Below are 110,890 nucleotides of genomic sequence, written 5' to 3'. Positions count from 1 at the left end.
TTAATTAGTATTTTGTTAAAAGGGAATGCTTTCTCCAACAATTTGATACCAAATAAAACATCAAATAAAACATTTTCTGATAAAAATCAAAAAAGTAATTGTAGTTTAATCATAACAGGATAGTGAAATACAAATGAGCAAAACGAATGCTATCGAAAGAGTTGAATAGATCTAGTAATTTTTTCTGTCAAGAGTCTTGGAGTGATGTACCTTTGTTTCATCTATTTATAGCTCAGCATGACAATAAATCCCAATGGTTCTTATTCAGGGTAGTGTGAAACAAACAATCCAGAACATTCTGTGTATGAATAATATTAGACATCAAATAACTAGATAAAAATGCCTATTTCATTTGGTGCCATTGGTTTCAGTATAACTCTAGAAGTGCCTCATTTTCTTACTGTATCTTGTGTGAGGTTTATTAAAATCTTCCCACTGGATGTAAAGATGCTGGAAACTTTCCACTTGTCATGATTTTATGAAGAGCAAGTTCCAAAAAAAAAAAAAAAAGAGTTTTGCTCTTCCTTATTTTTGTAATTCTTATTGTAGAATGTAGGCCTATAATACTTTGTTGCAAAGGGAAAAGATCGTCTCTTGAGACTTAAAATGCCAGAGTGTATACTTATTGCCAGAGTATATACTTATTTTGGTTCCGCAAGGTTGTCATTGCCGGAAGTGGTAATGGATGTAAGCACTCCTCTACCTATAAAATGCTTGCTAATGGCATGCGTCTCAAATAGCCTCTGACAACCAGTCCAACTCCTGGCCTTCATGTGTGGTTCAGATATTGAGTCAGGCGGAACTGTTCTCCTTAACAGGAGAAGGGGCAAAGGCGAGTAACTGGCGCCTTAACCAGTAAGCTTCAGGAAGGAGGGGCTCGTTAGCCATGGCTGGCTACCCACCTAGGAGAAGGAAAACTCTGAATTCAAACCTCTGTTGCCTTGCAGCTATATCCAATCATGGGAAAGGCTTCGGGAGTCAACTCTGAAGAAAAATCAGGAGCTGGCGACCCTAAGGCAGTTTGAAGCACCCAGTGCTACACCCTGGCAGAACCTGCGAAGCCGCTGACCCCAAACTGTATCGAAACTGCTGTTCTTTTGGATACATCAGCTGCATGGAGGGGGTGGGGAACTGATGTGTGGGCGACATCGTTCTGACTACAGCTAATGCCTAGGCATTCATCTCATTTACATGAGATGATCCATTGTTGCTTCGCGACTGAAGGAGGTCATATATACTTATTTATATTATCTGTTATGTTCTTATGATAATGTCCCTATCAATAACACAAAAAAAAAATATATGACAATGCTGAAGTCATAAGCTTTGCACACAATTAACACCAGGCTCTAGTGTTATATAACTTTGTTTGTAATTTTTATATACCAAAGTTAAATTATGCTAAATGAGTTAAAGACACTCAAAGGAAATGCACACAACTAAAAGTTAAACAATAATAAATACTCCAATAATAATTTTTTTATATTAAATAAATATTTATATTACAAAAACGTACACAGTTAAAAGACATTGTATTTATGAGTTGGTCTGTGTGACTGCATAATGTTGGGCCTTTTGTTGCACCTCAATGCCAATGACACTTACAATTTTTTGGACACTTGAGCTTTAACACTATATTAGGTAATTATGATATAGATATTTTGGTTATTTGATAACTAAAAATAATGGTGGTCAACAAGCTCTCTAACCCAGGGCTGGACATCTATCTGGTCAAATGTTGAGCATGGAACCAAGGGGTTGCTGTGGATGAAGAAATTCAAATAAAAATGTACTGGATGTCAAATCAACAAAAAAAAAAAAACTTGTGATGTATGGAAATTAAGCCTCCCAAAGTACTCTGCTTATGATAACCTGTTACACTTTTTAGAGATCATTCAGGTTTAAGTTCTGTGTGTAGTCGATGAATGAACTCTTTATGTTGTGTCTGTTCTATTTATGTGTATGTTTCTGTTGTATTGTCTTTATATGAGAAAAGAGTCCTTGTAATCATAACAAATTTCCATAAGGATCAATAAAGCAGGTTAGTCTTAGATTTGGATGTACTCAACATACTTTTAATTGAGTGCACTAAAAATAGGAAAATAAAATGAATACAATAAATAAATGTGTGAAGTACTTAATCACTATTCCAAATTTCAAAAGCAATCTAGTTTCAATTTAAAAGAAAAACATAAATCATAAAAGAATATTTTAAATAATATATTCTATGTGTATTTTTTTCTATACTGCACTAATTCAACTTAATACCACCACATCAGTCAAGTACAATTACTTTCCCTTGTTTAATAACAAAAAAAAATAATTACCAATAGTTAATTAACTGATTGGTTAATTTAAAAAAACTATTGATTCTTGTTTTATCAGGTAAGAGAAATAAGTGCAAAATTTCAGCTTGATCTGAGATTGGATATCAGAGAAATAGCTTATTGTACAAACTTTGGTTTACCAGACAGACAGAAAGCTTTGTAAAAATGGCCGATTGATCTATGGCAGTGGTTGAATGCACCAGGCCCTAAATGATTTGAAAAAAACTAAAAACTTACTCAGGCGAGACTTTAAGCCAGGTGTTTTCTTGGATGACTGATAGCTTACCACTAAAACACAACAGGGCATTACTTGAGAAGTCTAAGATAGCTGCCAATTGGTCTGAAAGGATAAACACACAACATTGATTTCAGACATATTATATACTAAAAGTCATTGGACTTAAAGTACTTTTAAAAGGGCAGGGCTTTTGCACAAAGGTATTAGCAACATTATCTTGTACTTATGTACAACTCAAAATAATATATATACTATATATAATGTTTTGATAGAGAGAGTGAATACAATATTGAAAAATTGTCATTATATTGATGTCCTCACTCATTCTCCATAATTGTATAGAAATTCTGGGCATATATAATTTATAAAAAAGGGGACACTAAGTGCTTTTTATTACAAACAGACTTTTCTTTTGCATACCATCATTAAATCCCTGAGGATATTGGTGTACATGTGTGAAAAAGAAACGGTCTCCAAACTTGAGGTCAGAAAACTGGTCAGCTATGATGTGGCCAAATGTTTCACCTACCACACCCCTTGTTACTGAAGGTTCACAGATTCCTCCAGGGTACAAGTCTACATCATAGATATTCCTTGATGTAGAAAAATGTTGAAAAGAATATGTAACTTTGTCATATTTATTTGTTATATATATATATGTCACAACAATAAACAAATGTAACATCTAGGACCTGCATTTTTATACTTATTATATAGAAACACTACTAAAATTCATATGTATAAGCACATCCCAATCACACATTTTTATTGAACTGTTTAGATTGTGATAAATACTTTGGCTCTTCTTGAATACTTTGATTCTAAAAGAGTAGATCTAAAAGTACAGCCTCAGACATATATGATTATGTCCAATGAATAACATAGTTAATCAAATCTTGATTGGCCATTGCAGATATTGTAAGTTGACTTGGAGTGTCCTCAAGATAGAACCAAATTTGAACCATTCCTCAGTTCCTGATTCCATCCTCTTTCATCTTTGGGGAGGTCTGGGCTAGGAGGTAATAATATTATTTTCCAAAGAAATAACTGAAGTGTATAAAACATTCCAACAAACTCCATCTGCCTGTTTGAACAAAATTCTGTCTGGGAAAGATCCAAGCAAATGTACATTTTGACATCCCTATTACCAATGTCTCCTTGTGGCAAATTTGAGATCTGTTTACCCTTTCTGGACATATAGTTATTTTGTATGTCAAAGAACAATAATTTCTGTTTCTTAAATAATAATCTCAGCACATCAAGTTAGAATGATGTAATAATAGGTTCTCAAACCTAAAAACCTTTAACAAAATACAAACTACCTGTAGAGCTGACTCAAAATTTGTGAACATTGTTTGCTGAAATCTTCAAAATCTGTAAGAGGTCTGGTGATGAAACAATAAAAAATCAAGCTCAACATTAGGGTTTATTAAAAGAAATCTTTACAAATCAAACAGAAACATAAAACTAAAATGCTATTTGACTTTAGTTAGACCAATATTAAAATATTAATATATAATATAAAATATGCATCCTCTGTTTGGGATCCCTGAACTCCAGAAAACAGAGAAACTAGAACAAATACAAAATAGAGCAGTGAGATTTATTAAAAAAAAACGAATATTCAAATTTGATTAGAGTGACGCCATTAGTAAAATCAGTAAACTTAGTGACACTTCATGACAGAAGAAGAAAAAGTAAAGTAGCTAATACTCAGAAAGACATAAAGATAGAGGCACATTTCTTATTTCGTACGCTAGAAAAAAATTTGTACAAGTGCTCATTCTTCCCCAGTGCAATTAAAGAATGGATTGGGTTGCCTGAATCAGCCAGGAAAACCAACGACTTAGCAGAGTTTAAGTAATTGATTAACAAGCATGACTAGATTGACACATGAAATACATAGCATGTAATTATTATTATATTCTTTTTTTAAGTAATGTGGTAAGTAATATATAAGATAAGAAAAATAATATAAATGTATGATAAATGTAGGCAGCTTACATAAGTTGAAGTAGATACACGTTAATTAGACTGCGATCATGTAAGCCTATTTCTGTAACTCTCAGTTAAATTTTCATAAATGTTATTGCGTGCCGAAAATGTAAATAAAATATTTATTTACTTTTATTATTTCTCTAAAAGGAGTTAGCCCCAGACTCTAGTTGACCCTCAAAATATTGATACGCGTTCTGCACTTGTCTTCAATATTAAATATAGTTTATCTTTCAGCCAAACAACCTCTTTATAACTGCTGTGTACCCCCACCCCCACCCCCACTTACTGAATCCATGTACTTATAGGCCACCCTAAGCTTCACCTTCCCTACGCTGGTATAGAACATAGCAGGTGCCTTAAAGAAAAAGTCTATAAAAAAAAAGTAAAGATTACCTTAGATTGTATTTTTTCCTCCAGTGCAGGTAAGCAGGGATGCCGTGGTCTCGTCCTCTCTGGATGTTGACAGAGGCCAAATCAAGTGCCTTCTTTGGGCCTACCTTCGTTTCGAACAGGTGTTCTGTGATGCCGTTGGCGAAAAATCTGTCAAACGAAAAAGAAACAACAAAAAAAAAAAACGAATGAGTTCAGGTCCCTAAGTGTATGACATAAATTAAAAACAAACAATAGAATTTTGGGGGGAATTTTCACACTAAATGTTACTTTTTGTTTGCATTTTGATTTTTAAGATCTCATTTACGTTCTTTAATACGGTACAAAAAAATAACATACAATGTCAGAGATAAAGAAGAGAAAGCGATTCGCTGAAATGTGTTGGCGAAATAATGGAATCTAGAGAAATTTTTAAATAATCAAACAATGCTATGAATGCAATATTGAACAAAAAAATATTTTAAAATACTTTTAAAAAATCGTATATTAAGCGTAGGCCTAATGGTATCAATTAGGCTTCTTTGGATCAGTTATGAAATTAAGTTTGTAATAGATCTAAACTTAAAATAATAAATCTGTGCGTTTAGAAATATTTATAACAATTGTTTTTGTTTAGCGCAATTTCATTCTTTTAGCTTTCTCAATTCGCTACGATCCTATCACTTAGCCTACTTGTCAAGACCGATTAGCAAACGGTTGGAGAAGAAAGAAAAGAATATCTGTTTGAATGTTACCGTGTTAATGTATTTATATATTTTTTTAAAAAGGTAACGACCTGATTTCGAGGGCATAAGCCTCTTCAAGAAAATAGATGGTTTTATATTTATCTTTTTTTAGTTTCAAACTTTAAAGCGGCGACCTATTTATCTTTATAAACGGAACTAAGTCAAACTATACCACCACATCAATCAAGTACAATATTTATTTCTTGTTCGATATCAAAGAAAACAATGAATTACCAATGGTTAATAACTGATAATTCTTTTTTATTGCTTCTTGTTTTGTCTGTTAAAAAGATATTGTGAAAAGTGTCAGGTTGACCCGAGATTGGGAGTGGAAGAATTAACGTGTAGTCTACAAACTTTATACCAGACAGAAAGATTGAGTTGAGATACGTTTAGTAACAATCATCGTTGCTTACTAAACAAATACAACACATGACTTTACGCTACATGGAAAAGAGCGCAAAAACGTGTACAATCGAAGTAGACAATAACAATAATAATAACAACAACACTTGTCTTCGATGCAGATTTTGTTTTCGCTGTCTACGTCTGTCCTCGGCAGTGGATTTTCTTTCATGTTAAATGTGTATTCTTATATTATCTTACATATATTGTGCGGCATTTGTAAGTGATCTCCAGCTATATGGTTATAAAAATACTTCGCTTTTCAACATTTCCGCATTCTATACACCAGAAACACCAAATTAGCTTGATTTTTATGGATTTGATCCGTGTATGAGAATCTATTAAGGCAAATATAAAAGTAGAGCAACTTTTTAAACAAATGTTGCAGAGATTTTTGTGTCGGACCATAACAAGAGTTTCTGACATTGTTCCATGATTAGATCTTCGTAATTGCCATAAGAATTGAGTCTAAGACTCTTGGAACTATAGTCTTGTGGAAGCTTGCCCTAAGTGTTGAGTCTAAGACTCTTGGAACTATAGTCTTGTGGAAGCTTGCCCTAAGTGTTGAGTCTAAGACTCTTGGAACTATAGTCTTGTGGAAGCTTGCCCTAAGTGTTGAGTCTAAGACTCTTGGAACTACAGTCTTGTGGAAGCTTGCCCTAAGTGTTGAGTCTAAGACTCTTGGAACTATAGTCTTGTGGAAGCTTGCCCTAAGTGTTGAGTCTAAGACTCTTGGAACTATAGTCTTGTGGAAGCTTGCCTCCATCTGCCTGTTTGAACAAAATTTTGTCCGGGAAAGATCCAAGCAGATGTGCTTTTTGACATCCCTATAACCGATGACTTGTATCCCAAAGACGATTAATTGTGCTAGAAGCGAGGCCAAAGGCCGAGAAAACAGGGGAATCTCTCCCATATTATTTCTCTGTACCACATGTGTAGATGTCCGCCATAAAAATGGCCCCTTGAGGAATGGTATGTAAATAGCGACGAATTTGCTGGGGATTTTTTGTCCATCCCCGCCAGTGCAACGAAACTCCAACGGGGGGTTCTATTTTGCTTTACAGGCCTTGTCTCCTCTAACGACCGTTTCCACCCGAGCGCCACTTTAAGGCTAAGGTGGCTTGCCCATATCATTAGATCTAAACCTGTTGTGTATTTTCGGCACTTAACTGTCATATAAACTTATATTTATATAGAAATGGAAAAGAAGATAAAGAGTTGAGAATAAGGGAGGCGATTTACTCCATATTACACTAGTTCTAATCCATTGGTCTACTCTACATTAGCTTAACCATTTGATTGGAATTTAATAATTATTTACTTTATTATTTATAGAGTGTTGTCTATGTAATAACCAAATACCAGCACGTAAGAATGGATTGCTGTATGCAAAGTAATTGCAGTAAAAAGTTTTATGGGTAAACCACCGTTGATACAGCCTGATCGTGTGGTATACCATAATTACGTGTTCGCAATGGACCATAACCACAAACCATTCCGCCACCATTCCCCGTCGAGGTTTAGGATGAGATATACTCTTATATATCTTGAAATCGGAATTCAGTCCAGTAGATCAGTAATACCCGCGGGTCTTATCCGGCTTGTCCAATATAAAATACGGTGAAAACGGGTTTGTCCGATTTGTTAAAAAGTTTCGTTATTTAATAGAAATACAGCTAGGTACTTTTAGGGCCCTACTTTTTGGGAGAGTCATTAAACAAACACGCTCTAAGAAACATTTATGCCAAGTTTTATCAAGATTGGTCAAACTGTTTAGACGTTTATTCGGGACATACATACAAACATAGCCTACGCCTTACTTTCTGCTTCATATTATAGATGAAACATTAATTTAAAAAATAGAGGCTCCGTTATGTTAATCACATAAGAATGAGAAAGATAGTCTCTCCAGACACAAAATGTGCGAGGCCCTGCTATCTAGCAACTTACTACATTGAACAGTTTACGTATTGTTGTTCTCTAATCCTACACAACATCCTATTCCTACCTGTCAAAGTGGACACCTTTAGAAGTATTGAGCATCCCAGCAATGATATCCTCGTGACTGTCGATAGAAGAGTCTGGGATAAAGAACTCGTCTTTAAAGAATTCTTCCGCTCCATTGACAGTATACGAATTAGAGATGAGAGTATGGCCAAATCTGTAGGCTCCTGTCATATTAGAAATACAATAAATGGAATAGATATAGATATTTTGTCTGATCATGTGATGAAAGTTATGGTTGCAATAGTGTAAAGCAATGGAGTCCACAATTTTCAGGAACAATAACTTTTGAAGATACAGTGAATATAGAATCAATATTGTGTTAACTCCGTTATCTTAGCGCACAACAATCTTGCCAAATCAACTGGTTTAAAAGTCATCAATACTATCTGCCAGTTTCACTTTCCTCCCCTTTGGGCTAACTTGACAAATTATTTTCTGAAGTTAACAATAGCATTGAAGCATACAAGAAACAGCATGTGCTACAAACAAATGCATATTTTACGTATCTAATGCCTAATGAAAAAAATCAAATGTATCTTTTTTCGATTTTTTTTCAAACTAAAAAAATATCATAATAATTATTATTAAAAAATTTAAATTATCAAATTTATTACATGGCTAAAAAAAAGAACATAAATGTTTTGTTCTCATACGGTAGATTTAAAGACTGAACTTTTATTGTGCATATGGAACGTTTCTGTTGTGACAGTAATTAAAGGACAAAGTACACAAGAAATGTGCAATCAAAATTCATCACCATCATCATTATTAAACTCTAATTATTAGAGTGAGGGCTTGAGAGGTTCAAATCCTCTCTTGTAAAAGTAGTGGACAGAAACCGTGCTGTTTGGCGTAGTGCATTCATGTCACCGTGCTGTTCGAGAATTTGTGGGAAGCCGCGATCAAAACTAGACGATGACTAAAACATCATGACCAAACGTTTCTTCTCAGTTCTCATATCCAAAACTGTGTGTATGGAAATATCTAGTTTCAAAAATTCTGTTTTAAAAGCTTTCATTTTAACACCAATAAGATAGATAGATAGATAAAGCTTGTCTTCGAGTCCGAAGATTAGTGAGGAATGCAGTATTTCCAGTGGCTGCGCAGTCCCAGCTGAGACCTACATATTTTGCCACATCCAGGGCAAGCATAACCATTGTCCGAAGGTGGTCGATTTAGATTTTCTTTTCGCCGTCTGCGTTTGTCCTCGGAAGCAGATTTTCTTTTGGTCTCAAATGTGTATCCCGCGGCCTTCGTGAGTGACCTCCAGCTGTCTCGTTCTGAGGCCGCATGCAACCAGGTGCTCTTTTCTATGTCAGCCAAGGAAAGTTGACGCCTAACGCCAATAAGGTACCGGTAGTGTCCACAAATTCAAACCAAGATTTCAGTCAGTTATTAATGCTCATATTCTAAATGATTTTTACGCTACAAGTGTATCTAGCTATTCAAACTATACATACACAAAAACGCTTTCAGCACTTTCCATTCATTTAATTTATTTACCAGAAAAATCTGAACGTGCTGTTGTATGTTCGAGAGCCCCAAGACTAGTGAAACAATTCATTACAGTCTAGCAGACGACTTACCTGCAAGAAATCCATTGGCGATTCTAGGATCAATGTGAGGATTATATTTACTTCTGGTGTCACAACCCAGGTCAAACTTAACGATCAGTTCCGGTCCCACAATGTAAGGGAGGTAGTCACAAAAAGCGATTTTCTGGAAAATAGCTCCCACAATTTTTCTCGCTTCCTGAAGAAAGTATATTGAGTTATCTGCCTTAATGATAGGTCATGCGATAAAGTGAAAATAGATTTGAATAACAAAACAAGCCTGCTTGATAGAGTAGTAGGTGTGAGGAAGAGAGGAAGTCAAAAGACAAGATTGGAGGAAAGACAAACTCCTTAATAGGTTTATGATTCGCAAAATAAATGCATCGAAAAAATCGAGACAAACAACCAGTGTAGCAGGTACCCGGGAGCCTGCGTTCAAGAATAGGATTGTGTTCCGCCTCCACCAATTAATTAATTAAAACGCCAGAATTGTTGAGTGTGACCAAAAAAAATCGCATGGAAAATATTTTGTAAAAAATTTTTAAATAACAAAAGTGTAAGGAAAAGAGCCTCGAAATCAGCTGCCTAATCCTTCAAAAGTTTAACTACCTTTTGTATTTAAAACAATTAATTACAACTCCATGTATTGTCAGCGACTATGAGAAATTGTGCAAAATTTCAACTTGATTCGAGGATGGGAAATGGGAGAAAAAAAAAATGGACACGATTTGTACCAGACAGACGGAGTGAGTTAATATAAGCTTTGTAAAAAAAATCAAAGGAATCATATTTACACTCTATCAGTGCAGTTAAGCAAACGTTGATACACAGGAGATCCTATCATTACACTCAATGCTTGGACGCTTCTTACACGTAACGAACGCTCGTGGGCCTCTATTAGTCGGGGCTCTCTATGCAATGAATTTGCGTCTTTGTTGCTACGCTTCTGGACAGCTAGTGTTGAATTGTGAAAGTGATACCTCAAGGACCACAAACTCATACATTTGGATGTAGAATGAAAGTCTGGTGGATATCAAAGCTCCACTAAACCAAATATCTTGCAGAGATAAATATAATGTCTGTTTTTTTGAATAAACTCCCTACGACAACTAATACACGCAGAGGCGTAGTGGGCAAGAAACTTTATTCGCGCCCCCCCCCCATTTTCCATTCCCCTGAGGGTGGCGCCCGGGGCATTGTGCCCTCCTTAGTCCCCCCCCCATCACTACGCCTCTGTATACACGCTCCACAAGAACTCGACATTGATCATGAAACCGATTCAGCCACGAAAATCAAAGACTTAGTTCATTTTAAAACACTGATTAACATCAACTGACATCATCAAAGAATCGACAGGCCTGTCAGTGAATAAAATTCTATCCAAGGCAAATGACAGAGAGGAATGAAGAAAGACAGTTGACAGTTCTTGTGTGGTGCCCCAACGGTCCAACGGACTAAGGGATAGGTGAAGGTGATTAACATTACTGACTACTTAAACAAAAAATATGCATAAGAAGATATATATATATTTTGTACATCTGTATATCACATCACATTCCAGTGGCCCTACAGCCCATGGAAGGCCCTACATCTGTATATAATAAGACTAGCCAAATATTACCCACGGCCTGCGGGCATTAGTTGAGAGTATTACTGGTATAAAATCGAATAAAAGCAGAGTATGAAAATAGGTTTACCCATTTAGCCGACATGATATGATCAAATATAAATACTGTGAAACGGGTTTACCCTATCTGTTAAAAAGTTTTAATAGAGATGTTAATTTAGATATTCTCAATAAACATACTCTATGATCTAAAAAACATTTATTCTAAGTTCTATCAAGATGGTCAGACGGCTTTGATTTGTATGCGGGACATACATACATTCATAGGTTACATACATACATACATACATTCTTACATATATACATACATACATACATACATACATACATACATACATACATACATACATACATACATACATACATACATACATACTCCTTACATTCTGCTTTATATATTAGATAATTATAAGATAACAAAAATACTGACTGTAATTCTACTGAAACGAGCAAGGCATTATTTCTCTTGAAGTCACTTCACTAACTTACCTGAAACAACATTTCTTTCACTTTCTCTGAAACTGTTTTGATGTATTTCTCCACATGAGCGGGCGAGGTCTTAAAGCCCTTCCTTTTCAGAATACCTTTGGCCAGCTGCCTGACAATATAGTTGTGGTACAGATGAAATGAAAGATGTTGGGTTGAAAGTACTGGCTGTTGGTTCACACGCCCGTCGCCTGTTTACATTAGAATAATTTAGTTCATCCATTGAAAACATGTTTGTGTAGTAAAAAAAAAACATATTCTTTTTTTTTGTTATGATAATGGAAAACAAATGTTTAAGAAAAGCCAACATTTAGAAATTTGTTGTTTTGTTTTATTGTCCGTATTTATTAGCCTTATAAGATTATTGTGATCAATAAAATGATTGGTGCTCACAGCTGGTGGTGCAATGAATTCCCTCGAATTGTGAAATCAGAAGAAACGAGATGGCTGACAGTTTTGTGAAGCTAGAAACGCTCGTATAACTCGGCGCCACATTTTCATGGAGAACCTTAGGGCAATGGGCACTAGGTGGGAAGAGCATTGACGTTGCCAGTGACAGATCTTTGTGGAGACTGCTTGCCTCCCAGTGCGAAGAACGGCGAGGGAGGCTCTAAGTCTAAGAAAGTAGGACAGGTAAGATTGTTTTAAAACCGAATCAGAACATTGGGTTTTCATGCTCATTGGAGATTGGGTGTGGGAGAAATTACGAGCTGCACAAACTTTTGGCCAGACAGCCAGAGCGAGCTGTAAAAATGGGAGGAGTCCATGGAAAATTAAACACTATATAGCCTGGGAACAAATCAATGGGCGAAGCTAGTGGGTAATGCTAGTAAAATGTACATAAAGATTCCAAATCTCAGAAATCTTTCAATCCGAATGCTGTTGGTTAACGCTCTAATGCAATGCCCACTCACCTGATAGCTGACAGTAGGAAGTTGGACTTTCGGTTCTCAGACACGCAGGTGGTGACGATGTGTCATTCGGCAAACGTTCTTTCCCGTGTATTAGTGTAGTGAGGAGTAGTGCTCCTGTGAAAGTATCAACTCACATTAAAATATAACCAAGGCTTTTATCTTCCTTTCTTGTTTCGTATTTTGAGTGGCCGAGTGATTAAGCACGCTAGGGTTTGGCTACCTATCAATGGGGCTCGAGGTTTGACACCCGAATAGAGATGTGTTTACTGAGTGCCTAAAGGCAACATGGAGAAGATTCTCACAGATTCCCCTCTCCCCACTGATCCACAAATATGATTGGATAATAACTCTCCAAGAATGCTATACACATGAAAGTTGCGCTGTATAAAAGCTATTTAAAAAAAACAACAATGCTACTGGGAATCTTGCAACATTTATACAACAAAAGAATTTTTTTAAAAACAACTTTTGCTTTCTACAAGTTTTCTTTATTTCCCGTTGTCTCCTTCTCTCCCTCTCTCTCTTTCTCTCCCTCTCTCTCTTTCTCTCCCTCTCTCTTTCTCTCTCTCTCTTTCTCCCTCTCTATTTTTCTCTCTCTCTCTCTTTCTCCCTCTCCCTTTCTCTTTCTCTCTCTCTTTTACCCCCTCTCTCTCTCTTTTATCCCCTCTCTCTCTCTCTTGCTTGCGCAGACACACACGCTGTCTGCCTGTATGTCTCTCACACAATCATTGTCTCTTTCTCTCTCTCTCTCTCACTCTCCCTCTTTCTTTCTCTCTCAATTTATCGTACACTAATTACCTTTTCCATTTTCTGTTCTCAGTCTTAGTGACGTCCCTAGATTAGAACCGTAAATAGTGGAGCTATCCACAAATGATGTCAAGGCGTTCAGTTGTTCTCTAGGATCTAAACACATTGAGTAATTACTTCAGACAACTCTATAGTGTTAATTTGTTAACAAAAGATCATTATAACAGTATTAAGGAGGTTACAAAGACAGTTTGTGTAAAACACAAACTCAAAATCGGCCCCCGAAATGGTTCACCTAGAGTCTTCACCAGGATTCGAACCAGGATTATGAATTATTTTGTTTTCGTGTTGCCAATTTATCTAATTTTGTTAGAAGAATAAATCTTTTTTAGTTTCTCTTTTTCTCTGTTACATGTTATTAATTTTGAATGTATGGATAAGGTTAATTATTATTATTTAAAAAATATAAGTGTACGCTAAATGAATATATGGAGATGCTGTGGCTGAGGGGTAAAGCACTTGAAACCAAAAGTCCCGTGTTAGAATCCTGGTGAAGACTCTAGGTAGACCACTTCGGGGGCCGATTTTCAGTATGTTTTTGTAACCTTGTTTTGTTATTTATGTTACTTTCTCCACTAGATCTAGATCTCAATCTAATTCTCCACTAGATCTAGATCTCAATCTAATTCTCCACAGATCTAGATCTCAATCTAATTCTCCACTAGATCTAGATCTCAATCTAATTCTCCACTAGATCTAGATCTCAATCTAATTCTCAACAGATCTAGATCTCAATCTAATTCTCCACTAGATCTAGATCTCAATCTAATTCTCCACTAGATCTAGATCTCAATCTAATTCTCCACTAGTCTAGATCTCAATCTAATTCTCCACTAGATCTAGATCTCAATCTAATTCTCCACTAGATCTAGATCTCAATCTAATTCTCCATTAGATCTAGATCTCAATCTAATTCTCCACTAGATCTAGATCTCAATCTAATTCTCCACTAGATCTAGATCTCAATCTAATTCTCCACTAAATCTAGCTAATTGTCAGAGTGAATGTGTTTTTACAAAGAACACGGAATTTTAACATCTTTATAATGTCCAAAAAAAAAATGTGATGACATTGTAATGCTGGCTGTTCTACTGATGGATGAAAATAATAACAAATATTCAGGTCAAATTAACGAGAAATGCGTTACGGTTATGTACTTTTGAAGTGGGCAGTTTTTTCTTAGTGTCCGTGTAGGGTCAAGCGTTCCATTAGATTGATTAGAAGATGTAAGGGTCAAACAGTGTGGTGTTGGGGGGAGAAGTTTTGTATTGAAAAAAAAAACGTGAGCGAGGTGGGGCGTTATAATGCTGGCTTAAGAAGTGTTTGTTCAACCGTAGCGCAGCACGGGTATCTGCAAGTATCTATATAAGTAGTCTATACTTACTAATCTGGTTTCCGTCATCATCCTTAGCAGCTTCCGATCTGACAAATTCCATGCATTTTTGAAATCTTGGATCACCTTTGGGAATCGGGATTGGGAAACAATCTCTGTGGATTTACAAAAACTTGTTTTTAGTTGTTTCTACATCTCAAAAGGAATGTTTACATTTGAAAGAGTTGATTTGAATATGGATACTGATAAACATAAAGTAGTACATTGATAAGGTTATAATGTTATAGTTAAACTTGAATCAGGGAAAAGGAAGCAGCTCAATTAGGTTTAGCCGAGGTCTAATGATGCAGAATACGACTAGTGAGCATTCTCTTCTTGGGAGGATTTTAATGTATAGTTCTTCCATCCAGCGGGCTGAGGGCTTCGCACTGGGGTTCGTGCCTCCTCATATGGCTGGTGAGACCTATGTGAGCCCGGAATGTACTCCAGCTTGAGCTAGTGTCACTGACCTTGCTTTTTTTACTCTGGCTCTTTTCTTCTGACAGTGTTCTCTTTTCCTCAGCATTTGTGCGCCGGTTTTCATAGCTAGACGCCATGATGATACTATAACTAACAGGAAATTATTCAAAATGTCACGATAGCCCTCAAAATCAGCCACTTCTATTAAAATATGTCCGTGTAATAAGTAAACATAAAATAGAACACAGACACTTTCTTAAAAACAAACAAACAGCAAACCAAACAACCAGTTTTTATGCTACATGGGTTGCAAAAATGGCAGAACTAAAATGAGGTAGGTTAGATGTTAAAGACAATGCCCTACCTTTTAAATTTTATTGTCCTACTGTAATAATGTTTAATTGACCTCTAAGTACTTATAGTCATTATCTTGCTTTTATTTCCGACTATTCACTCAGTCCTTACCTGTTCATATATCTGGATGAAACTTGACAACACGTTATTGTGTGATTCGGACCTAGAGTAAGACACAACATAATGAACACAACAACATATATGCATTAGTTATCCCCGTATTTGGAAGCGAGTAAATAGAGCTTTGGAAGAAATAACCGTTTGACTTTGTAGAGCAGATTTGTGTAAATTAGTCTTTTTGCCGAAATCCCAAATCTTATATCGAGATGTCGTGCCTATTATTTACTTTTCTCCATTAAAAAAAAATGGAAATTTTAGCATCATGTCTGAGCAGGGCCGGCATTAAATGTAAGGTGAATGGGGTGGCCGGAAATAAAATAGAAATATAAAAAAAAAATAAAAAATAACGCGATTCATTTAAAACCCAGTTTACTCCAACAATAAAACTGGGCACAGGTCTCGCTATTTCTGCGGATACTTCGCTTGCCTATACTTAAGGCCGGCCCTGGTCTGACGATAATCAAAGCTAAATCCGTAATCTATCAACTTAAAGACCTTTTTTTTAAAAAAAAAGTAAGATTAGGATTAATTAAAAATAAATGAGTAATTACAGTGAAAATGCTTTATTTAAATTTATGTTTATTAAATTATTATTTTTTTTAATATTACGATAAATATGCACTAGTTAAGATAAATGAATTAATATTATTAGATGATAGTAACTAGCACTATTTGAATAATGGCGAAACGGAGTAAATGTGTAAACAAAAACGTAATAAATATACAATGGCTTGGGACTTATGACTGAGTGATGTACACGAACAACTTGTTGTGTTGATTAGCTTTGTGGTACATAACAACAGTTTCAGGAATTCAATCAAAAAACATATTTAAAAAAAAAAAAAAAAAAAAAAACCAACATAATAAATATAAACCTATCCTTGACAAACTTTATTGCTTTAATTCAATAAACATCCAACGGGCAGCTTGATAACGACTTCCAATCGTTCTCAATATTTTGAAAATATTACCTTCAAAGCTAGAGATCACAATGACATTTCTACATAATTTGATAACCAATGATCTTAACAACGGTGCTTCAAAAACATCTGTCTCCTATGTGTCTCCTATCTGTCTTCTATGTGTCTCCTATCTGTCTTCTATGTGTCTCCTATCTGTCTTCTATGTGTCTGCTATGAAGCTTGTGTACAACATTCAGTCAAGACAAATGTGCTGTGGAAAGTCTTTCAGGACCTTACTTTTATTGTCCTTAGCCCGTTAGGACAATTTCTGCATGTTTTTAAACTTGTGATAAAGACATTCAGAATATCTGAAGATTCAGCATGTGTCACGGAAACTTAGCAATTGACATGGCTGAACAATGGCTTTGACTTTCTCAATGACCGGAAGTAGGATGACCTCGTTCTTATTTACCCCATAAGGAACTTGAGACCTTGATGCACTGTCTGCGTTACGGCATGTTTTCTAGGCAATGTTCTCCATTAGAGACTTTCAATCTCAATTTGGGATCAGTCAGACTTAATTTACCGGAGGGAGCCTAATTTTGTATTCCTAAATCGGTGCCCATGAGTATCTTGCCATTGCGTAGAGCCAAAACGCACGGAGTAAAAAAGAACACTGCGCCCAAAAGGCTACGCCAAAAAAAAAAAAAAGATCTGCTTTGCGGGTTTTGAGGCGAGATTTGATCAGCCTTCCACAATTAAAAAGAACCTTTTTTTTTTTAAATTGGAATTTTTTTTTTACATTCTCTTTTTTACCCCTCCCTTTTCCACACATACACACATCTGAAAGTTTATTTTTCATGACTTGAAAATGAATAGAAATCTTAGTTGATACCAACTTGTAGGAACAGGAGCGACGCCTATGTCATGACTCAAAAACTGACCAAACTGTAAATAAAAATATGATTCCAAGTCAATATTATGATATTTTATTTTTTACAAACTATTGAATCTGTCAAATCTCATGACTCATTTTTCTCATCTTTTCGTAGCAAAAATTTTTTTTTACTTTTCCTTACACGTGTATCTAGATACCCCGGCAATTTAAAAAAAATGTTGCTGTAAGTTTCAAGTTGAATCATGTGACATGTCTCTGTTTGACTACAATTAAGACCCTATATTCCACGAGCTGGGAATGATCTCTGGTGAATGTCAACTACACTCTGTGTATTCAGTGGATTTACTTGGCGTCACTGTTACGTTTATGAAAGAGATATCTACGTCTTCAAATGTTTACATTCAAATGTAGGCCTATAAAACTTGCAACGAAAACACTGAGCCCCAGGTGGACTGTGTATGTGGGGGGGGGGGGGGAATTCTCAAGCAATTTCAATTACATAGGTCAGACATTTGTTGTTGGTTTTTCAAAACTCAAAGTGTTCAGGTTGTTAGTTGCACCAAATACATTTATTTCCACCAAAACATTTCATCAGCTTATAAATACAGAATTATAATATATCTATCTTACAACACTTTGACCATTACCGGTTTGAGAGAAAGACGAGAGAGACAGAGACAGAGAGAGAGAGAGAGAGAGAGAGAGGGAAATAAGAGACACGAGAGAAATAGAGATGGGAGAACACACGTCTAATAATAAAATTGCAATGATTATCTTACGTATTGTCTATTTTAACCCTGATAGAACTCTATACATGGGCATGTTTTTGTTAGGTAAAAACTGACAGGCACAAAGACCTTATCACCCTGCGAGTCTTGTAAAACTACGTGAACTTGATATTTATGTGACTGACGAAATGTTTATATTGAATACTGTATAGTTGACTAATGCGTATTGGTTGTCACTTACTTGGATGTTGTCGAAATTTACTTTTATTGTTGTTGTTTTTTCAGCTTATATATAAAAACAAGAAACATAAAGAAAGTTGTTTTTTTAAACAATTCCTCCTTTTTGAAGCTGCTGACTTAATGTAAGAGCGATTATTTTGCTAAGCCCCAATATACACCCTTTTTATAGAAAATCCTGGTATAAATCTACCTAGAGTATTTAAAATTCTAATGATAGGCCTATAGATTCAGACTTTTAAGACAGTGCGAAAAACTATTGAACTCCTTTAAGAATACATCCGAGAATACCCTTCTGACGTTCGTGTGTACAAGATATAGAATGTCTAAACCTCCAGACCAAATTTGATTTTAAAGATTATTATATTTGAAAAAATCATATCTGTCAAAGCATAATTTTTCCAGTGTGGTCAATAAGCTAGTAATTATTTGACCAAATAAACTGTCGAAATTCTAGGAAAATTGTTAGAGCAGTTTTCGAGATCCTTGTACACCCAGTTATTTTTTTTTGATCCGATGAAGAATTTGCAATAAGATCTTGTTTTTGAAAAAAAAAACACTTTAAACGACTACTAAATCTAAGTTGATAATTAGAAAAAAAAATTAGTTTTACAGAAAAACTATTTAAAGGAGACATTTCTGTATGTTCAATAGTAAATTGCGTGGGCACCACATTTAACCCGGCCCTGTTTTTTCCCCACTTACCTGCATTGTGAACATAGAGAGGTCACTGTTGATGCTGATATCAGGAAACAACTTCCAGCTGATCAAACGTGGGGATGGTAGAGCCACGTTACCAACAACACTGTATAAACGAGGTGTGTTCCAACCTGTGCAGAAATACCAGCAACATACAAACAACTTTTACAAACAAGAGAAATAAAAAGACTTAAGTATGAATATCTATTATAAAAATTAACAGACTACTCAATTAGATAAAAAAAAAGATTTTAAAATGTTACTAGTTTACATCAGAGGCGTCGCTAAAGTATGTTTCACCCGATCCGGCTAGCTAATAGTTCAACTCTACTTACAATGACGTAACGAAATAAACTTTTAGAGTAAAAATCTTTCGTTAGTTATCAACACGCAGATGCTGGTTTGTGTATCTAGCTAATTGGAAAGTCTAAAAAAAAAAGGTACTAAAGCAATAATAATAACAGTAATAATAAAAGCATTTTTTTTACTATCGTGTCCTTCTTTGATAGGTATCAGCCTTACCTTTCTTTCGCGATGACCCCATACAGTGACCACACAATGACCCCAATGTTATGGTTTAGATAACTTAATATAGAGGTTACTTGACAAATGAAAGTAATGGGTACACATTTTTGTATTAGCTTTATGTTTTCACTATATTAAATGAATAACACAGAACACATCTCATTGGGCTCAGTGTCAAGATCCTATTGCGGAATGAAACTTGGGGTAACAAAATGTTTGTAGACAATATAGACATTTCATTTAGGTAACATATATGCTTTGGTTGTTAGTTGACCGCAATGCTGCGTTCAACTTTCTTTGTCCAGTTTAAGTTATATGTTCGCTGTTGGATGTAAGGAACCTTTTTTTGGCTCTTCTTTTTTTTGTATGCTGAAGACACCGCTTGGATTATTATTGGATAAAAGAGTTCTAGTCTATAAAAAAATATGTAGGTCGCAACTGGGCTTGCATAATAATGTGAAACATCACAGTTGTTCCCAATCAACGGAGGCAAAGACAATGCCTTCATTAAATAGCATTGTGTTTCTAATTGAGTATCAATTACTTAGAAAGAGAAGCCAACACTCTTTCCAATCTCACAAAGTCATTAATGCAAAAGTAAAACTCCTCCTCAGCTGCCCCATTTTCACAGACTCTTTTCTTTCTATAAATAATTAGTCTATGTTTGTGTCAATGTAAAGAAATAGACTTAACCTTTTTCATCATGGTAGTCAGCTGGCAAGTATCGCTTGAGCGGCTTGAGTGTGCTGCCGTAGTCCTTTGGGTGGTTACATCTCCCATCAAGTTCACGGTACCGAAGAGATTCAATGTCTTTTGTACATGGCTTTGGGCAAGAAAAGATTGACATTCAGTAAGGAAACAAAATAAATGATAGTTCTTTGAAAACAAAATCTAAAATGTAAATAAATCAATAAAAGAATGATTTTTTTTTTCTGGAAAGAACTAGCCAGCGTTCGCTCCATAGGACGTGAATCCTTCTGTGTTATTGACACAGGCTACGAAGTAAAGATGACAGCCAAGAGAAAATTAAAACGACAAGTCAATGAAGTCAGGACTGATGCAGACAAGACAGCAAGATAGGACCAACCAAACAATTCCTTAAAAATAATTGGCGATCAGACTAGACAGCCATCTTCTAGTCCATAAGAAAGAAGATTGTGCTTATCTTCTGGTTCATAAGAAAGAAGATTGTGCTTATCTTCTAGTTCATAAGAAAGCACATTTAGCTTATCTTCTAATTCATAAGAAATAAGATTGAGCTTATCTTCTATTTGATAAGAAAGAAGATTGTGCTTATCTTCTAGTTCATAAGAAAGAAGATTGTGCTTATCTTCTAGTTCATAAGAAAGAAGATTGTGCTTATCTTCTAGTTCATAAGAAAGAAGATTGTGCTTATCTTCTGGTTCATAAGAAAGAAGATTGTGCTTATCTTCTAGTTCATAAGAAATAAAATTGTGCTTATCTTCTGATACATAAGAAAGAAGATTGAGCTTATCTTCTGGTTCATAAGAAAGAAGATTGTGTTTATCTTCTAGTTCATAAGAAAGAAGATTGTGCTTATCTTCTAGTTCATAAGAAATAAAATTGTGCTTATCTTCTGATACATAAGAAAGAAGATTGAGCTTATCTTCTGGTTCATAAGAAAGAAGATTGTGTTTATCTTCTAGTTCATAAGAAAGAAGATTGTGCTTATCTTCTGGTTCATAAGAAAGAAAATTGTGCTTATCTTCTGATACATAAGAAAGAAGATTGAGCTTATCTTCTGGTTCATAAGAAAGAAGATTGTGCTTATCTTCTGATACATAAGAAAGAAGATTGAGCTTATGTTCTGGTTCATAAGAAAGACGATTGTGCTTATCTTCTGGTTCATAAGAAAGAAGATTGTGCTTATCTTCTGGTTCATAAGTAGATTGTGCTCATCTTGGGACTCAGTTTAGATTGAATTTGGTTCATTTTTGATCACTAAGAAGGACCTTATTTTACATTCACAATCAAATGTAGTATGAATGTTGTTATTGTTGTATCTTACAGAAGTGATCAAAATACGTAAAGTCATCACAAGACAGGTTGGCATTTTGCGTCTCGAGGAGTGAAAATTGAGTATGTACTTACCGATTGGTCACCTTTGATCAGATTATTGTAGCCGCCTGGTATGAGTCCGTTGACGTTGGCGTAGTAGAGATCAGGTGGTGAAACACAGAACTCGTTGACCCCATGGACACAGCCTGATGGAAAAGAGAAAATACTATTGAGATAGTGATGTTAATGTTCAGTTTTGAAATCTTTCTTTTGAATAAACAGAATTCTTATGTCTGAAATTCCATCCTTCAATTACAATTGAAAAAGAAAGGGATGCAACTTTTGTTTTCAGCATTTCAAAGTGTTCAAAAATGACCAAGAGGCGTTAAAACTGGTCCTTTAATTAATGTGTGTAAACAGCTACTTATGACTATTGTTTTATAATTAGCTTTTTGTCCTACTTAATAAAGGTTTAATTATCTAGATTTACAATTGTAAAGGATTATCAATAATATTAAGCAAAAATATTTTCAGTTGAACAGTTTTAAAAAGATTGAAAAGCTTTAAATATTATATACTGTCACAATGTTTATAATATAATATAATATGCAGTATGTTTTTATAGCTACATAAACATTCATTCTGTCTGCAGACAGAAAAAGTGATGGGAGGACAACATTAAAGAATGGACAGGCCTGCCATTGAGAAAGATTCTAAACAAGGCAAAAAAAAGGGAGGAATGGAGAAAGACGGTCGACAAATCTTGCCTGGTGCCCCAACGGTCCAACAGACTAAGGGATAACCAAGCCAAACATTCATTAGGCTTCAGTTTTTATACAAAGTATTTGTTAGGCATTGTTGTTTTTTTTCCTCATTAAAATGTGCTAACTTTCAAAAATATATAAATACATAAATAAATAAATAAATAAATAAATATATATATATACATATTAAACTTACCAAACAAAGAGATATAAAACAGAGAAAGATATAATCCAAACATTTTCATGGCCAGCCAATATACAGAACAAAAGTTTTCTCCCTAAAATCAAACCAGTGTCCCACCTTTTCTGGAACAAACGGCAAAGCGCAAACACGACCTTTGAGGAGCTCGTTATATAGTCCAAGGTGTGGGCCTCAAGAAGTGTGTCACCCTACAACCGATGATGGTCTGAATGTAAAAATAGCACCATTTAATTGGAATTAAAGACTCTAAACTGGAAAAGTCAATAGAGACCAAACAAGTAATGAAATAAAACATCATTAGAGAGTTGTGTTTGCCAGTCATAAATTACGGTAGTCATATAATAAATATATTTCTCTATAGTAAATAACTTTTCTAATGGTCTCGATTGATAGTAGGAGTAGACTAGGGACTAAAAACGAAATGAAATTATACATCGTTGAAAGTCTTTATTCGGCACTCATAATTTCCTGGACGTAAATAACTGGCCTGATCATTTAATTTCACTCCTTAAAATCTAAAGTTGAGTCTTGAGGTCAGGCAAATATTTTATTTCAAATGAGATTATTGTATTTGCTCTTTGTTAAGTTCTTCTGATGCCTCTTAGGAATGAGTCGTTTAGTGTATATTCAATTATAAACTAGTTACAGAGCTTATATCAACTCTGTCTGTCTGGTCAAAAGTTTGTACACGTAATCTCTCCCACACCCAATCTCGGATCAAGCTGAAATTTTGCACAATTATTTCTTTTACCTGACAACACATGAATTAATTTAAAAAATCATTTAATTGATTTTTTTGTAATTAATTATTTTGTTTGGTATCTCAAACAATGGAAAGAATTTGTACTTGACTGAAATGGTGGTATAAGCTGAATTAGTCCCCTTTATACATCGTTTGAGTTTTAGTAAACACAACATGAAAAAAAATAGGACGAGACTATAGAAACAATAGATACCTATACAATCTTCCATGTTCATAAGCTCTAACAGTCTAACCATCTTAGCCTTCTCTCTCTCACTCTCTCACCCACACGCTCATCTCATTCTAGAAATGTTGCTCAGTAATAGTCCTCTGTCCCCGATCTACTTGTCGTCGAACTCCATGTCCATTCACATGTCCCTCCATGTCCATCAAAATGTCCCTCCATGTCCATCCACATGTCCCTCCATGTCCATTAAAATGTCCCTCCATGTCCATCCACATGTCCCTCCATATCTATCAAAATGTCGCTCCATGTCCATCCACATGTCCCTCCATATCCATCAAAATGCCCATCCATGTCCATCCACATGTCCCTCCATGTCCATCAAAATGTCCCTCCATGTCCATCCACATGTCTCTCCATGTCCATCCACACGTCCCTCAAAATGTCCCTCAATGTCCATCGACATGTCCCTCCATGTCCATCCACATGTCTCTCCATGTCCATCCACACGTCCCTCAAAATGTCCCTCAATGTCCATCCACATGTCCCTCCATGTCCATCGACATGTCCCTCCATGTCCATCCACATGTCCCTCCATGTCCATCAAAATGTCCCTCCATGTCCATCCACATGTCTCTCCATGTCCATCCACACGTCCCTCAAAATGTCCCTCAATGTCCATCGACATGTCCCTCCATGTCCATCCACATGTCCCTCCATGTTTATCGACATGTCCCTCCATGTCCATTCACACGTCCCTCCATGTCCATCCACATGTCTCTCCATGTCCATCCACATGTCTCTCCATGTCCATCCACATGTCCCTCCACATGTCCCTCCATGTCCATCCACATGTCCCTCCGTGTCCATCCACATGTCCCTCCGTGTCCATCCACATGTCCCTCCATGTCCATCCACATGTCCATCCACATGTCCATCCACATGTCCATCCACATGTCCATCCACATGTCCATCTACATTTCCATCTACATGTCCATCCACATGTCCCTCCATGTCCATCCACATGTCCCTCCGTGTCCATCCACATGTCCCTCAGTGTCCATCCACATGTCCATCCACATGTCCATCCACATGTCCATCCACATGTCCATCCACATGTCCCTCCGTGTCCATCCACATGTCCCTCCATGTCCAATTACATGTCCCTCCATGTCCATCCACATGCCCCCCATGTCCATCCACATGTCCATCCACATGTCCCTCCGTGTCCATCCACATGTCCCTCCGTGTCCATCCACATGTCCATCCTCATGTCCATCCACATGTCCATCCACATGTCCCTCCGTGTCCATCCACATGTCCCTCCATGTCCATCCACATGTCCCTCCATGTCCATCCACATGTCCCTCTGTGTCCATCCACATGTCCCTCCATGTCCATACACATGTCCATCCACATGTCCATCGACATGTCCATCCACATGTCTCTCTCCCACCCACTCTGTCTTCATTCGTTGTTGTTATCAGGTAGAGTCCTGGTTGAGGTTTCGTTGTCTGTTGATCGAATCCTTTCACCTGGTTTCACCTTCTCTAGTTATTTAAACCTGTATTGCGATCCCGCGTTAAGATTCCGTTAGTCTAAGCAATCAAACTTAAACATTTTGACGCCAGGTAGACATCAGTGTGACTTACGATTGCTTCTTAACCTACATTTCTGACTGGCGTAGTCTTAGCCCAAGTAAACTCATTCTTTAAGAGTGCTATCAAGTGGACAACCTTACTCCTTAACCCCTTCAGACCAACTATAAAGAGCTTACTCAATCTAGTACATGGGTTGCTAGACTGTACTTCGATGGATAATAGGAGATACAGAAGTTTCCAAAATGATTACGCAAATAATAAGGATACAAAAAGATGTGTTGTTTTACAAAGGCCATTCATAAAATTAGAGTATTATTGACCTCAGCATAAAATGTAGAATTCCAAAGAAGTTATATCCCTGAAATCAAGTACTATAAACATAAAAAATAAAAGAGCAAGGCAGACTAGTGTTTCAATACAGTTCAAAGTTGGCCTCATCTGGAAACTCAAGAGGCAAACAAAGTCAGGGATGATACGTGTTGACTTTGTGGGCAAGCTGCAGAAACGGGGAATTCGATGGGCGTTGACTAAGACGTCTTCGGAGAATGACGTCCACCCATTGCTATGTTCGGAGAAAAACGGCGCGAACTAATTAACTCATGTCATGACAACGTTCCGTCGGTCCTTACTTCATGCAGACGACAGTAGATGTCGTTGAGATTGGTTTGTCGTAAAGTCGTGACATCCATAATGAAAACCAAACAACCAATCAGCCATCGAAGTTGTTACTCATCAAACGACTTCAACTAGCGAAGAAGTGTCACGAGATGGCGGGTCTGTTCCAACAAGTTACAGGGAGGGCTTGAAACTTCAAGTGGGAATTGAGAGAACTAGCCTGCCACAAGAGGATGTCTGTGTGACACGCCAGGGCGTGCAGGTGTGAGTGTAAGACCAGGAAAAAGAAATATATCTGTGATCAGCAACAGTTTGGTGACTAGTTTTGCGTTAGTATTTTTCAAATTAAAGCTAAACTAGTCACCAAATTTGTAGCCAAATCTTCAAAACCCATCTACAAAAGAAATAATAATTATGGGGGGGGGAACGTTAGTTCTGTTATAGTTCATATTTAATGTTTATCATTAATAACTAATTAATAACTAATTCATTGAATACTATTCACTTTGAAATGTGTATTTTTTTTTTTTTTTATTTTAGAAGTACGCGTTCGCTTTAAGTATACGTTTTTATTTTGGATTTTGTAACGTGCATGTCGAATCCTACTACTAGGTCTTGATCTTGGTCAGATTAACAAGCTTTATTTACAAAGCTTATATCATCTCAATCTGTCTGTCTGGTACAATTTTGTAAATGTTATTTCTACTTCACCCAATCTCAGATTAAGTTGAAATTTTGCACAATAATTTCTTGTACCTGACAACACAAAAAAAAATAATATAAAAAATTAACCAATAAGTTAATTACTTATTGGCAATCAATTCTGTTGTTAGGGAAAGATGTTGTACAGATGTAGCGGTATAAGTTGAAGTAGTCCCCCTTTATACTTTGTGTAGAAAATTATGAGGTAGCTCAAAAATATGAACCTAACAATTGACAGCTAAGAAACCTTCTGTTTTCATAAGCACCTCGCTGGCACAGTGATTAGTGTATTGGCTTGAGGAGGCTTGAGGAGGCTTAAGGAGGCTTCAGGAGGCTTGAGGAGGCTTGAGGAGGCTTGAGTCCTCGAGTTGGAATTCAAGTCGCACAACGTTTTAAAAAATATAAAAGACATTTAAAAAAGCGATCACGTTAACCTTCACTCAAATCCCCTCTTCTTTCTTTCCCAACCTCCTTTCTTTTCCCAGTGTAGTGATAGGTTCATAGCACATTGAGAAAGCTAAAAGCATGAAATTACGGTAAATAAAAACAATTGTTAAACGCATATTTATAATCGTACAGATTTATCTTTGTCAATCTAGAATTATCGTGTAAAAAAATTATAGCAGAGTGAGTTTATGTAAGCTTTGCCTAAGATTTACTGTTGTTAGTCTAGATATAACGTGTACAACAATTATAGCAGACAGAGTGAGTTTATGTAAGCTTTGTAAAAACAAATTCTAGAGCATGATCATAAGCATTACAGAGGCACTTTTTAGAGAGGAATCCAAGCTGACAGAATAACTATTCGAAAAAAAAAATCTTTGTCGAAAGCAGATGGCGTCCCTTACTTTCTTTAACTGCCTTTCTTAACTTTTGAAGTTTGACTGAATAAACTTTGTCTAGACATGTTGAAAAAACATCTTCACGGTCCTTAGCTGGGTAGCCATTTCTGGTGTTTGTTCAAAGCAGAGATTTCGCACACCGAAAACATTTCTTTTTAAATAACAAGTTTGCAATCAGGATGGATCAGGGCAGCGACAATAACACGATGAGCCTGAAGAGTACTACATTGATCAGTTGTAAGTATTTGGTTGTAAGTATTTGAATGTCATTTCGGATAGACTGCAACATTTTTTATCTGCGGTACGTAAAGATAAAGGTCCGTTCCATGGAACGAAAAAGTAAAGTAAAGTTCCCCTTTCAAACCTTGTGGTCTATAGGGCAGATGGCCAGCACAACGACCAACAGCCTATACTTTTTCCCAACTAATGTCCCAACTAATGTCAGGTACCCATTAGAGCTGGGTGGACCCAAAGATCCCGAAATAAAAATCAAAGTCTTCACCAGGATTCGAACCAGGGACCACCGGTTCAGAAGCTAAGCGTCTTACCGATCGGCCACCGCGCCTCCTCCGTTCCATGGAAAGCTTGTGGTTTACTTTGTTGTTTTACAAGTTTAAGAGGTAACTTCAAAATGAAAGATTATTACGTTCTATTGCAGGATAACAAGTTTGAGACTAGTTACTTACTTACTTACTTACTTACTTACTTACGTAATCCTGTGCAATCCCAGTGGAGCATAGGGCCGCAACCACACCTATTCACTGAACTCGGTTCTGAGCAACTTTCTTCATCTGCTCCCATGTCATTACAGTTTCATCAGCTTCACTGTTGACTGAACTCTACCAGGTTTGCTTGCTTCCTCTTTCCATGCAGATTCCAATCAAGTGCCTGCCTTGCAACATTGGTAGCTGGTTTTCGCAGGGAGTGTCCCATCCAGCTCCACGTTCGCTTTATGATATCTTGGCTAGGGACTTTTGTCTAGTTCTCTCCCACAAATTTGCAGTAGTTATTTTTTCTGGCCGCCTAATTCCTAATATCCGGCGTAGGCATCTGTTAAGAAAGGTCTGGAGCTTTTCCATATTTATTTTAGTGACTCTCCATGTCTCTGAACCGTATAGTTTGAGAGATACCTTCCAAATTAAAGATTGTTACGTCATACTGCAAGGGAGGACAGCGGGCATGGATTTGAGCTCGGAACGGTCGTGACGGCACGCGATGCGCATGCGATACCACACGAATAGGCAATTTTCCCGGTAGAGGAAACATGCCTAATAAACCAGAAATAATTATTTTATGAAATAATTAAAAAGGAGTGATACGTTTTGTATGTAAATTACTTTGTTTTGCTTAAGTAGTGATACAGTAATATCGTTTTAATGATGTTATACAGTGTTTCCAAAAATGTTCCACGAAATCCTGAATTAATTAAGTAGTAGGCCACCACGTGAATTAATTAACTAGTAGGCCACCAGGTGAATTAATTAACTAGTAGGCCACCAGGTGAATTAATATCTCTAAAACATAAGTATAGGCCTAGTGTTCCGCTAAATACTCAGAATGTTTCAAATGTCCTATTAAGAGAGGAGTTTGGAAAACACTGGTGATATATATAAAAGTCAGTAGTAGCTTTTTTTTTTTTTTTTTAAAGTAAAAGCTATTTTCCTGGTCCAAGCGTTACTATGCCCAGATTTTTCTATGCTATGGTAAAACTTTTTTTTGTAATAAGTAAACCAACATTATTGTAGGCGTTATAAAAGGGAAATTATAATGTTTAAAAATGTTTTAATCACATTAACACATTTCTAAATGGAATAATCTCCCTTGACACGTGAACGTTGAAATGTATTTGAGAACAAGGCTTTTTATTACATATTTTTTTCAAAAACTGACAGGATATAAAGTTGTGTCAGGGGCAGACTGGCTATATGGGCGTTCAGGCAAATGCCCGGTGGGCCGGTACAAAATGGGCCGGTCTGGTCGTGACCAGAGAGTGTTTTTTTTAATTAAGAAAACTTAAAAAAAAACTGACTGCAGCAAGAAAGAGATGTTCAAGTTGTTGTTGTTTTGACAATTGATTTTATTTACAATTCAACTAGAAAGTTACAAACTTTACACTATACTTATTATCATTTGCAAAACGTCAAACCGTAGTGTTTAAGTATAAACGAGCGCCATGGACTTCAGCACTGCTTTGATGTCTTCGAGGTTGTGTTTGGCCTGATCATTTTGCTGGTCGGCATGTACAAACTTTCTGCTTAGTTCGAAGTCATTAAAGATGTAAATTCTTATAATAATGAACTGGTTTTATATAGCGCTGTTACATCCGATATTTAATGAAAGGAGATTTATATTTTAAATAATCAGGGCCGGACTTAAGGGAGGGCAGGCGGGGCTACATCCCCGAGGAAATATATAGGTCGGTATTTCGACGTCTCTGAAACTTTTAATTATCTTTTTTTTTTTCATTTTTAACGCTAAGACTTTAAAACTTAGGTCGGCTGGCAACGCTGTCGTTAAGTGTCCGCTTCTGGCATGCTCGTAATATATGAATGCAGCTCCGGAATTACGGCAGTACATCTACCAAGGGCCTTACCGGCCCTTACCCTCCACAAACTCAAAATTATACACTTCTTAAAACTAAAATTTGCATATTAAATTAAAAAAAAATGCAAATTGAGACTAAATTTAGCATGTTTTTAGATATAAGTATTTTTATGCCTAAGTGGAATTTCATGAAAGCTTTTGAAAAACTGTAGGGGGCCTCCACAAAAACCCTGCCCCGGGGTCCCCACATACTTAAATCAGGCCCTATAAATAATGGGTCATGGTACATTCTTATAAAATTCGCGTTTTTTGAGAATGTACTAATACGAAGGAAGAGCTTTTCACATTAAGTTCCCCTCTAACCGTTCTGCTTTCTCTAATCTTTAAATGGAATAGGTTGTTTGGGTCAGCCATGAAAACCAACGACTTATCAGACACCCAATGACATAACACATGAAATGCCTAGGACACAATTATCTTCTTTTTTTTTGAAGTAACATCTGTCATCTAGAAGTAATATCATAACGTAACATTTCATACTATTGTAACCGAGGGCAAACACTCCACGAAAGGTAATAGTGAAGAGATATTTTTTTACAAGATATTAGACGATCACAACATAAAAGTCTTATGAGTTCATTTAGCTGCTCTGGCCTGCAGGGTTCACTGTCTCCGCCACTGCCTTCCACTAACATACACCGTTCACTGCTGCCGCCTATGTTTTAACGTTCCAACAGGGATCTCTATCTTGCCACTAACAGGTTACATTACGTGTCTCAGGAACAATAGTATACATACACTAGCAGGAATGACCCTTTCCAGTTTCCTCACAAGACTTCTTCCTGACCAGACAAACTACACTGCTTCTGACCCTCTTACCACACTGGCAATGATCCCTTCTACAACTCAGGCGGTTCTAAGCTTCTAACCTATCTCTATTCTGTCTCTCTATCTACTTGGCTGGAATCAACAGTCCACCATCTTGTTTCTACCCACTCACTACTACAGGTTATACTACAACACATCAGTACAACTACAACAGGTTATACTACAACACATCAGTTCAACTACAAAAGGTTATACTACAACACATCAGTTCAACTACAACAGGTTATACTACAACACATCAGTTCAACTACAACAGGTTATACTACAACACATCAGTTCAACTACAACAGGTTATACTACAACACATCAGTTCAACTAAAACAGGTTATACTACAACACATCATTACAACTACAACAGGTTATACTACAACACATCAGTACAACCAAAACAGGTTATACTACAAAACATCAGTTCAAATACAACAGGTTATACTACAACACATCAGTTCAACTACAACAGGTTATACTACAACACATCAGTTCAACTACAACAGGTTATACTACAACACATCAGTTCAACTACAACAGGTTATACTACAACACATCAGTTCAACTACAACAGGTTATACTACAACACATCAGTTCAACTAAAACAGGTTATACTACAACACATCATTACAACTACAACAGGTTATACTACAACACATCAGTACAACCAAAACAGGTTATACTACAAAACATCAGTTCAAATACAACAGGTTATACTACAACACATCAGTTCAACTACAACAGGTTATACTACAACACATCAGTTCAACTACAACAGGTTATACTACAACACATCAGTTCAACTACAACAGGTTATACTACAACACATCAGTACAACTACAACAGGTTATACTACAACACATCAGTTCAACTACAACAGGTTATACTACAACACATCAGTACAACTACAACAGGTTATACTACAACATATCAGTACAACCACAACAGGTTATACTATAACACATCAGTACAACCAAAACAGGTTAAACTACAACACATCAGTACAACTACAACAGGTTATACTACAACACATAACTACTACTCCCTCATCCCATAGGGTAAACCACGGTACATAAATTTCCAGTTAGACTGTCTCTAATTATTATATTATATTTAGTTAGGAAAAAATATATTTTTCTTTGAGTTTTTACTAGTAAGTAGTAATATATATTTTTTTCTTTAAGCTTTTACTAGTAATATTCTTTCAATACAAGCATGATACACATATAAAAAAAGACACCTGGGGGTCAAAACACGTTCTTTTTTGTTTATGGTATTAAAATCTCAGAGACCCAAACTTTCTTAATTTGGCCTAAGAATATTTTTCAGTTCATAATTACATTAAAGAGACCTTTATATTAGTGAGTTAAAAATATAAATTTGTTAAATTTTTTTTTTTTCAAACTGTTGTCCAATATTGCCGGCATTATCCTGAAAATATATTAAATTTTTTATAACACCGATTACTCATTTTCTTATTGAGTGTTAGACATCGGTTGGTCTTGATGGACCCGGGTTTGAACCCTGCCTGCTGCCATCCCCCGTCGTTCAGGGGGAGGTTTAGGTTAGGATGTAACTATCTTCAAATCTGAAGGAACATCCGCCGAAACATATCAAACAAATCATTTACATACTGAATGTAAAAAAAAAATGTTGAGAAAGGTTATTCAATAGCATTTAAACCTCTTTTACTACGTTTTTTTTTTAAATTTATCTCTACTCTCTCTATTACAGTATTGGGCAATCCGCGGGTGCACATATACACGCACCTACTTTATTTTGTTAGCGTTAGCCTGCTCGCTTGACCAAATCGAAACAATGTCAAGAAAGTCATAAATACCGTTAACTGGTCGTGACGCATACCCCTTGTGGCAGGCGGAAAGGTGGCAACCACCTGGTTTCATCACCTGGAGAAGGCTTGGGCTCGGATATAAATTGAATAAATAAACGACAATGTCTTTGATTCCGAAGATTATGGATGAGTGCAGTGTTTCACATGGCGACACAAACCCAGTTGCCACTTGCATATTTTCCCACTTGTGATGCAAACAAAGCCGTTGTCCGGGGCGGGGTCTTTTAAAACATTTCTATACTTTTTGTTCTTGTATTCCGCAAGGGCTTTCTTTGGGCTCAAATATGTGTCCTGTGGCTTTCTTTGGGCTCAAATATGTGTCCTGTGGCTTTCTTTGGGCTCAAATATGTGTCCTGTGGCTTTCTTTGGGCTTAAATATGTGTCCTGTGGCTTTCATTGGGTTCAAATATGTGTCCTGTGGCTTTCTTTGGGCTTAAATATGTGTCCTGTGGCTTTCTTTGGCTCAAATATATGTCCTGTGGCCTTCTTTAGGCTCAAATATGTGTCCTGTGGCCTTCTTTGGGCTCAAATATGTGTTCTGTGGCTTTCATTGGGCTCAAATATGTGTCCTGTGGCCTTCTTTGGGCTCAAATATGTGTTCTGTGGCTTTCATTGGGCTCAAATATGTGTCCTGTGGCTTTCTTTGGGCTCAAGTATGTGTCCTGTGGCTTTCATTGGGCTCAAATATGTGTCCTGTGGCTTTCTTTGGGCTCAAATATGTGTCCTGTGGCCTTCTTTGGGCTCGAATATGTGTTCTGTGGCATTCTTTGGGCTCAAATATGTGTCCTGTGGCCTTCTTTGGGCTCAAATATGTGTTCTGTGGCTTTCATTGGGCTCAAATATGTGTCCTGTGGCTTTCATTGGGCTCTAATATGTGTCCTGTGGCCTACTTTGGGCTCAAATATGTGTCCTGTGGCTTTCTTTGGGCTCAAATATGTGTTCTGTGGCTTTCTTTGGGCTTAAATATGTGTCCTGTGGCTTTCTTTGGGCTCAAATAAGTGTCCTGTGGCTTTCATTGGGCTCAAATATGTGTCCTGTGGCTTTCATTGGGCTCAAATATGTGTCCTGTGGCCTTCTTTGGGCTCAAATATGTGTTCTGTGGCTTTCATTGGGTTCAAATATGTGTTCTGTGGCCTTCTTTGGGCTCAAATATGTGTCCTGTGGCTTTCATTGGGCTCAAATATGTGTCCTGTGGCCTTCTTTGGGCTCAAATAAGTGTCCTGTGGCTTTCATTGGGCTCAAATATGTGTTTTGTGGCTTTCTTTGGGCTCAAATATGTGTCCTGTGGCCTACTTTATAGCACCCCAACTGTCCTTTTGCGATGCCATCTGCTGCCAGCTACTATAAATTACAAAACTGTATTTCTATGTCAACCTCTGTTAACATCACCACGACACCAATACAATTTCTTCTGTTAGACAAAGCTTAAATAGTTATTACAATGAGTGTAAACTGCGTGATATAAAATACTCTGTTTTTACATATCACATCTATTTCTGTTCCATCTTCATAAGTTATATAGATTCCTATATCGGCATAAAAGGTTTAAAGTTAAATATTGTTGCTCATGATTGGTACCACGACCAATCGTATCAGATTCAATGTTTGCGATACATTTATGAATTTATATCTTTAGAAATACTTTAACTTGAAAGATGAAAATTAAATTATTTACAAAACATAATATTAGAAACTGCATAGTAAAGTTTTTAAAATGGAGGGTCTAGAAATTTTAAAAGAAACTTTAAAGCAAGATTATAATTGCTCTTAAGACAAGATACAACACAATCTATTAACACAAACACACATAAATATATATTCACAATCACAAACTCACATACTCAACACTTTAAAGATAACTCTATTTTATTGAATTGAATAAATGTATTGAATAAAATCGGAATGAATTAGTTAACTGGTTTTAGCCCGATTCATGAAGCGTCAATCGAATTGGATCATTTCCTGCCAGATATAACATAAACACCGGAAAATCTTTACCAAAATTTTAATTTAAAAAAAAAATCAGGCACAATTAGAACAGTTCTAGTTTGTAGCAGAGTTACTGTGCATTAAGTTGAGATACCTTCGAAGCTGACAATTTTAACCCTTGATGTATTAAAATCTTGTAAATAATATAAATAATAATAACAGTGACATCAATAAATATAAAACAAAAAAAAACTTGCCATAGACGTACTTTGTGTAGTAACACGTAAACAAAGATAATAAGTTACACAACAAAGAGAAAAGAACCTTAGCCAATTGGTTTTCTGGTGACCTTATTGTTTTATTGTTCAATGAGTTGACCTAAAAGATAACATCATATCTGAGCAACTCGAGCCTCACTGGATGTAGCCCTCACTGAGGATCTCTTCAACGAATGGGTCAACATCGAGATGTTCGAACTGGGAACAGGGAACTATGGGATTCCTGTGAAACACAAACACATTTGTGCAATTATAATCATTTCGACTGAGATAAAAAAGTTAATTTTCTTTTATTTTTTTAGGCATAAATCTTTTATTTTGTAATAGAACTATTTTTTTTTTGGGCATATTCTGTTCTATATAGAAATGTAAATAAGGGAATTATATTTTAGTATTATTGAAGTATAAAATAATTGAATTATAAAATGACATGATCTTACAGTGAAATATGAGTGAACATTTAATTACTCTATAAATAGCTCAAGACAATTGATCGTTAAAAGTTTCATTATTATTGTCTCTTGTTAGTTTTTTAATGGCGTCCCAGCTCTTTCTTGTCCTCTCGGCTTCATCAAGTTCACTGCCTCGCCAGGTTCTTTTTGGTCTTCCTCTGTGACCTGTGCCCCAAGGGTTCCACTCTAAGGCCTGTCTAGCTCTGTTGTTGGTATCTTTTCTAAGGGTGTGACCAATCCATCGCCACTTTCTCTATTTTTCTGTCCACTCATTTCCCACAGATGTTTTCTACTTTGTCGCACCAGTGTATTTTAAAGATATTTCTCAAACATCTATTAATGAAGGTCTGTACCTTTGTCTTTTTTTTTTGTTAACATTTACAGATTATTATCTTAGTCGTGTTAGAAATGTGGGGAGATTTCCAGGTTAGTTTTAGGTGTGTAAATTCTGACGCTGTAGATTTATACCACATTTAATGTCTTCGTCTGTTTCACCTTACACACTGTAATACTGACTACACTCCCAAGGTATATAAAACTATCTACTTGGTCTATGGTCTGACAATCCAGTTCGATGTCTCCATTTTGTTTGTTGTTTACTTTAAGTACTTTTGTACGAACTATAAAGGGGAATAATCAGCTTATACTACTAATTGTGTAGTATGTTTTCCCTTGTTCGAGATACCAAACAAAATAATTAATTACCAATAGTTAATTAACTAATTGGTTATTTTTAAAATTGATTCTCGAGTTTTTAGGTAAAAGAAATAATTGTGCGAAATTTCAGCTAGATCCGAGATTGGGTGTGGGAGAAATAACGTGCACAAACTTTTTACCAGACAGAGTGAGTTGATATAAGCTTTGTAAAAAAATATACTTTAACAAATATAAGACTTACTTGTCAGAGACTTTCAACCAGGTATTTCTCTGAATGTGTGGCAGCTTACCACTGTAGCAAAGAAGAGTGTTAGCATGCACGTTCAAGATGGCTTCCAGCTGGGCTTTAAAACAAAAAATAAAAAGTTATACACTATGAACATATTTACAAAATCTGAGTTGAATATTTTGTTCAGAAAGTAACGTTCAAGCAGTGGTAGGTTTTTTTTTGTTACTGTGTGACTATTGTGTGACTATTGTGTGACTATTGTGTGACTACTGTGTGACTATTGTGTGACTATTGTGTGACTACAGTGTGACTTTTGTGTGACTACTGTGTGACTATTGTGTGACTATTGTGTGACTACTGTGTGACTATTGTGTGACTACAGTGTGACTACTGTGTGACTATTGTGTGACTACTGTGTGACTATTGTGTGACTACTGTGTGACTATTGTGTGACTATTGTGTGACTACAGTGTGACTATTGTGTGACTATTGTATGACTATTGTGTGACTACTGTGTGACTATTGTGTAACTACTGTGTGACTACTGTGTGACTATTATGTGACTACTGTGTGACTATTGTGTGACTATTGTGTGACTATTGTCACGCACAATTGAAACAAGTTTCAATGGATATTTTAATTTGAGCACTTATTGATACACTTACAGGATACTCAATGCACGCCATTGTTTATGCTGCCTTTGCAATTACTGGCTGTTTCTTTTGTGGCCCTTGCCCTCTATTATTGGGTAAGTCTATTTCTATTTATACAGTATGCAGTTGCTAAATATCGGTTCGCCATATTAGTTTTGTGCAATAAGGATTCTTCAGTCTTAGGGATTCATGCTTGACACTCCGTGTTACAGTCATGCTTGATTTGGATGTAGACCAGTGTGTAGAGCTGTTCTGTAGGCTGTACATAAGCCGTACTTAGTAGTGGGCAGTGTGGGCACGTAGTGTGAAAAAAAAACGTTTACCCTCATGCTACTCTAGTAGCTTTATTTATGCATGTTAATTTGAATGAATACTTAAGTTTTAACATTAATTATTTACCTTCGTTGATTACTATTGATGAACTATTGCTCAAATTATTTCATTAAACATTTGATTAATGTTGATTGTTCAGTGTTCAAAGTTATTGCATTTGCGTTACTTGTTTATAATGATCACTTTGACTATTATGGCATCGTGCGACCAAACACTATACAACTAAGCCAACATGTCTCCAGTTAGACTCGATACGAAACATTGAAACAGAAGTTTCCTGTCACAACAACAACAAGTTCCACGACAATAACAAGTTCCACGACAATAACAAGTTCCACGACAATGACAAGTTCCACGACAATAACAAGTTCCACGACAATGACAAGTTCCACGACAATGACAAGTTCCACGACAATAACAAGTTCCTCAATGTAAAAACAAACCACAAAATATTCATTTCAGTTATTCATATTAGTGGAAGCATTACTTTTTAAGTTGTTTTTTCTAATCATTACAAGAAAAGACTAGAATGTATTACTTAAAGTCACAGACTTACAGACTTAAAAAATGATAATGATAGATAGATAGATAAATGGATTAGATGGATTAGATAGATAAATAGATTAATTAATAGATAGATTGATAGATAGATAGATTGATAGATAGATAGATAGATAGATAGATAGATAGATAGATAGATAGATAAATAGATAGATATATAGATAGATAGATAGATAGATAGATAGATAGATAGATAGATAGATAGATAGATAGATAGATAGACAGACAAATAGATAGATAGATAGATAGATAGATAGATAGATAGATAGATAGATAGATAGATAGATAGATAGATAGATAGATAGATAGATAGATAGATAGATAGATAGATAGATAGATGACTTAAAACGAGTCATAGTGTCTAGACATACCATCATTAAACCCTTGTGGCTTTTGTCTGTGGGTGAAGAACCAACGATCTCCATACTTGAGGTCAGCAAACTGGTTAGCGATTATGTTAGCAAAAGTATCCCCTACAGCGCCACCAGGCACGGCAGGCTCGCAGATACCGCCAGCGTAAAGGTCTATATCATAGACGCTCCTGGTAAAACAATAAAAAGACATCCTTAAAGTACGTGTTGAGACCTTGACAAAGTCTTGATCTCTCCGATCAAACACAGTTATGGAAAGTGAATCAAGCGAGGTTGCTGCCTAAGCTGTCTATATAGGAATTATTTTTATATACTCTAAATTTTGTAACGAAATAGGAGATTACGAAAACCGGGTTTGGCTGTCAGTGCCTGGGTAAGATGGATATATTTCGAATGCAGTTGCACAGACATGCCATGGCCACTTTCAGCAGGAAACCCTAAACTGGCTTAATGAGACCGTAACTTAGCAACTGTTAAGACAGATTAGCGTTGACTGGAAAAGCATAGAGTAACCAGTGTGATCACTTAAAGAATATAAGGACTAAATTTCTTTGGAGAGAAATCTGGCCTGTTAGAGCAACATTATTTAAGCAAACAACCAATGTGATGGAATAAGCGAAAACGTCTGGTCCATTCACGGGTTACAACAATACATTATGTACAGTTGTGAATGTTCACTGTACTAGCATTGGCATGTAATCAATTTGAAATGTAAGGGAAACTTAGTGAGCTCATTATGGAAGACCTGCCATAAGTGATCTGTTCTTGTGATGTAAGTGTTCTGTTCTGTCTTTAAGACCTTCGTTTTGGTGACTTCATCAAGTTACAGAATACATACACATTTTTACAAAGCCTTTATCCATTCAATCTGTTTGTCTACTAAAAAGTGTAAAAGAAATAGTACTTGGCTGATGTGGTAGCATAAGTTGAATTAGACCCCATTATACTTCCTAGGTCGCCGCTTTAAATTTTGAAGCTAATAAAATATAACTATAAAACCTTGTAATTTCATAAAAGATTCGATCACACAGTAGCTAGTGTGTTGGGTTGAGGAGGCTTGAGCCCTCGAGTTTGAACTCAAGTCTTTCATCTTTTTTTTTTAAATAAACGCATTTAAAAGCGACCACGGTTCTATTACAAATGTAATTACATGACTGATCCAATCTAATTGATACAACTACTCTAATATAAACTTTGTATTTCTTTAAAAGTATTTTTTTAAATCTTTTTTTTTTTAAATGCTAAGATTCTGGTATCAAATATTCCTAACCCGCTGATCTGATTCTATTCGCATGCATCTACAAGTACAATATGCCATGAACAATTGACTTATTTTTTGAATTGCTGGGACTTACTTGTACAACTTTTTCAGAACAGGTCCGCATTCTTCACCATAGTCATCAAAATCGTTCATCGCGCTGAAAAAGAAAGCATTGATTGAGATATCATGATCTAGTCTAAAAGATAGAAGCATCAGAGTAGCTGTGACCATAGGCCTTAGCGAAACATAGTAAAAGCAATATGAAGGTCTTTGTAAGGGAAATAAAGTACTAGCAGCAAGGGCGTAGGAATTTCCATAGCGCAAGATTAAAATAAACTCATCGCGAGCGTATCAGCGAATGTAGGATTTTATTCAAGATTTCATTCCATGCGGTCTTGCAAGGTCTATAGCAACCAATATGAAAATAGTTGACAAATGTTGAATGTTTGTTTTATAAATAATTTTACAGAAAATTTCATGAAGCATTACAACATAGATTCTCCATTGCTAAAAAGAAGAACTTTAATAACGATATAGCCGATATGAAGGATTTTCGCAAATAAACGTTAATCATAGCAATATGCCTATTGTTGACACTTTTTGTTTTTAATATATGCCTTTTACGCTTTTTAAAAGAATATACTTCAGTTAGGTCAGTGTTTCCAGAACTTTTTTCTTAACAGAATACTTCACTCATTCTGAGTATTTAGCGGAACACTTTGTTTATTTTTAGAGAGATTAATTCACGTGGTGGCCTACTAGTTAATTCAGTGGTTTCCAATCTTTTTGGTCTCGTAGACCCCTAGCAATGTTTTCTGGTTTTCGGTAGACCCATTGCTTAACTTGCTAATTTTTGCAAATTCATCAACATTTTTTTAAAACGTATTTCTAACTGTAGTGAGTTGAAGAGTAAAAAAGTAACTCAAAGCTACATAGTAAGTTGTATAGATCTATATTTTATAATTGATACAATTCTAATTTAAATCAATTAAGATAACAATTAATATGTATTGCTGGAATCACCAAATACACTAAAAATGTTTTGTTTTTTTTGCAGATCTGTTGCTTTGGATATTATGTTCCATATACGAATTTGTTATTCTTTGAATTCAAACATTAAATATTAATTTATTAATTTGCCTAATGTGTAATTGTAATTCTTTTTTATATTTCAAGTTTTTCGTTTTTGTAACCCTCCTCCTTTCTCATCCGGGCTTGGGACTGTACAGAGCGTCGCATCAGGTTTGCGGGACATGTTCTCCGACTAAGTGAACTACACATACCAAGAGTTGCGATGACATGGAGGCCAATACGAGGAAAGCGCAAACATGGACGTCCTAGTGTAACTTGGCGCCACAATTTCATGGAGGACCTCAGAACAGTGGACATCTGGTGGGAAGTCACTTTACACATTGCCAGCGACAGATCTTTGTGGAGACAGCTTGCTGCCCAAGAGCCAAACGGGGCAGGAGGGTCTAAGTCTAAGTAATCATTGGACAAGTTTTCGCAAAGAGCAGTTTCTTGTCTATTTCTTAATCTTTCACGCGTGGCTCAAATATTGAGTCCGCGGAACTGTTTTCACGAACATGAGATGAGTCAAAGGCGAGTAACTGGTGCCTAAACCTGTAAGCTTCAAGCAGGATGGGCTCATTGGCCTTGACTTGCTACCCATCTAGCAGAAGAAAAACTGAATTCAAAAACTCTGCTGCCTTGCAACCATACCCAAACATGGGTAAGGTCTTGTGGGCCAACCCTGAGGAAAATTAAGCAGCCGACGACCCTTAGGCAGTTTGAAGCACACAGCGCTACACTATGTCAGAGCCTGTGACGCCGCTGATCCCAAACTGTATATATGTCGTTTTCAAAGTATTAGATAAGAAGCTTTTAATTTTATAACTCATACTACCGATGTGACCTTGAACTGTTATTGTTGCTTAAAGAAATTATTTTAATAATATCACATGTAGGTTTGTGTAAAACAGTTTTTAAATAACAACGGCTGGTAACTCCAATGTTTTACCTAAAGTGTTTACCGTATTTTGTTTTAAGTAAAGAGATAGTGTAAGACTCTCACAAACCATCATCTTCTCTATATGATGTTGAAGAGAGATTTGTGGGTCTATTCTGAACTTTATCTTTGACTGTTCAGAAGTTTTTTGTTATTTTTCAAATCTGTATCTTATTTATCAGAGTGGCATTGACTCAAATGATCCTCCAGCGTAATCGGTATCATTTCGTTATAAGAAAGGCACTTTATTGACAAGGAAGGAATGAATTCCAATTTTAAATTAACCACGCTGTACAGCCTAGATTTCTTTTTGTTAAACATTAGTTACATGCAGACAAAATTAAGCTTTTAAAAAAGTATTGAAATTAAATACAACAATTTTTCGTTCCAATAGCAGGATAAATATTTAAAGGATTAACTAAGGTAAAAAATACTACAAATCATATGTAAGAAAGAATTACATTAATGGGATGTAGAAATTTATGTCAAGACCTGCTTAAATGAAATCTATCATCGTAGACCCCCCAATTTGTTTGTTCACTTTCGTAGACCCCTTGGAAGTCTTGGCAAATGAAATTAAAATAAAAAAACTAAATGCATGAACAAAGTATTTACTGTACAAGTTGTTACGTTTATCTGTGCGGCCCGAGCCTCGATCGATCAAACAAAAACTGCAAACGTTGACTGTGACTTTACTAATAAATTGCTTCTGGTCGCGATTAACAAGCAATGATCGCGTGCAGTTCTGATAGTCTTTTTTTGCGTTACATCTTGTCGGCGAAATCTCGGCAGCACTAACTCAATACGCGGTACCAAGTTTTTCAGCCAGCAGTCATGCCTTCTTGAATATACCATCTCTGAAGTGTTTCTCAGCATGGTCAAGTTGATTTTTGATTTGATTATGCCATTAATGTGACTACTGATGCCAATATTTATTTAGGATAGACTGCAGGGAAACTGGTTCAACAACAGATGAATAATTGACGACTATTAAAAGACAAATCAGAAACACACGAGGACGAAAAGGCACCTATTACACATGTGCAGTTTTATTTATTAGCTAACGAGCTCTGAAGAAGATATTCAATTGATACAGTTTCATTTGTACATTTTGTATATTGTGAGTGATTCCTAGTTCATGAATTAAAGTTTTGTATTTGAATTAAAGGATCTTCGGGATTTGAATCTCCAAAGATATTTAGATCTAATATCAATATCTACATAAGAATCCCCGGCATCACAGGATCATCTTGTGATATTGAAATCATCAAGAAACCTGTCTAATATTTGTACAGTCAACAGTTCATTTGCTACTTAGATATTCATTGATTTAATGGTGCAAAAAATGGTTAGAATTTATCTACTCAGAATCCAGGGGGATGCATGTGCACCAGCTTGCTTATACCCGCGGGCGCCCATGCACGAAGGCATGAGTTATCTTAGACGTTAATGATCTGACAACATTTGGTGGCTATGTAAAGGAAGCGAAAGAAAAATGTAAGAATTAAACAAAAAGATTGGAAGAGATGGGTCAATAGTAAAAAAACAATAACAATGCCAGAGGACCCATAGAAAACTCCCAGTAAAACGTAATGGCTAACCCGATCGCCCCTACCGACCCCCCTACCCCTTTCCGGATCCGCCAGTGTTGTAGATTTAAGATGTAGCTCTTACACCCACACTGAGATGGCTATCACTGTGATAGTTATCACCTAAGTATCTGCTACATGCTCATTACCTTAGATTGTATCTCATCCTCCAGAAGTAGTGGCCTGGGATTCCATGGTCACGTCCTCTCTGGATGTTCAGTGAGGCAAGGTCAAGGGCATTCTTGGCGCCTTGATTGTTCTCAAACAAGTGTTCTGTGATGGCCTTTGCAAAATGTCTGTTAATAACCAATGGATAGTTAAATTAGTTCTGATCATTTGGATTAATTTATTTAGCGGCCCCCGAAAGGGGAAAAGACGCTATTAGTTTTGTATGGAATGTCTGTCTGTCCGTCCGTCCGTCCCGTTTAAATCTCAGAAACTAGAAGAGAAAATGAAAATCGGACTTCATGATATTTTAGATCATTCAAAGTTCTAATGCATGGGCTACATTTTCTTTTCCGAAAGTGAACCAGCTAATTTTTAAAATTATCTATGCAAGCAGATGTTTAAAAAAAAAATACACCACTTTTAAATGAAAAACATCAGGAGAGGTAAGTTTTTAAAAAGGTCACAGAGTTCTTCATAAATAAATCCAGCTTCATTCATAAATTCGCGCATTGGTGAAAAGACACAACTACCCGACACAAAATGAGGTAACCAAGAGAAGTCAAGGAGGAAACGTACCTGTCAAAACGGACCTCGTTGGAGACGGTCAACATTCCCTCAATAATTTCTTCGTGGCTGTCAATAGAAGAGTCTGGAGTAAAGAACTCGTCTTTAAAGAATTCTGGGACGCCTTTGATTGGGTAAGAGTTCGGGATAAGTGTATGCCCAAATCTGTAGGCGGCTATGACAGACAAGAAAAACAAGGCTTGAATAAAATCGTTCAAATATTTATATTTTCTAGGCATGGCGATTAGAAGCTGTTGGGATTGAAGCCTTTTCAAAACCTGTTTAAAGATACGTGTATTATTATTATTATCTATTATTCTTTATTTAAAGTATGTCCAGGAATGGAATGGAAGTGTCGAAGTAACTTAATTAGGTTTTCATCATTCATAGGTTAACAATGATTAAAATTAGAAAATTACAAAGGAATAAAACAGCGCCGAGTGGATGAGATGGGAAATATATAGGCTTAATTATTGCGATGGGCTAACGAATAGCTTTGAACTAACGACAATAGTCGTTTTAGAAAGCTTATATCAACTCACTGTCTGGTAAAAAATGTATATATGTTATTTTATCCAAACCCATTGTAGGATCAAGTTAAAACTTTGCACAAATATTCATTGGCATAGACAAGACATACATGTCACCATACAGTGTCACCAGACATACATGTCACCATACAGTGTCACCATACAGGTCGAGAAGTTTTGGTTTCCCAGACCTGTCAAGACGGAGATCAGCAGAGGGGAACTGTCAAGGCCTACTTCCACTAATATATGTATGTGTCATGCTAAATGTACCCAAGTCCTGGATAATACCATAATGACACGTACAATGACAAAATAAGATTCAGAATGCCACTTTACCGACATATAACATGTTTAATTACATTATTTTCACTATAATACAGAAAAATAGTTAGAGTCTACACTTAGACTATATATATCCAAAAAGTCCAACTGTCCTGGACTAGGAACAAAAACACACTCCCTTATCATGAGTTACATCGTTCAACAAAACATCTCACCAAACAAAAACAACCCAAAACAATAACAGTTTTGAATTCAACCACCTGAATTGCCCCCCTTCTCCTCTACAGTAAACAGGAGACCCAGGCTGACCAGAACTCAGTCCTGACAGGAACCATGAGTCAAAATTTGTCCATAGCCGTGAATAAAATATAAGCCCACAGGGCAGTGGCATGTCTTGCACTAAGCAATAATAGCTTGCTCAGTATTGGACAGCCTTCACCACGGGGAAGTGCGGTCAGGGCGCCTCATGCGCTCACAGGCTCCACGGGCTTTTTATGACTTTTCCCAGCACTCAAATCACTTTTCCATTACCATTTTGTGGATTATAACCAGAGCATGATGAAAACTCACAGCCTGCTCGGTGGGAGGTGTTGGTCCGTAAATTTCCTTTTATTTGAAAACTTGAAAGTTTCTAAAAACTAAATGACATCCTCCTGGAACTTACCAGCAATAAAACCGTTGGCGAGCCTTGGGTCTACGTATGGATTATATCTACTTCTTTTGGTACAGGTTAGTTTATACATCTCCATGTAACTACGTCCGATGACGAATGGGAGATAATCACAAACAGCAATCCTCTGAAAGATGGCATTATTTATCCTTTTGACTTCCTAAAAAATATGCAAAGAATTTTGTATTCATTAGATGTGGCAGATAAATTATATAAGATACTATAAATTAACCCAATAAGTACATTATTAATGGTAAAGTCTCCAATGATAGAGTCATAAAAATAAATTAAACTATAACTTAGGAGTCGAAAAAAATGTTAAGAGGTAGCCTAAAATAACAATGTCACTTATTATAAATTCTCCTCAATATCTATAATATATATCTACTAACACACTCTAAGCACGATTTAGTTTTCAAATTGGTCTCAACCCATTGCCCTTGTTAGTCTTGTTAGTTTAAAATTCCTAGCTAATAACCAATGAACATTCTAATTTCTCATATATCTTGAAGATTTCTTTCAGGTAAGAATATACTAATTTGATTTACATACAGAGAGATCTCTTTCACATATTTACTTTTATTTATTCCTACACTTACCTGGAAGAGGATTTCTTTAACATTATCGGGAGCAGTTGCGATGTACTTCTCCACCTGTTCGGGCGTGGGTTTAACTCCAGTCTTCTTGACTATGATGCCTTCAACTATTCTTCTGGCCAGTTCGTTGTGGTAGAGATGAAAAGTGAGATGCTGAGTGCCAAGCACTGGCTGCTGATTTACGCGTTTATCACCTGCAACGAAGAAATGTCTGTGTGAATGTTTGAACAAAACAAAAGACAAAAGTCTGTGTGAATGTCTGTGCTTCAACAAAACAAAAGACAAAAATATCTATGTGAATGTCTGTGTGAATGTTTGTGCTTCAACAAAACAAAAGACAAATATCTATGTGAATGTCTGTGTGAATGTTTGTGCTTCAACAAAACAAAAGACAAATATCTATGTGAATGTCTATGTGAATGTTTGTGCTTCAACGAAACAAAAGACAAATGTCTGTGTGAATATTTGTGCTTCAACAAAACAAAAGACAAATGTCTGTGTGAATGCTTCAATAAAACAAAAGACAAATGTCTGTGTGAATGTCTGTGTGAATGTTTGTGCTTCAATAAAACAAAAGACAAATATCTATGTGAATGTCTATGTGAATGTTTGTGCTTCAACAAAACAAAAGACAAATATCTATGTGAATGTCTATGTGAATGTTTGTGCTTCAACGAAACAAAAGACAAATGTCTGTGTGAATGTTTGTGCTTCAACAAAACAAAAGACAAATGTCTGTGTGAATGCTTCAATAAAACAAAAGACAAATGTCTATGAGAATGTTTGTGCTTCAACAAAACAAAAGACAAATGTCTGTGTGAATGCTTCAACAAAACAGAAGACAAATGTCTATGAGAATGTTTGTGCTTCAACTAAACAAAAGACAAATGTCTATGAGAATGTTTGTGCTTCAACAAAACAAAAGACAAATGTCTGTGTGAATGCTTCAACAAAACAAAAGACAAATGTCTGTGTGAATGCTTCAACAAAACAAAAGACAAATGTCTGTGTGAATGCTTCAATAAAACAAAAGACAAATGTCTATGAGAATGTTTGTACTTCAACAAAACAAAAGACAAATGTCTGTGTGAAGTGAATGCTTCAACAAAACAAAAGACAAATGTCTATGAGAATGTTTGTGCTTCAACAAAACAAAAGACAAATGTCTATGAGAATGTTTGTGCTTCAACAAAACAAAAGACAAATGTCTGTGTGAATGCTTCAACAAAACAAAAGACAAATGTCTGTGTGAATGCTTCAACAAAACAAAAGACAAATGTCTGTGTGAATGCTTCAACAAAACAAAAGACAAATGTCTGTGTGAATGTCTGTGCTTCAACAAAACAAAAGACAAATGTCTGTGTGAATGTCTGTGCTTCAACAAAACTTAAACATAAAATATGTCGTATTTGGTTCATTTACATGGACTATGTCACCGGTCGTCTCGATTGGTCCTGGGTTTATACCCTGCCCGCAGTCATCCCCAGTCGTGGTGTGGGAGGTTTGGGCTAGGATGTAGGTTATCTTTAACTTTGAAGGAACATCCAAAACATGTAAAACATATTACAAAACAAACATTTCACAGATCCTGGAAAGTAAATTTTCATCCAGACTTGGACTTTCAGTCAAAGATAAATAAATGTATTATGTATCCAGAGTTAAGCAATGTTAATACGATATAGACTCAGTAGGTCTCACAGGGGCCAGAAAAAATACTACTCCAAGCCGTCACACGAATGCGATCTCGGTCTAGGGAATTTCTGGTCCACATGGATTTATCAAATATCCAAATCTCTTTAAAAAACAATCTTTGTTCCGCTTGAAACACCAGTAACAAAAAAGGTCAAAGGTAAAATTGTAAACTATTTGCTCACCTGAAAGCTGACAGTAAGATGTTGGGCTTGTGGTCCTGACACACGCTGCTTTGGAAGACGTATCATTCGGAAGACGTTCTTTGCCGTTGACTATAGTGGTCGACAGCAGTATTCCTATACAGATGACATATTAGAAACAATGACATTATGTATGCTCAGCTTACAATATTACATTTTTCTAACCTCGGTTAAAAACAACTCTATAAATAAAATGCAGATACAATTTGTGTTGTGAGATGAATATGTCAAATCTTAAACTATTTGCACTGAGAACTGGACCTTGAAAATATATCTATAATTATACTTTTAATTATTGTATAAACTAGAACTATTTTGTCCAAATAGAAAGAATTTCTAAGTGTTTAGGTTATTTTTAGATTCCTCATATAAAAAAATCCTTTCATTGTTATTTTTTTCAAAGATTGCCACCAAAAGTAAAGATAATAAACTACTAAACAGTAAGCAAAAGAAAACAAAAGACGAGTATAAAAACACAAGTATAAAAATACAAGTATAAAAACAGAGGTATAAAAACACAAGTATAAAAACACAAGAATAAAGACAGTAATAAGTATTGTCATCGAGTCTGAAGATGAATGAGGGACTGCAATAGTTCATGTTGGTACGGAGCGTCATGTGCCACATATTGGTCACATACTGAGCAGACATAACCATTGTGGGTTCTCGAGTTAGATTCTCATTTCATCGTCTACGTCTGCTCTAGCAGTGGACTTTCTTTGGGTCTCAAATGACAAACATAAGAATAAAAGACATATGTTGAAACGGAAGAATAGAAACCCAAGAACAGGCCTACTAAAAAAAACAACACAGCTTTTTTTTTCATTCTCGTATGTCTTGAGAAATAGGTCCGAATAGGTGGCTGTTTCCTGATTAACCAGTGTCTCAGTTAACCAGTTAAGATATAAAACTATTTAATCAAGAAAATACAAAGACCAATGTTACCTTTGCCATTTTCAGTTCTAAGTCTTTGGGTAGTTATAATGTCAGACCCATAAATGTTGGATCCATCAATGAAGGAAGTCAGGGCATTGATTTGTTCTCTTGGATCTAGACAGAAGTAATAACACGAGTTACGTTGTGAGGACTGGCAAAAGTAAGGGATGGCGAGAAAGAAACAGTGAAGGTCTACTTAGTAATGTATGGCAAGAAAGAAACAGTGGAGGTCTACTTTGTAATGTATGGCAAGAAAGAAACAGTGAAGGTCTACTTTGTAATATAGGCAAGAAAGAAACAGTGGAGGTCTACTTTGTAATGTAATCAAGAAAGAAACAGTGAAGGTCTACTTTGTAATGTATGGCAAGAAAGAAACAGTGGAGGTCTACTTTGTAATGTATGGCGAGAAAGAAACAGTGAAGGTCTACTTTGTAATATAGGCAAGAAAGAAACAGTGAAAGTCTACTTAGTAATGTATGGCAAGAAAGGAACAGTGAAGGTCTACTTTGTAATGTATGGCAAGAAAGGAACAGTGAAGGTCTACTTTGTAATGTATGGCAAGAAAGGAACAGTGAAGGTCTACTTTGTAATGTATGGCAAGAAAGGAACAGTGAAGGTCTACTTTGTAATGTATGGCAAGAAAGAAACAGTGAAGGTCTACTTTGTAATGTATGGCGAGAAAGAAACAGTGAAAGTCTACTTAGTAATGTAGGCAAGAAAGGAACAGTGAAGGTCTACTTAGTAATGTATGGCAAGAAAGAAACAGTGAAGGTCTACTTTGTAATGTATGGCAAGAAAGAAACAGTGAAGGTCTACTTAGTAATGTATGGCAAGAAAGAAAAAGTGAAGGTCTACTTAGTAATGTATGGCGAGAAAGAAACAGTGAAGGTCTACTTTGTAATGTATGGCAAGAAAGAAACAGTGAAGGTCTACTTAGTAATGTATGGCAAGAAAGAAACAGTGAAGGTCTACTTAGTAATGTAGGCAAGAAAGAAACAGTGAAAGTCTACTTAGTAATGTAGGCAAGAAAGGAACAGTGAAGGTCTACTTAGTAATGTATGGCGAGAAAGAAACAGTGGTGGTCTACTTTGTAATGTATGGCAAGAAAGAAACAGTGAAGGTCTACTTAGTAATGTATGGCAAGAAAGAAAAAGTGAAGGTCTACTTAGTAATGTATGGCGAGAAAGAAACAGTGAAGGTCTACTTTGTAATGTATGGCAAGAAAGAAACAGTGAAGGTCTACTTAGTAATGTATGGCAAGAAAGAAACAGTGAAGGTCTACTTAGTAATGTAGGCAAGAAAGAAACAGTGAAGGTCTACTTTGTAATGTATGGCGAGAAAGAAACAGTGGTGGTCTACTTTGTAATGTATGGCGAGAAAGAAACAGTGAAGGTCTACTTTGTAATGTAGGCAAGAAAGAAACAGTGGTGGTCTACTTTGTAATGTATGGCGAGAAAGAAACAGTGGTGGTCTACTTTGTAATGTATGGCAAGAAAGAAACAGTGAAGGTCTACTTTGTAATGTATGGCGAGAAAGAAACAGTTAAGGTCTACTTTGTAATGTAGGCAAGAAAGAAACAGAGGAGGTCTACTTTGTAATGTATGGCGAGAAAGAAACAGTGGTGGTCTACTTTGTAATGTAGGCAAGAAAGAAACAGTGGTGGTCTACTTTGTAATGTATGGCGAGAAAGAAACAGTGGTGGTCTACTTTGTAATGTATGGCAAGAAAGAAACAGTGAAGGTCTACTTTGTAATGTATGGCGAGAAAGAAACAGTTAAGGTCTACTTTGTAATGTAGGCAAGAAAGAAACAGAGGAGGTCTACTTTGTAATGTATGGCGAGAAAGAAACAGTGGTGGTCTACTTTGTAATGTATGGCAAGAAAGAAACAGTAGAGGTCTACTTTGTAATGTATGGCGAGAAAGAAACAGTGGTGGTCTACTTTGTAATGTATGGCCAGAAAGAAACAGTGAAGGTCTACATTATAATGTATGTTAAGAAAGAAACAGTAGTGGTCTACTTTGTAATGTATGGCGAGAAAGAAACAGTGGTGGTCTACTTTGTAATGTATGGCGAGAAAGAAACAGTGAAGGTCTACTTTGTAATGTATGGCGAGAAAGAAACAGTGGAGGTCTACTTTGTAATGTATGGCAAGAAAGAAACAGTGAAGGTCTACTTAGTAATGTATGGCGAGAAAGAAACAGTGGTGGTCTACTTAGTAATGTATGGCGAGAAAAAAACAGTGGTGTTCTACTTTGTAATGTATGGCGAGAAAGAAACAGTGGTGGTCTACTTTGTAATGTATGGCGAGAAAGAAACAGTAGTGGTCTACTTTGTAATGTATGGCGAGAAAGAAACAGTGGTGGTCTACTTTGTAATGTATGGCGAGAAAGAAACAGTGGTGGTCTACTTAGTAATGTATGGCGAGAAAGAAACAGTGGTGGTCTACTTTGTAATGTATGGCGAGAAAGAAACAGTGAAGGTCTACTTTGTAATGTATGGCGAGAAAGAAACAGTGGTGGTCTACTTTGTAATGTATGGCGAGAAAGAAACAGTGGTGGTCTACTTTGTAATGTATGGCGAGAAAGAAACAGTGGTGGTCTACTTTGTAATGTATGGCGAGAAAGAAACAGTGGTGGTCTACTTTGTAATGTATGGTGAGAAAGAAACAGTGGTGGTCTACTTTGTAATGTATGGCGAGAAAGAAACAGTGGTGGTCTACTTTGTAATGTATGGCGAGAAAGAAACAGTGAAGGTCTACTTTGTAATGTATGGCGAGAAAGAAACAGTGGTGGTCTACTTTGTAATGTGTGGCGAGAAAGAAACAGTGGTGGTCTACTTTGTAATGTATGGCGAGAAAGAAACAGTGGTGGTCTACTTTGTAATGTATGGCGAGAAAGAAACAGTGGTGGTCTACTTAGTAATGTATGGCGAGAAAGAAACAGTGGTGGTCTACTTTGTAATGTATGGCGAGAAAGAAACAGTGAAGGTCTACTTTGTAATGTATGGCGAGAAAGAAACAGTGGTGGTCTACTTTGTAATGTATGGCGAGAAAGAAACAGTGGTGGTCTACTTTGTAATGTATGGCGAGAAAGAAACAGTGGTGGTCTACTTTGTAATGTATGGCGAGAAAGAAACAGTGGTGGTCTACTTTGTAATGTATGGTGAGAAAGAAACAGTGGTGGTCTACTTTGTAATGTATGGCGAGAAAGAAACAGTGGTGGTCTACTTTGTAATGTATGGCGAGAAAGAAACAGTGAAGGTCTACTTTGTAATGTATGGCGAGAAAGAAACAGTGGTGGTCTACTTTGTAATGTATGGCGAGAAAGAAACAGTGGTGGTCTACTTTGTAATGTATGGCGAGAAAGAAACAGTGGTGGTCTACTTTGTAATGTATGGCGAGAAAGAAACAGTGGTGGTCTACTTTGTAATGTATGGCGAGAAAGAAACAGTGAAGGTCTACTTTGTAATGTATGGCGAGAAAGAAACAGTGGTGGTCTACTTTGTAATGTATGGCGAGAAAGAAACAGTGGTGGTCTACTTTGTAATGTATGGTGAGAAAGAAACAGTGGTGGTCTACTTTGTAATGTATGGCGAGAAAGAAACAGTGGTGGTCTACTTTGTAATGTATGGCGAGAAAGAAACAGTAGTGGTCTACTTTGTAATGTATGGCAGGAAGAACTAGATCCAGAGCTAGTCTACATCTTCTAGATCTAGAATGTAGATGTAATTTATATTACATTTTCTTAAAAATACAAGCAAAGCTTAGATAATCTATCAATAAACTGAAAGCAATATTGAAATTTAATAAATAACTCAGTTATTGGCACAATACGGCTGACTATGCCATGTTTTTTTTATTGCCATGTCGTGCGGTTTGCGCGCTGGACTGTCGTTCGGTTTTATCAAACCCACAGACCGCTCCCATCCCCGTCGTCCTGCGGGAGGTTAGGACTAGGAAGTAAAATATCTTGAACTCTGAAGGAACATCCGAAACATGTACAACATTTACAAACAAACATATTTCTTTTTATACATTGAAAAGTATAATGGTCAAACTCGAGTTTTCCCCGTTTAGCTAACACGCTAGCTATTCTTTTCTCAGCGATATACATCGAATGTTAAATTTGTAGGAAAATCGTTAGATCCGCTTTCGAGATCCAGGTTCCACCCTCCGCCCATCCTCCAGGTTCCATGAAGTTGTGACTTAAAAAGAGGAATTGTAAATCTCTATAGAATATACTTACACATTTGATTTCCATACTCATCTTTGGCTGCTTCTGATCGAACGAACTCCATGCAATATTCAAATCTTGAATCTTCCTTAGGAATGGGAATTGGGAAGCATTCTCTGTCAACAAAATAACAAGTGTTTTTTTTTTCAATGTAGAAAAACTACAAAAAAAAAAAAAATTGTTAAATACATCACTAGACCATTATGGCATGGTAACACTTCACTCAACTTCACTGGCACAAAGAAATCAACTAACAAGAACAAAAATATATCTTTGAAAAAAAGACAATGCCTCCTTTATTTAAGTTCAAATCTAATAATACTAAGGCTTGTCTTCGAGTCCAAGATTAATGAGGAATACAGTATTTCCCGTGGCTGCGCAGCCCCAGCTGTGACCTGCATATTTTGCCACATCCAGGGCAAGCAACTTCAAATACGGGAATCGAACACCGTTAACTGCTATGGCTTTCGCATTTTTTTTATTCGGCCAGCGAGGAAGGCATTTATGTGTGATTATTTATTGGTATATTCATCATATGGACATCTAGATTAGCTATCTAGCATCTAGAACAGGATCTACACCAGCCATCTACACCAGCCATTTAGCATCTAGACACGGTATCTAGACCAGCCATCTAGCATCTAGACCAGGCATCTATACCAGCCATCTAGACCAGGCATCTAAACCAGCTATCTATGATCTAGACCAGGCATCTAGACAATGCATTTATCCTTTTTATCCAGCCATTCTTACTGCTTAGCCAAGGGAAATAATACTTTCTTCTCTTAATTTTGGACTAGTAAACAAAAGCTTATATGGAACAAAACCTTACTTGCTCATTTGTTTAGCAGAAACTCCGCAACACTTGATTGTTCCGTTGGAGCCTACGAAGTATGAGAGCAAAAATAAATTATTTTTAAAAGTTTTTTTTAATCAATTTATTTTGAATGAAGCTGATGGTGCTTTATCATTTCGCATTGTTTCCAGATTTTGAAATGCTGCTTTAATGAAAGGAGTTCTTCTTGTGAGCTTTGCACAATCAAGTTTTTCTATACAGCTATCGATTAACAAGGGCACATGGACTGGAACTTCTACAGCATATGTCTATTTATTTATAAACTCTTTACTGAATAGAAAGAAACATTTGAGTCGATTGCGGGAATTCCCATTGAAATCGTGTTTTAAAAAAAGTAAAAATTAAGAAGTTTTTATTTCGAAAAATTAAAATGGTCAAAACAGAATATTCACTGTGTGGATAATCTTTTTTTTTCCATAGATGTATATGTTAAATTTCTATAAAAATTGTTAGAGCCGTTTTCAAGGTACTGGTCCTGCTGGATTTTAAATTAATGCAGCATTAGGCCTCTATTTCCGGCATGATTCATTAATGCAGCATTAGGCCTCTATTTCCGGCATGATTCATTAATGAAGCATTAGGCCTCTATTTCCGGCATGATTCATTAATGAAGCATTAGCCTCTATTTCCGACATGATTCATTAATGAAGCATTAGGCCTCTATTTCCGGCATGATTCATTAATGAAGCATTAGGCCTCTATTTCCGACATGATTCATTAATGAAGCATTAGGCCTCTATTTCCGACATGATTCATTAATGAAGCATTAGGCCTCTATTTCCGACATGATTCATTAATGAAGCATTAGGCCTCTATTTCCGACATGATTCATTAATGAAGCATTAGGCCTCTATTTCCGACATGATTCATTAATGAAGCATTAGGCCTCTATTTCCGACATGATTCATTAATGAAGCATTAGGCCTCTATTTCCGACATGATTCATTAATGAAGCATTAGGCCTCTATTTCCGGCATGATTCATTAATGAAGCATTAGGCCTCTATTTCCGACATGATTCATTAATGAAGCATTAGGCCTCTATTTCCGACATGATTCATTAATGAAGCATTAGGCCTCTATTTCCGACATGATTCATTAATGAAGCATTAGGCCTCTATTTCCGACATGATTCATTAATGAAGCAATAGGCCTCTATTTCCGACATGATTCATTAATGAAGCATTAGGCCTCTATTTCCGACATGATTCTTAATGAAGCATTAGGCCTCTATTTCCGACATGATTCATTAATGAAGCATTAGGCCTCTATTTCCGACATGATTCATTAATGAAGCATTAGGCCTCTATTTCCGACATGATTCATTAATGAAGCATTAGGCCTCTATTTCCGACATGATTCATTAATGAAGCATTAGGCCTCTATTTCCGACATGATTCATTAATGAAGCATTAGGCCTCTATTTCCGACATGATTCATTAATGAAGCATTAGGCCTCTATTTCCGACATGATTCATTAATGAAGCATTAGGCCTCTATTTCCGACATGATTCATTAATGAAGCATTAGGCCTCTATTTCCGACATGATTCATTAATGAAGCATTAGGCCTCTATTTCCGACATGATTCATTAATGAAGCATTAGGCCTCTATTTCCGACATGATTCATTAATGAAGCATTAGGCCTCTATTTCCGACATGATTCATTAATGAAGCAATATTATAAACAAACTGCAAATAGATGTTAGCGAAAACAAAAGTTTTCTCTTTGGTATATTTATTAAATAATTATCTTAAGCTGGGGGAGCTGGGACTGGCTGGGATTACTATCTACTGGAATGGTAGGTGGACTTACCAGTAGGAACTGGGGAAACACCAATGTCATGACTTACAAACTGACCAAACTGTGGACAGTAGAGTAGAATGGTTAGAATTAGTACACGAATATGCAAGAAAACAAAATTCTAACAAGGAAACGATAAATAAATAACAAGATGTAACAATAACAGATGTAACAACAAAATATGTAAAATACTTGATAATTGTGCCGGCTAGACAACGCCCTCATGAAACCGATGACCATTAAAAAGGGAGATTTAAAAAAAAATAATTTTGACTTTTGGGATATTTTAGTTTCATAAGTTCAAATGCGGCTATTATTATTATTTTTAACAAAGCTGTCTGTCTTTCAGGGTGGTTTCTTTCAACCAATTACCATTCTCAAATCAATCATACATTTTGCAAAAAAGTTTACTAATTAGTTAATCAATTAGTGGTAATTAATTAATTAATTTTTTTAATAGAAAAAGGGAAGATAACACTTGCATTATTGAGACAAATGGCAGCAATTAAATTGTGCTCTCCCGTCACTCACCTTTCTTTAAAAAAACAACAATTATTTTTTTTATATTTTGTTGAAGACGTGGGTTACTTCCTTTTTTAAAGGGGTGAGTTAAAAAAGGGGGGAGGGAGTAAAACAGCTTTGACTAGCACACTCGTTCAAAGCTAACATTGGAAACTTTGCTAAATGACAAAGCGTGTGGTGGCAACAGATCAAACATATCCTTGGATAATGCAGAAACAAACCAGACTAAGTTAGACAAAACAATTACCTGCATAGTGAACATAGACAGATCGCTCTCTTTCATGACATCAGGGAAAAGCTTCAAGCTGATCAAGCGTGGTGAAGGTAGATACTCCTTACCGACAACACTGTAGATACGAGGTGTGTTCATACCTGCAGGCAAACACATATACTTGTATAGTTGTATCCATGTGAATTTAAGAACTAGGATTGGACCTCAGAAGCATTTAATCTTGACCACGATAATATCAATGATAATGGAGAGTTCAGAAAACAAATGTTTTACCGAAGTGAAGACAGTAAAGCTTTAGACTGAAGAATGAATGAATGAATGAATATTTATGTTTTGAAACAGCTAGTTGGCCTTTTTCAGTGGTAGAAAGACTATGGTTCATCTCGTAGTAACCCTTTTCATGTGACTGCGAAGCCCTATTCTTAAGAGTTATTCCCGTCCACATATGTCGCAGATTAATGTAGCTTTCGCTCTGATGGTAGAGGAGCCAGCCTTTTTTCGTTTAGCTCGCTTTTCTTCCACAGCTGAAGCCAATGCTTTTCGCTGTCCATAGTTACCGTTAGCCTTGTTTTATAATCCAAAGACCAAACGCTATCAGCTTGAAGCATAGACTTATTGAATAAAGTGACAAGTTATTAGTAGCATGGCCTATCCATGTTATTCAGAACATTTACATATAAAGAAAGAAATTTCTAGTTGAGAGTTTTCTTATGATTTGATGCTGGGAGATATCTGGAATGTCTGATGTTGGGAAATATCTGGAATGTCTGATGTTGGGAGATATCTGGAATGTTTGATGTTGGGAGATATCTGGAATGTCTGATGCTGGGAGATATCTGGAATGTCTGATGTTGGGAGATATCTGGAATGTCTGATGTTGGGAGATATCTGGAATGTCTGATGTTGGGAGATATCTGGAATGTCTGATGCTGGGAGATATCTGGAATGTCTGATGTTGGGAGATATCTGGAATGTCTGATGTTGGGAGATATCTGGAATGTCTGATGTTGGGAGATATCTGGAATGTCTGATGTTGGGAGATATCTAGGATGTCTGATGTTGGGAGATATCTGGAATGTCTGATGTTGGGAGATATCTGGGATGTCTGATGTTGGGAGATATCTGGAATGTCTGATGTTGGGAGATATCTGGAATGTCTGATGTTGGGAGATATCTGGAATGTCTGATGCTGGGAGATATCTGGAATGTCTGATGCTGGAAGATACTGGAATGTCTGATGTTGGGAGATATCTGGAATGTCTGATGTTGGGAGATATCTGGAATGTCTGATGCTGGGAGATATCTGGAATGTCTGATGTTGGGAGATATCTGGAATGTTTGATGTTGGGAGATATCTAGAATGTCTGATGCTGGGAGATATCTGGAATGTCTGATGTTGTGAGATATCTGGAGTGTCTGATGCTGGGAGATACTGGAATGTCTGATGTTGGGAGATATCTGAAATGTCTGATGTTGGGAGATATCTGGGATGTCTGATGTTGGGAGATATCTGGAATGTCTGATGTTGGGAAATATCTGGAATGTCTGATGTTGGGAGATATCTGGAATGTCTGATGTTGGGAGATATCTGGAATGTCTGATGTTGGGAGATATCTAGGATGTCTGATGTTGGGAGATATCTGGAATGTCTGATGCTGGGAGATATCTGGAATGTCTGATGCTGGGAGATATCTGGAATGTCTGATGCTGGGAGATATCTGGAATGTCTGATGCTGGGAGATATCTGGAATGTCTGATGTTGGGAAATGCCTGAATACGTTGAAGATGTATAGGAGATGTAACAATAAACTTTTAATGAATCTCTTCTACAGTAATCAATAGTCAATGAACATGGAGATATACAACACGTTGAATTTCAAAGATATTATTTAGCCATTTAATTTAGGTCTCATGTACTGTTTATCGAGCTATTGAGAGAGAGAGAGAGAGAGACAGGAAGAGAGAGAGATAAAACTGAGAGAAACTTAGAGAGATAGAGAGAAAAAGAGAAAAAGAGAGACTGAGAGCGTGAAAAGAGAGACTGAGAGAAAGAGGGGGAAAAGGAGAAAAGAGAACTAGAGAGACAGAAAGCGAAAATAGAGAGAAGGAATAGATAGGATAATAGATTGAGAATGAAGGAGAAAAAGGTGAAAGAGAGAAAAAGAGAGATAGAGCCAGAGATAGAAAGAAAGAAGGAGTGGGAAAAATTGAGATATAAAGGAGAGAGAAAGAAGGAGGGAGAGGCGAGGTGAAAGAGTTAAAGAGAGACACGAGACACAAAGAATGAGAGAGAGAGAATACAACAGAAAGAACAAAACAGCAGCGACTTTACTTTATCTTTACAAATCTTAATGACCAGAATTAGATGTCTGCAAACATCTCGCCTCAATGATTCAACAAAAGACTATAACTAGAATAAACCTCTCACAGTTTTAATCACACAAGTCAATGTTTACCTTTATCATCCTGGTAGTGGGGCTTCAAATAACGTTTCAAGGGTTTCACAGTGCTACCGTAATCCTTGGGGTGATTGCATCTTCCATCAACCTCGCGGTACCTCAGAGTTGACACGTCTTTTGAACACAGCTGAATGGAAAAAAAAATCATTACTGAAGCGAATTACATCATTTGCCCTATAGCCTATAGATCATAAAGGTCTGGAAGGGGAACTTACTGAAGTGAAGTAGAACAGAAAAGTAATAAGTAAACAATAAAAGGGCTAAAATAAAAAAAAATAATACAAGGATTTAAATGAACAAAAATAATGCTAACAATAAGTACATCCACACATACTGACTAAGAAGAAACATTTCATTCTGGAGGCATAGCGGGAAAAACTCATGTTGGTGTCTCCTGTGTACACACTGAAAGGAAGTGTTGCTAAGCTAGGTCTTCTTCAAAGGTCCATCACAATTTGTGTGCAGTTTTTTAGCCCTGCAGAATCTTATCTTATCTTATATAATACAGAAAAAAAGAAGATGATTACGTCCTACGCATAATGCATTTAGTAATGCCTAAATTCTGCTAAGTCACTGGTTTTCCTGGCTAGCTCAGGCAACCCATTTCATGCTCTTCTAGCACTAGGGAAGAAGGAGTATTTGTACAATTTAGTCCTAGCATATGGAACGAGGAATGTGCCTTTATCTTTGCGTCTTTCTGAGTATTTTATTAAATTTTGTTTTTGTATTTGAAGATTATGGTTCAGTCTTCTTCTTATTTTTCGTTCTCATTGTTATGTTGGAGTGTTCAGATGAGTAGACCAATACATGAGATGAATTGCGCAGTGGTTTCCAAATCAGGGAGCTCTCCATATAGTTTCCTTTCTATTGGGGTGATTTGGGGCCAATGTCTTATACGGGCCTCTTGGTAAAGAGAGCAGTTTTGGAGGACATGGTCTGCATTCTCTGGTGATACTCCACATGAGCAGATTTCACTGGTTCCAATTTTGAGCTTCCGGTACATGTGCTGTCGCATTCTGTTGGTTCAGTGTTTTATGTGTAATTGCTACTTTACTTTTGAGTCTTCGATCAATTTTTTAAAATCTTTCGTTCGTAGCAGAAAAATAATTTCACTAGGAAGAAGCATTAGAATTTCACTCAATGACTTAATACTTCTAAAGAAAAACAAATGGGCAAAAAAGAAGATTTGATAGAAAGATCAACTAACATCACATTGAGATAATGTCAACATTTTAGCTCAATGCTGTTTTAGTTACTTAGCAGTAATAAAATTCGAATGTGTTTCCCAGCAGCTAGACGATCCTGGGTATCATCTACAAATAAAAGTAATGTTCCCCTTTCAGATCATGTAGAGTATAGGGCAGATGATGTAAAGGGCATATGTTTCTGTGTCCCACGGTTAACGAGCTTGTTATGTAGCCATCTCAAATACCAACCGCCTTTCCCCCATCCCCAACTTTTGTCAGGTACCCATAAGAGTTGGATGGAATCAAAGGCACCCCAAGGATCCCCAAATTAAAAATAAAAGTCTTTACTTTGATTCAAACCCGGGAGCCTCCTATTCGAAAAAGGTTCACAATGCCAACTGAGCCCTACGACGACTGCTATCAAAAAACTGTCACACACACACACACAATGCACTGAGGGTGGCTTCTTCTTAAGATGATGTTGTAAATAATATTATCCTTAGTTTAATCCTATGCAATTAAGTTCATTCCTTTAACTCTTTCTCTCCGTAATTATTTGCCATGACCCTACGGAATTATTCATTTTTTGTTATTTTATAGTGTCCCTGTTATGACTCAACGTCTATAACTTTGTATCGTCAAATAGGAGAGAAAGAGTTAATGTTCAATCACTTCAATGGCTGCTTTGATTCGAATTACTTATAAAGAGGCTTTAAAGATGAACAAGCCTTGAAACATTAGTGCAAAGAAGATTGTCATGCTTCAGTGAATCATAGTTACAATAACTCTTTCTTTACATTTTAATTATTGAACTCCGGATTACGTTCTTCTAGGGGGAAGAAGCACTAAGAAACGACAGGAGACAAACGTGGGAGGATACAGATCTAAGATAGAACACAAATAGAGTAATACAATGAACAGTTAAAAAGACTACGAAAGATTTGACACAGATAACCTAATTAAACTACGTAACGAACGCTGTATACTAAGCTATATATAACATACAAATTTGTTGGAGATTTTTATACTCAAGGTTATTTACATTAATCGATAGTATTTTAACATATGCATACTACTGGTTATTCACAGCTACCAGATCTTTGTTTGCATTTTGATGTATTTTTTTTTGTAATTTTACAATTATAAAAATAATTTAGAAATATTATTTTCTTTGAGATTTTTTTATACTAATAACGGGTACTATTTTAAATGTACATCTACAGTGCTATTGAAAGTGCACACTTATTAAACTCTATGACATGATTTTAAAATTTAGTTGATCAATACTTTCGTAGTCTGTACAACGGAGACACCAAAAGACTTGCTATTTATGGATCTGCCTCCAATTTATGAAAATCTCCAATAAAAATGACTTTGAGCTACAAGCAAAAGATCTAAGACATTTGATTCTATAGTGCTAAAAGAGAGAGAAAGAGCTAAGACGTTTCATTCTAAAGTGCTAAAAGAGAGAGAAAGAGCTAAGACATTTGATTCTGCAATGCTAAAAAAAAGAGAGAAAGCTAAGACATTTGATTCTGCAATGCTAAAAAAGAGAGAGAAAGAGCTAAGACATTTGATTCTGCAGTGCTAAAAAAGAGAGAGAAAGAGCTAAGACGTTTCATTCTAAAGTGCTAAAAGAGAGAGAAAGAGCTAAGACATTTGATTCTGCAGTGCTAAAAAAGAGAGAGAAAGAGCTAAGACGTTTCATTCTAAAGTGCTAAAAGAGAGAGAAAGAGCTAAGACATTTGATTCTGCGATGCTAAAAAAAAGAGAGAAAGAGCTAAGACATTTGATTCTGCAATGCTAAAAAAAAGAGAGAAAGAGCTAAGACATTTGATTCTGCAATGCTAAAAAAGAGAGAGAAAGAGCTAAGACATTTGATTCTGCAGTGCTAAAAAAGAGAGAGAAAGAGCTAAGACGTTTCATTCTAAAGTGCTAAAAGAGAGAGAAAGAGCTAAGACATTTGATTCTGCAGTGCTAAAAAAGAGAGAGAAAGAGCTAAGACGTTTCATTCTAAAGTGCTAAAAGAGAGAGAGAAAGAGCTAAGACGTTTCATTCTAAAGTGCTAAAAGAGAGAGATAAAGAGCTAAGACATTACATTCTACAGTGCTAAAAGAGAGAGAAAGAGCTAAGACTTTTGATTCTACAGTGCTAAAAGGTGAAAAAAAAATAGAAATTGCTTCTTAAAATAGATAACTCTTATGAATTCTATACACCGGATAAACCATTCTTTATGAGAATTCCCATTCAAAAATGAATCTCGTCCTCTTTGAAAACCCACATACCTATATCTAAGTACTTACGGATTGATCTCCAATGACTGTATTATCATATCCACCAGCTATAAGTCCATTCACATTTGCATAGTAAAGGTCCGGGTGAGCAGCGCAATAAGGCCCCGTGCTTTGAACAGTGTCTGGGGGTCACAAACAAAACAAGAAAATTGTAGAGTTAAAAAAATAAACTGAAGCGCTATTCGAGTGAAAAGTACCCTGTATAAAATGAAAGTAAAATAAAGTGAAGTCATTCCTTTCAGACCTTGCGACCTTAGTGGAGAGATGATGACAAGGTCAACTGTTTCTATGACCGACGGTTAACAAGGGTATGGTGTGGTCAGTACAATGAACAACAGTCTTTACGCTACTAAAGTATGTCAGGTACCCATTAAAGTTGGGTTAACTTAAGAAGTCCCAAAAATCCCGAAGTTCAAAATCCATTGTCTTCAACGGCATTTTAACTCGACCCATCGGCTCAGAGGCCAAGCTCCTTACCACTCAACCACCACGACCCTAGTAGCTTAACATTACTTTTACATAAAAATTAATACAAACTTTAAAAAAAAAATTTAATTAATGTGTTATCTACAAGGTTTTCTATTAACTTGCATCTCATGCTGGAGATATATATATATATATACAACGTTATCAGAAACAGAGAGAGATGGATGTGCAAGAAGGAGAGAAAAAAGTAGCTGACCGCTAACTATGGCCCAAGGCAACGTTACACACTGTGTAATCCCATTAATTAACCAGAAGACCATTTGATCTTATGTTTCCTGTTTCCCCTGTGGGCGCTCGTGCGTAAAATTGAAAGACAGAAGGGCGGGGGAGGTGGCGGGTAAAGAAAAAGAAGATCACGGCCAAAGAAACACACATCAACACGAGCCTACGTCCAAATAATTATGAACATTTTACTGAGGCGTATTGACTTCGGTTTTAGCATAAAAATATGTTATGGTAGCGTTATGTAATTTGTTTCAAATCTTCAACCCGAAATGCTAATCTTAACAACATGCTACCCTTGGAAAAATAACTCCTTAAAAACAATAATTTTAAAGTTAATAACTAATTTGTCTATAACACTCCAAACATTTTGGGTCATAAGCTGTACTCTGTTTGTACTCTGTTTGTACTCTGTTTGTACTCTGTTTGTACTCTGTTTGCTCTGGTCTGTCATCATTTCATTGAAAACACAACAACACATTCAAGGCGCGGTGGTTGAGTGGTAAAGCGCTTGGCTTCAGAACCTGGGCTTCTGAGTTCGAAGCTCGGTGGAGACTTGGACTATGAATTTCGAGATTTTTAGGCCTGAGTCCACCCAACTCTAATGGGTACCTTAGGGAAAGTAAAGACGGTTCGTCGTTGTGCTCGCAACATGACACCCTACTAGTTACAGAAATTGATGACCTTAACATCATCTGTCCTATAGATCGCAAGATCTGAAAGTGGAACTTTTTCATTAAAAACACCTAGTATCCCTTAACCTAATTTATACCGTCATACTTACAAGTATAAAGCTGGCTTTACAACCAGCTACCTTTACAACCAGCTACCTTTACAACCAGCTACCTTTACAACCAGCTACCTTTACAACCAGCTACCTTTACAGCACATAAAAATGTTTGAAAAAAAAAACTGCCCTATTATTAGAAAGAGAAAACACCCGAAAATGAATATATCTGGTTTAATGACAAAGATCAACTAGTTCAAACGTAATGAAATATAAATAAATTAGAGGTAAAGCTAAACGTGAAATGATAGTCTTGATTCAAGCTCATGTTAGAATTAGAACTATACGTCAAGACAGATTTTGTAACTGAATCAGCGAAACCAATAATGTAGCACATTTTATGTCTCTAATTAACAAGCACTGCTACATTAACATATACATATGTGTAGACGTCTGTCGTAACTATCCGCTCTTACGACAGAACGTCCGTAGTTTATCAAAAGTTAAGTTTTCCTTTCAAAACTTGCGCTCTATAGGTCAGATGGTGTCAAGGTCATCATTTTCTATTGTCGACGGTTTCATTTACTTTGTCAGGTACCCTTTAGAATTGGATGGACTCGGGGGCAGCCCAAAAGTCCCAAAGTTCAAAATCCTTGCCTTCTCCGATATTTCGAACCAAAGACACCCCCCCCACACACACACACGGTTCGGAAGCCCAGCACTTTAGCACACAGCCGTCACGCCCCAATGTGATGTATAAGATAAAACAACAGGAAAACAAATTTGTTAAAATTAAAGTTCAGACATTCAGCTCTGTTGGAAGGATCCTATCGCTAAAAAAAATTCGTCTCGACCTGAACTCAAGCCTTCTTTCACGAGCCCAGCCTTTCTATGTCGTCTGCTGTTATTTCGGCATTATGTTCAAGTTCACAAGCACTTTCATTTCTCTAGAAGTCCAATTCTTTAGAAGTCCAATTCTTTAGAAGTCCAATTCTTTAGAAGTCCAATTCTTTAGAAGTCCAATTCACGGATCACACATGGCGATATCGACTTATTAGAATGTCTAGAGATAAAAGAAATACATTTGCACTTACCTATGAAATAAAGGCAAATCACTAATGAAAGTTGTAGTCCTACCATCTTCAACGTTTACCACTCACCACTATGTCTGGTTTGTAAAAACAAAACTCAAAAAATCCAAACCACTGCTCTATATACTGATGTCCACCCCCCTTATTTTAGAGTGGTAGTTGTTACAGGGACACGATCCCAGGTGCCTCGCCTTAAGTAGTCTCCCTTTGGCAGAATTAAGGAAGCGTCATCAAACGTACAGTGATTGGCTGAAAGGAGGGGGACAACATTTGAAACAAATCGTTTTTATTTTTAAATTTCGGAGATTAGCGTGTAGACATCAGCCAATGATAATGAATTCATCAAATCCTTTGTCATCTTTTTTATCGGTCATCAACGGGACTGTGCGGGATCTAACTGACGTGTCTAGTTATGTGGATATTAATTTTAGCGACCTGGGAATGGCTTAGTCAAATGTAAAAATAGGTTAGATCTATCCTATTGTTAGGAATGTTGGAGGACGATAGCCTCCTAAAACATAATATCTAAATATAAACAAATAATGTACGTAGTAATAATGCAAGCCTCGCCTATCCTAAAGCTTTCGAAGTTAATAAGCCTTACGATTCGTTGTAATGCCACATTGCCCACCCCACCTTGCCATTCCATGTCAATTAAACCAATCTTTTTCCTAATGTCTTGGTTGAAATTGTCACATTCAAAGTAAAGGAATAATAATATAATCTGAAGTGACATAGTAAGTGGGCATATTCAAGTGACATAGTAAGTGGGCACTAGGCATATTCATGTGATATAGTAAGTGGGCACTGGACATATTCAAGTGCCATCGTAAGTGGGCACTGGGCATATTCAAGTGGTATAGTAAGTGGGCACTGGGCATATTCAAGTGGTATAGTGAAAGTGAAACAATGAAGTTGAAGAGTGAAACGGTCTGACTCAGTTGATGATACGGGATGGAAAAATTAAATTAAATGGTATAATGAAATGGTATAGTGAAAATGATATAGTAAAATGGTATAGCGAAATGGGTATAGTGAAAATGGTATAGTGAAAATGATATTGTTACGTATTTCTGAATCTTCTGGCTAGATGTATTAGTTGGCACACAAATAAAAACACTGTAAAGAACTTGATGACTAAACTTTCAGTTTCATATAACTTTAATGACTATTAACTCTAACATTACTGTAACATGTAGCGTAGAAGACTGTACAATATCTGTCAGTTTACAGTTAGCTATACTTCGTTGCACTGCATCTCTTCACTTCGTTGCAATTCCTCTCTTCTCAACTTGCATCGAGCCGTATTCCACAGAACAGACCAACGACACACTTCCCAGTGTCGCTCCAGGTCTCCCAAAGCTGAACCAAGTCGTACTCAAGTCTACCGAATCAGAGCCGCACACGTCTTACATCGACTGTATCGACTGTAACGGCTCAAGTCCACTGTAGTTCGCTGTATAGACTTTAACGACAGTAGTCCACTCCAGTTAACTCTACCCTAGTTAACTTGCACCGAGTCGTACACATTTCTCTTCCACAGAGCCGCACACGTCTTACATAGTCTGTATCGACTGTAACGGCTCACTCACGACTCCATACGACTGACTTTCACATTAACTTTCTGGCTTATATAGAGTCCCTAATCGCTTCTCCAAAGTTGCACAAACACTCCTAGTATCCTCTGGAATAACATGTCAGGAAACGTCACATCCTGTCTTTATTTATACATGTAGATTCCAGAAAACACTCGCTGCAGTGTCATCAAGTCGGGGTCACACGTAGTGACCTTTATCTGTCACTGTTCATTAGTAACTGTCCCTCTACTTATATCTATTCGTCCCCTGGAACAACACGTGAGGGCACGTCACATCCTGTCTTTGTTTGTACATGTAGATTCCAGAGGACACTCGCTGCTGTGTCATCTCACCGGGGTCATACGTTGACCTCTACCTATCACTGTTCATTTGTAACAATATAGTGAAATGGTATAGCGAAATGGGTATAGTGAAAATGGTATACCGAAATGTTATAGTGAAAATGATATAGCGAAAACGGTATAGTGAAAATGGTATAGCGAAAATGTTATAGTGAAAATGATGTAGTGAAAATGCTATAATGAAAATGTGTATAGAGAAACTGGAATAAGAGAAGCGGTATACTGGAATAGCAAATTGAAACTGAGTATGAAAGATGTTAGTGCAGAGATTTAGTGAATCGAAATTGTGCAGAGGTTTAGCGAATTGTTTCACAATGGTGAAATCGTGAATTAGCTTGGTAAAGAAGTATAGAGGACTGGTGTATTGAAATTGTATAGTTAGATAGCATTGTGAATTTATTTGGTGAAACAAATAGTGGTGTAGGGGTGTACAACGGTTTACTGGTGTGGTTAATTGATAATGTAAAAAGTGAAGTAGCTTAGAAAAGTGGTAAAGTGGTATTTTTTTAAAAAGAGATTTAAACAAGAACGAATAGTCATTTGTCCATGATGTAAGGATGGCTTGGAGTGATCGCTTTGAGTGGGAAGCTACAGGTTTTATGGTGCTGTTTCCACCTATTTGAGGCTTATCATATTTGGAAACTCTTAATGCGCCCTATTGCTGCTACTATTTCATATGCAGTTTATGCATTTTGAATGCAAGTCCAGTACAGTTGAATCTAATTGAATGTATTAAGCAAACTATTTTTTCAGAGTTAGATTTAAAAATTGTACCTAAGAATTAAAAAACGCATGCCAGCAATGTCAAGTTTCTTAAAAAAAAAGGCAAATAAAAACTAACTTGCACAGATTTTCTTTTATAAATAAAGAAATAAAGTAATTGGACTAAATGACTTTAAGTAAAATTTGGCCCGGTCTTTTAATCTTACATAAACGCCAATGTTGGAGATGTTTAATTAAGGTTGTTATCTAGGAGTTCTAAAAATGTTGAACATTACTATTAGATAAGTTGTTTTCAATAATTCTATTAAAAAGAGCTGTTGGATCTGCACCCAAGAGAAACGAAAGGCAGGTAAACAAAGTGAATGTATCCCAACATTCCCAGCCCAATAGAACGGTTTACGAGAAAACTGTCTTAAGAGCCCATATCCAAGTCTCTGTTCCTATCCCCCTGTGTAAGCTACACATAGCCTGAAGAAGGTATTAAAATAGGACAAGAAAAATGTCTTTTTATTTCGTCACTTCATTATGAAAGCAAGAGCACAGAACTCTATGTCGCAAGCCACAGTTACCTGATGTACCTGATGCAATACCTAAACAGGTAAACAGGTAAACATTTTTTTTATTAACTTGTGCATTTTGTTGTTAGTTTACCCCCCCCCCCCCATCTCCTATTTCCTTTTTTTTTTGTCGTTCGCAAACCCCCCCCCCCTTTCTAAATGTTTTCCATGACCAGGTCATATCTAGGCCATAAAGAAACTGATTGCTAAGAGTGGATATGTTGATTGCAAGGGTTCTCTCAATAGTCGTCACCTCACCCCTCCAAGCGGTTTCTTCTTTCTTTTCCGACTTCTCTTCCTGTTCTAGTCTTGTCATCCTTCTCCTTATGCTGTCATCTAAATGAGGTTTTGTTTAAATGGTTTTACGCTTGAATGGCGTTCTATAAGATATACTGTAAAAAGGGTTAATCTCCTTCCATTGGCTTATGCTTTTAAAGTACTATTCTATTTTAGACATCAGATTTTCTGTAAGGCGGATATTGATGTTCAGATGTGAAGATGATAATGTACTTACATAAGATGCAGCGTGTGAATGGGATAAACAACAAACAAAGAGAGGAGGATTACATCGGAGACAACTTGTGATGTCAAGACGTTGGTTCACCAAACCTGGGATTACGTCCTGCAAAGCCTATGTGCATTAGTTTGTGTTTACTGCAGATAGAAACAGACGTTTTCATGTTCGAAATCATTCTTTAGGTGAGATTATCAGTGCCGGATTTTAGTAAATAGAGGCCCTGGGCAGTATTTAAACCCACTTAATATTAAACTAAACATAAAAGCATGTTATGTTTGTGATGAATGAAGGAATGTACTTCAATGTTGTTTTCCCCCTTTTTAAAAAAAACAAAGAGACATAACCTCCTGTATACAACTTATATAACAATTATTTCCTATCCAAATAACTAATGAAGGTTAGATTTGGTAAAAATGGTACATTTTAGACATCCCCCCGGAAAAAAATATCAATGTCTGTGTGTCTATGAGAGTATCTATGAGAGTATCTATGATAGTATCTATGAGAGTATCTATGCGAGTATTTATGAGAGTATCTATGCGAGTATTTATGAGAGTATCTATGAGATTTTTATGAGAGTATCTATGGGAGTATATACGAGATTTCTATGAGAGTATCTATGCGAGTATCTATGAGAGTATCAAGAGAGTATCTATGAATGAAATTTCTATGAGAGTATCTATGAGAGTATCTATGAGAGTATCTATGAGATTTCTATGAATCCATGAGAGTATCTATGAGAGTATCTATGAGAGTATCTATGAGATTTCTATGAATCCATGAGAGTATCTATGAGAGTATCTATGAGAGTATCTATGAGATTTCTATGAATCCATGAGAGTATCTATGCGAGTATCTATGCGAGTATCTATGAGATTTCTATGAGAGTATCTATGCGAGTATCTATGAGACTATCTATGAGATTTCTATGAGATTTCTATGCGAGTATCTATGATATAATCTATGTGGGTATCTATGAGAACATGTACGTGATGCCTAAGGCGCTCAGCACGAATTCTGTAACAGATAATAAACCTCCCAGTTGTCATAGTCTCATCAATCGGAGATTCGAACTAACTGCCCCTCGATTCGTTAGCCAAGCAGTTTACAACATTAATCCACACAAGACTGACAATTTCACATTGTAAACTTCTCAACGTCTGTCAAAATAAAATCATAATAAATAAGTACATGTGTTGTTTTTTTTTTCAAAACCACCTTTTTTTTTTACAATTGACGTCAAGATCCAAACTTAACTTTAATAGAAGCTCTACTTGTAAATATACAGAGGAATATTTCATGTAATGGTATCTCCCCAAATAAAATAAAACACTAATCCTGTAAAAGGAAGAAAAGTTTATTTTCAAACTTTACACCTGTACCATTCAGGAAAAAAGCGAATAATGTATCTGTTTCATCTAAATATAGAATATGCTCTTTTTACTTGGAAAAACATTCGAAGTTGATGACATGAAAAATATCTTTGGCTCGGATTGTACTAACGTTAGTTATAATTCTAGCACAATGGTTATAATTGTTTCAAAAAGGGAAAAAATGTTATACATGTTTGTGTGGGTAAAATATTTGCATAGTCATCAGGGATGGACAGGCTATAAGGGCTTTCGGGCAAATGCCGGTGTGCCGGTACCTAATTGGGCTTAATTGGACCACCGAAAGGGACATATGGATGTCACTAAGGCTCGTTTTTAATAGCTAAAGATTTATAATATTCTTTTATAAAAGGAGCCATTTGAACATCGTGATTTAAAGAAAAAGATCTTTACAGACTCTTAAGTGTAATATAGCTACTAATGTAAAACACTTTCTGAAATAATATCATTTTGTATACAGTACTTCCAACAGGCCCCATCCCTTATACACACGTAGCGATTAATAAGCAACATAAGGCCTCTATTTCTTATAAAGATATAAAGTTCACGGTAATGTGAATACATTGGGGTGAATCTAGAAAGAGAGAAATAAAAAAGTTGCCATTCTTAAAGTCACATAAGAATTGTTTATAGTTTGGTTGAGTGTCAAATGATCTCGAGATGGCCACACTACAAGGTCCTTCACAATTACACAATTATTATCTTGAACGGTGTAAAAAAAAGTGATAGAAAATTGATTGGAGTCAATAGGTATCAGAATAACTCATGAATAACATTTAACAAGGTTACAAAGACAGTTTGTGTGGAGACACAAACTCAAAAATCGGCCCCCGAAGTGGTCCCCCCAGGCAGGTAAAAAGGCAGGTTTCAATATTTTCAAAAAGAATATCAGAATGAAAATCTATCAAAGGCAATGACAGAGAAGAATGGAGAAAGAAGGTTGGCAGATCTTGTGTGGTGCCTCAACGGTCCAGCATACCAAGGGATGGGTGAAAGGTAAGGTGAAGTTAGATGTGAACCTGGTCTAACTGATTTTATATAATGATTATCTAATTGATCTAATTGTCTCTTATTCAAAGTCTCAAGAAAAAAACAACTTTAGTTATGTATATGTGCTGCGTTGTGGTAGTCCTGCAGCTTGTGCGATAATATAAAATACTACTTATTAATTGTTGTTATAAATTATGTTTCACTTACATGTATATTATTAAATAGTGTTTTTCTATTTAATTAAAAAAAGTAAACATTTTTCGTAAATGTAGTATTTAGTATGATAGAACTTATTTCTTAGAAATACATTTGTAAAAAAAAACAAATTTGACAAAAATCTAAAACCGTTAGCATAAATGTTTTAAAAATATGATAAATAGTCATCTCCCTTACTAAATAGCCTCCCGTGTTTGTTACTTTTAATAGTGAAAGTTGTAAAAATGGTGTATTTTTATGAAATAATTGCTTGCATAGTTGATTTTACAAGTTAATTTTTTCGCTTTCAGAAAAGAAAAAAGTAGCCGATGAATCAGAACTTTGAAAGGTCTAAAATATCATGATGTCGGATTTTTCAATATCTTTTCTAGTTTACGAGATCTAAACGGGACGGACGAACGGACGGTCGGACGGACAGACAGACCAATTAAAACTAATAGCGTCTATTCCCCTTTTGGAGGCCGCTAAAAAGTACATTTTTAAAATGACAATGCCCCCTTTTACAAATTAAAATATGATTAAATATATATATTAAAAAATTTGGGTTCAAACCGGTTATCGAATCGTGATTTTTGCACGTCAGCTGTGTAAGGTTTTGTCATTACCCAATTGGACAGAGGGCAATGCATAAATTAGCCATTATTTATTGATATTATCATTATATGGACATCTAGATCTAACACTAGAATAAGAGTTCTAATTTAGAACTCTTAAGATCTAGTCTAAATCTAGATCTACTTCTAGATTTAGAATGTAGATGTAATCTATATTAGATTAACGTAATAAAATATAAGTAAAGCTTAGATAATCTATCAATAAACTGGAAGTAACCGTGAGCATTATTTGTTTCGCCTAACATTCGGAAATTCTCGAACGTGATAGCCTTTTCATGAACGCGATAGTCCTTTTAAAAACCGATGTTGTCTCAAGATCTAAGTCGGACGAAGTATAGTAGGCCTCAAGCCAAATTTACATTTTGCATTAAAAATTATAACGGTCAAACTAGAGTTTTCACTATGTGGCCAACGAGCTAGTAATTCATTTTCTCAGCAATATAGATCATTTGTTAAATTTCTAGGAAAATCGTTAGAACCGTTTTTGAGATCCGCGATACGCGTCCAGGATCCTGAAGGTTCATGAAGGTTCCACCAAGTTTCGACTTGAATATAGGAATGGTAAAAAGAAGCGCGAAGGTTGAGAATAAAAACAAAGTTTAAAAAGCAAATGCTGCTGGAATCCTTTGCAAATAAAGAAAAAAAGAATCCAGTTAAAAGTCTGTTTCCTCGCAAGCACATGATAGTCGTTGTTGAAACTCACAATGACAGCGTCCATGACCGAACAGGCATAACGTTACTTATTCCTTGAGATCGATGTAATCCACGATAGCCGACCAAGAAACACAAATGAAACAACGAAGACGTAGGGTTAAACCCAAACTCAAAATAATAATAATAATAATAATAATAATAATAATCTTTATTATCCGTAAGGAAATTTGTCTTACAATTTGTGCATTACACCAAACAAAAAACAATACAACTATAAGAAACCAAAGTGTACATTCACACCAGACTCACTCATAATTTACATTTGACAAAGTTTATACCAGATTGTTCTTATTTAATGATTTGATTGCCAGGGGAACAAAAGAGTGTTTGTGTCTGTTTGTCTTTGCTATCGGTGTCTTGTATCTCTTTTGTGATGGTAAAATCACAAAATCCTGACACAAAGGGTGATTCTTTATTTCGAGGATCTTGTTAGCTTTTTTATAGATGTTTGTCTCAAACAACTGCCCAAATGGGGTTTGTTTTTTTGCCAATGATTTTGCCAGCAGCATTTAGGATTCTATTAAGTTTACTTTTATTTTTAATGCTCAGATTGCCATACCAGGCAGTGATATTGAAACTTAAAATATTGCAGATGTGAGCGTGATAAAACATAGCCAAGGCCTTTTCGCTAACATTAAACGAGGACAGTTTTCTTAGTAGTCGTAATCTTTGCTGTCAAGAAAAGACTGAGAGAAGCATATAAGATAAGATAAGACACTTGGACCATTTCATTGTGATGGCTGCTGATACAGACGTTCTACGAGTAATCCATTTGGACACAGTCCTAAGCGATCTGGTAGCGAGTTGTTCGTTGATGGGGGATCTTCAGAAGCCTTGAATGTTAATATCATGTACATGTATGTGTTAATGTAGGCCTATATGGAATCATGTTTTTTTTTTCACGTTTAGAAATTTACAATGTCAAGTGCCAAATCGGTCAAAAAAATCATGTCATAAATTATTCTTATAGCTAACCACCAGGCTGCCTACTTGTAGAAATACATTTTGTTATGTTAACACAAGTATGCATACACACAGTTCCCGATACAGTATCAAACTTGACATAATAATTTGAAAGATATTTATAATTGGCTGTCCTTTATATATGGGCAGGGCCGGCCCTAGCATTTGCGGGGCCCTATGCGAAACGGATCGCGCGGGGCCTAGTCTGGGTAGGGATGAGCATAATGTCAATATTATTTTTTTTGAATTAGAAAATAGGCCTACTTTCGTCTTTGCAATAAATTTTTATCAAATGAAAGCTCGCAATGCCACTTTTTATTTATAGGCACCCAAAATGTCAATTTCGTCTATTCTTCAGGAGATTTGAATAAATTCAAAAAAAGTTCAGGACTTTATCGTATATTTTGCCTTTTCATGAAATTTCCTGGAGGCCCTGGAAAATCAGGAGGGCGCGAAAACCCTGTTATTTCATATACGTTATAATGGTTTAATTTAATAATGTACACTTAGAATTAGCGCGGATCTTACGAATGCGCGGGGCCCACTGCGACAGCGTAGGCTGCAGTGGCCTAAGGCCGGCCTTGTATATGGCATATAATTTGTGGGCCTGATTGTATAGAAATGCCCGGGCGGAATTTGACACTCAGTCCGCCCCTGCTAGCCATTGTACATGATTCAAAGTCTCCAACGTAATAACACGATTTAGGATTGTTTATAACACTACCGGTTATTATCAAGTATAATCTGTTATGACATGATTAGGAATTAGTTATTTGTTTCGGGAATAAGGGGAAAGTTTTACTTAGCGACAAGTGACGTGACAGATCTTTAAAAAACAAGAACGCTCTATTCGACACTAGAAACAACACGTCTTTTGAAGATACAGACGGCTAATAACGAAGGACATTGGACGGATCCCTTTTTCAGTATTAAAAGTGTTTATTTTGTTAACACTCGTGTCGACTACCTAATTGGATTGTTTTGGCCTTTTGCCGGTGTTTACTGAGTTGGTAAAGATTACCTCCTTTTTACTTCATTGTTTGGATTTGACACGGCGGAAGAGCCATAACAATAATAATAAGGCTTGTTTTCGAGTCTGAAGATTAGTGAAGAATTCAGTATTTTCCGTGGCTGCGCAGCCCCATATACCTACATATTTTGCCACACTCAGGGCAAGCATAACCGCAGGTGGTCGATTTAGATTGCGTCTGTCCTCGGCAGCGGATTTCCTTTTGGTCTCAAATGTGTATCCCGCGGACTTTGTGTGTGACCACCAGCTGTCTCGTTCTGAGGCCGCAAGCAACCAGGTGCCCTCTTCTATGTCAGCTAAGGCAACTTTGTGCCTAAGCTGGTCTTTGAGGCGTTTCCGACCACCTTTTTAGCTCACCAAAAAAAGACTGCCTTTGGCATCTTTGGTGAAAGCGCTCAAGTAGTCTTAGTTGCTTTCTGTATAGTGTCCATGTCTCAGATTTTATAGAAGGGTTGAGAGAACCACCGCCTGGTATACATTGATTTTAGTAGGGAGGCGGAGCGCTTTCTTTCTCCAAACTCTCGCCTGAAGGTGTCCAAAAGCGCTACTGGCCCTGGCCAGACGGTTATCAACTTCCCTTGAAAGTGAGGCGTTATTTATCAATTGATAAAACACATTAAACTAATGTACTGAGCATAGAAGGATCTCTCTTATTTTGTTAAACATTAATACTGTTTTAATTCTTTCTCTCCGTAATTATTTACCACATTCTGGTGGAATGAACGTTGGTATTGTCAGTTAGGAGAGAAAGAGGATTTGGATTACTTCCTCTGTGTGACAAAAAATAAGGTACACGGCCGATTCCTTGATACAATGTGAACATGTGTACATATAGTTATTTAGTACACTATTGGTAGGTCTAAAAGAACAATACACTTTAAAGATATACCATGTCTTACTATTACTTTTTTAAAAATATTTTTTAACCTACCCTGTAACTGTTCCTCTATTACAGACTGATCATATTATCTGAATTGATCTTTTATCTTGCAAAGCAACCTTTGACAGCACGTTTCTAAAAACATTGTGAAAAAAATATTTTTTTTGGACTCCATGCTATACAGTTTGAATTGTTGGCCTAAATGTAGTTTGGACTAGGAAAGAATAATTGTCATTTCTCAGGGAACATTCGAAACTGTAAAATATTCATGGAACGCCCTTTCATTCTCACTAAACTACATATCTTGTTTTTTTTAAATAGAAACCAATTAATTCAAGATCTAATTATGAATGTTTGTATTAACCTTTAACCCATATCCTGTTAACCCAACAGCTTCACGACTCCGGGGAAATCATTCAAGGATACGTAGTTATCCAATGACAAAGGTGTTGCCCCCAACTGAAAAAAAATGCATTGACCTTATCAATATATTTCGTGTACAGGGATTGAACCTAATGACAGATTCATTTCCTTCATCGGGTCAACCGTCAACCATCTCTAAGATTATCTTCTGTGCCTAAGAAACTGTCAAAGTAGTACCCCCCCCCCCCTCCTTGTCTATTCCTTCTAAAGTCATAATAAATGGAAATGTTGTTTTTAAGAACGTGACGCATACCGATAGAAATAAATGAAGTAGAATAATATATTTTTGACTGGATCTAGTGACAGTCTATTCAAATAAGATTCACCTGATCTCCACGTAGTGAGAGCTAAGTTACAAGATGATTAATGTGTTATTTATTACTGATGAGTTGAACATTCGTGAGAATTGAAACTCATGCAAAAACAAATAAAATTAAATTTGTTAGGAAAATAAAGTCCAGGCTTATGGTTCATCTCAGAATATACATTAACCCGGATCAAAATACAAAATATATAGAACAACTGCACAGTGACCTAGTATCCACTTCTGACCTTTTCGGACTCGAAGTGAATTAGGTGGACCTATCCTATATCTTGAAAGTATGAACAGTAAGTGGCTCAGATTTTTTTTACGTAGGCTACTCAGAAAACAGCAAGTGATACGAATTTATGAAACACACTGCTGAATGTATGAAACACAGCTGAATGTATGAAACACACTGCTGAATGTATGAAACACTGCTGAATGTATGTAACACTGCTGAATGTATGTAACACACTACTGAATGTATGTAACACACTACTGAATGTATGTAACACACTACTGAATGTATGTAACACACTACTGAATGTATGTAACACACTACTGAATGTATGTAACACACTGCTGAATGTATGTAACACACTACTGAATGTATGTAACACACTACTGAATGTATGTAACACTGCTGAATGTATGTAACACACTACTGAATGTATGTAACACTGCTGAATGTATGTAACACACTACTGAATGTATGTAACACACTACTGAATGTATGTAACACACTGCTGAATGTATGTAACACACTGCTGAATGTATGTAACACACTGCTGAATGTATGTAACACACTGCTGAATGTATGTAACACACTGCTGAATGTATGTAACACACTGCTGAATGTATGTAACACACTACTGAATGTATGTAACACACTGCTGAATGTATGTAACACACTACTGAATGTATGTAACACACTGCTGAATGTATGTAACACACTACTGAATGTATGTAACACACTGCTGAATGTATGTAACACACTACTGAATGTATGTAACACACTGCTGAATGTATGTAACACACTACTGAATGTATGTAACACTGCTGAATGTATGTAACACACTGCTGAATGTATGTAACACACTACTGAATGTATGTAACACTGCTGAATGTATGTAACACACTGCTGAATGTATGTAACACACTGCTGAATGTATGTAACACACTACTGAATGTATGTAACACTGCTGAATGTATGTAACACACTGCTGAATGTATGTAACACACTGCTGAATGTATGTAACACACTGCTGAATGTATTTAACACACTTCTGAATGTATGTAACACACTGCTGAATGTATGTAACACTGCTGAATGTATGTAACACTGCTGAATGTATGTAACACACTACTGAATGTATGTAACACACTGCTGAATTTATGTAACACACTACTGAATGTATGTAACACACTGCTGAATGTATGTAACACACTGCTGAATGTATGAAATACACAAAATATTTTGACCTTATGTTTAAAAATTGTGTTAGATTTGAATACATTTTACACTTTATAAATAAATGTATAGATTAATTTTTAAAAATCTGATATTGTATAAACGAATGCAATTTAAACTAAACTATCAATGGATTAATTAAAGGTGACTTAAAGACTAATACACTTCCATCTTTTCTCTTCTTAGTTCCTATAGCATGCCCAGTGCTTCTCTTTTCCAAGTTCCTATAGCATGCCCAATGCTTCTCTTTTCCAAGTTCCTATAGCATGCCCAGTATTTCTCTTTTCCAAGTTCCTATAGCATGCCCAGTACTTCTCTTTTCCAAGTTCCTATAGCATGCCCAATACTTCTCTTTTCCAAGTTCCTATAGCATGCCCAGTGCTTCTCTTTTCCAAGTTCCTATAGCATGCCCAGTACTTCTCTTTTCCAAGTTCCTATAGCATGCCCAGTGCTTCTCTTTTCCAAGTTCCTATAGCATGCCCAGTGCTTCTCTTTTCCAAGTTCCTATAGCATGCCCAGTGCTTCTCTTTTCCAAGTTCCTATAGCATGCCCAGTGCTTCTCTTTTCCAAGTTCCTATAGCATGCCCAATGCTTCTCTTTTCCAAGTTCCTATAGCATGCCCAGTGCTTCTCTTTTCCAAGTTCCTATAGCATGCCCAGTATTTCTCTTTTCCAAGTTCCTATAGCATACCCAGTATTTCTCTTTTCCAAGTTCCTATAGCATGCCTAGTATTTCTCTTTTCCAAGTTCCTATAGCATGCCCAGTGCTTCTCTTTTCCAAGTTCCTATAGCATGCCCAGTGCTTCTCTTTTCCAAGTTCCTATAGCATGCCCAGTGCTTCTCTTTTCCAAGTTCCTATAGCATGCCCAGTATTTCTCTTTTCCAAGTTCCTATAGCATGCCTAGTACTTTTAAAGGTTTCCCACAAACAACTCAGCTCTAGTTGATTCTCCAATTTTAAATTCATTGTCTACATTGAGATTTGTGATCTCGCCCCACGTGTAGGTGAAATATACATTCAGCCATAAATACCACGGTAACAAAGAAACAAAAAAAAGTAACTATGCTACAGTTGCCGCCATAAACAATCCAAAGTCAACGATTGATGATATGGTAATGTGTGGTTGCTGATACATATCTTGAGGAAAAGCCGAATTAGGTTGGCCGTGATCAGAATCTGCTGCTGGGGGCGACTGGGGAGCTACAGTTTTTAAATTAAGAATTGATTAACGTATAGTCGTGAGAGATCGTTGCAGTCGTTTGGCTTGGCTGGAGATTTCAAAGACGATACATTTTGTTCATTCAAGCAACGATAAATCGTATGGGAGAGTTGCTTTGGAGAGACTGAATAGACTACTTCATTTGATTTTATTTCATTTGATTTTATTTCATTTGATTTTATTTCATTTGATTTTATAGAGTTCATTTACAAATGAAACTGTTCCCTCATTAGTTCCCGCTTATTTTTATTTTAAAGTTTCTAAAAGTATTTGGAAGGTTTGTAACTACTGTATAAAACTACTCCTACTATTGCCTTTCAGAAGGCTGTATTGCTGCAGACCCGCCTCATCATCACATAAGATCTCAGTGGACACTGCGAAACGAATCTAAAATAAAATGTCCTTTTCTCTAAAGTTACTCTTGGGAGGCTTGGCAGCAGAGTAGAGCGATAAAGCGGGTTCGAATCCAGGTGAAGACTGTGGTTTTAAATTTCGGGATCTTTGGGCGCCTCTGAGTCTCTACAGGGAGTTTTATGGGATTATCAAGTTAACACTGGAGTTAGTTATCCGCAGTGGGCCAGTGTTGTGCATACTAATGTGTTGCCTTGTGGGATAGCTAGGCGCAGAATTAGTGTTTAATTAATATAACCACAATATTAGAATGTTTAAACTCAATAATATTACTTCATCAGTTTGCCATTATAACTTATATTCATATCATTAAACTATTACATTGTTAACAGTGAGTCACTTATTTATTGTGAACACCAAGGTGCCTGTTGAATGTCAGGAGCCCGGGGAAACGCGCAAAGGCTTTAACACAATCCTGACACCGACATTAGTTGGGGAAAAGTAAAGGCGGTTGGTCTTTGTGCTGGCCACATAAGAAGAAATAAATAAAATTCCTGTGCTTCATTTGTAACGAAGCTTTATAATGAGAATCTATGTAAGTTTATGTAACCTAAATAACTGCAACTTTATTTTGATATTCAACATCTGAACTTTGCAGACATGGAGACCAAGAAATACAGAGGTGTGTTTAGGTAGAGAAATGGTGACGATTTAAAAGACGAGTTTCTCTTTTGCAAACCAATTGAAAGGACTACAACACGAGATGAATATCAGAAAAATAATTAATTTTTGGGAAATTTAAAAAAATATTATTGATGTTTGTACAGGTGGTACAGGAAGTTTGCCAGTATGACGTTCTAGATTTCAACGTCTGCTACTGAATGAGTCACCAAAAGTCATCGGAGCTCACGAAATCGACGACTATTAGTAATGAAGACACACCCGCAAGAATTACAAGAAGGAATGAAAAACTTCACTACTAGAACAAAAAAAAACATGTCTCTCGAGTTGTCTGATAATAATCCGTCCATAACAATAAAATTTCACATTGACAAACAGACTCATGAAAATAATATTTCCATGTTGCCAAATGTATCAACACTCTATGAGAAAAATGACATTGAACCTGATAAAGGAATCAAATAAGAACTTGTGAAAGAACATTTTGTGAAGGCTTGCGGACGATATTTCATCCTTCTTTCCAAATCTGACACATCTTGCCCTTGCCAGAAGTTCATTCACAGTCACAAAGTTGAAGATAACGCGCAGACAGAAAGAGTTTATTAAACTCATTAATAGCGATGTAACGAAAAATGATTTTATTTTAATGTCAATAACACAAATCTGGATTTGGTGTTTGCATCCAATTTGTCCGTATTGCACCCTCCTCTTTCATTGTCAATACTCTATTGTTGGGTAACTTGTGGGTTTACCAGCCGGTAAGTTCTCAAGTAGAGCTAAATACAGAAGAAGACTTGATGCAGAAGATATTCTTTGTGATCTTGCAAAGACCGTCCCAAGAATTCCTCCTCTGGTGAAACAGAAACAATGCCAAACTGTCGCAACAATTGTAGCTATATAGTTTACTATTACCCTTATCACTATCCATGCTCTTCTATACTTTTGAAACTGTCACACACGTATGGAGCATTACTATAGTGGATACCTAATAGACAAGTTAATTAAATGCACGCCATAAAATTGTATTTTTTTGGAATTTAATTCTATGAAGAAATATATTTCAAGAATATACGGCAATTCCATATTGTTTTTGAAATTAAACATAAAATTGTGGCAATACATTCACAAATGCATTACATTTTATACCATTAGCAAAATACTAAGGTATTTAAACGAAAATAATTTGAAGGTTGGGGGTCGCCGCATAGTTGGGAATAGTAAAAAGGGGTTGCCAAGCTAAAAAGGTTGAGAACCGCTGTTCTAGAGTGAACCAACGACACACTCTACTAATATGTAACTGTATTAGAAGACAAGACAGCAGTGTTCAATTGACATAGCTTTTATTACCTTACTCCGTTTGTCTGTCCATTTATCTGTCTGGGTAGAATCTTTGAACACGTTATTTCTCCCACTTCCCATTCTCTCATCAAATTGAAACTTATCACAATTTTTCATTGTCGATACCAACATAACACCGATGAATGAATGGTAAGTATTTGTAATGTTTTTCTTTGTTTTTATTTTTTAATCATCTTTAACTTGTTGAGTTTATTAAAATAGCTCAATAACTGCTAGGTTTTTTTTTAGTAAGTGGAGGCTACGGGCAGGGTTTTTATGGCGGCCCGTGTCCCTTCTTGCTTCAATTATTGCTTCATTATTCATAAATGCATGTTTCATTTGTGGGGGAAAAACAGTACTCGTACTTATATTCTTATATTAAAATAAATATTTTGTTAAAAATTGTATTTTTTTTTTTAATGTGGAAGCACTCATTAAATTGGCATATTGTCGTAAAACCGGCCCTGAGCTCTACGGAAATGTATGTATTAGTTAAAATATGGTAATATCTATACATCATTATCCGGTAGACATTGTATATGGGTGAGAACATGAAGACATTCGACTGCAGACTTCCTTTGCACACATCAATCATTGTCTTTTATAAAGTGTACATTGTAAGTCTAAAAAAAAGTAAACGTCCCCTTTCAGACGTTGCGATCTATAGGGCAGATGATGTAAAAGCCATCTGTTTCTGTGACCCACGGTAAACGAGGGTGTCATGTGGCTAGCACAACGACCAACCGTCTTTACTTTTCCCCAACTAATGTCAGGTACCCATTAGACCTGGATGGACTCTAAAGAGGCGCTCTAAAGATGCCGAAATTAAAAGTACCAGTTTTCATCAGGATTCGAACCCGTTTCGAAAGCTAAGCGCTTTACCGCTCAGTCGCCGCGCCTCCAAATTGTAAGTCTGCGTGATACAAAGTTCAAATTTTTCTCCTATTCAGAACCGGATTGGTGCTCTACCATGCGCATTACTACCAAAATGTGATCTCTAAGAGCAGCTGCCGTTCGGCAAACAATTGTGTAGGGATTCGGTCACTGGACCTCTAGGACGGACGTCAAGGGACAGACGTGAGAGAGGAAACATTCGTGATCATTTATTACATAAACTTCTTTACCTTTCAATGGATTTTAGAACTCAAATTTAAAAAAATTCCATTTTTGGTATAATTTTTTGAGTTATTAAAAAATTTGTGTCCAATTTCTATTGTTAAAATTATATTTGAGACATCATTTATCAGAATTATGAAATTATTAAATGTATATTTTGGACTATTTTCATATAAAAGTTTTAGATTTTGACTATGGGCGAGATTTTAATCTGTGATTTGAACTGATGTGACATTTCAACATTCAATAATTTTTTTTATATACATATTATCCTTATATCTTGACTAAGTTCGGGTCAGATTAGCATAATGTACCCTTCCTTGAAATTTGTATTTTTTAAAAGTAGACTAAGGCTAACACACAAACACTTTAAGCTGGTAAATTATCTAACAAGATGAGCAGCTTATATAAAGATTACTTTTTTTCATATTTACTATGAACTCTCAAATTGCTAAACAAGACACCAACTCCAAAAAGAACTCTTACAGAAATCTAGATCTACAGATACTATGAGTAATTAATTACCTTGTGTAAAGATTTAAAATGGGGTAAAAAGGTCATCGATTGCCGTTTTCAATTTTTTCCCACATAAAAATGAATACGCATTATTTAATAATTGCCATATATGGGGAAACAAGAAAACAATTATGAGAAATATTTTCCATAGATTATAAGCTCTGTCCTAATATGTGTTGAGACAATGAATCAACTTTGATGTGACATTGTATGCCTATTGGTTTGTTGTTTTTTTTTGTTAAAGAAAATCTTCAAAAAAATGTGAAATGGATTATTCTCGTCTATGTTCCGTACTTGCTAATAAGATTTAATTTTTTTACTCATGTTAAATCAATATTGTAAAAAAAATATTTTTATATCCTACAAACTCCATTTTGACGATCATCGAATATCATTAAATCAGTCACCACTTTGTCGCCCCATTTCTTTTAACCCTTTAGACGCTTTTATCTAGAAATTCAAGAGAACAAGGTCTTAAGGGAAATCTAATTGATTACAACCTTATACGCAACAAATGTTAAAATTCTTTTAAATTGCTTTCTTCTTCTTAATTTTAATTGTCCTAGCAGTTAAGTCGAAAGTTCCCGGAATTATAATCCCAGAGAAGCTCTCTTCTATCAGCCTGTTACTGTCTGAGAGGGATTCAAGCAGATGTCTTTTGCTACATCACTATTACTGATAGCTCATATACCAAAAACGATCTGGTTAGATGCGAGGCCAGGCACACAGGAGAAACTAGGCGTGTATAGTGTCATGGTTGTTGGGGGCTCTCTACCATCTCCACCAGTGCAATGGGGGTTTCATTTTGTTTCTCAGTTACCCTAATCGTCTCCTCTAACGACCGTTTCAACCCGGGCGCCACGGTTTAAGCTGAGAAGCATTGCCGGGGAGTATGACACGAAAAACAACCAAGAACCAAACTAGGACAACCAAGTATAGGCCCAAAGGAGAACAAACAGAAGGACAAACCAATACAAAGGTGGAAAAAACAAAATTAATCTTTCCAAAAACTATTCAGCATAATATTTCTTAAGGAAAGCGACTTCTAGCCCTATAAGGGGGTTCCATTCGCTCAAAGAAATGTGTGTGTGTTTAATCCATGCGAAACAGTCTTCATGTGTGTGTGAGTGTTTTTGTGTGTGTTTTGTAACTTTCTGTTTCAAGGTTAAGACAAAGATCCCATTGGATAATTTCTTTGTGTTGCGAGTTTCAAAGCGTACCATTAATGTTTACAGAGATATACTATATAATATCATAATTATTTTCGTTTTTTTTAAAAAAGCATAAATATAGCTTTATAATATATAAAAAAAAAAAACTCTTCAATTTGGAATCCGCTGTCATGGGCAAACTATTGGAAAATCTGGAAGAGTAATATCAGCTTTCAAGTAACATAAAATCTGAATACTTCGCTAATGGTCTCAATATCTCTACATGGTTGTGAATGTTGGACCATGAACTCTTTGGTTGAAAAAAGAATAAAAACCTTAGAGAGTAAGTGCTACAGAAAAATATATGTATTAAATACACAAATACAAAGAAAAGAAAACCTATGAGTATTTGTATTTGTATTTGCAATAGATCAACAATGACAAATCTATCCGAATACAAATATTTTTACCAATGTTCTTGTTTCATGCAGTTAAACTTTTTCAATACGCTGCACCAGTTGGGAATGGGTGGTGGGAGAAAGAAAGGGGTATCTGTTTTTTTTAATTATTATTTCTTGTTTTGTAAGGTAAAAGAAATAAATGTGCAAAATTTCAGCTTGATCCAAGATTGGGTTTGGGAGAAATAACGTGTACAGTCTTTTTACCAGACTGAAAGAGTGAGTTGAAATAAGCTTTGTCAAAATGGACCGGCCTCTCTCTTTATATCCTGCTAAGAGCAGCTGCTGACTAGAAAAGTGGAAGGATTTGTTTACGCGAACTGTCACTGCACCCCTGCGATTTAAGTCACTGGAGAACAGAGGATGAAGATGTCACAGCCAAGGCATTTCGGTTCACAAGTCACGATTCATGATTCTAGTATGGTATAGGGTGAAGTCGGTCCGGAACATCTGAACACATTGCAAGTCCAGGACGAGACGGAAAGGCCATTTATAGTTTGATACCGGAACCGAAGTACAGAATTGATACTACAGTTGGGTTAACCACGCTTGAACATTTGCACAGTCATTGTACAGTATTGGTTGTTGATTTATTAGGCAGTACTAGGTGACCGAGCCTCGCTCGGATGAATAATTTGTTAAGGAAGGATATAAACCCGAAGTCATTTTGGGAATATGTTTTTAATAACGAAAATGAACGATCGGGTAAGGACTATCAATCTAAAGAGTTGCTTTTTTGTTATGTTAGTTCTCAATGTAATTGTACCTGGTGATTAGAATAGAAAGTCTCTTAAATCCCCTCAACAGTATAGAAAACCACAGCTCACATCCTAACGTTTTACAATAAATCTTTTACGTAAAACTATTAGGCTATTATTGGCTTGGAAGAAAGTCTTTGCAGTGTAACTTACATAATGGTTACGTTCTGACATTTAATACTGCTATTAGTTTATTCATTATATCTTTAGTTTGAAGCATCAAGTGATGCAAAATCTCTACGTTATAGGGTAAAACGTGCACCGTGTAACAAAGTAAAATAGTGCATTTTTCTTAAGAGACTTAAAAAAAAACGCGTTAGTATTCTAAAGAAGCGTTATTGTGGGGCATCTCTGTTACACCGACCACCTTTCAGCTTACTAAAAAATGATTGCCTTTAGCATATGTTCGTCCCCTATACGGGAAAAGTGCCAGGCCCAGCATGACTGTTGGACTATAAGAAGTTCATACCATTTCGCAAGAATATCGCTGTTTGTAGTGCGGTCTTCCCACCGTATGTCTATGATGGTGTGCAAATATCTTTGGTGAAGGCGTTCAAGAAGTCTTAGTTGCTTTCTATTACGTACTCATGTCTCAGATCCACAAAGAGGGGTTGAGAGAACCACTGCTGCACTGCACTGATTGTTGTAGACAGGCGGAGCGATTTATTTCGCCACACTATCGCTTGGAGGCGTCCAAAAGCAAGACTATCCCTGATCAATATCAAAAGCTACCTTTAAAGCAATGCGTCATTTGAAACTATGCTTCCCAGCTATGATATATATATATATATTAAAATATACATACATACAAGATTTGCTCGCTTAAGAGTATAGGAATACAATTAAACAGTTACGGTGCTATTTGGAGCAATGAGTTGTTAATTTTTTTTTCAATTTGGTAGTGTGGCGTAGTGTTACAGAGCGCCTGGATAGAGAGTCGTTACAATTGACAACATATATATGTTTGGTTATTAAGTTACATTTGTTTTTAAAGTTCAAATCAGGACAGGTCCACATGGTTAAATAAAAATCAGGTTTTAGTTTTATGTTAACAAGATTAAACAAATGTAAAAAGGTAGGCTTCCTATATAAAGGCAAAGACATAGCGATCATATCAGTGGACTTTAGGACTCCAGTTTTACGTCCCTCTGTACTTTCATCTTCCGCCTACACCCCAACACTGTTACACAAACACATACTAATGTGAGGTCTAAGCTGTTAGTTTTTTTTACAAGGAGAGATACAGATGTTAAAAAGCGGAACGTTCTAGATTTAGATCTTCTAAGAGCAAGGCCGGGTCAGCGGAGGCCTGACATGTATACATATTTTCTAGATTAAAAATTATACGAATTTTTTAAAGCAAAAGGTATACATCAGTGGCGTAGCTAGGATATATGATGCCCGGTGTTATAGCTTGTGATGATGCCTCCCCCCCCCCAAATAAAAAAAATGAAATAAACATGGAAAAGTCGTTTTATTCACGAAATAATGTGTATTCATTGTTAAAAAACTTCCAAAAAAATCAATTAAACAAAAAAAAAAAAAGAGGGGGCCTAATACAACTAAATCTTACGTGTTTTTTTTTTTGCTCGCAGAACTATCAATAATTTTATTGAATTTTTTTTTTACATTAATTGCCAAATTACTGAATTGCAAATTTTTCATCGTGTATCACAATTAATTCGATCTGGGGATTCAATAGCTGGAATGGCGACAAAAAATCATGCTTAATTACCACATCATGATAAGTTAATACATCGACCTAAATCCCCAGGTGAGAAAATAAATATAGGATGAATAGTAACTAACAGACATACTCTAGTATAAGATTTTTCCTCTGTTCTAGTCAATGTCTCTAGAGTTTCTATAGTTTTTGAAAATTAAACCATAACCCTCTTGAAGGCCTCTCCTCTGGGGTTGCAGCGTGTTCTAACTAAGTGCTAGTTATATTGGTGAGGACGTCCTAGCGGTGTGATGAAGTTAATAAAAAGGTGTGTAAACGGTCCAGTGTACGTACAAATGATAATGAATGGATTTCAGATTCATCAACCCGAATTCCTGCCAAACTCGGAGAATGGTTCAAGCAGACAAGGAAATAAGATGATGTCAGTGAAAGAATTAGTTATACAAGACAACTTAGACTTTACATTTGGGAAAACATCTAGAAATATCTGGATCGTAATCACCCAATATTACAATAAGTTCATTTATCATTTGTGGGGACATTAACATAGTCGGTCTGGAATCATCTTGATTCGGATTACATGTTCTCTTAGGATTAGATCTTACTTGGATAGTAATTTCATAAACTCCCAGAAATTACCTAAATTTTTTTTTGTTGCAATTCTTCTTCAACTTCTTTGAAATGCCCATTGAGTGCCAGACTCTACTTTGAGAAAAGAGTAATGATATCTAACATTCTTTCCGGGTAGCACTTTTACCCTTTGGACCGTTTGATGAATTTGATCCCTATCGTCAACCTTTTTCAACCACTATGCGCGCCAACTTTTCAGTCTTGAGCTACGACGTAAATTTGTTTACATTATAGTATTTCAATTAACTAGTTGGTGATGAAAAAAAACCTAACAAGAATCATAGGGAGGTGAAAATAAACAACGACAAGTATTCAAGAGTCTAGAAGTTTACGCTCTAAATCTAGATGAAAGCAGAGTACCGATCAATGAAGTAACAACATATACCATGTGCCCAGAGGAAAACGGGATGCAAAAGTGCGTCGCTTTAAGAGATTTTAATAAATCTAGTAAATTTGATACAACCTGGTCTGCAGCTTACATTTAATTGAAGAAAGAACACAGGAGACAAACAAAGTAACAACATAATTACATTTGTAGTTCACCTTTCAAATACAGTAGTTTGTATTTTTTCATAAATGTACAAGGTGTTGTTTTTACTGAGAAAGTTTATCCTTGGTTTGATGCCCCTCACCACCTGATGCCCCTCACCACTTGATGCCCCGTGCGGCCCGCACCACCCGCACATTGCTAGCTACGCCACTGGATACATTGTATTACCAAATAAGATTGTAACATTTAAAACAATATTTAAAATTGCAGAGGTTTTAAAAGTAATATTATATCAATGTGATGAATTACTTTTTACTTTTTTACACAGCCCCCTACCTTTTTTTTTCCAAAACTAAATGTAATGGTTTACAATTAATCAGATAGATTTATCAAATAAATATTTGATAATAATTATATTATCAAAATTTTAGTATAAAAAAGTTTTAAAAATAAGGGTATCCATGGTTAATGACTCAAAAGATTACGTGTAAATTTAATCACGTTTGCCTTCTCTTAAGTCAGCGAATTTTTACAGATGTGCCCCACGGAAACGCTGGCTAAGGCGCCAACTTCCGTTAACTGAAATAGAAGAGAGCACCTGGTGGCATGTGGATTCAGAAAGAGAGAGCTGGAGTTCACAAAGGCCACGGAATACACATGTGTGACCAAATAAAAATCTGCTGCCGAGGACAGACGTAGACGACGAAAAGAAAATCTAAATCGACCACCGGCGGACAATGATTATGCCTTCGCTGGATGTGGCAGAATATGTAGGTCACCGCTGGGGCTGCGTTTCTACGAGAAGTATTGCATTCTTCATTAATCTTCGGACTTGAAGACAAGCCTTATTATTATTTATTTCTTAGCTAACACTCTCTTTAATGACTGTCAACTCCTGGCTGATCACAAGCACAAGGAACGAAAAGTATAACAAAAATATAAAAGAGTAGAAAATTGGATTTATTTCTGACTCAGCATATTGTTACAAGTAAAGTATTTTGTTTTAGTAAACGATGACTTGAATGTCTGAAATGGTACCATTAACGAGCTAATGGCCACGAGCCTACAGTGAACTGATGTTTTACCATACTACAATGATTTCTTCTTCAATTATTGAGTCTTTCTCTACGTCTAGTTTCTCCCTCTTACGTTTTGTCCTATTTTTCTTTCCTTTCTTTCCCCCCAAAAAATTAATTAATTTATAAAAAAAAAATGTTAATTATAAATATAGAGAGCAATATTGTATGTGAACTTATATTTTTCATATGGTGGTCTTCATATATGAAAAGAAGGGACGCCTGAATTATGTATCATAATTTAAACATGCCTAGTAGTCATAATAATTTTTTTTTTTTTATATTTTCTAAATTTTGAAAGTTACTTCAGAAATGAAGGATTATTTCGTCCTAATCCACGGCATTGAACCGCTTGGGTTTAAACTCGGGACCATAGTCACGACAATCCGAAGCGCATACCACTCGGGAATATAAAAAGTTACTAACTTAAAATGTCTTAACCTGTGCATTTTAAAACGAACATTTAGCCAAACAAATGAAATGAAGCTATCCTAGTGACCTATATCCTGTTGCAACACTTTATAGTAGCCGACTTCCTGGAGGCCTGGTGTCTTTGTCATCAAGTAGAACTACATTTTGGAAATTGCATACCATATAATATGTTTAGGAAGACTTTCCTATTGGACAGATCCTGGAAGCCACCTGCGGGTGACCTGTGTGGAAAGACGCTACCTCTGAGTTTTTAAATCCTGAAGTTTTTAAAATGTTGGATACCTGACTAGCTCAAGCCTTTAATCAAACCGAGTATGGTGATGATGTTGACTTGGACAGTGAATCTGATACTGAAATCAACGTGCCACATTGTACTTAACACATTGACATGCACTATTCAGCTATCCTGGAGCATTACAAAAAAAAATTAAAACATGGCTATCTGAATAATGAGAAAACAGAGAACAACATTGTAGTGTAACTGAGCTGATTTTCTGCGTGCGTCCAGCGTGTCAGGAGGTCATGCCCAGAGCGTGTTTCATGTCCAGTGTGTGTGTGTGTGTGTATAGACTGCATCAGTGTTATGCCAGACGTGCTGGTTTCATTCACTGTTCATTGTAGTCTAATTTTGTCAAATAAAGCCATGGTATTGGTAGACTAGTATTTGTTGTTTCATTGCATTATTATTCATTAGTACCTGGTGACCGAGCCTTGCTCGGATGAATAATTTGTTAAGGAAGGATATATGCCCGAAGTTATTTTGGGAATATTTTTGTAATTACGAAAAGTCCTCCTACTGTCTAGACAAACCATAACTCACGTCGTGTCGTTTTACATTGCATCTTTTGCGTAAAACTATTGGGCTATTATTGGCTTGGAAGAAGGTCTTTGCTGTGTAACTTCTAAAATGGTTACGTTCTAACATTTGAAATTGCAATTAGTATATTCATTATGGCTTTAGTTCGAAACATCAAGTGATGCAGAATCTCTACGTTATAGGGTAAAACGTGCACCTTGTAACAAAGTAAAATAGCGCATTTTTTTCCTTAGAGACTTAAAAACATCGCGTTAGTATTCCAAAGAAGTGTTATTGTGGGGCATCTCTGTTACGCTGACCACCTTTCAGCTCATTAAAAAAAGTGCCCTGCACAGCGTGACTGACGGACTGTAAGAAGTTCATACCATTTCGCAAGAATATCGCTGTTTTTTTTAGTGCGGCCTTGCCACAGTATGTCTATGATGATGTGCAATTATCTTTGGTGAAGGTGTTCAAGAAGTCTTAGTTGCTTTCTATAAAGTACTCATGTCTCAGATCCACAAATTAGGGTTGAGATAGCCACTATTTGGTAGACACTGATTTTTGTAGACAGGCGGAGCGATTTATTTCACGACATTCTCGCTTGGAGGCTTGATCACATATCAACCTCCCTTTAAAGCAAAGCGTCATTTGATACTATGCTTCCCAGATATGTGAAGTTAACTATCACGTTAAGGGATGTCTATGCGAGGTGATCTTTGGCTGAGCAGGTTTTATAGGGTGACCTCTGTAACATAACATCTGGAACATGATTTCCCCGAACTTTCATAAGCCCAGCGCTAATTCTAGGTGTAAATCATTAAATTAAACCATTATAACTTATAATAGGGTTCCCGTGGTCTCCTTGTTTTTAAGGAGCTCCTGGAAATCTCCTGAAACTCATAAAAATGTCCTTAAAATAGACAAAATTGTCATTTTGGGGTGTCAATCAATATGGTAAACGCCAGTCCTACGCGTGATATAAACAAAACGGCATCGTCAGCTTTCATTTAATAAAAATGTAATGCAAATGTAATGCAAATACGGATTTATTTTCTAATCAAAATCTTTATTTTCACTTATTATCCTTATCCCTACCCTTACTGGTCCGCTCGTAATCCATTTGACATAGGGCCCCGCAAATGTTAGGGCCGGCCCTGGTTGTGCAAGTAAGGCATAGATAAGCTGTGTTATGACCATTTCCTATGTTTTGGTATTGGACGGCAGACTTCGAAGCTTAAACACATTGCTATAATACACCAACAAAATAATAACAAAGTAAAAGCTACCTACGGGTGTACGCAATTAAAGTGTAAACAATTTATAAAGCCTTTAAAACACAATAACTAATTATACACAAAGATATTTAATTTCATTATTTTTCTTCCATAGTTTCATAATGGATCAATGTACAATACGATGGTGCGCAAATGTTTGATTACGCCAATTGAATCATTAAAACTTTTTCTTGTTTGCGAAAATAAGTCTTAGTGTACTGCTGTGAGCCTAGTGACGTAAGTGGTGTCAAGGTTTTTCCCATTGACGTCATATAGAAAATTTCATTCATAAAACATTCTAGCCAAAATTAATTTTTCGATAATGATCCATTTTCAAACCGATATAACGGTCGACCTCGAGTTTTCCCGATGTGGCCAATGATTTGAGAATTTTTTTCTCACTATTATGCACATAACGTGAACTTTTAAAGAAAATCGTTAGAGCCGTTTTCGAAATAAAATTTATAAATATATATATATACATACATAATATCAGGTGACCGAGCCTCGCTCGGATGAATAATTTGTTAAGGAAGGATATATACCCGAAGTCATTTTGAGAATATTTTTGTACCAGGTGGCCGAACCTCGCTCGGTTAAATAATTTCGGAAGGTCATATACCCGAAGTCATTTTGGGAATATTCTTGTAATTACGAAAATGAACGATCGGATAAAGACTACTAATCTGAAGAGTTGTTTTATTGTTCTGTTAGTTCTAATTGTAGGCCTAATTGAACATGTCGATTAAATTTAAAGTCTTTTAAGTCCTCCTACAGTCTAGACAAACTACAGCTCAAGTCCGTCTTAAAGTTTTGCAATCCATCTTTTGTGTAAAACTATTGTAGGCTTACTATTATTGGCTTGGAAGAAGTCTTTGCAGTGTAACTTCTCTACGTTATAGGGTAAAACATGCACTTAGTGACAAAGTAAAATTGCTCATTTTTTCTTATTAGACTTAAATCATTGCATTAGTTTTTTAAAGAAACGTTTCCGTAGGGCATCTCTGTTACGCCGAATAATATGCTCGTTACCCATACGGGATACGTGCCCTGCACAGCCTGACTGTCGGACTATAAGAAGTTCATACCGGCTTTTGCCATCCATCCATCCCAGTGGTGCTATGACCTGCTTTTACCCATCCCTCCATTCAGATCTCTCCTGGGCTTTCCGTCAACACGCCCTAACTCCAAGCTTTTTACCGAGGTTTATAGTTAAATCAAAGAGGCTGCAGCGTAAGCAAACTCGTTGACCGCTCGCAAGATATCATGTTTAGTGTGAGCTAGTAAGGCGTAGAGAAGCTGTGTTATGACCATTTCCTTTGTTTTGGTACAGGACAGTTGACACCGAAGCATGAACACGTGGTAATAATTCACCAGCAAAATAATAATAATAATAAGGCTTGTCTTAGAGTCCGAAAATTAATGAGGATTGCAGCTGTGACCTACATATCTTGCCACATCCAAGGCAAGCATAACCATTGTCCGCGGTGCTCGATTAAGATTTTCTTTTAGCGTCTGCGTCTGTCCACGGCAGCAAATTTTCTTTTGGTCTCAAATGTGTATCCGCGGCCTTTGTATAGAGGGAAGTCCGAAAGTTACGCTGGACAGAGCAGTATCCTGTATGGGAGACGAATCTCAGACGAACGCATGCCAAAGGCAGTCTTTTTTGGTGAGCTAAAAAGTGGGCGACGTAACACCGAAACGCTTAAAACACCAGCTTATGGCGCAAACTTGACTTAGCTGACATAGAAGAGAGCACATGGTTGCATGCAACCTCAGAACGAGACAGCTGGAGGTCAGCAGCAAAGTAAACAACAAAGTAAAAGGTATCTACACCGCTCTACACAATTAAAGTGTAAACAACTTATTAAGCACTTAAAACACAATAACTAATCATACATCGGCACATTTATTTCATTACTTTTATTTCATAGTTCTATAATAAATCAATCTACAGTAACATGGTGCGCAAATGTTTTATAAGGTCTATTGATTCTTTAAAATGTGTTCTTGTTTGCAAAGAAATATTTTAGTGTACTGCGGTAAGCCTAGTGACGTAAGCAGCGTTTTTCCCGTTTACGTCATGGAAAATTTTCATTCATAAAACATTCTAGCCAAACTTAATTTTTCGATAATGAGGCATTTTCAAACCGATATAACGGTCGATCTCGAGTTTTCCCAATGTGGCCAATGAGTTGAGAATTATTTTTTTCTCCTTATTATGCACATACCGTGAAATTTTAAAGAAAATCGTTAGAGCCGTTTTCGAAATAAAATTTATATATATATATATATATAAATATATATACATACATACAAGAATTGCTCGCTTAAGAGTATAGGATAATTATTCATTGAAATGATCGTAGCTGTAGCTGTAGGGAAAATGTATTTGTTTTGTAACATTATAGAGATTAGAGATTCTCTTCATTAAAAACAAAAGAAAAACACGATTATAAAGAGAGTTTGTGTTATCACATAAACTCAGAGGCAGCCAAAGACGGATCTGCCCATACTTAAGAAACATCCAAGCCCTATTCTTATTTTGCTTCAAACAAGTTATATCGCAAAAGAAATGACAACATGCATAATCACACCCTACACCTTATGAAGATAGTCTTTCATATAATCTATGAGTATTCTTCGACTTTTCAGCTTTTATTCAAAATATTTGAAAGGCTCTCTGATGTTTTCTTTGTTCAAACACTATCAAAATCATCGTAACTGTTTCAGGATTGAGCTTATAAATTCCGTTTCAACTTTTATGTTGGTCAAATTATTAAATAGGGCGTAAAACATTATTTATAAAAATTACAAAATAAAAAAGGTTAGGCGCGATTAGGGGCTTGAATCCTTGACCCTTAGATTAAAAGTATGAGGCTCTAGCGACTGAGCTAGCACAGTTTTATTTATGTACAAGGACATAATGCATAATAACTGAAGAATTAAAAAACAAAAGTATGTATTTCTCTATATGTCGGCTTCAAAAAAAAATATTGCGAATACAAAATCGATTTTGGTAAATTTTACTGCTGCGTTTCGATACTAAAACTATTTGAGTTTGTCGTAGAGTACATGTAAGTGATAACGGGTTCATTTTCTTTTTTTTTTCATCCACGTCAAGTGAGAGAATAGTGATAAGGGCTTTTAGAAATATATATAAGATATGTATAATCTCCTATACTCAAATATTCGCAATTCGTAAGCAAATCATAATCTCTCTTTATCCTCAAACGAATCTTGAACCGAGCATGTTTCCAATCACGTCACTGGTTTTGTTAGACTAAAAAAATGTCTTGGTCAACACGAGAGAGTTGACGAGGACTAATAAACATTTGCAAACTAGTTCTGAGAGTATTTGCACCAATGTGACAATGCCTCGAGTTAACTAATAAACCACAGAGCGAACAATCGATGTACTTTTAGAAATGAAATCTTTACGAATGACGACCGAAACTAACAATGGCTTTTCCTCTATCGGTGGCTGCTAACAGTGACGTGCCAACTAAAAGTGCAAGCTGTTTATCTGATTTATCTGTTAGCGAATACCTCAGGTCTTTTCTCTTGTCTGGCCATACATACAAATGACCTCAAATATTTTTCTGTTGTCTGGCCATACATACGAATGGAATTTTGAATTTCTTAACACAGATATTCGGACAAATCTTTTGATGTCTATGCAATCCTGAGGCAATGTTATACTAAACAACGTTTTATGGTCTCATCTCGATCTAGTTTGAAACTGAATTTTTGTTTTCTGCAAGCGTTCTGTACACACTTTAGTTTCACCGTTTCGTTCAGATTACAATAAAAGTATGATAGTCTGTTATATGTGCATTGGCAGGGCGGATCAAGAGTTTGTTTATATTCAGATATTGATTCGATTAGCCAAACACAACACAGAAAACTGGAGTAATCAAAGAGTTAATGCTACTAATCATCAAATTGTCGTTGAATTTTTGGGTGTTGCTGTCCAGTTTGGATATTAATGTGGACTTCTTCAGGATGATGTGCACGTTAGCTTTTCAAAAATTTTATATAATTATTTCATACTGTCATACAGATGAAAGGTTCCGGAAAGATCCAATCTGTCATACACATGAGAAGTTCCAGAAAGATTTAATCTGTCATAGACATGAGAAGTTCCAGAAAGATTGAATCTGTCATACACAAGAGAAGTTCCAGAAAGATTGAATCTGTCATACACAAGAGAAGTTCCAGAAAGATCCAATCTGTCATACACAAGAGAAGTTCCAGAAAGATCCAATCTGTCATACACAAGAGAAGTTCCAGAAAGATCCAATCTGTCATACACAAGAGAAGTTCCAGAAAGATTGAATCTGTCATACACAAGAGAAGTTCCCGAAAGATCCAATATGTTTTGCACAAGAGAAGTTCCCGAAAGATCCAAGCTTGCATTAAGTTGATGTTATTGAAACCCCGGGACTACCGGTCGTCACAAATTGAAACAAAACAAAATTGAAAAGATCTATGAACCCTTTACTCACCTTGATTAAATGAAACCCCAAAGGGTGATTGTCTCTTGATGTTTTGCATTTGTCACACAATTTCTTTATTTAGCTTAAGAAATTATATAATTATAAAATAAGTATATCTTATTTGACTCCTTATGAATCGGAAAACAATGGAAGCGCCCAGGTGAGTCAATGGCTTTGGTTTCGTCTTGAGACGGGGCAGAATCTGGTGTGACTGGTCGAACCAATTCTGGAGCGTCAGAGTTTGCCACAGTTCGTGCATGTATATGCATCTGACTTAGGGCTAGTTGACAAGGGAGCGTTCTTCTTCTTTTTCTTGACTAATGAGCTTCATTTCTTTTGCACTCGAGGAAGTTCGTATTAGCTTGTACAGTCTGTCTCCACGCTGTCCTGTATTGGGCTTTCTACTCCCACATACTTCGTTCGATGCCCATGGTTCTCATGTCTCACTTACAAGACATCTCTGTAGGTATATATCATATAATATATAATATTTTAAAAATATAATTATAGGAAGAAAGAGATGTTGAAACAAAAATTTAAAAGGCGATTAGGGTACCGGAGGGATCCCAAGTTGGTATGCTTAAGACTTTTCACAGAGTCACAAGTGTGCTCTATTTTGAGAACTGCCTGGTCAACGTTATTTGGAGAGTGCTGACATTGTGTCGGATGTTGGAGGTGAGAGACTGTTGTACTGTAAGCTTGCTGTATTAAGGATTTACCCTTGAGACCTCAGAGGTTGGTTTTTTGATAGCATTGTTTTTACTCTAATAGCACATTTTCTCTAGATTTTTGTGCTAAAATTTAGCTTCAGAAACACACGAAAACCTTTTTTGACTATACTAAAAGCATTTAGAAAACAGACACACAAAAAAAACAACAAAAAAAAACAATGTGGTCTTTATTAGAATCCACGCTTGGCAAACCACATTGGTCAATAGTCATAATCTCTAAATTTGTTGGCATAGCGAGCAATTCTTTCTTTTTTCTTTTTTTTTTTTAATTTCTCATTTACAAAGTATTACATTGCCAGAAAACAAGACGCAGAAAATGTAATGACCCTCCAAAAGAGCAATGTGAACATTATACAGTAAATTGTTAATCATTCTTGGTTATTACGAATTCTCATTGATTCTAATTACCACACTTTATAACAAGTTAATTGTCACTATGCATTCCCAAGAAATCAACATTGAAAACAGCAGTTCCCCATTTAAGGGGGCATAGGTCTTATTGCCATTGAAGCAGAAAAACAACATTTAATGGGAAATTTTACTGTAATAAAAAAAAGAGTTTATAGCTCATTGAATAGCTTAAGAAAAATGAAATGTTCATTCTCAGCGTGTCTTGAAATGTGAAGTCATGGAGACATCATCTTTTAGAAGCAGTTGAAATGAGAACACTTCACAAAGGTGTTTCCTTTAATTGGGGATATCAAGTCTAGCGGATACATTTTAGCATGCTAGTGTCATGGGTATCTGAAAGAGGAAATTTTTTTTTTAGTTTCAGATTAATTTTGAAAATCTTTGCATATTAATTCAATCAAAATACTTAGTAAGTAGAATCATTTCAATATTGAACTTCTAGAAAACTAACAGTTGTAACCATTGCATTTGTATTTATTTTGACATAACATTGAAAGCTTATAAACTATCTGCTTTGGTCACGGTTTCAATTAAAAATAGATCTAAAGGTTACATACGTATATGGTAAGATTATCTCTCCATCTAGTCCAGGGGGCTAAGCCTACAATCAGTTGTACAATCTCCACACGTTGAAAGAAGGCGTACGCAAGAGTTACCTCCTATAAGGAGTGGCCTTAATATGTTGATATTGCAGAAGGATCAAAATTGAACCATATCGTCATAAGGAACATTCGATGCTATATTGAAAGAATAAAAAATAACAGAAGAGTGAATATATATTTGCGTTACCATCGTATATTTCATAAGAGAGTAAGAATAATTGAACTGACGCAGAGAACACACAGTATTTCCAAACATACCCTATTGAGGATTTTCATACATGGGGGAAAAAACTAGCAATTGCTAACCTTTGGCGTATCCGGTGTGCAAAATATAGGAAGTTTTCATAAGCTTAGATTTCTTCATATTTCACCACCTTTTGTTAACGGCTTTGCAGTTTATTTGGACTTGGCAATCCGATCTTTGTTGCAGTACAATTGCATTGAACGCCTTAGCTCCAAGGCTCCCAAAGTAACCCGATGGAGACCACTTTTCACCCCCGAAGTTGGTCTATCTGCTTCCTCACAACTGACGCTAACACCAAGCCGCCACATAGAGGCCAAGAGAGTCCTCGGGATTACATGATACCAGCATCACTGGCTAATTTTAAAACATTTTAATTATAAGCTTTTTGAGAAAAAAAATAGGCAAAAAGATGTTTAACATTCTATGGGACCCATTAACATTAAGAACGTCCGGAACAGATCTAGTTCTGAAATGACCTTTCTTGGCCAACTTTCTCATATCTAAATCAGATCAAGGGAGATAACGATGTTGTTTTGTTTTGTTTTCCTTTTCGTCTTCTATTCTAATTAGATTGATATATATCTAAATAGAAATAGTCTTTTTAATATAACATAAATAAAAGGGGTCAATGTTTCTCATAGGTCATCCAAAAAATGCACCTTGTGAATGTATCAAATGAGAAGGAGGCCACTTTTGAAAGCCGTAAATGTCACGATTTGGGTACAGATTGCAATCTATTGAAAGCCCTAACTTACGTAAGAATTATTTATGGAGATAGCAATACGAATACGTTTATATGTGCATTAGAAGATGCTTATGTAATTGTACTATAAATACGACAATAACTAGCTAGCTATTTCGTTATTTTTTTCTTTGAAGTTATTACATTATGTAATGAAGTCTTAAATCATAGCAAATGTGGCCATTTATAACGGCTAAACATCGCATGAAAACACAAAACCCAAATGGATAGTTATTAGTGGCGGAGCTAGGGTGGGGGGAGAAGGGGGGGATTTGAAAATCCCAAAATGAGTGTTTTTTACTTTAATAATTAAATATTACGCAAAATACAGGAGCCCCCAAAGAGGTCAAGCCCCCCTGGGTCCCAAACGATGTAAAATTCCTAGCTACGCCCCTGAGAGTTATTTAAACTTTCTAAATTTTATTGATATTTTAAACTTACGTTGTAAATTCTAGAGTGTATGTAATAATACAATTATCGGACTTAGCTCTATTGATGGAGCACATTGACTTTTCTTCTTCGTCGTTCTCATTAATGTTGGAGAGTTCAGAGAACAAGACCAATACACGAGATGAAGTGTGCTGTGCTGTTACGGAGTGTATGTGTAATGTATTTGTATGCGACAGTGAAAATGTCCCAACTTCGATTTGTGGGACATGTAGTCCGCATGCCAGACAATCGCCTTCCCAAACGACTTCTGTACGGGGAGTTGTGTGCAGGAAAGCGCTCCCAGGGAGGTAAATACAAGCGCCTTAAAGACACTCCCAAGAGCTCCTTCAAGGAATGCGATATCGACATTCACAGCTGGGAAGCACTAGCTCTCGATCGCTCCTCATGGCGTGAAGCTGTGAGTCTCGGAGTCTCGAGATTTGAAGCAAGAAGAGTGACCAGGGTGAAAGAGCGCCGAACCAACAAAAAGCGGAGAGAAGAAGCAGGCCTATCTGCAGCTTACCAAATCTACCCATGCCACGTATGCGGCCGGCTTTTTAAAGCGAGGATTGGACTTTACAGTCATCTTTAAGTTCATAGGAAATGAGAAATTTGTTCATCTTCGATCACGAAGGAGGAGCTCTATTTACTATATATATATATGTGTGTGTGTTTGTGTGTGTTTATATGGTGATGGTTTTAAGAGGTTAGTGATTAGGTGGCATTGAAGTCACTTGGTCTTAGTTAGAAACTTAGAATAGACGACTCTAGAACGTGAGGCCGCGTTTGTGTCATTGTAGTGAGTTAGATTTTGTTAAGAAATATTATTACTTAAGTCTAGTACATTTATTTGATTTCATATCAATGATTTCTGTATATTTTATAAATAAAGTTATATTTATTTTGTTCACAAGGAAGCTATTCAAGTTATTTCAAGTTTTATTAGTTAAAATAAAAATATATTACACCTACAACGGTTTACGTGTCTACCAGCGGTTTGAGGCCCTAAGACCACAACCGGTAACAACAAGTGGTTTCCAAAATCAGGCATCTCTCCATATAGTTTTTCTTCTATAAGTGTGTTTTGGGTCAAGTGTCTTGTTCAGTCCTCTTGTTGAAGACAGTAGTTTTAAAGGATATATTCAGCATTTTCTGGTGACACTCTTCTTGTGTCATATTTTGTTGTGTCCGGTTCTGAGGCGAAAGATTAGACGTTGATATTATGGGGATAGCTTATAATATGTGATTCGGATGAAAGCTTGACTCTACTTATTCTCCGTTATAAAAAACATTGTCATTTCATTGTAGCCTTGTCTCAACCCTCCTACATTCGTTTTCTCTCCCACCTTTTTTACAACCACAAAAAACAAAAACGCCTTCCACTGTAGTAGCCTAAAGGTAACAATGGTAGTTGGCAACCTGTTGGATGTATATTGACCACTACTTTCAGTCCTGGTCAGAAAGCTACCCTGGTCGTGTGGTATTGCGCTCTAGGCTATTATCTCAAACATACCCTTCCGCAGTTCTGATTTTGGCAAGGAAGTCATAAAGGAACATCCGAAACATGTAAACAAAGAAGGAAATTTTAGTGACCTAGTAAGTCTCAGACATTTCTATCCATGGGGCTGACGGTGTAAAGGTTCCTGCTTGCTAAATGCGAAGTTCGATGAGAGACGGTCTTATAAATTGTACGTCAACAAAGTAACCAACAACCGGCAGCTTGTATATATATATATATATATATATATATATATATATATATATATATATATATATATATATATATATATATATCAAAAGTTGTTTAATAATTGTTTGTAATATATAAAAAGCAAAGTACCCTTTCAGACCTATTGATCTACAGGGCAGAAGATGTAAAGATAATCTGTTTCTATTTCCAACTGTTAGCAGGGTTTCATATGGCCAGTACAGTTACCAACTTCTTTTACGTTTCCTCAACTAATTCAGCCATATTAGAAATGGGTCGTCTCAGAGGCGCCCTCAAAATCGCGAAATTCAAAATCCCAGTCATCAAGCGGATTTGAGCCTGATACACCTTAGTTTGCAAGCCAAGTAATTTACCACTCAGCCACTACGCCCCCGATTCTATGGCCTCCTTCAGTCGCGAAGTGACCATGAATCATCTCGTGGGAATGAGATGAATGCCTGGGCATTAGCTGTGGTCGGAACGTTGTCGCCCGCACATCAGTTCTTCCCTCTCCACGCAGCTGATGTATCCAAATGAACGGCATTACCGATACAGTTTTGGGTCAGCGGCGTCGCAGGTTCTGCCAGGGTGTAGCACTGGGTGCTGCAAACTGCCTTAGGGTCGACAGCTCCTGATTTTTCCTCAGGGTTGACTGCCGAAGCCTTTCCCATGATTGGCAGTGACGTAGCATCCATGGCGCGAAGGGGCTCAGTGAACCCGGGCCCACAAGCAATAGGGACCCACAGCTGTGGCGTAGCAACGATGGCGCTAAGGAGCTCATTACGCTTGGGCCCATGGCTCAAGGCCAGTTGGGGCCCACATTAGAACTTAGGAAGAACATTTATTTGTTCATTTAAAACACTTTTAAGTCGCTTAACTCAGTTAAGAAGTTGTAAAAACATTGACTTTTAAGACACTATTACTTATATGCAGTCTTAACTGAATCAAACGTTATGACATAATTACTTTTTTAAGAAAAAGGTACGATCTTTACATTGGAATGTCTTTACCTTTAGATTACTCATTTTTTTGTCACACATCTAAATTTGTCTTATTGGCTGGAGAGGAGCCTATCAAGATATTCTTGAACCCGGAGTACAAGTGTCATGGGTACCTTGCCACGCCCCTGATGATTGGGTATAGCTGCAAGGCAACAGAGGTTTGAATTCAGAGTTTTCCTTCTCCTAGGTGGGTAGCCAGCCATGGCTAACGAGCCCCTCCTGCCCGAAGCTTACTGGTTAAGGCGCCAGTTACTCGCCTTTGCCCCTTCTCTTGTAAGTGCAATGTGATTAATAATAAAAGTAATTTGATTCAATTGCTATATCCTTTTTTTTAAAATCAAGATGTATAATAGGTCACTTCCTTTTATTCGACACTAACCGTTAAAAATCTACCCCCCCCCTTATCTGACAGAAAAGCAAAGTCAAACTATTATATTGTTACGGTTCTCTTCTACTCCGGCCTTCTATAAACACTGCTAAACACAACACAACACATCAACACATCAAGAACCTGCCAACAAGAGCTCCACAATAATCTGGTACTTTAATAATGAGTGAATAAGTAGAAGACAGCCAATACGACACAATTGGCAACACAATAAGCTACTACGAATGTTAAACTGTACATCACCGAATACAACTCTACTGTCTCTATTTCTTCCTAGACTCGTACATAACACTTGAGGACTCGACAAGGACCGACTTCATGGCCAACTAACAGTCCTGGTCTCAACGCTCTCTGGTCTTGAACTGCCGCTTTCTTACACACTGTCTCAATCGTACCGCAGGCTTTCGATCACATGACCATAACATTGGTCATATTTGCGTGTAATCGTAGTACTGTCCCTTGTCCATGGCCCCGCTGACCTGAGTGATTCCCGGGTGTGTCAGCTGAGCCTATAGTTAACCCTTTTGCGCCGCCAATAGGGTCGTAACACTGCCCCCTTCTCAGATTTGTCCGTCCCGGACAAAATCTATCACACGACATGGGCAGTGGAGGTGAATCGATGCAGGAGGAGGTCTATCGGTGGGGGCGACAATGGGCTTATATTGCCATCTCGATGGAGCCATCTGCGTTGTATTCGGCGTATGTCTCTTTCTCCTACTCCAGGTGACCTTCACCTGGCTGCACTGACGTCGTGGTTGCATCGCCATGCACTTTGGACTGAGCAAACGTCGCCTTCTTCGGTCGCTCACTTCTGAGGGCAGCCACTTAACACACCGGGAGGGATAGGATGTCAGGACTGGGGTCACCAAGATCGCTGGCCTATCAGGTTGTTTCATAGGGTTTTCAAGAGACGGGTTTTTTGGGAATGGGTGTCAGGTCCACAGGAGGGGAGATAGTGGCACACATCATCTTCAGGCTTGTCCGGAGGGCAAACTAGCGGAGCAAGTTGGCAGCACTCCACTTGCGAAGGACCCTCATCTTCAGCATCAGGCTCCAGTTCACTTACTTGACCATCACCAGGTCTCGTCAGCTGGACAAACGTCTGTTGGGTGCAGACCTTACCGATGGGTTTCTTGGAGTTGGCGTTCTCCCTGCAAAGCTCGACACACAAAGTTCTCGCCAAACATCTGAGTGCAGCCATCAGGATTCGGGTCCCTCTCATCAGCACTGACAGATTGACAGATGTCTTTAATGTCCCCAGCTACAGGCTTGATGTAAGACACAACGTTGTCTGGTTCTGTCTGGCTGTAACACAACGTTGTCTGGCTCTGTCTGGCTGACGGAGGCACTCATTTCTGCAGCAAAAGCGATGGCTGACTACACACACCACTACCCCCATCTGTGCCACCACCTTAGATCTGTCCGTCCCGGGCAGATCCAGCTTCACCATGGTATTTGTTGAGTCTGTCGATGTGGACGACCTTCAGTTTGGATCTTGGGCTCTTCTGTATTCGATACACGACATCGTTGATTCTTTTTATCACGCGGTAGGGTCCTTCCCAGTCTGTTTGAAGCTTTGGGGACTTGACTTTTCGTCTTTGTGGGTTGTACAGCCACACCAGATCGTTCTCATGAAACCCAGCGGCATTGGCCCGTTTGTCGTACCTTGTCTTCATGTGGTCACTGTTGATCTTGATGTTTCTGCGGGCTAGAGCGTGAGTTTTCTCCATCCGTTTTCGGAGATTTGCGACATAGTCTGTCGAGAGGCTGGCACATCTCCCGGGATCCCGAATAGCAAGTCACAAGGTAGTTGCAGCTCTCCGCCGAACAACATCTTTGCTGGAGTGTAACCGGTGGTGCTGTGAATCGATCCTCTATATGCCATAAGGAACATTGGGATATAGGTGTCCCAGTCCTCTTGACGTTCATCGACGACTTTCGACAGATGTTGTTCCAATGTTCGGTTAAATCGTTCCACCATTCCATCTGACTGGGGGTGAAGAGGGGTTGTGCGTGTCTTTTCGATGCCGAGTACCTGGCAGATCTCTTGAAAGATCTTGGATTCGAAGTTTCGACCTTGGTCGGAGTGTAACTCCCTGGGAGGACCGAATCGGCTAATCCAATTCTCCACAAGTGTTTCCGCTATGGTGGTGGCTTCTTGGTTTGGTATCGCATACGCTTCAGGCCACTTAGTAAAATAGTCTATCACTACTAGAACGTACTTGTTTCCTCTCTGGGATTCAGGAAATGGTCCGGCTACATCGAGCGCTATTCTTTCAAAGGGGTTACCGACGTTGTATTGCTGCATACGTCCCCTCGTTCTCCTGTGCGGGCCCTTTGCTGCTGAACATGCGTCGCATCTTCGGCACCATTCTTCTACATCATCCCGGTAGCCGAACCAGTAAAACCGCTGGCGTACTTTTTCAAAGGTCTTGTTGACACCTAAATGTGACCCACTGGAATTATTATGGATTTCTTGCAGCACCTCAGCAACTCTCACTTTAGGCAACAACAGCTGTAAGCGATTGCATGTCCCATCTGCCGTTTCCCAGACCCTCTTGAGAACTCCATTGTCAATTGTCAGTGAGTCCCATTGTGCCCAATATGCCTTGGTAGCAGCTCCTTTATCAGAAAGGTGATGCCATTCTGGTCTTTGTCCGTCTTCCTTCATAAGCAGAATGGGAGCCAGGTCCTCATCTTTTAACTGGTCTTCTCGGATTCTTTCGTCGGACCATGACCTGGAAGCTTGTACCCCAAGATGTCGACAATCAACGATAACTTCCTTTTCTTCAACCTTGCTGCAGTGTTTACATTCCATTCTGCAAGGTCGTCGAGACAGTGCGTCAGCATTCTGGTGAGTTTGTCCTTTTCGGTGTTGTGTCTCGAAGTCATAGGTTTGCAAACGTTCAATCCACCTGGCGACTTGTCCTTCCGGACTTTTAAATGACAACAGCCATTGTAGAGCAGCATGGTCTGTCCTAATGATAAATTTTTGCCCATATAAGTATTTGTGAAAATGTTGTATGGCATCCACAACTGCCAGTAGCTCACGTCTTGTGACACAGTAGTTTCTCTCGGCTTTGGACAAGCTCCGACTAGAGTAAGCTATGACTCTCTCAGTTCCTTCTACCTTTTGGGATAAGACAGCACCTATTCCGGTATTGCTCGCATCAGTGTCAAGTACGAACGTCTCTGCTGGTATCGGGTAGGCCAGAATGGGCGATGAAACAAGGGCCTTTTTAAGTCTCTCAAAGGCCTCATGACATTCCGTTGTCCAAATAAACGGCCGCTTCGGTTCTGTCAATTGATGAAGGGCACTACAGAGGCTAGAGAAATTAGGCACAAAACGTCTGTAATACGTGCAGAGTCCAAGAAAGCTTCTTAACTCCTGGATATTAGCGGGGATCGGCCATCCATTTACGGCTTCAACTTTATCCGGGTCTGTGCTGACTCCCTCCTTTGACACGATGTGCCCAAGGTACTTGACAGTCCTTCTGAACAAGGAGCACTTCTTTGGATTCAATTTCATTCCAGCGTTTCTAATTCGTTCAAACACTTCCTTCAGGTTTGCAATATGTTCCTCGAAGGTTCTGCCTATGACGATAATGTCATCTAAGTAAACAAGACACGTGGTCCAGTTGAGTCCTCTTAGCACATGCTCCATTAGTCTTTCAAAGGTGGCTGGGGCGTTACAGAGGCCAAAAGGCATCACGGTGAATTGCCAGAGACCATTACCAGCAGAGAAGGCTGTTTTATCTCTGTCCTCGGGGTGTAGTCCCACTTGCCAGTAACCGCTCTTTAGGTCAAGGGAGGAAAAGATCTGTGACCCAGCAAGTGTGTCCAATGTGTCGTCAATCCTAGGAAGCGGATAGCTGTCCTTGTGTGTGGCGTCATTTAGTAATCTATAGTCGACACAAAATCGAGTGGATCCATCTTTCTTCTTTACCAAGACTATGGGTGAACACCACGGACTGTTGGATGGTTCAACAACCCCTTGCTGCCTCATTCGTTCTATCATGTCCATAGCTTCTTGATGTTTTGCTAGCGGCAGGCGACGTGGTTGCTGTCGGATGGGCCTAGTGTTTCCTGTGTCTATTCGATGCTGGATCAGGTTTGTTCGCCCAACGTCCATTTCATCAGATGGCAATACGTCAGAGAACTCTCTTAGGAATCGTTCTGCTTTGGTGTACTGTTCTTTTGACAAGATCGTTTTGGCTTCTGCCAGAAGTTTAGTAACCTGGGGTTCACTGGGCTTGAGTATTCCGTCGGGATTTTCACTGCTGCAGTTTCTTATCATCTCTAGAGCATGGCAACCAGCGATGAGGCTTCCTTCCCGTAAATGTTTCTCCTCTGTGCCGAGGTTCATAATTCTTACGGGTACCTTTTGGTCTTTCCCAATCGTGACTAGTGTCTTCCCTACTGCTATCCCGTTATAGTTGGTGTTCAAGCTTTCTACCAGCGCGGTTTTTGTCGTGGGATAGTCGTCCTCAATCTTCCCCCAAATGATCATTTCCGACTTAGCAGGCAAGGTTGTATTTTCCACCAACGTAACCCTTCTGGCTCGGCCATCTTCTTCATTTTCGTCGCCAAGCAAGGGTACTTCGAGGTCCCCACATTGTAAAGTGCCTCCGCCGATATTCAAAGAAAAGCCATATTTCAGCATGAAGTCGAGTCCTATTATGCAGTCATCTGTGACGTCAGCAATCAGGAATTCGTGTTTGAATGACTGATTTCCGATCTCGACTGTTATGTCGATCAGGCCTTTTATGGGCATCAGTTCTCCACTGGCTGTTTTCAACGAGTAGGCCCTAACTGGCGTTTTTTTGCTATTGTCCACTTTATCCGTCCGGATGACTGATCGTGAGGCACCAGTATCAAGGAGGAAGTGATAGTTTTGACATCCAATTTTCCCGATGACCTTTAGACTCTTACTTTGCCCTAGCACGGCGACCGGGATGATGGTTGCAGGGGCTCTCATTCTCTGTGTCGCCGGGTTCCGCCCCTTGAAGCCGGCGCGTGCTAGTTTCCCTGGTAGCCCCGAGAATTTGGTCGTGCATACCTTTCTGATCTGAAATGGGTTCCAGTTTGTGCAAATCTTCTAGTGCAGCTTCTTTGTATATGACCGAGTTCACCACAATTCCAGCATCGTACAGGAACCCTAGGTTGACTTTCTGGTACTTGGTTTGTTCGTCGTTCATCTATTGCCTCTGTCACCCTTCTCACAAGTTGTGTAAATTCTTCCTCTTTGACTTCTAACCTTCGGCCTTGATGAGTGCTCCCTGATGCGTCTTTGGCGGCTTCATATGAGAGAGCATATACGAGGGCTTCACTGGCCTTACGTTTACCACTAACTCTGGTGGCTTTCTTTAACTCGGGGTCTCGAAGGGCATCAATGAAAGCGTCTGTAATAATGACTTCCAGAAAATCTTGTGCGGCGGTTGGGTAGGCCAGATGTGCGAGGCGTTCGATGTCTGTCTCTAGTTCCTGTAGTGTTTCATCGGGGCGCTGTTGTCTGGTCTTTAGTTGCACACGATATACTTCTTGCAGATGTTCATCCCCGTATCGGAGTTCCATAGCCTGGACTAGGGCGGCGAAGTCTTGCTGGTTCGGTAGAGACTGTAGCAATTCGGAGGCTTTTCCTCTTAGGGATAACACAAGGGCTGTTGCTTTCTCCTCCTCACTGATCCATTTGTTAACTTTGGCTGCTGCGTCAAATTGCTTCTTGTATACTGACCAGGACACGGAACCATCAAATACGGGGGGCTTCATTTTCCCGGAGACTTCAGGTACAAATGACGTCATATCTGCTTCTGGTACATTTGTGTGCTTGCGTTGGACTTGTATCTTCATTTCGTCGATGGCCTTCTCCACTGCGTCGACCCTCTGATTCATCTGCTCGTCAATGTTGGTGATTCTCTCTTCCACAGTATGTATGCGTTGGTTCATTGCCAATAACTCCGTTTTGATTCCCGAGTCCATCGTGTCTATCTTGGTGTCCATGGCATCTATCTTGTAATTGATCTGTTCCAGCAAGTCCGGTTCGACCTCAAAAAGATATGTGTCCGGATCTTCTTTTTCCTTCACCAGTTCTTCCCGAAGGCGTGCTTGTAAGGTTTCTTTGTTGCCGCTCGTCTTCAGGCCTCGATCACGGAGCTCTTCCTTCAGTTCCTTCACACGGAGTTGGTCTAACGTTTTCATAGTAGCCATAGCGGATCCGTTCCTATCCGATACGATCCGATCCCACTTCTGACACCAGTGTTACGGTTCTCTTCTACTCCGGCCTTCTATAAACACTGCTAAACACAACACAACACATCAACACATCAAGAACCTGCCAACAAGAGCTCCACAATAATCTGGTACTTTAATAATGAGTGAATAAGTAGAAGACAGCCAATACGACACAATTGGCAACACAATAAGCTACTACGAATGTTAAACTGTACATCACCGTATACAACTCTACTGTCTCTATTTCTTCCTAGACTCGTACATAACACTTGAGGACTCGACAAGGACCGACTTCATGGCCAACTAACAGTCCTGGTCTCAACGCTCTCCGGTCTTGAACTGCCGCTTTCTTACACACTGTCTCACTCGTACCGCAGGCTTTCGATCACATGACCATAACATTGGTCATATTTGCGTGTAATCGTAGTACTGTCCCTTGTCCATGGCCCCGCTGACCTGAGTGATTCCCGGGTGTGTCAGCTGAGCCTATAGTTAACCCTTTTGCGCCGCCAATAGGGTCGTAACAATATTTATAATTTACACCTTTATTTCTACACAGTATAGTTTATAGTGAAATCGATTTCCAATAAAAGTTTAAGTATCTGACATTTTTTATTTGCAACTTTTTTTTAGACGCAGCCACAACTTTTATCAACACTGCAGACAAAAATATGTTTAAGAAATAGTTAATAAAATATTGAAAGTCCTTTTGTTTGTTATGGCCAAACACCTATATTGACTTCATTTGAATAATAGTATTATATATAAGTCAAGGAAATAAGATCAATAAAGAACCAATGACTCAGTGAGAGCAGTCGAGTGAATGGTTTCATTGATTGATTATTCGGTTATTGATATTTTTTTATATTGGAACTTCAGTTCGTTTCAAGGATATATATATATATTGTTGTATCTCTAGGGTAGGGACTCAACGTAAAGGCAGGCAACTCAACATAGTTTAACAGGAAATAAAGACAGGTGTTTATTCACTAGGACAAACACATAACATCCTTAAACTTCCTCAGAGTCTTGCTACTAAGTATACCAGTCCTTTGCTACTTAACCCGAATGTGAACCAACGACAGCCTTCCCCGCTTCGCTCCAGGTCCCTTCTACAACCTTCTGGCAGCACAAAAGTTGGCCTCTTAGTTTCCAAACATTCAGACTCTTCACAATCCCTGATGCACTGTTCTTCTCTCTATCTTAGTGTCTTCCTGTTTTTGTTCACTAGTGCGAGCCTCAAGCACTGGTGCAAGGCAGGGTTACAACTATATATTTAAAATAGTTTGTCCTACAGTAACTTCACAACTGAAGGATCACATATTGTTACAACAAAATTGTCTTGTTGAAAAAAAAAGAAGTGAGGACTATAATGTTAAGAGATTTCAAAATGTTGGTTAGAGAGAAGAAAGTTAGCAAGTGGCTGCCAAAGTAGATCTTCTGACGCTATTGTTAAGAAAATTATTTTCTTTGATGACAAAAAAAAAACATTGAATAAGTTCAAAATGTAAATGTGCGAAACCCTTTATACGAGAGAAATTAAAACCGATTTCATGCAACTCTAATATAAATGTATATATCCGACAGTTCTCATCTCGGAAGACAATGGATGCGTCCAAGTCAAGATGAGTCACAGGTTTTAGTTTCTACTTTAGGCGGGGCAGAATCTGGTGTGGCTAATCAAGCCGATTCTGGAGAGACAACGTTTGCCACAGTTCGTGCATGTGTATTCATCTGTTTTAGGGCAAGCTGATAGGGCAACTTTCTTTTTCTTTCTCTTGTCTAAGGCAGCTTCATTTCTTTTTCTCTCTGCGAGGTTCGTACCAGCACGCATAGGCTCCATGCTGTGCGATCTTAGGCTATTTCTTCATACCTTCATAGATGCCGTAGTTTTCATTTCTCGGTTGCAGACATCACTGTGGGTTAGTCTTTTAAGTCTCACTCCTCCGCAAGCTAGACAGTACAAGCTAAACGGAGATAATCCTTGTCTAGAGAATTAGATCGTCGGTTATAAATTTGAAAATATCAATAGATAACTATAAAACCTACTATTTTCATAAGTACTAGGCTAGCTCAGTGGCTAGCACGACGGTCTTCCATTAGAGATTTCGAATATAGACTCGAGAACAACTTTTTTTTTCTCAAAGTATACAGCCTAAGAATGGGCATATTTTGTTCGGTTCCGGACCAATTTTTATGCCCGATGCCGACACTGTGTAGAATCAGTGGAAACAGTGGCGCACATCTTGCAAGAGGAATGTGTCTGCAACCTCGGAATTCTAAAGAATTGGTTCATCTTTATACATTTATTTTAAACTGCAATATTTAAAAGCTCAAGTTTTGAGTTTCACTTCCTCTCGAATCAAGGAAGCAATGGCACCAGGCAATTGTTTGAAAAATACTTTACATCTTGTGAATGTTCCTTCAGAGTTGAAGATAAATTACTTCCTAGTC

The 110,890-nt window shown here is 37.1% G+C and overlaps 2 protein-coding genes across 2 annotated transcripts; both read right to left on the bottom strand.

The window, feature by feature from the left end:
- Positions 1–1,457: 1,457 nt before the first annotated feature.
- On the bottom strand, positions 1,458–22,859 carry LOC106072667 (chorion peroxidase-like). The gene is made up of 17 exons (XM_056028183.1): positions 22,712–22,859; positions 21,845–21,957; positions 20,426–20,555; positions 19,214–19,338; positions 17,545–17,593; positions 15,735–15,786; positions 14,862–14,965; positions 13,469–13,573; positions 12,671–12,784; positions 11,760–11,947; positions 9,677–9,842; positions 8,092–8,254; positions 4,957–5,103; positions 3,888–3,950; positions 2,986–3,158; positions 2,565–2,667; positions 1,458–1,761 (listed from the first exon to the last, which is right to left on the bottom strand). Exons 1-17 carry the CDS (start codon positions 22,758–22,760, stop codon positions 1,677–1,679), a joined length of 1,929 nt encoding a protein of 642 aa, XP_055884158.1. The 5' UTR covers positions 22,761–22,859; the 3' UTR covers positions 1,458–1,676.
- An 11,805-nt stretch (positions 22,860–34,664) lies between these two features.
- Positions 34,665–64,938, bottom strand: LOC106065519 (chorion peroxidase-like). The gene is made up of 17 exons (XM_056028182.1): positions 64,750–64,938; positions 62,230–62,342; positions 58,737–58,866; positions 56,296–56,420; positions 55,539–55,587; positions 53,700–53,751; positions 52,880–52,983; positions 48,644–48,748; positions 47,681–47,794; positions 45,810–46,000; positions 45,205–45,370; positions 43,741–43,903; positions 43,146–43,292; positions 39,494–39,556; positions 38,139–38,308; positions 36,233–36,335; positions 34,665–35,105 (listed from the first exon to the last, which is right to left on the bottom strand). The coding sequence occupies exons 1-17, from the start codon at positions 64,793–64,795 to the stop codon at positions 35,018–35,020; spliced, it is 1,929 nt and encodes a 642-aa protein (XP_055884157.1). The 5' UTR covers positions 64,796–64,938; the 3' UTR covers positions 34,665–35,017.
- Positions 64,939–110,890: the final 45,952 nt, after the last annotated feature.

Source organism: Biomphalaria glabrata, chromosome 4, assembly GCF_947242115.1.
Source record: "Biomphalaria glabrata chromosome 4, xgBioGlab47.1, whole genome shotgun sequence".
NCBI lineage: Eukaryota > Metazoa > Mollusca > Gastropoda > Planorbidae > Biomphalaria > Biomphalaria glabrata.
The sequence above is the reverse complement of the archived record's forward strand: the minus strand, read 5'-3'. Positions and strand labels throughout refer to the sequence as shown.

Coding starts and splice junctions, on each gene's coding strand:
- LOC106072667 (XM_056028183.1), bottom strand. CDS start 22,760: ATGAAAATGTTTGGATTATATCTTTCTCTGTTTTATATCTCTTTGTTT. Junction 20,556..21,844: donor TGATCAAAGGTGACCAATCG/GTAAGTACATAC, acceptor TCTTGCCCAAAG/CCATGTACAAAAGACATTGA. Junction 19,339..20,425: donor TGACTACCATGATGAAAAAG/GTTAAGTCTATT, acceptor ATTTCTGCACAG/GTTGGAACACACCTCGTTTA.
- LOC106065519 (XM_056028182.1), bottom strand. CDS start 64,795: ATGGTAGGACTACAACTTTCATTAGTGATTTGCCTTTATTTCATAG. Junction 47,795..48,643: donor TAGAACTGAAAATGGCAAAG/GTAACATTGGTC, acceptor TCATCTGTATAG/GAATACTGCTGTCGACCACT. Junction 43,293..43,740: donor AACGAGGTCCGTTTTGACAG/GTACGTTTCCTC, acceptor GGTTATTAACAG/ACATTTTGCAAAGGCCATCA.